Source organism: Phaenicophaeus curvirostris, chromosome Z, assembly GCF_032191515.1.
Source record: "Phaenicophaeus curvirostris isolate KB17595 chromosome Z, BPBGC_Pcur_1.0, whole genome shotgun sequence".
NCBI lineage: Eukaryota > Metazoa > Chordata > Aves > Cuculiformes > Cuculidae > Phaenicophaeus > Phaenicophaeus curvirostris.
Genome location: NC_091431.1, coordinates 75,856,486 through 75,980,328, shown reverse-complemented (window position 1 = coordinate 75,980,328; position 123,843 = coordinate 75,856,486). Strand labels below are relative to the sequence as shown.

General features: G+C 50.1%; 3 protein-coding genes and 1 long non-coding RNA gene across 7 annotated transcripts; 3 read left to right on the top strand and 1 right to left on the bottom strand.

Annotated features, from left to right (window-relative positions):
* Positions 1 to 2,534: 2,534 nt before the first annotated feature.
* On the top strand, positions 2,535 to 96,774 carry LOC138733072 (transcription factor 4-like). The gene is made up of 20 exons (XM_069879968.1): positions 2,535 to 2,566; positions 3,676 to 3,768; positions 7,373 to 7,445; positions 13,995 to 14,056; positions 16,732 to 16,828; positions 25,361 to 25,425; positions 37,004 to 37,133; positions 37,306 to 37,355; positions 74,495 to 74,600; positions 75,556 to 75,689; positions 76,761 to 76,896; positions 78,152 to 78,219; positions 78,983 to 79,061; positions 81,314 to 81,387; positions 86,946 to 87,149; positions 87,852 to 87,984; positions 89,563 to 89,725; positions 92,019 to 92,248; positions 93,738 to 93,890; positions 96,122 to 96,774. The coding sequence occupies exons 1-19, from the start codon at positions 2,558 to 2,560 to the stop codon at positions 93,875 to 93,877; spliced, it is 2,046 nt and encodes a 681-aa protein (XP_069736069.1). The 5' UTR covers positions 2,535 to 2,557; the 3' UTR covers positions 93,878 to 93,890; positions 96,122 to 96,774.
* Positions 96,775 to 96,863: 89 nt separating this feature from the next.
* Positions 96,864 to 98,210, top strand: LOC138733400 (uncharacterized). Its single transcript, XR_011339413.1, has 2 exons — positions 96,864 to 97,069; positions 97,150 to 98,210. It is a non-coding gene; the product is annotated as an uncharacterized lncRNA (long non-coding RNA).
* An 11,371-nt stretch (positions 98,211 to 109,581) lies between these two features.
* Positions 109,582 to 116,220, top strand: LOC138733612 (oxalate decarboxylase OxdD-like). Of its 3 annotated transcripts, none has more exons than XM_069881005.1 (9): positions 109,582 to 109,834; positions 110,071 to 110,298; positions 111,114 to 111,320; positions 112,265 to 112,495; positions 114,113 to 114,266; positions 114,521 to 114,630; positions 115,229 to 115,342; positions 115,438 to 115,584; positions 115,698 to 116,220. In XM_069881005.1, exons 1-9 carry the CDS (start codon positions 109,649 to 109,651, stop codon positions 115,797 to 115,799), a joined length of 1,479 nt encoding a protein of 492 aa, XP_069737106.1. In that variant the 5' UTR covers positions 109,582 to 109,648; the 3' UTR covers positions 115,800 to 116,220. The 3 variants fall into 3 exon arrangements, with proteins under 3 accessions (XP_069737106.1, XP_069737105.1, XP_069737107.1); XM_069881004.1 differs by having other exon boundaries at positions 112,217 to 112,495; XM_069881006.1 differs by lacking the exon at positions 111,114 to 111,320 and having other exon boundaries at positions 109,583 to 109,834.
* Positions 116,221 to 116,486: 266 nt separating this feature from the next.
* On the bottom strand, positions 116,487 to 122,761 carry LOC138733609 (DNA polymerase iota-like). 2 transcript variants are annotated; one of them, XM_069880996.1, is made up of 10 exons: positions 122,660 to 122,761; positions 121,313 to 121,426; positions 120,917 to 121,081; positions 120,694 to 120,840; positions 119,585 to 119,821; positions 119,332 to 119,510; positions 119,105 to 119,196; positions 118,809 to 118,942; positions 118,397 to 118,581; positions 116,488 to 117,433 (listed from the first exon to the last, which is right to left on the bottom strand). In XM_069880996.1, the coding sequence occupies exons 1-10, from the start codon at positions 122,733 to 122,735 to the stop codon at positions 117,026 to 117,028; spliced, it is 1,737 nt and encodes a 578-aa protein (XP_069737097.1). In that variant the 5' UTR covers positions 122,736 to 122,761; the 3' UTR covers positions 116,488 to 117,025. The 2 variants fall into 2 exon arrangements, with proteins under 2 accessions (XP_069737098.1, XP_069737097.1); XM_069880997.1 differs by lacking the exon at positions 119,585 to 119,821 and having other exon boundaries at positions 116,487 to 117,433.
* Between the last annotated feature and the right edge of the window lie 1,082 nt (positions 122,762 to 123,843).

Genomic DNA, 123,843 nt, shown 5'->3' with positions numbered 1-123,843 from the left:
CCTCACTCTTCACCCCCCATTTCACTCTCCCCCTCACTCTTTACCCCCATTTCACTCTCCCCTCACTCTTCACCCCCCATTTCACTCTCCCCTCACTCTTTACCCCCCATTTCACTCCCCCCTCACTCTTCACCCCCCATTTCACTCTCCCCCCTCACTCTTTACCCCCCATTTCACTCCCCCCTCACTCTTTACCCCCATTTCACTCTCCCCTCACTCTTCACCCCCCATTTCACTCTCCCCTCACTCTTTACCCCCCATTTCACTCCCCCCTCACTCTTCACCCCCCATTTCACTCTCCCCCCTCACTCTTTACCCCCCATTTCACTCTCTCCCCTCACTCTCTCCCCCCCTTTCCCTCCCCCCCTTCCCCCCCCTCCCCCGCCATTTCCCTCCCCCCCGTCCCAGTCCCGGTCCCTCCCCCGGGCGGGGCTCCCGGGGCCCCGGATGCTCCCTCTCTATTTCTCTCTCTCTGTGTCGCCGTCCCCCTCCCTCGCTGTCCCCTCCCCTGTCTCCGGGCTCAGCCCCGGGGCCGCCGCTCGCCCCCCGGGCCCCTCCGCCGGCCCCCGGGCTCGCTCCGTGCCCGCCGTTCATGGCCCGAGCCGCCGGCCCCGGCCCTTCTGCCGCCCGGCGGGGGCGCCTCGGACCCTCCTCCTCCTCCTCCTCCTTCTCCTCCTCCTCCTTCTCCTCCTCCTCCTCCTCCTTCTCCTCCTCCTCCTCGCCGCCCGCTCCAGGTAAACTTCCCTCTCGCTCCGGGACCAACTTCTCCCTCAGCCCAGCCTCACGCCCTCAGCCTCCCGCCTCCCCCCCGCGCCCTCAGCCTCCTGGGATCCATTTTCCCCCTCCTCCCTCCGCCCCGACCCTCTCCTTTCACCCCCGATCCCCCCTCTTCCCCCTCGCCCCCAGCCCTCTCCTTTCACTCGCTTTTCCCTCAGCTCCTTGACTCCATCCTCACACTTTCCCCCTCAGTTTTCCCTCTCCCTCCACGCCGAATCCTCCCTCTCCCTTCCCTCCCCGTCCTCCCCCCTCACGCTTTCCCTCTCGAGTCTCCCCCTTCTCCCTCTCCCCTCACCCCCGAGTCTCCCTCCCCCCTCACACTTTTACGCTCGATTTTTCCTCCTCACCGATAACCCTCGGAATCGCGATTTTAGGTTCGAGCTCCCCCCTTCTCCCTCTCCTTCCCCCCCCTCCATTTCCCCCCCTTCTCCCTCACCCCCAGCCCTCTCCCTTCACCCCCAATTTTCCATCTCATCCCTAACCCCCAGCCTTCCACTTTTAGGCTCGATTTTCCGCCTTCTCCCTATCCCCCATCCTTGGACTTTTAGCTTCGATTTTCCACGTTCTCCGTAACCCTCAGCCTTTTACTTTTAGCTCCGATTTTCTGTCTTCTCCCTCTCCTTTCCCCCCAATTTTCTATCTTCTCCCTCACCCCCATCCCTCTCCTTTCACCCCAATTTTCCACCTCATCCCTCACCCCCATCCCTCTCCTTTCCCCTCAATTTTCCACCTCATCCCTCACCCCCATCCCTCTCCTTTACCCCCAATTTTCCATCTTCTCCCTCACCCCCATCGCTCTCCTTTACCCCTAATTTTCCACCTCATCCCTCACCCCCATCCCTCTCCTTCCCCCCCAATTTTCCGTCTCATCCCTCACCCCCATCCTTACACTTTTAGCTCCGATTTTCTCCCTTCTCCTTTCCGCCTCGCTTTTCCGCGCTCTCCGCAACCCTCAGCTTTATACTTTTAGCTCCGATTGTTCCGTCTTAGCGATAACCCCCGTCCTTAGACTTTCCCCCCAATTTTTCTATTTTCTCCGTAAGCCTCACCCTTAGACTTTCAGCTCCATTTTCCACCTTCTCCTCAACCCTCATCCTTCTACTTTTAGCTCCGATTTTCTATCTTCCCCGTAACCCGCGTCTTTATCCCTTTAGGTTCGATTTTTCCACCTTCTCCCCGACCCTCGTCCTTTCACTTTGGGGTCCAATTTTCTCGCTTCTCCCTAACCTCCATCCTCAGACTTTTCGCCTCGATTTTCCCTCCTCCGTCTGGTTTTAGCCTCGTTTTCCCCTCGTTCTCCCTCATCCCAGTGATTTCACTCCGATTTTCCATCTTTATCTTCCAGCCCCAATTTCCCACCTTCTCCCTAACCCTCCTCCTTAGACTTTTTCGCTTTGATTTTCCACCTTCTCCCTAACCCCCCTCCTTGTGCTTTTCAGCTCAATTTTCCCTCTTCTCCCTCTGCTTTTTTAGCTGCTAAATCCCCTCTTTTTCTACTCCCTCGCCCTCCCGTTGGAATTCCACGTGGGAAAAAGCCCCAGCTCCGCTCTCGCTTTCTTAAAAGAGGGGGGGGGGAAGGCAAAAAAAAAAAAAAAAGGAGTTTTTTGGTGCTTTTTTAATGATTTTGATGGCAAAAGCGAGCCTGGGGGTGGGAACTCGGGGCCCAAAGGCTGCAAAGTTTGCAGAGGGGGTGGGAAAAGGCAGCGCCGGGGCAAGGATAAACCCAAAGGGAGCGAAAGGAAGAAAGAAATCAATAAAAATTCAAAAAAACCCCATCAAAATGCGTTGGGTAAGGAGGAAAAAAGGGAGGGAGGCAAAAAAAAAATAGAATATCGGTGGTGTTGGCACGTGTGGAGCGGGCTCGGGAGAACTCGCCGGGAGTGGCTGGCGTCAACACGGATTCGGGGAGGTTCAGCGCGAATTCGGGGGGGTTCGGCCTTGATTCGGGTCGGTCCGGACTGAATTTGGGGCGGTTCGGGTCGCTTCAGCCTGAATTTGAGCGGGTTCGGCTCCGCTTGGGGCGGTTCAGCCCGAATCCGAGGGGCTTCAGCCCAAATCGGAGTGGATTCGGCTCGAATTCGAGCGGTTTCAGCTCCGCTCGGGTTGGTTCGGCCTCCATTCGGTTCGGTTCGGCTTGAATTCGAGCAGGTCCAGCCTCAATTCGGGTCGGTTCGGCTCCGCTTGGGTCGCTTCAGCCTGAAGTCGAGGGGGTTCAGCCTCAGTTGGGTGGGTTCAGCCTCAATTCGGGTCGATCCAGCTTGAATTGGGGTCGGTTCGGCCTGAATTTGAGTGGGTTCAGCCTCAATTTGGGTCTGTTCGGTGCCGCTTGGGTTGGTTCAGCTTGAATTGGGGTTGATTCGGCTTAAATTTGGCTTGGTTTGGCTTAAATTCGGCTCGGTTCGGCTCGTCTTGGGTCAGTTGAGCTTGAATCCGGTTCGATTCGAGTGGAATTGGGGTCGATTCGGCTGGAATTGGGGTCGATTCGGCTCCGCTTGGCTCGGTTCAGCCCGAGTCCGTGTGGTTTCAGCTTGAATTCTCTCCGATTCAGCCTCGATGCATCTCAATTCGTCTCCCCCTGCCCTCCGCTCCCCCAGGGACCCCCTTCTACCCCCCTCCTCCCTCCCCTAATTACCCGCGGGGGCTAATTACCTCCCTCCTTCCCTTCGCCGTCCCGCTTCTGCCTCCGATCCCTACTTTGCGGGGAAGAAAGAGCGCGGGGAGGGAGCAAAAGTTGGGCTGTAGTTTCTCCGGGCTCCATTCATTCCTCCCCGAACCTCCTGTTGCTTTGAAAAGATGCTGGAGGAGCGAAGCTTTTTTTTTATTTTTAATTTATTTTTTTTGGGGTTTTCCCCCCCCCCTCGGCGAGGCTCTGATTTGCGGTTCTTTCCATCTTTGCAGGTTCCGCGAGCGTTCGCTAAGATGCATCACCACCAGCGAATGGCTGCCTTAGGGACGGACAAAGAACTGAGTGATTTACTGGATTTCAGCGCGGTAAGGAAAGAAAACAACGCTGGCAAGCACCAACAGCTGGACAAAAAAGCCAATTCTTCTCCCTCGCAGGGTTCCCAAACCCCAAAGCCACCGAAAAACCCAGCCCTGCCACCTTAGGACCCGGGGCCGTTTGTAAGAAGCATGGGAAACGGCTCGAGTTTTTGGCCTTGGGAATGGAAAAATTAAAGGCTTTTCCCTCTTTTTTTTTTTTTGGCTTGGATGGGAGATGCGATCGTGTTCCCGGTTTGCTTGAAAGCATCCGGAGCGACCGAGACGCCTCGGAACGGTTCCCTTTAATATCCAGGCTCTAACGTCCCAGATCCAATATCTAATAGCCAATAATATCAATAGCCTGTGTCCGATATCTAATATGCCATACCTAACATCCAATATCTAGTCTCTAAAATCAATATCCAGTATCCTATATCTAATATCCAATATCTAATATCCAATATCCAGTCTCTAATATCAATATCTAATATCCAATATCTAATATCCAGTACCTAACATCCAATATCCAGTCTCTAATATCAATATCCAGTATCCAATATCTAATATCCAATATCTAATATCCAGTCTCTAATATCAATATCCTGTATCCAATATCTAATATCCAATATCTAATATCCAAAACTTAATATCAATATCCAGTATCTAATATCCAATACCTAACATCCAATATCTAGTCTCTAAAATCAATAGCCAGTATCCAATATCTAATATCTAAAACCTAATAGCAATATCCGATATCTAATATCCAATACCTAACATCCAATATCCAGTCTCCAATCTCCAATATCTAATTTCCAATATCAATATCCGATACCTAATATCAATATTCAGTATGTTGTATCCAATATCTAATATCCAGTATCTAATATCCAGTATGTAATATCCTATACCTAACATCCAGTATCAATATCCAATATCTAATCTCTAATATTCAGTCTCTAATATCCAATATCCCATCTCCAATATCCAGTATCTAAACTCTAATATCCAATATCCAAACTCTACTATCTAATATCCAGTCTCTGATCTCTAATATCCAATCTCTAATATCCAATATCCAAACTCTAGTAGCCAGTATCAAATTTCCAATATCTAAATTCTAATATCCAATCTCTAATATCCGAGATCCAATCCCTAATATCCAGTCCCTGAGAGCCACTATTCAGTCTCTAATATCCAATCTCTAGTATCCCATGTCCAATCCCCAGTATCCGATTCTTAACCCTCAATATCTAATAGTCAGTCCCTAATATCCACTACCCGAGATCCAATCTCTAATACCCAAGATCAATCTCTAATATCCATGATCCAATCTCTAATATCCAAGATCCACTCTCTTAACACCCAAGATCAATCTCTAACCCCCAAAATCCAATCTCTAACCCCTAAGATCCATCTCTAACCTCCAAGATCCATCTCTAACCCCTAAGATCCACTCTCTAAACCCCCACGATCCATCTCTGACCCCCAAGATCCATCTCTGATCCCTAAGATGCACTCTCTGACCCCCCACGATCCATCTCTGACCCCCACGATCCATCTCTGACCCCCACGATCCATCTCTGATCCCCAAGATCCACTCTCTAACCCCCAAGATCCACTCTCTAAACCCCCAAGATCCATCTCTGACCCCCAAGATCCACTCTCTAACCCCCCACGATCCATCTCTGATCCCTAAGATCCACTCTCTGACCCCCCACGATCCATCTCTGACCCCCACGATCCGTCTCTAACCCCCCACGATCCATCTCTAACCCCCCACGATCCATCTCTGACCCCCACGATCCATCTCTAAACCCCCACGATCCATCTCTAACCCCCCAAGATCCATCTCTGACCCCTAAGATCCACTCTCTAAACCCCCACGATCCATCTCTGACCCCCACGATCCATCTCTAAACCCCCACGATCCATCTCTGACCCCCAAGATCCATCTCTGACCCCCACGATCCATCTCTGACCCCTAAGATCCACTCTCTAACCCCCCACGATCCATCTCTAAACCCCCACGATCCATCTCTAAACCCCCACGATCCATCTCTAACCCCCAGGATCCATCTCTGACCCCCACGATCCATCTCTGACCCCTAAGATCCACTCTCTAACCCCCCACGATCCATCTCTAACCCCTAAGATCCACTCTCTGACCCCCAGGATCCATCTCTAACCCCCCACGATCCATCTCTGACCCCCACGATCCATCTCTGACCCCCACGATCCATCTCTAACCCCCCACGATCCATCTCTGACCCCCAAGATCCATCTCTGACCCCCAGGATCCACTCTCTAACCCCCAAGATCCATCTCTAAACCCCCAAGATCCATCTCTAACCCCACGATCCATCCCACGATCCATCTCTAACCCCCACGATCCATCTCTGACCCCCCACGATCCATCTCTGACCCCCACGATCCATCTCTAACCCCACGATCCATCCCCCGATCCATCTCTGACCCCCACGATCCCCCCTCCGCTCTCCCATCTCCCCCGTCTAATCCCAGAGCCGCTCGGTGGGGAAGCCCCCCCCGGATCATCGCGTCCCCGCGTCGTTTCGTGTCCCGCTCTCCCTCTCCCCGCGGCGCCTTTGGCCTCGGCCCATCTGGATTTATTTCCCCCCCTCCCGGCTCCACGTTGGCTTTTCCAAACGGGACTTTGGTGGTTGTCGTCGCTTTGGAGGCCCCGCTCGGTCCTGCCCCTCGCCCGCTCGGCCTCCCTCCCTTCCTTCCTCCCTTCCTTCCTCCGGGACGTCTCAGGAAGCGCCGGGGGCCGCGGGGGCGACTCCCCGACCCCCTCCGAGCCTCGGCCTCCCCCTTTTTCCTGCCGCAAAGCTTCTTCTCCAGCTTTGGGGGCCGGGAAGCGGCTTTACAACCTCCTCCTCTTCCTTTTTTTTTTGATTTTTTTTTTTGCTTTTTTGGCTTGTTGCGCTCTTTTCCTCGAGATTTTTTGATTTTTTTTGGCTTCTCCATTTGTTCCTTCCCTTTTTTTTTTTTTTGCAGGCTCTGACTCAGGGAAGGTGCGTCTTATCCGCTAGACACGTCGGAGAGGAGAGAAACCAATTAGGGGCGAAATAAATCCTACGGAGAGAGAGAGAGAGAGGGAGGAGGGAGGGGGGGGAAGGAAAAAAAAAAAAAGGGGGAGAGCTCGGCTTCCAATGGCTCGATTGGAGGCGAAATGAGAATTTAGGGCAGGTGGCACTTTGCATTCGTATTCTTCGCGTTCCCATATGCCGAGCGAAGGCGGAAAGCGCGATGGAGATGGACATCGCAACCTTCATGGCCAAGGTTGCCACCTCCCAGCCAACTTTTTTTTTTTCGAATTTTCCCCTCGAGGGCTTTATGGGCTCGTTAAACGCCAAAAAAAAAAAAGGAGGATTGACCCCCCTTGAGTGAGAAGCGCTGGGGAAGCCGGCGACTCGTCGAGGAGCCTCGTAAAAACGGGACGGGTGGGAAAACGCCTCGATCGCCGGCTTGGGGGGGCACCAAACTTAACCTTAAGCGGCGCGGAAGGAACTTTTTCCCTCCGCTCGGCCTCCGAACTCCGCGATTTCTCCCCCTCTCCTAACGCTGCTTTGTTTGTTTCCTTCTCCCGTAGATGTTTTCGCCTCCCGTGAGCAGCGGGAAGAACGCGCCAACCTCCTTGGCCAGCGGACATTTCACGGGCTCAAGTAGGTGCCGCGACGCTCCCCTCGGCCTTTTCCGCCTTTTCTTGCGCTCGCGGCCGGCTCGGCGGGGCCGGAGCCTCGCCGTCCGCTGCCTTTCGGGGTGAATTGGAGGAATTCGGTGGGTTTTTGCGCCACGGGGCTGAGTTTTTCCAGCCCTTTTCGGCTTCTTCACCGAGTCGAGCTCGTTGGAATCGTCTTTTAAGCACTGGGGTTGATTCCATAGGAGGTTGGTTGGATTCTATAGGGTTTTCGTTGGATTCTATCGGAGTTTGGTTTGATTCAATAGGGTTTTGGTTCGATTTATGGGATTTTGGTTTGATTCTATAGGATTTTGGTTTGGTTCTATAGGAGTTTGGTTGGATTCTATAGGATTTTAGTTTGATTTTATAGGAGTTTGATTTGATTCTATAGGAGTTTGGTTGGATTCAATAGGGTTTTGGTTCGATTTATGGGATTTTGATTTGGTTCTATAGGATTTTGGTTTGAATCAATAGGATTTTGATTTGGTTCTATAGGATTTTGGTTGGACTCTATAGGATTTTGGTTGGATTTATAGGAGTTTGATTTGATTCTATAGGAGTTTGCTTTGATTTATAAGATTTTGGTTTGATTCTATAGGAGTTTGGTTGGATTTATAGGATTTTGGTTGGATTCTATAGGATTTTATTTTGGTTCTATAGGATTTTATTTTGTTTCTATAGGATTTTGGTTTGATTCTATAGGAGTTTGCTTTGATTTATAGGATTTTGGTTTGGTTCTATAGGAGTTTGATTGGATTCTATAGGATTTTGGTTGGATTCTGTAGGAGTTTGGTTGGATTCTGTAGGAGTTTGGTTGGATTTATAGGAGTTTAATTTGATTTTATAGGAGTTTGGTTGGATTCCATAGGATTTTGGTTGGATTCCATAGGATTTTGGTTGGATTCCATAGGATTTTGGTTGGATTCTATAGGAGTTTGGTTGGATTTATAGGATTTTGGTTGGATTCTATAGGATTTTATTTTGATTCTATAGGATTTTGGTTGGATTCTATAGGAGTTTGGTTGGATTTATAGGATTTTGGTTGGATTCTATAGGATTTTATTTTGATTCTATAGGAGTTTGGTTGGATTCTATAGGATTTTATTTTGATTCTATAGGAGTTTGGTTGGATTCTATAGGAGTTTGGTTTGATTCTATAGGAGTTTGGCTTGATTTATAGGATTTTGCTTGGATTCTATAGGATTTTGCTTGGATTCTATAGGATTTTGCTTGGATTCCCTAGGATTTTGATCTGATAGGAAGGGTCGGACTCTCCGCTCCAGCGGGTCCTTCCCAACCTGGTGATTCTCGGCTTCTCCCCTTCCTTTTGTACGTCCCGCGTTATCCGAAGGGCAAATTGCTTCCATTAATTAAATAACGAGGCGAAAACGCCCGAGTCCTCGTGGGAAAACAACTCGTTGGGCTCCGAGACCGTTTACCGGGGTCAGGAGGGGGAGTTTCTTCTTCAATCTTTGCTTGGGATTTCACTGAAGGGTTTATTTTGATTTTTTTTATTGTTTTTGGGCGTCGTGCTCGGCGACAAAAGCTCCCGGCTAATCGCTCGCCGCTCATTTTGCTCATTTTTTTGGGATTGGAGGCCCTTCAGGCTTTGAAAGCGACCCAAGATTTGCTTTATTAACCTAAATTTAATTGCGCGACGACGCTATCGCCTCCCGTTCGCTCTGGGGAGCTTCTCCTCGTGGTTTTAATCCTATTTTTTGGGGTTTTTTTAATTTTTTTGGCTCGCGTTTCCTGAAGTGCCATCGGTCGAAGGGAAAATTCCCCGCGATTTGTTTGCGCCGAGCGGTTTTCGTGCCAGACAAATCGATTTGTCGCGGTGCTGGAGAGTCGCCCCTCCGAAACGCCTCGTTCCCATTAAAAAAAACCCCCAAAAAACTCGTTTCCGAAGTCGTTTGGATCCCGGAGAACGAGAGGGGAACGCGGAGCTCGTCTCGCTGGCGCTCGGAAGGAACTTGGAGCCTTTTGGATGCTGGAGGAGTGGGAAACGGTTCGAAAAGCTCGTTCCGAGGGGGTTTAATTGCATTTTACGCTGTTTTTCTCGGAAAATCTTTCCCGGAGGAGGCTCCGAGGAGGGTTTGGAAGGAGTCGGGGGGCTCCGGCTTCCCGCCTGTGGCTGCTTTGGGAGATTTGGGAAGGTGGATTCGCCACCCAGGGAGACGCGGCGCTCGTTAAGGCTTCTGCAGGGCTTGATTAGGCTAACGAGAGGCTTGTGGAGAACGGGGCCGCGGGGTGGGGGAAGAGGCGCTGGGGCCAAAATTTAACGGGGGGGGGAGGAAAATAAATCCCCTGCGGGAACGATCCGAAGGGGGAACGATCCCGAAGGGAAAACCATCCCTCCTTTCATCCAATTCCAGCCTTTTCCTCCCCGTCGGGTCGAGTTTTCCCGGCGTTTTCCTCCTCCTGGCGCCGCGGGGAGCGAGAAAACCTCGGAATTTTCCTCCTGAAGGCCAAACTCTTGGTTGGCGTCGCCGCTCGGAAAGGATTGAAGGGCTTGCGTTCCGGTTGGGGCCATTAGGTTGATTAGGGCTCGAGCGGCGATTACAAATTAATGCCCTTAACGAGGGAATCGCAAATCCACCTTGGGCTTCAAATCCCTTTATTTATTATTTTTTTTTTTTTGATTGATTTCTCTCTTTGGAGGCAGCCGGGGGGGTCGATTTGAAGCGAATCGGGTTCGGATTCCGCCTCGGTCGGGTTCGGATTCCGCTCAAAGACGGATTCGAAGGAAATTGGGGTTGGATTCCACGCGAAACGGGTTCGATTTGGGGTCGTGGCTTTCTGGGGAAGGTTAAAAGATTAAAAAAATAGGGCTTGAAATGCAGATTTTGGCTTGAAAACCCCTCGGTTTTGGGATCGAACCCCTCGGTTTTGGGATCAAAGCCCACATTTTGGGATCAAAATCCTTGTTTCGGGCCTCCAAATCCTCCTTTTGGGGATCGAAATGCGTATTTCGTGGATTGAAACCCTCGGGTTTGGGATTGAAACCATCATTTTGGGGATCAAACCCCACATTTTGGGATCGAAAGCCACATTTTGGGGATCAAACCCCAGATTTTGGGGATCAAACCCCTCGTTTTAGGGATCAAACCCCAGATTTTGGGTAACAAACCCCAGATTTTTGGGATCGAACCCCTCATTTTGGGGATCAAACCCCTCATTTTTGGGATCAAACCCCTCATTTTTGGGATCAAAACCCAGATTTTAGGGATCAAACCCCTTGTTTTAGGGATCAAACCCCTCGTTTTGGGGATCAAACCCCTCGTTTTAGGGATCAAACCCCACATTTTGGGGATCGAAACCCACATTTTGGGGATCAAACCCCAGATTTTTGGGGTCAAACCCCTCGTTTTGGGGATCAAACCCCTCGTTTTAGGGATCAAACCCCAGATTTTGGGGATCGAACACCTCATTTTGGGGATCAAACCCCTCGTTTTGGGGCTCAAACCCCTCATTTTGGGGATCAAACCCCTCATTTTGGGGATCAAACCCCTCGTTTTGGGGATCAAACCCCAGATTTTTGGGATCAAACCCCAGATTTTGGGGATCAAACCCCTGGATTTTGGGATCAAACCCCTCGTTTTTGAGGTCAAACCCCAGATTTTGGGGATCAAACCGTGTATTTTGGGGATCAAACCGTGTATTTTGGGGATCAAACCCCTCGTTTTAGGGATCAAACCCCACATTTTGGGGATCAAACCCCTCATTTTTGGGGATCAAACCCCAGATTTTGGGGATCGAACCCCTTGTTTTAGGGATCAAGCCCCAGATTTTGGGGATCAAACCCCTCGTTTTTGGGGATCAAACCCCTCGTTTTTGGGGATCGAACCCCTCATTTTGGGGATCGAACCCCTCATTTTTGGGATCAAACCTCAGATTTTGGGGATCAAACCCCTCATTTTGGGGATCAAACACCATGTTTTGGGGATCAAACCCCTCGTTTTGGGGAGCAATCCCCAGATTTTAGGGATCAAACCCCTCATTTTGGGGATCAAACCCCAGATTTTGGGGATCGAACCCCTTGTTTTAGGGATCAAACCCCTCGTTTTGGGGATCAAACCCCAGATTTTAGGGATCAAACCCCTCATTTTGGGGATCAAACCCCAGATTTTGGGGATCGAACCCCTTGTTTTAGGGATCAAGCCCCAGATTTTGGGGATCAAACCCCTTGATTTTGGGATCAAACCCCTCGTTTTTGGGGGTCAAACCCCAGATTTTGGGGATCAAACCCCTCGGTTTAGGGATCAAAGCCCTTGTTTTAGGGATCAAGCCCCAGATTTTTGGGATCGAAACCCTTGATTTTGGGATCAAACCCCACATTTTGGGATTGAAACCCATATTTTGGGATCAAACCTCAGATTTTTGGGGATCGAACCCCAGATTTTGGGATCAAACCCCTCATTTTAGGGATCAAAACCCATATTTTGGGGATCGAACCCCAGATTTTGGGATCGAAACCCTTGATTTTGGGGTCAAACCCCACATTTTGGGATTGAACCCCAGATTTTTGGGATCGAACCCTCGTTTTTTGGAATCGAGCCCCATATTTTGGGGATCAAAGCCTTATTTTGGTCATCGAACCCCAGATTTTGGTCATCGAACCCCAGATTTTGAGGCTCAAACCCCAGATTTTGGGGATCGAGACCCAGATTTTGAGGCTCAAACCCCAGATTTTGGGGATCGAGACCCAGAGTTTGAGGCTCAAACCCCAGAGTTTGGGGATCGAGACCCAGATTTTGAGGCTCAAACCCCAGATTTTGAGGCTCCTCCTGGCCGCGATGGTTCTCCTCGATAACCCCCGCGGTTGGACGGGAGCCCGGCTGGACCCGCCTCGTGCTGGAGCAGCGAAGCCCTAATTGAATCTCGGAGGGTTCTGCTCGCTCGCTTGGAGCTCGGTGACGTCAACCAGGAGCTTTGATTGGATTAGGGAGCAGCAGGACCGCGAGATCTTTGTCTCCGGCTCCTCCTGGCGAGGTGGGTGAGTTGGTTTGGGGTGGAAACTCAACCCCTAACTCAGCTTCTGCCCTCGTCTCCGTCTCCTCAGGAAGATCTGGAGATGTTCCTTGGGTTCCTCTTTGAAATCGTGGAAGGGGTTGGGCTGGAAGGACCTTAAAGTTCTGAGAATCGTGGAATGATTTGGGTTGGAAGGACCTTGAAGTTCTGAGAATCATGAAACGGGTTGGAAGGACCTTAAAGTTTTGAGAATCGTGAAATGGGTTGGAAGGACCTTGAAGTTCTGAGAATCGTGAAATGGGTTGGAGGAACCTTAAAGTTTTAAGAATCGTGAAATGGGTTGGAGGGACCTTAAAGTTCTGCGAATCGTGGCGTGATTTGAGTTGTGAGGGCCCTGAGGGTGATGAACTTCATCCTGACGTCCCACCTCCATCTTCTCCTTCTTCTCCCCAGCCCTGGGGTTCCCTGGCCCCCGTTTGGAGGGGACGGAGATAAACCTGGTCAAGCCCCGATTTTCATCGTCTAAGAGCGCGACCGCTGCTTGTTTTCCTTTTTTTCTTCAGCCTGGATGATCTTGGAGGTCTCCACGTTGGCCGCCGCGGTGGATTGGCCGCCGCTGGGGCCTTAATCCCCGAGAGAAAGAGCTTAACGGGCGGGATTAGCCGAGCGGCTTAAGTTTTGCCTCGCGCTAACGAGCCGTGGCCAAAAAATCAGCTTGGAGGCATCTGGGGCGGCGTCGGGGGGAAGTCCCGGTGGGTGGATGTGGTCGCAGAGGCCGTTGAGGGGCTTCAAGGAGGGTTTGGTGGCTTCAAGGAGGGTTTGGAGGCTTCAAGGAGGGGTTGGTGGCTTCAAGGAGGGTTTGGAGGCTTCGAAGAGCGGTTGGTGGCTTCAAGGAGGGGTTGGAGGCTTCGAGGATCCAGGGTGGATCCGTGGGCCAAGGTTCTCCAGAGGTTCCAGCAGGGTTCCCTGAACCCTGGGCTCATCCAGAAGGTTCCACCAGGGTTGCCTGAAGCGATCGAGAAGGTTCCACCGGGGTTCTAGGCTGATCCAGAAGGTTCCACCAAGGTTCCTTGAACCCTGGACTGATCCTGAAGGGAAGGGCCGAGTCTCTCGCCACCAGCGGGAGGCGGCGCCTTCTCCTCGAGCAGCAGGGACCTTCAAGTGGATGAGTCAGGAGATCCAAAAATACCTCGAGGAGCTGCAAAACATCTCCCCGTTGCCATGGAGCTGGCGGGAAGCCACCTCGGCTCCACCTCCTGCTGCTGGGTTGGGGCCAAAACCTCTTTTTTGGCTTCTAGAAGGACCTCGAGGACCTCGTCTTCTCCTTTTCCGAGGCCCTCGGCCACCCCCAGGGGTTGAAGGCCACCGGGAAGGTCCACGCTGGTGGCTCGAGGAGGTTCTTAGCTCCATCCTCGAGGTTTTAGAAGTTCCTCGCTCCGTATCTGAGGAGGTTCTGGTGCCGAGTCTTAATTAAAGGGGGTTAATTGGCGTCGTTAGCTGCCAAGCTCCGCGAGGACCCGCCCTGGGCGACCAGCCCTGAAGGACCTTTTCTTCTCTCCAGGTGTAGAAGAGCGAAGTAGCTCGGGCTCCTGGGGCACCACGGGACATCCGAGTCCATCCCGGGTAAGTCGACCGCCTCTTCTCCTCGTTAGAGTCGCTTCCTTAACGAGCCGGGCCTTCCGTCCTGCTCCTGAGGTGAATTTAGCCCTCGAGCCGTTGCTGCTTCTCGTTAATTAATGGGGTCTTCATGCTGGGAAGGTCCCACCATGCTGGGAAGGTCCCACCACGCTGGGAAGGTCCCACCCTGCTAGGAAGGTCCCACCATCTTGGGAAGGTCTCACCCTGCTAGGAAGTTCCCACCATATTGGGAAGGTTCCACCTTGCTGGGACGGTTCCACCATATTGGGAAGGTCCCACCATGCTAGGAAGGTCCCACCCTGCTGGGAAGGTCCCACCATCTTGAGAAGGTCCCACCATCTTGAGAAGGTCCCACCACGTTAGGAAGCTCCCACCTTGTTGGGAAGCTTCCACCCTGCTAGGAAGGTTCCACCATGCTGGGACGGTTCCACCATATTGGGAAGGTCCCGCCATGCTAGGAAGGTCCCACCCTGTTAGGAAGGTCCCACCATGCTGGGAAGGTCCCACCATGCTGGGAAGGTCCCACCCTGCTAGGAAGGTTCCGCCATATTGGGAAGGTTCCGCCATATTGGGAAGGTCCCACCAGGACAGGGAGGTCCCACCTTGTTGGGAAGGTCCCACCCTGCTAGGAAGGTTCCACCATATTGGGAAGGTCCGAAGGTCCCACCATGCTGGGAAGGTCCCACCATATTGGGAAGGTCCCACCATATTGGGAAGGTCCCACCATGCTGGGAAGGGCCCACCCTCTTAGGAAGATTCCACCATATTGGGAAGGTCCCACCCTGCTAGGAAGGTTCCACCATGCTGGAAGGTCCCACCATATTGGGAAGGTCCCACCCTGCTAGGAAGGTTCCACCATGCTGGAAGATTCCACCATATTGGGAAGGTCCCACCCTGTTAGGAAGGTCCCACCTTGCTGGAAGGTCCCACCAAACCGAGGTTGTCCCACCACCCCGGGGCTGTTTCTTCTCCTCGTGGCCACCTCCTCCGTTCCTCCCTGTTCCTCCTCCTCCTCCTGGCCACCTGGGTTCCTCCACGTTCCTCCGGGAAGGCCGGGAGAACCCGTCCTTTGAGTTCCACCGCGTGGCCGAGCCCTTTCTTCTCCTCGCTGACGTCGCCCTTGGCTTCTCCCCCCTCCTCCTCCTCCTCCTCCTCTTCCCACCACGAGTTCCTTTCTGCGGGGAGGACGCCCCGTGGAGAAAAGTCACCTCGGAGTTTGCCCACGCGATTAGTTCTGCCTGCGGGGACCTGAATGTGGGAGGACAAAGGCGCTGGAGGTGGAAAGAAAGGAGCACGAGGGCTCCTCAAAGGGCTTCGACCTCCCCCCCGAGCCGCCTTTGTCCCGTGATGGACGGCGAGGACAATGAGGTCCTCGTGGGAAACAAAACCCCCGCGCCGCAAGCGGCTGGAGGGGCCCGAGGCGCCTCCCGTCACCCGTCCCGGCTCCTCCAGAGGAGGTTCCACCACCCAGTCCGGCTGGAGGGGCCCCGCCGGGGCTTGAGGGACCTGTGGGGGCTCCAAACCTGGAGGAGGTCGGCGTGGAGGGGGCTTGGGGCGGCCGGAGGTGACGCCTCGACCCTGCCGGGGGGGGCTTGGAGGTCCCTTCAACACAAACCGTTGCGGGAGTCCAAGATCTTGAAGGTCCCTTCATCCAAACCTTCCAGGAGCTTGAAGGTCCCTTCAACTCAAACCATTTCAGGAGCTTGAAGGTCCCTTCAACTCAAACCATCCCAGGATCTTGAAGGTCCCTTCAACCTAAACCATTCCAGGAGCTTGAAGGTCCCTTCAGCTCAAACCATTCCAGGAGCTTGAAGGTCCCTTCAACTCAAACCCAGTCCAGGAGTCCAAGATCTTGAAGGTCCCTTCAAACCATTCCAGGAGTCCAAGGTCTTTAAGGTCCCTTCAAACTGTTCCAGGACTCCAAGATCTTGAAGGTCCCTCCAATCCAAACCTTCCAAGATCTTGAAGGTCCCTTCAACCTAAACCCTTCCAAGATCTTTAAGGTCCCTTCAATCCAACCCAGTCCAGGACTCCAAGATCTTTAAGGTCCCTTCAAACCAGTCCAGGAGTCCAAGGTCTTTAAGGTCCCTTCAAACCATTCCAGGACTCCAAGATCTTGAAGGTCCCTTCAATCCAAACCTTCTAAGATCTTGAAGGTCCCTTCAGCTCAAACCATTTCAGGATCTTGAAGGTCCCTTCAACCTAAACCATTCCAGGAGCTTGAAGGTCCCTTCAGCTCAAACCATTCCAGGAGCTTGAAGGTCCCTTCAACTCAACCCAGTCCAGGAGTCCAAGATCTTGAAGGTCCCTTCAAACCGTTCCAGGACTCCAAGATCTTCAAGGTCCCTTCAATCCAAACCTTCCAAGATCTTGAAGGTCCCTTCAACTCAAACCATTCCAAGATCTTTAAGGTCCCTTCAAACCATTCCAGGACTCCAAGATCTTCAAGGTCCCTCCAACCCAACCCAGTCCCCGTTTCCATGACCTTTAAGGTCCCTTCACCCCCTCCCGCCCTTCCATCTTCTTCCAACGTGGTGGAACCCGCCCCATCCAACCACCCCGAGAACGTTCCTCCTGCCTGGGGTCAAACTCGGGAGCCTGCAGGGCTTGGCCGAGGTCCTCGAAGCTTCTAGCGTTGTGTTTCTCCTGGTGTCTTGCAGAACTATGGAGACGGGACGCCCTACGAGCACCTGGCCAGCAGAGACCTCGGCTCCCACGACAATCTCTCTCCTCCCTTCGTCAACTCCCGAATACAGAGTAAGTCCTCGTGGTCCCACCCGATGGAGAACGTTGCTTGGAGTCCTTCCTCCTCCTTTCTGGGGTCGGCGTCCAGGTGGGGACGTGGATTTTGGGTTCTCCAAGCCATGAGCCCCGGGCCAAGGTTCTCTGGAGGTTCCTGGGCTGGTTGGATCCACAAACCAAGGTTCTCCGGAGGTTCCTGGGCTGGTTGGATCCACAAACCAAGGTTCTCCAGAGGTTCCTGGGCTGGTTGGATCCACAAACCGAGGTTCTCCGGGATGAGAAACCAAACCAGGTTGGAGCTTGAGGGCACGGTGGGGGTTGAACTGGATGATCTTTGAGATCTTCTCCAACCTTAATGCTTCTAGATCGCGGTGGGGACGGAGTCCTCGTGTTTGGAGGGCTTCGAAAGCCTTGGAGATGCGGTTGGGGACACGGTGGGGGTTGAACTGGATGATCTTTGAAGGCTTTTCCTACTTTAATGGTTCTGTACGATGGTGGTGGTGGAGTCTCCATGTTTGGAGGGGATCAAAAGCCCTGGAGATGTTCTTGGGAACACAGTGGGGCTTGGATCTTTGAGGTCTTCTCCATCCTTAATGATTCTATATCATGATGGTGGTGGAGTCTCCACGTTTGGAGGGGATCAAAAGCCCTGGAGATGTTCTCGGGGACCCAGTGGGGCTCAGATCTTTGAGATCTTCTCCAACTTTAACGTTTCTGCCCCGCGATGGAGGTGACTCCCCGCCCTCTGAGGGCTCCAAAAGCCCTTGAGATGCCTCCTCCAGGCCCCGCGCGGGGCTGTTGCTGCTCCTGGACCCGGAGCCCCTTTCCCCACCGTCCCTCTCGGCTCGTGCCGGCGGTTCCTCCTCCTCCCCCCTCTCGGTTCCTCGGTTCCTCGGCAGCTCGAGGAGCTCCAGCTGAGGTCCCCGGGGGGGTCGGGGGGGCCCGTGTGTGACGGGCTGTGAAATGGGGCGCTGGGGCGCGGCTGCGCTGCACCTGGGCCCTTCAGCTCCTGATTGATGGAGGAGCTCATGTGGAAGGGGACCATCTGCCGCGGGGACGCGGCTCCTGCTCTTCAGCTTCGCTCCCGTTTCCTCTTTCCTTTCGTTTCTTTCTTTCTTTTTCGGTTTCTTGCTTTTCATTTTTTCATTTTTTTTCTCCTCTCGCCGCGACCTCGCGGCGTTGACGGTGAAAAGTCCCACGAGGACGGGGTGGGATTGGTCTGAGGGACGTGGCCGGGGAGCAGAAAGGGGCTCAAGGGTTGGAGGACGTGGAGTGGGTTGGACCCTTCCAACCCAACCTCTTTTTGGACTCGATGATCTTCACGATCCCTTCCAACTCAACCCCTTCCGTGATTCCACGATCTTTAAGGTCGTTCCAGGCCTCAGTGATCTCCAAGATCCCTTCCAACTCAACCCATTCAATGATTCCTTGATCTTAAAGGTCATTCCAGGCCTCAGTGATCTCCAAGATCGCTTCCAACTCAACCCCTTCCATAATTCCTTGATCTTTAAGGTCTCCTCCAACCCATTCCAGGCCTCAATGATCTCCACGATCCCTTCCAACTCAACTCATTCCATGATTCCACAATCTTTAAGGTCCTTCCAGGCCTCAGTGATCTTTTTGATCCCTTCCAACTCAACCCCTTCCGTGATTCCATGATCTTTAAGGTCATTCCAGGCCTCAATAATCTCCAAGATCCCTTCCAACTCAACCCGTTCCATGATTCCTTGATCTTTAATGTCTCTTCCAACCCATTCCTGGCCTCAATGACCTCCAAGATCCCTTCCAACTCAACTCATTCCGTGATTCCTTGATCTTTAAGGTCTCCTCCAACCCATTCCCGGCCTCAATGACCTCCAAGATCCCTTCCAACTCAACTCATTCCGTGATTCCTTGATCTTTAAGGTCTCTTCCAACCCATTTCAGGCCTCAAAGATCTCCAAGATCCCTTCCAACTCATCCCCTTCCACGACTCCTTGATCTTTAAGGTCTCCTCCAACCCATTCCAGGCCTCAAAGATCTCCAAGATCCCTTCCAACTCATCCCCTTCCACGACTCCTTGATCTTTAAGGTCTCCTCCAACCCATTCCAGGCCTCGCTGATCTTCTCAACCCCTTCCAACTCAACCCCTTCCATGACTCCTTGATCCTTAAGGTCTCCTCCAACCCCTTCCAGACCCCGTAGCTCTTCAATCCCACCCCCTCCCTTCCCACCATCCCGGAAGCCCCGGGTGATGCCTCCTCCTGGGGAGCTCCAACCCTTCCCTCTTCCTCCTCCTCGCCGCGGAGGGGACCTCTGGCGACTCTTCGCGCTTTCTTGTCGACGAGCCAACCCTTAATTAAACCCGCTGACATCACGCCGTTATAATTAAGCGTGGCATTAATTAAGCTGGAAGAACCGATTGGTTTTGGTGGCGTTTCACTTTTTAGGACCCCGACTCGGGGCTCGAAGCCTCCGTGAGGTCCCTCCGAGGAGCCAGAACTTGATGGAAGGAGAAAACGAGCTCGTTGAATTTTACATTTGGAATTTTTTCTCTCTTTTTTTTTTTTTTTTTAATTCTTTCCCCCCTTTTTCTCCCAAAAAATCCAAAGCGCTGACGGGCTCCTGGCGTTCCGCGGGGCTAATTAAGCGGCGGCGAGCGCCGACAGCTGCGTTCATCATCATAAAATGTAATAATTAATGACGTGCCGACAAAGCGAAGGATGCAAATGCCGCCTCATTAGCATTTCCAGCTTGGGCGCCGACAACGCTTTTCGCTGACAAGGTTGTAATTAATGAAAATTCATCGGCGCGGGCGGGAGGAGCTCGGCCCCCCCCCAGCCTCCTTTTCCCTGATTCCCAACCCGGCTCGGCCTTCCGGAAAAAAAAAAAAAGCTCCGACGCTGCCAAAAAAACAAGAAACGCTCCAAAAAAACAATAAAAACGAGGCCGGTGGAGCCAAAGGCGGCAGCAGATGCCGGCGGGGGGAGCCTGGGGAGAGGTTAACTCCTCGCCGGCCGGCCCCGAGGACAAGGGGGGGGAAGATGGGGTGGGAAGGGACCTAAAGGTGAAGGAATCGTGGGTTGGGTTGGGAGGGACCTTAAAGCTCATCGGGTTCCATCAGAGAATCATGGGTTGGGTTGGGTTGGAAAGGGACTTAAAGGTCATCCAGTTCCAGCAAAGAATCGTGGGTTGGGTTGGAAGGGACCTAAAGGTCAGAGAATCATGGATTGGGTTGAGTTGGAAGGGACCTAAAGGTGAAGGAATCATGGATTGGGTTGAGTTGGAAGGGACCTAAAGGTTGTAGAATCGTGGGTTGGGTTGGAAGGGACCTAAAGATCAGAGAATTGTGGATTGAGTTGGGTTGGAAGGGACCTAAAGGTTGTAGAATCATGGACTGAGTTGGAAGGGACCTAAAGGTCAGAGAATCGTGGATTGAGTTGGGTTGGAAGGGACCTAAAGGTGAAGGAATCGGGGGTTGGGGTGGGAGGGACCTAAAGGTGAAGGAATCATGGGTTGGGGTGGGTTGGAAGGGACCTTAAAGCTCATCCAGTTCCATCAGAGAATCGTGGATTGGGTTGGGTTGGGAGGGATCTAAAGATCAGAGAGTCATGGATTGGGTTTGGTTGGAAAGGGACTTAAAGGTCATCCAGTTCCATCAAAGAATCGTGGATTGGGTTGGGTTGGGAGGGACCTAAAGGTCAAGGAATCATGGATTGGGTTGGGTTGGGAGGGACCTGAAGATCAGAGAATCGTGGATTGGGTTGGGTTGGAAGGGACCTAAAGGTTGTAGAATCGTGGGTTGGGTTGGAAGGGACCTAAAGGTGAAGGAATCGTGGATTGGGTTGGGTTGGAAGGGACCTAAAGGTCAAGGAATCATGGGGTGGGAGGGACCTAAAGGTTGTAGAATCATGGATTGAGTTGGAAGGGACCTGAAGATCAGAGAGTCGTGGATTGGGGTGGGTTGGAAGGGACCTAAAGGTGAAGGAATCGTGGATTGGATTGGGTTGGGTTGGGAGGGACCTTAAAGCTCATCAAGTTCCATCAGAGAATCATGGATTGGGTTGGGAGGGATCTAAAGGTCAAGGAATCATGGATTGGGTTGGGTTGGAAAGGACCTAAAGGTGAAGGAATCGTGGGTTGGGTTGGAAGGGACCTAAAGGTGAAGGAATCGGGGGTTGGGTTGGGTTGGAAGGGACCTTAAAGCTCATCAAGTTCCATCAGAGAATCATGGAATGCGTTTGGTTGGAAAGGGACTTAAAGGTCATCCAGTTCCAGCAAAGAATCGTGGGTTGGGTTGGAAGGGACCTAAAGGTCAGAGAATCATGGATTGGGTTGGGTTGGGAGGGATCTGAAGATCAGAGAATTGTGGATTGGGTTGGAAGGGACCTAAAGGTGAAGGAATCGTGGATTGGGTTGGGTTGGAAGGGATCTAAAGGTCAAGGAATCATGGGGTGGAAGGGACCTAAAGGCTGTAGAATCCTGGATTGAGTTGGAAGGGACCTAAAGGTTAAGGAATTGTGGGTTGGGTTGGAAGGGACCTTAAAGCTCATCAGGTTCCATCAGAGAATCATGGATTGGGTTGGGTTGGAAAGGGACTTAAAGGTCATCCAGTTCCATCAAAGAATCGTGGATTGGGGTGGGAGGGACCCAAAGATCAAAGAATCGTGGATTGGGTTGGAAGAACCACCTCTGAACTTTCCAGAAGTTGTTCTGGGTAAGGAGGAGTCGCCGCGTTGGCTGAAAGGAGCTCGAAGACCATGGGACGTGGAAGTTTTGGGACCTTTCTTCTGCCTGGCCGTGTTTCCTCGCCGAAGGAGCTACGAGAGGAGCTGTGGGCTACGGTTGGACTTGCTCCATGGTTGGACCTGATGGATCCATGGTTGGACTTGAGCTCACTTGGACTTGATGATCTCAAGGGTCTTTTGGACCCTTGGATCAGGTTCCTCAGCCCCTTCCTGCAAGGCCGGGCTGAGAGTTGAGGTTCTTCAACCTCAAGAGGAGGCTCCACGAGCACCTTCCAGCTCTGGGGGGAGGTGCAGCCGGTTGGGCTTGAAGATCCTTCATTCCAACCCGTCATCCCATCACCTCAAACCCCTTTTTCCAACCCGACGTCTTCTGGTGGCTCCCGGAGACCTTTTCCAAGCTCTCCGAGCCCCAGAATTCCATGGAAACAGGAGGAAAGCCACGAGACGAAGGCTGGAAGGGTGATGGCTCCTCTTGGCCGGCTCCTCCTCCACCCTCGTCCTCGCTGCCATCTGCTCCCGCACGCAACGTTTCACTCGTCAGCTGCAACGAGGTCGACCTGGAAGCAGATTTTTCGCTCCGAGCGTTGCGGCTCCGTCCTCGGAGACGAAGGCTGGAGGAGAGAAGCAAGACGCCTGGTTGATTCCCCCCCGAAGACGCTGACCTAGATGCCACCACGGGAAGGAGCTTCGTTCTTCTCGTGAGGAGCACGGCGCGAGCCGTTACGTTGGGCTCCAACGGAGCAGATGGAGCGAGCGGCGGCGGCTCCGGAGCTCGGGGAGGAGAAAGCCTCGTCCTGACAGCTTCTACTTGGGGATCACGCGCTTGGACGACGTCTTGGAGATCATCCAAACCACGATTCCCTGAGCTTTGAGGTCCCTCTCAAATCGATCCACGATTCCCTGAGCTTTGAGGTCCCTCAAACCCCAAATCGTTCTCCGATTCTCTGAGCTTTGAGGTCCCTCAAACCCCAAATCGATCCACGATTCTCTGAGCTTTGAGGTCCCTCAAACCCCAAATCGATCCACGATTCTCTGAGCTTTGAGGTCCCTCAAACCCCAAATGATTCCACAATTCTCTGAGCTTTGAGGTCCCTCTGAAATCGCTCCACGATTCTCTGAGCTTTGAGGTCCCTCTCAAATGGTTCCACGATTCTCTGAGCTTTGAGGTCCCTCAAACCCGAAATCGCTCCACGATTCCATGATCTTTGAGGTCCCTCAAAACCCAAATTGCTCCACGATTCTCTGAGCTTTGAGGTCCCTCAAACCCCAAATTGATCCACGATTCTCTGAGCTTTGAGATCCCTCACGAATCGTTCCCTGATTCTCTGAGCTTTGAGGTCCCTCAAAACCCAAATCAATCCACGATTCTCTGAGCTTTGAGGTCCCTCTCAAATCGCTCCACGATTCTCTGAGCTTTGAGGTCCCTCACGAATCGTTCCACGATTCTCTGAGCTTTGAGGTCCCTCAAACCCCAAATGATTCCACGATTCTCTGAGCTTTGAGGTCCCTCAAACCCCGAATTGTTCTCTGATTCTCTGAGCTTTGAGGTCCCTCAAACCCCAAATTGCTCCACGATTCTCAGAGCTTTGAGGTCCCTCAAACCCCAAATGATTCCACGATTCTCTGAGCTTTGAGGTCCCTCAAACCCCAAATCGCTCCACGATTCTCTGAGCTTTGAGGTCCCTCAAACCCCAAATCACTCCAAGATTCTCTGAGCTTTGAGGTCCCTCTCAAATCATTCAACGATTCTCTGAGCTTTGAGGTCCCTCAAACCCCAAATCGATCCACGATTCTCTGAGCTTTGAGGTCCCTCAAACCCCAAATCGCTCCACGATTCTCTGAGCTTTGAGGTCCCTCAAACCCCAAATCACTCCAAGATTCTCTGAGCTTTGAGGTCCCTCTCAAATCATTCAACGATTCTCTGAGCTTTGAGGTCCCTCAAACCCCAAATCGATCCACGATTCTCTGAGCTTTGAGGTCCCTCAAACCCCAAATCGCTCCCCGATTCCATGACCTTTGAGGTCCCTCACAAGGCGTTGGGTGCGATCAGCGCCCTCCACACCCCGAACCGTGGAATCTCTTGCTTGGCCAAGCCCTTTGAGCTCCAACCCCAACCTCCCGTGTCCTCCTGAGCCCCTTATCTCCCCGGGGTTTCCATCCCTCACGGGACGGAGCCTCCACCACCCCGGGGGGAGGTTTTTCCGGTCCAAAAACGCCGAGAAACCCTTTTTCTTTCCTCTTTCTCCTCTTTTTTGCCTCCCGACGGTCCTTTTGGGGGTTAAAAAGCGACGTCTGGTTGCTCTTCGGAGCGAAACCCGGACGATTTAATGCTCCCCGTCTGCTTCTTTGGAGGCTTTTTTGATTTTTTTTTTTTTTTTTGTAGCCATGGGGGCTTTGGCGCTGCCAACCCTTGTCGCGGTGCCAAGAACGGAGCCGCAGCGCCTGCCGCATTCTCCGCCGCCAACAAAAATGCCGCAGTCAATGCGGCGACGGCTCCTGGGGGTCCCTCCCGACCCCGAGAACCTCCAACCTGGCCCCACCGACCTCCGTTTCTCCATAAAACCCCAAAAAAACCTCCACCCCCCCCCAAAAAATTCCATCCGACCCCCCTCCCCTCTTTGTTTCCCGCGTCCTTTGTCTTCTCGAGGCCCTTTCTGGTGGTTTGGAGGGGGGTTCGAGGGCTTGGGGGGCGCCGTGAGGAGGTCCAAGAGGAACGAAGCCACCTCAGATGGGGACCAGGACGGGGACGGGGCGCCCGGAGCCGGAGGAGGGGGTTTATTAACCGTTTTAGGGCTTTTTTAAGCGTTTTTAGGGCTTGGGTGGGATCGAAACGTCGAATTCCGAGCTCTCCGGTGACCCCAAATGCCATAAAGCCACCAATCCAATCAATTAATCACTAATCAATATCAAAAATCCAGATAAATTCCTCCTTTTTAATCATTTTTGGTGTCTTTGAACGATTTTTAGGGCTAATTTGGAATCGAAACGTCGAATTCCGAGCTCTCCGATGACCCCAAATGCCATAAAGCCACCGATCCAATCAATTAATCACTAATTAATATCAAAAATCAAGATAAATTCCTCCTTTTTAACCATTTTTGGTGTTTTTCAATGATTTTTGGGGCTAATTTGGAAACGAAACATCCAATTCCGAGCTCTCCGATGACCCCAAATGCCATAAAGCCACCAATCTGATCAATTAATCACTAATTAATATCAAAAATCGAGATAAATTCCTCCTTTTTAACCATTTTTGGTGTCTTTGAACGATTTTTAGGGCTAATTTGGAATCGAAACGTCCAATTCCGAGCTCTCCGATGACCCCAAATGCCATAAACCCACCAATCCAATCAATTAATCACTAATCAATATCAAAAATCCAGATAAATTCCTCCTTTTTAACCATTTTTGGTGTTTTTCAATGATTTTTGGGGCTAATTTGGAATCGAAATGTTGAATTCCGAGCTCTCCGATGACCCCAAATGTTATAAAGCCTCCGATCTGATCAATTAATGACTAATCAATATCAAAAATCAAGATAAATTCCTCCTTTATAACCATTTTTGGTGTTTTTCAATGATTTTTGGGGCTAATTTGGAAGCGAAACATCAAATTCCGAGCTCTCCGATGACCCCAAATGCCATAAACCCACCGATCCAATCATTTAATCACTAATCGATATCAAAAATTGAGATAAATTCCTCCTTTTTAACCATTTTTGGACTTTTTAAACCGTTTTTTCCGCCCCGAGAAGATGAGGAGGTGGTGGGAAGGGCCCGTTTCTCTGGAGGCTTCATCTCCGCTTTGGGTTTCTCCGCAGGTAAAACAGAACGAGGGTCCTACTCGTCCTACGGGAGAGACTCCAACCTCCAAGGTTGCCACCAGGTAAGAGAAAGCCCTCAACCTTCTCCTAAGTGACGTTGGTGTCTTCGCCTCGTGGACATCTCAGAGGTCGCTTCCAGCTGGATGATCTCAAAGTTCTTCTCCGACCTCGGTGATTCTATGGATTCAAGGGCAGCTTGGAGGTCCTCGAGGCCACTTTGGAGGTCTTCAAGGCCAGTTTGGAGGTTTTCAAGGCCACCTTGGAGGTCTTCAAGGCCAGTTTGGAGGTCTTCGAGGCCACCTTGGAGGTCTTCGAGGCCACCTTGGGGGTCTTGAAGGCCTCGAGTGTCACCAGGGTCCGTTTCCGTTGGGTTGGAGGAGCACGTTCTTCATGGAGAAGCTTCTCCAGCCTTGGAAGAGGCGCTGGTGGAGTCTCCAGCCCTGGTGGGACTCAAGGACCACGTGGAGGTGGCCTTGGGTTGATGCCTCCAAAGCCTTCAGGAAGCTGGAGATGAAGCCCAGGGCTCGGGCTCCAGGAGGAATCCTCAAAATCCTTCATTTCTCCATTTTTTAACCTCAAATTCTGATTTTTTTTTCATTTTTCTATTTAAAATCCGTGTTTTCCCATGTTTTTCTAGTTCAAATTCTTATTTTTTCCCCATTTTTGGTATTGAAACCCCTTATTTTGTTCATTTCTTAGACATAAAATCCTAAATTTTCAATTTTTCATATTGAAAATCCTTCCTCTTCTCACTTTTTAAATCTTTTTCTCAGTTATATTTTAAATCCTTCTTATTTTTCCTTCTTAAACCGAAAATCCTTCATTTCTCAATTTTCATTTTGAAAATCCTCCCTAATTTCAATTTTAAGCATCAAATCCTTAAATTCTCTATTTTCATATATTTAAAATCCTTCCTATTCCCGTGTTTTCTAACGTAAAATCCTTCATTTCTTAATTTTCACATTAAAATTCTTCCCTATTTCCATGTTTTCTCAAGTAAAATCCTCAATTTTTCAAATTTCGCATTAAAAATCTTTCCTATTTTCATTTTTTTGTACTTAAAATCCTTGGATTTCGAATCCCGGGTGGGATCGAGGTGGGGTCTGGGTGGGACCTTGATGGGATTGGGGTCAAGATGCTGGAATTTTGAGGAAAAATGATGGAATTTTGAGTGAAAACGATGAAATTTGAGTAAAAATGATGGAATTTTGAGTGAGAACGATGAAATTTGAGTAAAAATGATGGAATTTTGAGTGAGAACGGTGAATTTTGACTAAAAATGATGGATTTTTGAGGGAAAATGATGAATTTTGAGTAAAAATGATAGAATTTTAGGAAGGACCTTTAAATTCTAAGTTGGGAGTTTGAATTCGGAGTAAATTTTGTTTAAATTTTGAGGAAAGCTGCTTGAATTTGGAGTGAAAACGAATGATTTTGAGTAAAGAAGCTTGAATTTTGAGTAAGAGGATGGGTTTTGAGTAAGAATTCTTAATTTTGAGGAAGAACGATGCATTTTGAGGAAGAATGATTGGATTTGGAGTGAGATTTATTAGTTTTTAGTGGAAATTATAGGATTTTGAGGAAGATTTATTCGTTTTTTGTAGAAATTGTAAGATTTTGAGGAAGATTTATTCGTTTTTAGTAGAAATTACAGGATTTTGAGTAAGATTTATTCATTTTTAGCAGAAATTACAGGATTTTGAGTATGATTTATTCATTTTTAGTAGAAATTACAGGATTTTGAGTAAGTTTTATTTGTTTTCAGTAGAAATTACAGGAATTTGAGTAAGATTTATTTGTTTTCAGTAGAAATTATGGGATTTTGAGGAAGATTTCTTCATTTTTAGTAGAGATCACAGGATTTTGAGTAGGAACATTTGCATTTTGAGTAAGAACGATTGATTTTGAGTAAGTTTTATTAGTTTTTAGTAGAAATGACAGGATTTTGAGTACGATTTCTTCATTTTTAGTAGAAATTACAGGATTTTGAGTAAGTTTTATTCATTTTCAGTAGAAATTACAGGATTTTGAGTACGATTTCTTCATTTTTAGTAGAAATTACCGGATTTTGAGTAAGATTTATTCCTTTTCAGTAGAAATCACAGGACTTTGAGTAGGAATTTTTCCCTTTGGAGCCAGCCCGCTCGACTTGGGCGCCAGCCCCCCTTGCTGCGGGCCGTCCGAGCGCTCGGCTCCGGCGTCAGCGCTCTCGGCGTCGGCGTCACCGAGCTCCGCGTTGGCGTCACCAGCGCTCCCAGCGGGGCGGCGCGCGAAGCCGTCCCGGGGCAGGGGGCGTCTGGCGGGGGGCGGCGGCCCCCGAGGCCCCTCGCGCCGCCGCCACAAGGCGCCTTTTGTTGTTGGGGGGCGCGAGGCGGCGGTTCTCAGCGGGTTAACGCCGGGGCCCGTCTCATAATTGGCCTATTTAGACTCTTTTTTGCATGTGAATGCGCGCGGCAGCCGAGCAGAACTAAGGCTGTTGTGAGCGACACGCTGATTAGAATTTCGATTAGGGCAAACACAGGCTCCACTTTCGCCAGGCCGGTAATTAGCGCCGGCACGAAAAGTTGATTACCAGGCAGGAGAAAGTTGAGGGGCTTGGGGGGGGGGGGCTCGGCCTGTTTCGGCCTAAGGGACGAGGCGAGCGGCTTCCTAACGAAGCCATCGCTGTCCTAACGAAGCCGCCGGCTTCCTAACGAAGCCCGCGGTGCCCTAACGAAGCCCTCGGTGCCCTAACGAAGCGATCCGGGTCCTAATGAAGCGAAGGGCGGCCGGATGAGGCCGTCGGCCTCGGGATGTTCCTCAAAAAGGAGGGGGGGGAGTCGTTAAAACGAGGGGATGGTCGTTAATATGAGGCGGTGGTCGTTAAAATGAGGCGATCATCGTTAAAATGAGGCGATGGTCGTTAATATGAGGCGGTTCTCGCTTCAAACGAGGCAATTATCGCTTCAAACGAGGCGATTATCGCTTCAAACGAGGCAATTATTGATTCAAACAAGGCGATTATTGATTCAAACAGGTCAATACGAGGCGATGGTCATTAATATGAGGCGATGGTCGTTAAAATGAGGTGGTTCTCGCTTCAAACGAGGCGGTTATCGCTTCGAACGAGGCGATTAGTGAGTCAAACGAGTTAATATGAGGCGATGGTCGTTAAAATGAGGCGATTATTGATTCAAACGAGGCGGTTAGGGGTTAAAATGAGGAGATTATTGGTTGAAACGAGGCGATTATGGAGTCAAACGAGGCGATTATGGAGTCAAACGAGTTAATATGAGGCGATCGTCGTTAAGATGAAGCGATCGTCATTAATACGAGGCGATTATGGATTCGAACGAGGCGATTATTGGTTAATATGAGGCGATTAGCGATTCAAACGAGGCGGTTAGGGGTTAAAACGAGGCGAGCGTCGTTAAAATGAGGCGATCGTCGTTAAGAGGAGGCGATCGTCGTTAAGAGGAGGCGATTATTGATTCAAACGAGGCAATTATTGATTAAAACGAGGTGATTATTAGTTAAAACGGGGCAATTATTGATTCAAAGGAGTTAATATGAGGCGATCGTCGTTAAAACGAGGCGATCGTCGTTAATACGAGGTGATTATTGATTCGAATGAGACAATTATTGGTTAAAACGAGGCGATTATTGATTAAAACGAGGTGATTATTAGTTAATATGAGGTGATCATCATTAGTATGAGGCGATTATTGATTCAAACGAGGTGATTATTGATTAAAACGAGGCGCTTGTCGTTAATGTGAGGCGATCATCGTTAAGATGAGGCGATTATTGATTAAAATAAGGCCATTATTGGTTAAAACGAGGTGATTATTGATTCAAACGAGGCGGTCGTCATTAATATGAGGCGATCGTCGTTAAGATGAGGCGATTATTGATTCGAATGAGACAATTATTGGTTAAAATGAGGCATTTATTTACTCAAACGAGGTGATTATTGATTAAAACGAGGTGCTTGTCGTTAATGTGAGGCGATCATCGTTAAAATGAGGCGATCGTCATTAATATGAGGCGATTATTGATTAAACCGAGGCCATTATTGATTCAAACGAGGTGATTATTGATTAAAACGAGGCGGTCGTCGTTAATACGAGGCGATCTTCGTTAATATGAGGCGACGCTCGCTGAAACGAGGCGATAGTCATTAAACGGAGGCGCTACTCATTCAAACGAGGTGATGTTCATTAAAATCTGTTGATCGTCATTAAGAACCGAGGCGATAGTCGTGCAAACGAGGTGATCTTCATTAAAACCCAGGCGATAGTCGTTAAAATGAGGCAATATTCATCTAAACGAGTCGATATTAATCAAAATGAGTCGATAGTCGCTACGACGAGGCGATATACACTAAAAATGAGTCAATATTAATTATAATGAGTCAATATTAATTAAAATCAGTCAATATTCATTCCAACGAGGCGATGTTCATTAAAAACGAGCCGATAGTCATTAAAAACGAGTCGATATTCATTAAAACAACTCGATATTCATCCAAACGAGTCGCTCTCCATCCAAACGAGTCCACAGCAATTAAAACACGGCGGTCTTAATCAAAATGAGGGGATCAGCCGCCCCAAACGAGTCGATATTAATCAAAATGAGTCGATATGGATCCAGAATTAGTTGATGTTAATTAAAATGAGTCGATAGTCATCAAAATGAGTCCGTATTAATCCGAGTGAGTTGATATTAATTGAAATGAATTAATTGATATTAATTGAAACAAGCCGATATTCATCAAAATGAGTCGATGTTCATTAAAATGAGTCAAAGTTCATTAAAATGAGTCAAAGTTCATTAAAATGAGTCGAAATTCATTAGAAGGAGTCGATATTCGTTAAAAGGAGTCACCAGGCATTAAAACGAGTCGATATTCATTAAAATGAACTGATTATAATCAAAATGTTAATCAAAATGAGTCGATATTAATCAAAATGAATGGATATTAATCAGAATTAGTCGATATTAATTAAAACCAGTCAATATTCATCAAAATCAGTCAATATTCATTAAGGCGAGTCAATATTAATCCAAACGAGTTGATCTTCTTGATATTAATTAAGGCAAGTTGATCCTTGTCCTAACGAGCCGCTACTAATCGAGCAGGTCAATATTAACCACAACAAGCCGATAGTCACCTAAACGAGGCGAGATTCGTCGAAACGAGTCAATATTCCTTATAACGAGTTGCTATTAATCAAGATGTTAATCAAAACGAGTCCAACTTAATTGATATTAACCCGATATTAATTGAAACGAGTCAACATGCAATTAAACAAGTCGATAGTCATCAAAACGAGGCGATAGTCATCAAAACGAGGCAATATTAATTAAAATGAATTGAGATCAACCCAAACGAGTCGTTATTAATCCCAAACGAGTCGTTATTAATCCCAAACGAGTCATTATTAATCCAAACGAGCCGCGACGCCTCCAGTTGAGTCGCGAGCCCAGCCTCGCCCTAACGACCGTTTCAGCCTTAATTTCTCACCGTCGAAGCCTTAATTATTAACCAGTTGAGCCTTAATTATTCGCCCTTAATTGCTGACCATCATCGCCTTAATTATTCGCCGCGGTCGCCTTAATTTTTGATCATTTTCGCCTTAATTTGCCACCCTCGTGGCCTTCGTTTCTCGCCCTCGCAGCCTTAATTTTTCACCCTTGTAGCCTTAATTATTAACCATTTAAGCCTTAATTATTAACCACTTTAGCCCTAATTAGGCACCATTTTAGCCTTAATTTTCACCCCCGTAGCCTTAATTTTTCACCGTTTTCCTTTAATTTTTCACCGTTTTCCTCTTAATTTGTCCCCCTCGTCACCGTCATTTTTCACCGTTTTCGCCTTAATTATTCACCCCCGTCGCCTTAATTATTGGCCATCGCCGCGTTAATTATTCCCCCCCGTCGCCTTAATTTTTCACCTTTTTCGCCTTAATTTTTCATCGTTTCAGCCTTAATTATTGACCAGCGTCGCCTTTTCACCCTCGTCGCCTTCGTTTTTCCCCGCCGCCGCCTTAATTAGCCCCCTCGTCGCCTTAACGAGCCCGCCTCGCCACCTTCGTTAGGCTCCCGGGTCCCCCCTCTCCCACGGACCCCAAAGTCCGATGTTCGTTAGGCCCGCGGCTCGTTAGCCGGGGAGGAAAACGGGACGATCAAAGGCCGGCGCCACCGCGGTCGTTAGGCTCCGGCGTTAATTGCTTTGGGGCTTCGGTGGGGGGTTCAGTCCGGAATTTGGCGACTCGTCTCCCATTTCGTGGCGTTTTTCACCCTTTTTGTGTCATTTTTACCCATTTTCGATCATTTTTCACCCTTTTCAGATCATTTTTACCCATTTTTTATCGTTTTTCACCCATTTCATATCATTTTTGACCAATTTCATATGAATTTTGACCCATTTCATAGAATTTTTCCCTCATTTCATGTCATTTTTCCCCATTTCGGGTCATTTTTCACCCATTTCATATCATTTTCACCCATTTCATATAATTTTTCACTCATTTCATGTCATTTTTGACCCATTTTGTGCAATTTTAACCCATTTGACGACAATTTTACCCATTTCATATCACTTTCCACCCATTTCATATCATTTTTACCCATTTTCTATCATTTTTGACCCATTTCACATCATTTTCACTCATTTTCTATCATTTTGACCCATTTCATGGAATTTTTCACTCATTTCATGTCATTTTTCCCCATTTCGTGTCATTTTAGACCAATTTCATATCATTTTAACCCATTTTATATCATTTTTACCCATTTAATATCATTTTTGCCCCATTTCTTACCATTTGCACCCATTTCATGTCATTTTTCATGCATTTCATAGGATTTTTACCCATTTCATATAGTTTTTACCCATTTCAAATAATTTTTGACTCATTTCCTGTCATTTTGACCAATTTCATGTCATTTTTGACTCATTTCATGTCATTTATCCCCATTTCGTGTCATTTTAGACCAATTTCATGTCATTTTTTACCCATTTTATATCATTTTTATCCATTTTCTATCATTTTTGACCCATTTCATATCATTTTTACTCATTTTCTATCATTTTGCCCCATTTCATAGAATTTTTCACTCATTTCATGTCGTTATTCCCCATTTTGTGTAATTTTAGACCAATTTCATATCATTTTTACCCATTTTATATCGTTTTTACCCATTTTATATAATTTTTTACCCATTTTATATATTTTTGACCCATTTAATATCATTTTTGACCCATTTAATATTATTTTTGACCCGTTTTATATCATTTTGGACCCATTTTATATCATTTTTGCCCCATTTCTTACCATTTTCACCCATTTCATGTCATTTTTCACGCATTTCATATGATTTTTACCCATTTCAAATCATTTTTGACTCATTTCATGTCATTTTGACCCATTTTCTGTAATTTTAGACCAATTTCATGTCATTTTGACCCATTTCTTATCATTTTTACCCATTTTATATCATTTTTGCCCCATTTAATATCATTTTTGCCCCATTTCATCTCATTTTGCCCCATTTCTTACCATTTTCACCCATTTCATATAGTTTTTACCTATTTCATATCATTTTCGACTCATTTCAGATCATTTTTACCTATTTCAAATCATTTTTGACTCATTTCATATCATTTTTTACCAATTTCATGTCATTTTTCCCCATTTCATGCAATTTTTCACCCATTTTGTATAATTTTAACCCATTTCCTATAATTTTTGACCCATTTCCTATAATTTTTGACCCTTTTCATGTCATTTTCACCCATTTCTTATCATTTTTCACCCATTTCATGTCTTTTTGACCCATTTCCCGTCATTTTTGACCCATTTCATATCATTTTGACCCATTTCTTTCCATTTTCAGCCATTTCATGTCATTTTTCATCCATTTCGTCTCATTTTCCCCCATTTTGTCTCATTTTTCACCTATTTCATATCATTTTTCACCCATTTCATTTAATTTTTACCAATTTCATATCATTTTTACCAATTTCATCTCATTTTTACCAATTTTATATCATTTTTTACCTATTTAATGTCATTTACCCCCATTTCATAGCGTTTCACCCATTTCATTTAATTTTTCACCTTTTTGAACTCTTTAATTTCATTTTTAATCTACATTTCACATAATTTTTATTTATTTCCTCTCAATTTTATCTATTTCACCTCATTTTTATATATTTCATGCCATGTTTATCTATTTAATGAATTTTTTATCCATTTAATCTATTTTTTTATGTATTTAATACAATTTTTCATCTATTTAATGTAATTATTTCATGTAATTATCTATTTCTTGTAATTCTTACCTATTTAATAGATTTTTCTCAATTTAATCCAATTTTGGATCGATTTAATGTAGTTTTAACCTATTTCTTGTGATTTTGCATCAATTTAATGTCGTTTCAACCCATTTCATGTAATTTGGGATCAATTTAATGCAGATTTTATCAATTTCATGTCATTTTGGATCAATTTGATAGAGTTTTAATCTATTTTACGCTTTTTGTGACTATTTAATTTAAATTTGGATCTACTTCATGCAATTTTTATCTATTTAACACAATTTTTATCTATTTAATATAATTTTTATCTATTTAATATGATTCTTATCTATTTAATGCAATTTTTATCTATTTAACCTGATTTTTATCTATTCAACATCATTTTCATCAAATTAATGTAATTTTTATCTATTTAACATAATATTTATAAATGGGTTTTATCGATTTAATGTCATTTTGGATCGATTTAATCTAATTTCCTATATTTAATGTAATTTTTATCAATTTAATGTAATTTTGCATCGATTTAGACTAAATCCCGATCTAGTTCATTTCAATTTTGACCTTTTTAGTTGGAATTTTGACCTTTTGAGTTTAAATTCTGACCTTTTGAGTTTAAATTTCCACCTTTTTCATTGACGTTTGATCCCATCGTATAATTTTTTACCAATTTCGCTGAATTTCCCTCTCAATTTTCATCGATTTCCTTTCTTTTCCTCCCATTTCCTCGACTTTTTGGTCTCTTTCTTGTTCCTCTTAAATTTTATTATTCTAAAATTCCATTTTTCTTGGGGTTTATTGTTTTTAAATAAATTTAATTCTTCTTACATTTCACCATTCCTAATTTTCATTATTTTGGGGCTTTATCACTCTTAATTTTCATTTTTCTTTGGTTTTTATCATTTTTATCTTTCTTTTTCTTCTGTTTTATTCTTTATTTTCGCTATTCTAAGGCTTTATCATTCTAATTTTCATTATTTTGAGGTTGTTTTATTCTTAATTTCCATTTTTTTACGTTTTATCATTTTTCATTTCCCTTTTTTTTAGGTTTTATCATTCTTCATTTCCGTTTTTCTTGGGTTTCGTCATTTTTAGCTCTTTTTCTTCATTTTTATGACTCTTAATTCCAGTTTTCCTTCGTTTTCTTCATTTTTATCTTTCCTAATTCCAATTCACCTGCATTTTCTTCTTTCTTATCACTCTTAATCTCCATTTTCCTTCATTTTCTCTCTTTTTATCACTCTCAATCCCATTTCCCTTCATTTTCTCCATTTTTATCACCTTTAACCTCCATTTTCCTGCATTTTCTTCATTTTTTTCCCTCTTAATTCCAATTTTCCTTCATTTCCTCCATTCTTATCACTCTTACTCCCAATTTTTCTTGATTTTCTCCATTTCTATCACCCTTAACCCCCATTTTCCTTCATTTTCTTCATTTTTATTACTCCTAATTCCAATTCACCTGCATTTTCTTCATTTTTATCACTCTTAATCCCAATTTTCCTTCATTTTCATCGCTCTTAATCCCCATTTTCCTTCATTTTCTCCATTTTCATCGCTCTTAATCCCAGTTTTCCTTCATTTTCATCGCTCTTACTCCCAATTTTCCTTCATTTTCTCCATTTTTATCACTCTTAACTCCCACTTTCCTTCATTTTCTTCATTTTTATTACTCCTAATTCCAGTTTACCTTAATTTTCTTTGTTCTTATCACTCTTAATCCCCATTTTCCTTCATTTTCTCCATTTTCATTGCTCTTAATCCCAATTTTCCTTCATTTTCTCCATTTTCATCACCCTTAACCCTCATTTTCCTTCATTTTCTCCATTTTCATCACTCCAAATCCCAATTTTCCTTCATTTTCATCACTCTTACTCCCAATTTTCCTTCATTTTCTCCATTTTTATCACTCCTAATCCCAATTTTCTTCATTTTCTCCATTTTCTCCATTTTCATCACCCTTAGCCCCCATTTTCCTTCATTTTCTCCATTTCTATCACTCTTACTCCCAATTTTTCTTCATTTTCTCCATTTTCATCACTCTTACTCCCAATTTTCCTTCATTTTCTCCATTTTCATCGCTCTTAACCCCCATTTTCCTTCATCTTCTCCATTTCTATCACTCTTACTCCCAATTTTCCTTCATTTTCTCCATTTCTATCACTCTTACTCCCAATTTTCCTTCATTTTCTCCATTTTTATCACTCTTAACCCCCATTTTCCTTCATTTTCTCCATTTCTATCACTCCTAATTCCAATTTTCCTTCATTTTCTTCATTCTTATCACTCTTACTCCCAATTTTCCTTCATTTTCTCCATTTTCATCACTCTTAACCCCAATTTTCCTTCATTTTCATCACTCTTACTCCCAATTTTCCTTCATTTTCTCCATTTCTATCACTCTTAATCCCAATTTTCCTTCATTTTCTCCATTTTCATCACTCTTAACCCCCATTTTCCTTCATCTTCTCCATTTCTATCACTCTTACTCCCAATTTTCCTTCATTTTCTCCATTTTCATCACTCCAAATCCCAATTTTCCTTCATTTTCATTGCTCTTAATCCCAATTTTCCTTCATTTTCTCCATTTCTATCACTCTTACTCCCAATTTTCCTTCATTTTCTCCATTTTTATCACTCTTAACCCCGATTTTCCTTCATTTTCTCCATTTCTATCACTCCTAATTCCAATTTTCCTTCATTTTCTTCATTCTTATCACTCTTACTCCCAATTTTCCTTCATTTTCTCCATTTTCATCACCCTTAACCCCAATTTTCCTTCATTTTCATCACTCTTACTCCCAATTTTCCTTCATTTTCTCCATTTCTATCACTCTTACTCCCAATTTTCCTTCATTTTCTCCATTTCTATCACTCCAAATCCCAATTTTCCTTCATTTTCTCCATTTTCATCACCCTTAACCCCCATTTTCCTTCATCTTCTCCATTTCCATCACTCCAAATCCCAATTTTCCTTCATTCTTATCCCTCTTACTCCCAATTTTCCTTCATTTTCTTCATTTCCGCGGCTCCTAATCCCACTTACCCCAGGTCTCTCTCCCTGGGGTCCCTTCCCTGGCATCTCCTCCTGCCCCTCAACCCCGAACCCCCTGTAGATGCCTCCACGACCCTCCTAGTTTCCCCCAGCCCCAACGTCTCCTTGGGTGGCGTCTCCTTTAAACCTTCTCCGGCTCCACTTGGAGCTCGTCTCCTCGTTATTTTTAGGCTGCCTAATGAGGAGGAACCGGCGCCGTTGGCAGCCACGCGCCCAACGACGCTTTTTTTTCTCTCTCTCTCTTTTTTTTTCCCTTCTTCTCCCTCCCGCATCCCTCCAGCAAAGTCTTCTCGGAGGCGAGATGGAGCTCGGCAACCCCAGCGCCTTGTCCCCCACCAAACCCGGCTCCCAGTTCTACCAGTTCTCCAGCAATAACCCCCGGCGGAGACCCCTCCACGGCACCTCCATGGGTGAGTCGCTCGCCCTTCCACCTCATCCTCCTCGTCCCCCTTTTCCTTCTCTCCTTCTGGAACCCCAACGGGAGCGGGAACCCACCAAAAAACCCGTAAAAACCATCGTTTTATCTTTTCTCTCTCTTTTTTTTTTTTTGTGTCGTTTCGTTTTTCTTTTCGTTCGTTCTAGAAGTCCAAACAAAGAAAGTGCGGAAGGTCCCTCCAGGTTTGCCGTCGTCCGTAAGTAGCTCCCGCCTCGCGCTTTGTGGGTCTTCTCGGTGCCTTCGGTGGGATGAGGGTCTGGAGAAAGGAGCTGCTGGGCTTGGAAGGAGCTCCTCGAGGTGGAAACGAGCTCCTCGAGGTGGAAAGGAGCTTCTGGAGGTGGAAATGAGCTTCTAGAGGTGGGAACGAGCTTCTAGAGGTGGAAACGAGCTTCTAGAGGTGGAAACGAGCTCCTCAAGGTGGAAAAGAGCTTCTCAAGGTAGACCTGAGGTCCAGGAGGGAGAAATGAGCTCTTGGGGATAAGAAGACACTCTTGGAGGTGGAAATGAGCTCCTAGAGGTGGAAATGAGCTCCTAGAGGTAGAAATGAGCTTCTAGAGGTGGAAACGAGCTCCTCAAGGTGGAAAAGAGCTTCTAGAGGTGGAAATGAGCTCCTGGAGGTAGATCTGAGCTCCAGGAGGGATGAAAAGAGCTCCTCGAGATAGAAATGAGCTCCAGGAGGGAGAAATGAGCTCCTCGAGGTAGATCTGAGCTCCAGGAGAAAGAAAAGAGCTCCTCGAGATAGAAATGAGCTCCAGGAGGGAGAAATGAGCTTCTCGAGGTAGAAATGAGCTCCAGGAAGGAGAAATGAGCTCTTGGGGGTAAGAAGAAGCTGCTGGAGGTAGAAACGAGCTCCTGGAGGTAGAAATGGGCTCCTAGGGGTAGGAATGAGCGTAGACCCGAGCTCCAGGAGGGAGAAATGAGCTCTTGGGGTTAGAAATGAGCTCCTGGAGATAAAAATGAGCTCCTGGGGGGGCAATTGAGGTTCTGGGGGGAGAAATGAGCTCCTGGAGATAGAAATGAGCTCCTGGGGGTAAAGACGTGAGCTCCTGGGGGGAAGAATTGAGCTCCTGGTGGTGGAAATGAGCTCGTGGAGGTGGAAATGAGCTCGTGGAGGTGGAAATGAGCTCGTGGAGGTGGAAATGAGCTCGTGGAGGTGGAAATGAGCTCGTGGAGGACCAGACACGAGCTCCTGGTGGGGGAGAATCGAGCTGGTGGGGATAGGAACGAGCTCCGGGGCTCGTAGGGGGCTTGGAGCTGAGGGTTGAGGACAAGGTAAGGAGGACGAGAAGCAACCTGAGCATCAGAAGCTTCTTCCAGGCGCCGAGTGGCTTCGGTTGGGGATGCGGCCGCTGGTTTTATGGCCTCGAACCTTGCAGGAGGTGGATTTGGGGGGCGGCGCGTGGGCCGAGAGCTCGGTTTTCACCGTCTCCTTGAGGCAGAAGGTGGTTGAGGTCGAGGCTGGGGGTCAACCTGGGGGCTTGGAGGCCGCTCCGAGCTGGCTTGACCATGAGATGCGAAGGAAGAACCTTTCTCAGGAGGCTTCCAGGTGCCACCCGGCTCCACGGGACGTCGTTGGGGGCCTTTCTCCTGGCTCCTTGCCTCGGCGCCGTCGCGGATCGGTGGCGTCGGTTGGGTCGGTGACGTCCGTTGTCCCACGAGCCGAGGAATTAGGCCCTTGGCTTCCGTTTTCTCCGCAATCGTTGAGCTTCTTCCGTGAAAAACTGCGCCGAGGGGCTTAAAATGGCTTAAAAATCGCTTCAAAACCCATTAAAAACACCCAAAACGGAGGATTTTTAGGAAAATACGTGACGTTTTGGTAAATACGGCGTGAAAAGGCGGCGAGTTTGGCGTTTTTGTGATTTTATTCCCATTTTTTCCGCTCGAAAACCACCTCAAAGCTATTTTTAGGTGGATATTTTTAGGTTTTTATCGAAGCGATGAGGGATTTACGGCTCTTGAGGCTTTTGAAGGAGCCGAGTGGTACCTGAGTCTTAGGGAATCGGTGTTTTCGTGGCTTCAGGTGATGGTTTTGCCCCCAAATCCGTGGAATTTGGCTGCTTGCGAGGCGAAAGCTTCGTTTTTCCCTAACGATCGCGCTAAATAACGGCGACTTTTCTCGAGTTGAAGCTGAACCGGAGCTCAGAAAGCGGCTTGAAGCGCGTAAATTGTCGTAATTAGCCGCACGCTTGATAAAAGCGAACGGGAAGAGCGGAAAAAAATGAGAAATCGGGAATTAACGTGGTAATTAAAGGGCCAAATCGCTGGGGTTTGACGAGTTTCGCCTCGGCTCGCGCTCCGGCAAGAGTTAATCCCCTCGCGAGGCCTTCGAGGTGGCCTCGATCCAGCCCCAAACTCCGGCTCGGGAGGGTTTGAGGCGGCCGCGTGCCTTGAAATCGCCTTAAAAATTGAGATTTTTGACCTTTTGCGTCCGTTTCCCAGCGAAAATTGACCCCTCGGAGGCTCCGCCGGGGAGGGGTCGGCGCCGGCCTTAGGGAAATCGCGTGGAAAAAAGGCTTTGGGGGGCTGGAAAGGTAAAAAAATGGGGTCGAAGGGGGGGGGGTTGAAGGAATTTGCCTCAAAAAATGGGAGAAAAGGGAGTTTTTTGAATGAATCGGTGCTAAAATATGTTAAAAAAGGTATTTTTGGAAAGAATTTGCCTCAAAATACGTGAGGAAAAGGTATTTTTGAATGAATCCGTGCTAAAATACTTAAAAAAAGGTATTTTTTCAGGGAATTTGCCTCAAAATATGTGAGAAAAGGGTGTTTTTTGAATGAATCGGTGCTAAAATACTTTAAAATTGTGGTTTTTGAAGGAATTTGCCTCAAAATACCTGAGAAAAGGGAGTTTTTTGAATGAATCGGTGCTAAAATACATTAAAAGGTGTATTTTTTGTAGGAATTTGCCTCAAAATATGTGAGAAAAGGGAGGTTTTTGAATGAATCTGTGCTAAAATACTTTAAAAAAGGTATTTTTGGAAGGCATTTGTCTCAAAATATGTGAGGAAAAGGTATTTTTGAATGAATCCATGCTAAAATACTTTAAAAAAGGTATTTTTGAAGGACTTTGCCTCAAAATATGTGAAAAAAGGGTATTTTTGGAAGGAATCGGGGCTCAAATACATTAAAAGGTGTATTTTTTGAGGGAATTTGCCTCAAAATACATGAGAAAAGGGAGGTTTTTGAATGAATCGGTGCTAAAATCCTTAAAAAAAGTATTTCTTGAGGGAATTTGCCTCAAAATATGTGAGAAAAGGGAGTTTTTTGAATGAATCGGTGCTCAAATACTTTATAAAAGGTATTTTTTGAGGGAATTTGCCTCAAAATATGTGAGAAAAGGGTATTTTTGGAAGGAATCGGTGCTCAAATACATTAAAAGGTGTATTTTTTGAAGGACTTTGCCTCAAAATACATGAGAAAAGGGAGTTTTTTGAATGAATCAGTGCTAAAATACTTTAAAAATTGTGGGTTTTGAGGGAATTTGCCTCAAAATATGTGAGAAAAGGGTGTTTTTTGAATGAATCGGTGCTCAAATACTTTATAAAAGGTATTTTTGGAAGGAATTTGCCTCAAAATACATGAGAAAAGGGTCTTTTTGAATGGATCGGTGCTAAAATATGTTAAAAAAGGTATTTTTTGCAGGAATTTGCCTCAAAATATGTGAGAAAAGGGTGTTTTTTGAATGAATCGGTGCTAAAATACTTTAAAATTGTGGGTTTTGAAGGAATTTGCCTCAAAATATGTGAGGAAAGGGTGTTTCTTGAATGAATCGGTGCTCAAATATGTTAAAAAAGGTATTTTTTAAGGAATTTGCCTCAAAATACGTGAGAAAAGGGAGTTTTTTGAATGAATCGGTGCTAAAATCCTTTAAAATTGTGGGTTTTGAAGGAATTTGCCTCAAAATACATGAGAAAAGGGAGGTTTTTGAATGAATCGGTGCTAAAATCCTTAAAAAAAGTATTTTTTGAAGGAATTTGCCTCAAAATATGTGAGAAAAGGGTATTTTTGGAAGGAATCGGTGCTCAAATACATTAAAAGGTGTATTTTTTGAAGGACTTTGCCTCAAAATACATGAGAAAAGGGAGTTTTTTGAATGAATCAGTGCTAAAATACTTTAAAAATTGTGGGTTTTGAGGGAATTTGCCTCAAAATATGTGAGAAAAGGGTGTTTTTTGAATGAATCGGTGCTCAAATACTTTATAAAAGGTATTTTTGGAAGGAATTTGCCTCAAAATACATGAGAAAAGGGTCTTTTTGAATGAATCGGTGCTAAAATATGTTAAAAAAGGTATTTTTTGCAGGAATTTGCCTCAAAATATGTGAGAAAAGGGTGTTTTTTGAATGAATCTGTGCTAAAATACTTAAAAAAAGGTATTTTTGGAAGGAATTTGCCTCAAAATATGTGAGAAAAGGGTATTTTTGGAAGGAATTTGCCTCAAAATACATGAGAAAAGGGGTTTTTGAATGAATCGATGCTCAAATACATTAAAAGGTGTATTTTTGGAAAGAATTTGCCTCAAAATACGTGAGAAAAGGGTGATTTTTGAATGAATCGGTGCTAAAATACTTAAAAAAAGGTATTTTTTAAGGAATTTGCCTCAAAATACGTGAGAAAAGGGTGTTTTTTGAATGAATCGGTGCTAAAATACATAAAAAACTGTAATTTTTGACCAGAATGGGGAAAAAAAAACCTTTAAAAAGGTGAGTTTGAAAGGAATTTGATTAAAAAAACATTTAAAAATGTGGGTTTGGAAGGAATTTGTCTTGAAATGGATTGAAAAAAGGGAATTTTGGAAGGAATTTTTATTGAAATAGATGGAAAAAGGAGTTTTGGAAGGAATTTTTATTGAAATAGATTAAAAGCGGGTGTGATTTCAATAAGTTGATATAAAAAACCATTAAAATGTGTATTTTTTGGAATGATTTGGTAGTAAAATACACGAAAATGGGTATTTTTGGACTGGAAGAGTATAAAAATACATTTAAAAAGTGGTTTTTGAAGGAGATTGTACTGAAATATATTTTAAAATGTGCTTTTTTCGAAGGGATTTGTCTTAAAATACATTAAAAAGGTGGTTTTGGGCTGGAATGGTATAAAAAATACCTTTAAAAAAGTAGATTTTGAAGGAATTTGTATTAAAATGCATTAAAAAGGGTGTTTTCTAAAGGAATTTGTATTAAAATACATTAAAAAGGATATTTTTGGAATGAAATAATATTAAAATACCTTCAGTTGGAGGGTTTTTTGAATGGAATGGTATAAATTTTAAATTTTTAAATAGAAAGGTATTAAAAAGATATTTTAAAAGGGTTTTTTTTTAATGGAATGGACTAAAAATACATTGAAAAAGGTGGGTTTTGAATGAAATTGTATAAAAATTCATTCAAAAGTTTTTTTTAGTGGCATTAAATACGTTTAAAAGGTATTTTTTGAAGAGAATAGTATGAAAAATACCTTCCGAGGGTTTTTTCTTCAAATCAAATGATATAAAAATATATTTAAATAGGTTTTTATAAAATAGTCAATATTAAAATACCTTTTAAAAGGTTTTTTTTTACCAGAATGGTATAAAAAGACAATTTTAAATGTAATTTTTGAGTGAAACAGCATAAAAATACATTTTAAAAGCTATTTTTTGTAGGAAATGTTATAGAAAGAAATGAAAAAAGGGAAATTTTGGAGGCAAGTGGTATAAAAAGAGATAAAACGCAATAATTTTTGAGTGAAATGGTGTAAAAAACCACCTTAAAGGGTTTTTTTTTTATTTTTTGAGGCAAGTGGTATAAAAAGGAATGAAAAAAGGTAATTTTTGAGGGAAATGATATAAAAAAAAACTTCAAAAAGGGATTTTTTGAGGCAAATGGTGCAAAAAGGGATGAAAAAATGTAATTTTTGTGGGAAATGATATTAAAACATCTTCAAAAAAGGATTTTTTTGAGGAAAATGGTGTAAAAAGGGATGAAAAGGGGTAGTTTTCGAGGCAAATGTTATAAAAAGCGAGAAAAATGTAAGTTTTGAGGAAAACGATATTAAAAACACCTTTAAAAAGGGATTTTTTGGTGTAAAAAGGGATGAAAAATGTAGTTTTTGAGGGAAATGGTAAAAAAACCCTTCAAAAAGGGATTTTTGAGGCAAATGGTGTGAACGGGGATGAAAAAAATGTCATTTTTGAGGGAAATGGTATAAAAAGAGATTGAAAATGGTAATTTTTGAGGGAAAGGGTATAAAAAAACCCTTCAAAAAGGGATTTTTTGAGGGAAATAGTGTAAAGAGGGATGAAAAAATGTAATTTTTGAGGGAAAGGGTATTAAAAAACCTTCAAAAAAGGGATTTTTTGAGGGAAATGGTTTATAAAGGGATGAAAAAATGTAATTTTTGAGGGCAATGATATAAAAAAACCCTTCAAAAAGGGATTTTTTGAGGCAAAATCTGTAAAAAGGGATGAAAAAATGTATTTTTTGAGGGAAATGATATAAAAAAACCCTTCAAAAAGGGATTTTTTTGAGGTAAATGGTGTAAACAGGGATGAAAAAATGTAATTTTTGAGGGAAAGGGTATAAAAAAACCCTTCAAAAAGGGATTTTTTGAGGGAAATAGTGTAAAGAGGGATGAAAAAATGTAATTTTTGAGGGAAAGGGTATTAAAAAACCTTCAAAAAAGGGATTTTTGAGGGAAATGGTATAAAAAGAGATAAAAAATGGTAATTTTTGAGGGAAAGGGTATAAAAAACCCCTTCAAAAAAGGATTTTTGAGGCAAATAGTGTAAAGAGGGGTGAAAAAATGTCATTTTTGAGGGAAATTATATAAAAAAACTCCTTCAAAAAGGGATTTTTCGAGGCAAAATCTGTAAAAAGGGATGAAAAAAGGTATTTTTTGAGGGAAATGGTATAAAAAGAGATAGAAAATGGTAATTTTTGAGGGAAAGGGTATAAAAAAACCCTTCAAAAAGGGTTTTTTTGAGGGGAATAGCGTAAAGAGGGGTGAAAAAACGTTATTTTTGAGGGAAATGGTATAGAAAAACCTTCAAAAAAGGGATTTTTGGAGGTAAATGGTGTAAACAGGGATGAAAAAATGTCATTTTTGAGGGAAAAGGTGTAAAAAACCCCTTCAAAAAGGGATTTTTTGAGGCAAATAGTGCATAAAGGGATGAAAAAATGTAATTTTTGAGGGAAATGGTATAAAAAGAGATACAAAATAGTAATTTTTGAGGGAAATGATATAAAAAACCCTTCAAAAAGGGATTTTTTGAGGGAAACAGTGGAGAAAGGGATGAAAAAAAGTGATTTTTGAGGGAAATCAGCCTCGTAACGACTCTTTTTCTCGCCTGTCGCTGTGGGTTTTGAGGAGAAATCCCTTTTTTTTCTGAGTCGAGGCGGAGGCGACCGCGCCTGGATGGAGACGTGGGGTCGGAGTGGCCGTAGCCCTGGAGATACGGGTTGTCTTCTCCTCGTTAGGTCGCGCCGCGGCTCTCGAAGCGGCTCCGAAGGCCGCAACCGGCAGCAAATCGCGTCGGAAAAATCAGCTTAAAGGGAGGTTGAAGCTTGAGCGGCGCCGGGGGGGGGTGGGATTAACCCTCTTGGACCAGGTCCAGGGGAGGAACCGAGGGCTGGAGAACCTCCTGGAGGAGAGAAGTGGGTTTCTTCAACCTTTTTGAGTTCGAAGGGACCTCCAAGTCCATGGAGATCCAAGCTCTGGTTGCTCCAAGCCTCACGCGCCGTGGCCTTCAACCCCCCACCCCGACCCCGGGATGGACCTTCTCCAGACCTCAGTCGCTCCGTAGTCTTCAGGCTTCTCCTGGGGTCACCTCCTCCTCCTGGACTGTCCCACCTGGAGCTGCTCCTCAAATCCGTAGGTGGATTCTAGGGTGGAAACGATGGATTTTGGGGTGGGAAAGGTGGATTCTAGGGAGGAAAAGGTGGATTCTAGGGTGGAAAAGATGGATTCTAGGGTGGAAAAGGTGGATTCTAGGGTGAAAACGATGGATTCTAGGGTGGAAACGATGGATTCTAGGGTGGAAACGATGGATTCTAGGGTGGAAAAGGTGGATTCTAGGGTCAAAAAGATGGATTCTAGGGTGGAAACGATGGATTCTAGGGTGGAAAAGGTGGATTCTAGGGTGGAAATATGGATTCTAGGGTGGAAACAATGGATTCTAGGGTGGAAATGATGGATTCTAGGGTGGAAAAGGTGGATTCTAGGGTGGAAACGATGAATTTTAGGGTGGAAGGGACCTCAAAGATCAGAAAATCATGGACTGGGTTGGGTTGAAGGGTCCTTGAAGGTCAGGAAATGGGTTGGGTTGAAGGGTCCTTGAAGGTCACTGGATGGTTTGGGTTGGAGGGACCTCCGAGATCCTGGAATCGAGGAAGAGTTTGGCCGTTGAGTTGGACGCTGAAGCCGTGGTTGCTCTCCAGAGGCCGTTGATTAGCGAGATGTTCCTCCCGGCGTCTTCTCGCTGTTATTTATTGGTTTTCCACCCAAGCGAGAAACGAGCGGAAAAAAAACATCAGGATTGGGGAAAATCTGGAGCGAAAAAAACCGAGCGGACGAGCTCCAACAACAATTAACGTCGTTAAACGCCGAGAGAAGCTCCCCTGACAGCTTCTTGGCACGACGACGCCTGCTTGGGGCTTTAAGTTCTGGTTTTTCTCCTGACGTGGGGGCTGCTCCAGGCCTGGAGATGCTGAAGGCCACGTGGGACGGGGCTTGGAGGCCCTGAGCCGGGGGGAGGTGGCCCTGCTGCTGGAGCTCGGTGGGCTTGGAGGTCCCTTCCAACCCAAAGCGCCCTGGGATTCGCTGATCCTTAAGGTCTCTTCAACCCATTCCATGATTCCGTGATCTTTGAGGTCCCTTCCAACCCCTTCCACGATCATTAAAGTCCCTTCTAACCCCTTCTAAGATCATTAAGATCCCTTCTAAGGTCATTAAGATCCCTTCTAGGATCATTAAGATCCCTTCCAACCCCTTCCATGATCAGTAAGGTCCCTTCCATGATCTTTGAGGTCCCTTCCAACCCCTTCCATGATCACCAAGACCCCTTCCAACCCCTTCTAAGATTATTAAGATCCCTTCTAGGATCATTAAGATCCCTTCCAACCCCTTCCATGATCATTAAGGTCCCTTTCATGACCTCTGAGGTCCCTTCCAACCCCTTCTAAGGTCATTAAGATCCCTTCTATGATCATTAAGATGCCTTCCAACCCCTTCCATGACCTTTGAGGTCCCTTCCAACCCCTTCTAAGATCATTAAGATCCTTTCTAAGATCATTAAGATCCCTTCTATGATCATTAAGATCCCTTCCAACCCCTTCCATGATCGTTAAGATCCCTTCCATGACCTTTGAGGTCCCTTCCAACCCCTTCTAAGATCATTAAGATCCCTTCTAAGATGATTAAGATCCCTTCTAAGGTCATTAAGATCCCTTCTAAGGTCATTAAGATCCCTTCCAACCCCTTCTAAGACCATTAAGATCCCTTCTAAGATGATTAAGATCCCTTCTAAGATCAATAAGATCCCTTCTATGATCATTAAGATCCCTTCCAACCCCTTCCATGATCTTTGAGGTCCCTTCCAACCCCTTCTATGATCATTAAGATCCCTTCTAAGGTCACTAAGATCCCTTCCATGATCATTAAGGTCCCTTCCAACCCCTTCTAAGATGATTAGGATCCCTTCTAAGGTCATTAAGATCCCTTCTAAGATCATTAAGATCCCTTCCATGATCATTAAGATCCCTTCCAACCCCTTCCACGATCATTAAAGTCCCTTCCAACCCCTTCTAAGGTCATTAAGATCCCTTCTAAGGTCATTAAGATCCCTTCTAAGGTCATTAAGGTCCCTTCCAACCCCTTCTAAGATGATTAGGATCCCTTCTAAGGTCATTAAGATCCCTTCTATGATCATTAAGATCCCTTCTATGATCAATAAGATCCCTTCTAAGGTCACTAAGATCCCTTCTATGATCATTAAGGTCCCTTCCAACCCCTTCTAAGATCGTTAAGATTCCTTCTAAGATCATTAAGATCGCTTCCAACCCCTTCCATGATTGTTAAGATCCCTTCTAAGGTCATTAAGATCCCTTCCAACCCCTTCCACGATCATTAAAGTCCCTTCCAACCCCTTCTAAGATCATTAAGATCCCTTCCATGATCATTAAGATCCCTTCTAAGATCATTGAGGTCCCTTCCAACCCCTTCCATGATCGTTGAGATCCCTTCTAAGACCATTAAGATCCCTTCTAAGGTCATTAAGATCCCTTCCAACCCCTTCCATGATCGTTAAGATCCCTTCCATGACCTTTGAGGTCCCTTCCAACCCCTTCTAAGGTCACTAAGATCCCTTCTAAGGTCATTAAGATCCCTTCCATGATCATTAAGCTCCCTTCCAACCCCTCCCATGACCTTCGAGGTCCCTCCCGTGCCCCTCGAGGTCCCTTCCACCCCGTCCCCCGCCCCCCCGCCCTGTGGAACCATCATTCCCCCCCATCCCCTTGGTCCTTTTCTCCTCCCAAGCCCTCGAGCTCCACCTCCTTCGGGACTTTGGGATCCAGGAGGAGCTTCAGGGTGGGTTTGTTTTTTTTCTTCTCCTGGGAGGAAACACCCGTTTCCCTTTTTGACCTCGGAGCATCTGTTCCTCTCTCTATTTTCCCGTCTTCCCTTGGCACCGGGGAGGTGTGAACGTCTCTCCAAGCTGTTGAAGGCTATTTGGGGATATTTATGATCACCTCGAGGGGGACTCGGAGAAGAACGAGGAGATGGTGGAGGGGAGGGGGGGGACACACACACACACGAAACGTGGAGGAGGAAACAGCTTGTGTTCACCACGTGCTTCCCGGGACAGTCAAAAGAACAAACCGGGGGGTGGGACGGGGATGGAGGATTCGCTCAACGGGGATGGAGGAGCCGGGAAGAACCTCCTCGTCCAGCCCCACCTCCCAGATTCCACGTTTCTGGGGTTTGGGGGGGGGAGAGGGAAGGTTTGGGGAGGGTTCCGGGTGATCCTGCTGGAGATGAGAAGGTTGAGGGGCTGGAGAACGAGGGTTCCGAGAGGTTGAGGGACCTATAGGTGCTTCGTGTGGAGAAGAGAAAGTTGAGGGGCTGGAGAAGGAGGGTTCCGAGAGGCTGAAGGACCTATAGGTGCTTCATGTGGAGAAGAGGAGGTTGAGGGGCTGGAGAATGAGGGTTCTGAGAGGTTGAGGGGCTGGAGAAGGAGGGTTCCAAGAGGTTGAGGGGCTGGAGAACGAGGGTTCTGAGGAGCTGAAGGACCTCTAGGTGCTTCATGTGGAGAAGAGGAGGTTGAGGAGCTGGAGAACGAGGGTTCTGAGAGGTTGAGGGGCTGGAGAATGAGGGTTCCAAGAGGTTGAGGGGCTGGAGAACGAGGGTTCCGAGGGGCTGAGGGACCTATAGGTGCTTCATGTGGAGAAGAGGAGGTTGAGGGGCTGGAGAACGAGGGTTCCAAGAGGCTGAAGGACCTAGAGGTGCGTCATGTGGAGAAGAGAAGGTTGAGGGACTGGAGAATGAGGGTTCTGAGGCTGGAGAACGAGGGTTCTGAGAGGCTGAAGGACCTAGAGGTGCTTCATGTGGAGAAGAGAAGGTTGAGGGGCTGGAGAATGAGGGTTCCGAGAGGTTGAGGGACCTCTAGGTGCTTCATGTGGAGAAGAGAAGGTTGAGGGGCTGGAGAATGAGGGTTCTGAGAGGTTGAGGGGCTGGAGAACGAGGGTTCCAAGAGGCTGAAGGACCCGGGGCTGCTTCGTGTGGAGAAGAGAGAGCTTCCAACTCAACCTAGTCCAGGATTCTGATCTTTTAAGGTCCCTTCCACCCCAATCCACGAATCTCTGATCTTTGAGGTCCCTTCCAACCCAACCCAATCCATGATTCTTTGCTCTTTAAGGTCTCTTCCACCCCATTCCACGTGTCTCTGATCTTTGAGGTCCCTTCCAACCCAACCCAATCCCTGAATCTCAGAGTTTTAAGGTCCCTTCCAACCCCTTCCACGCTCCTCAACTCTTCCAAGTCCCCTCGGACCCTTCCAGGCTTGGTTTCCACCCCCCTTCTTGATGCTCTCGCCACCTCCTTGTCTTCTCCACCATGAAGAACCCACCAACCCAACCTTCTACCTCACGTTCTTCACCCCCAAATCCCCTTTAATTCCTTCCAAAACGAGAAGGAAAAACGACTCCGCGAATCCCCAACTCGAGCGAGGAGCCTCCACTCTTCCCCGGCGCCGCGGGGGTTAACGACATATGCTGTCTAATTAGGAGCTGCATTAATGATTATGAATAGGAAACGAGCGAGGAGAAGAGGCCCCCTCCAAAAATAACCCCAAAAACCTTGGAAAAATCTTAAAAAACCCCCAATTTTCCCAAAAAAAAAAAAAGGGATTTTCGGAGGGACGAGGAGGATCTCGAGGAGCCGGCGACTCCGGCCTCGTTAAGGTTCGTCAGCGAGGCCGAGCGCGGCGCCTTCGCCCCAGCGAGGAGGCGATTAGGTATGCATGATTTCCTCTGCAACTCATTAATATGCAAATGGATTCATATGTTAGTTACTAAATTAAAAATGCAAAGAAGCCCTTATGGTGATTTCTCCCGATTTTTTTTTTTTTTTTTTTAATTTCCGAGAAAAAAAAAATTAACGAAGGAGAAGGAGCACGAGGAAGTTTTTTGGGGGGGAAAAACGAGCTTCGCGGACCTGTTGAAAAGCGAAAATCGCTGGAAAAATTTAAAAAATCGCGGTTTTGTTGAATTTTCTCAAAAAAAAAAAAGAGAAAAATGGCTTTTTGGAAGGTTTTTTTTTTATCTTCGAGCGTTGAGTTGGAGGAAAAGGTTAACGAGGAGGCCCCAATTACGGAGCCGAGGGGGGAGAAGGGAAAAAACTCGCTGGGAAGGCGGCACAATCCGGTCATTGTTGGCCGCGCCGGAGCTGTTGAACGGGAGCCAAATCCACCCCCAGCCCTTGGCACGAAGCCCTCGGCGCTCGCCGCGCACCTGGGGGGGACGGCGGAGCCGGGGGAGAAGAGCCGGAGCCACCCCGGGAATCAAAAACTGGAGGAGGAAGGAGGAGGGGGTGGAACAAAGAGGTGGGGAGGGCGGTTGATGGAGCTTCGGGTCCGTATCTCGGGGTTTTGCGCGTGGAAAATAAAAAAAAATGAGGCGAGGAGCTCGTCTGGAGGAGGTTCGGAGAGGGTCGGCTCCGTTCCAGCACGTGGTTGGAGGACAAAGGGCATGGACGGATGGGGGGGGGCCCTACGAAGCAGCTGGAGGCGCTGGGAGGTGGTTGGATGGGGCTTGGAGCAACCTTGATGGGGCTTGGAGCAACCTTGATGGGGCTTGGAGCAACCTTGATCCAGTAGAAGGTGGTTGGATGGGGCTTGGAGCAACCTTGATCAAGTAGAAGGTGGTTGGATGGGGCTCGGAGCAACCTTGAGGCACTAGGAGGTGGTTGGATGGGACTTGGAGCAACCTTGAGGCACTAGGAGGTGGATTTGGAGCAACCTTGAGGCTCTAGGAGGTGGTTGGATGGGGCTTGGAGCAACCTTGAGGCACTAGGAGGTGGACTTGGAGCAACCTTGAGGCACGAGGAGGTGGTTGGATGGGGCTTGGAGCAACCTCGAGGCACGAGGAGGTGGTTGGATGGGGCTTGGAGCAACCTTGAGGCACGAGGAGGTGGTTGGATGGGGCTTGGAGCAACCTTGATCGAGTAGAAGGTGGTTGGATGGGGCTTGGAGCAACCTCGAGGCACTAGAAGATGGACTTGGAGCAACCTTGAGGCACTAGGAGGTGGTTGGATGGGGCTTGGAGCAACCTTGATGGGGCTTGGAGCAACCTTGAGGCACTAGAAGGTGGTTGGATGGGGCTTGGAGCAACCTTGATCAAGTAGAAGGTGGTTGGATGGGGCTTGGAGCAACCTTGATGGGGCTTGGAGCAACCTTGATCCACTAGAAGGTGGTTGGATGGGGCTTGGAGCAACCTTGATCCACTAGAAGGTGGTTGGATGGGGCTTGGAGCAACCTTGAGGCACTAGAAGATGGACTTGGAGCAACCTTGATCCAGTAGAAGGTGGTTGGATGAGGCTTGGAGCAACCTTGATCAAGTAGAAGGTAGTTGGATGGGGCTTGGAGCAACCTTGAGGCACTAGAAGGTGGTTGGATGGGGCTTGGAGCAACCTTGATCGAGTAGAAGGTGGTTGGATGGGGCTTGGAGCAACCTTGAGGCACTAGAAGGTGGTTGGATGGGGCTTGGAGCAACCTTGATCCACTAGAAGGTGGACTTGGAGCAACCTTGATCCTGTAGAAGGTGGTTGGATGGGGCTTGGAGCAACCTCGAGGCACTAGAAGGTGGACTTGGAGCAACCTTGAGGCACTAGGAGGTGGTTGGATGGGGCTTGGAGCAACCTCGAGGCACTAGGAGGTGGATTTGGAGCAACCTTGAGGCACTAGGACGTGGTTGGATGGGGCTTGGAGCAACCTCGAGGCACTAGGAGGTGGTTGGATGGGGCTTGGAGCAACCTTGATGGGGCTTGGAGCAACCTTGATCGAGTAGAAGGTGGTTGGATGGAGCTTGGAGCAACCTTGAGGCACTAGGAGGTGGTTGGATGGGGCTTGGAGCAACCTCGAGCCACTAGAAGGTGGACTTGGAGCAACCTTGAGGCACGAGGAGGTGGGGTGGAATCCTGAAGGAGCCGTGTCCCCACGCGGCTGCTGGCAAGAAGCTTTTTGGAGGCCGGGAGGTGGCAGGAGGTGATTTATTCATGGACCATCTGGAGAAGGAGCGAGGTCTCCTGCAGTCGGGCGCGGGAGGAGCTCGATGCGCTCAGACACATCCTTCTCCTCCTCCTCCTCCTCCTCCTCCTCCTTCTCCTTCTCCTTCTCCTTCTCCTTCTCCTTCTCCTTCTCCTTCTCCTCCTTCTTCTCCTCCTCCTTCTCCTTCTCCTTCCTCCTCCTTCTCCTCCTCCTCCTTCTTCTCCTCCTATTCCTCCTCCTTAACCTCCTCCTCTTCCTCATCCTTCTCTTTCCTCCTCCTTCTCCTCCTCCTCCTCCTTCTTCTCTTCCTCATCCTCCTTCTCCATCTCCTTCCTCCTCCTCCATCTCCTTCTCCTTATTCTCCTCCTCCTCCTCCTTCTTCTCCTCCTCCTTCTTCTCTTCCTCTTCCTCCTCCGTCTCCTCATCCTTCTCCTTCTCCTCCTTCTCCTCCTCCATCTCCTTCCTCCTCCTCCATCTCCTTCTCCTCTTCCCCCTCCTTCTCCTCCACCTCCTCCTCTGTCTTCTCCTCCTCTTCCTCATCCTTCTCCTTCCTCCTCCTTCTCCTCTTCCTCCGCCTCCTTCTCCTCTTCCTCCTTCTTCTCCTCCTCCTCCTTCTCCTTCTCCTCCTTCTTCTCCTCCTTGTTCTCCTTCTCCTTCTCCTCCTCCTCCTCCATCTCCTTCTCCTCTTCCTCCTCCTTCTTCTCCATCTCCTTCTCCTCCTCCTCCATCTCCTTCCTCCTCCTCCTCCACCTCCTCCTCCTCCATCTCCTCCTCCATCTCCTCCTCCATCTCCTCCCTCCATCTCCTCCTCCATCTCCTTCCTCCTCCTCCTCCTCTCCTGGTGGAGCACCTTCTCCCCTGGTGGTTCCATCCCGGAGGTGGTTGTGGCTGGAGGGGAGAAGGTGCCGCGAGGTGGTGGGAGGGGGGTCCCCGGGGCTGGGGTCCCCGGGGGTGACGGGAGGAGGATGGGGGGGGGGGGTTTGACCCCGCGGGTCCCCGAGGGGGGAGGAGGCACAAAGCTGGGACAGAGCCAGCGGCGCAGCCAGATGGTGACGGCACCGCCGGGGGGACAGCGGGGAGGGGGACGGGGACACACAGAGAGACAGAGGGAAGAGAGAAAGAGAAAGGAAAGAGAAACAGAGAAAGAGAAAGAGAAAGAGAGAGAAATGAGAGAAAGAGAGAAAGGAAAGAGAAAGAGAGAAAGAGAAATGAGAGAAAGAGAGAAAGGAAAGAGAAAAAGAGAAAAAAGAAAGAGAGAAAGGAAAGAGAAAAAGAGAAAGAGAAAGAGAAAAAGAGAAAGGAAAGAGAAAAAGAGAAAGGAAAGAGAAAAAGAGAGAGAGAGAAAGGAAAGAGAAAGAGAAAAAGAGAAAGAAAGAGAGAGAGGAAAGAGGAAGAAATATGAAAGAGAGAAAGAGGAAGGAAGGAAGAAAGAATTAAAGGAAGAAAGAGGAAAGAAAGGAAGAAAGGAAAGAACAAGAAAAAAGGAAGAGAGAAAAAGGAGGAAAGGAAGGAAGAAAGGAAGGAAGGAAGAAGAAAAGGAAGAAAGGAAGAAAGAAAGAGAAAGAAAAAGAAAGAAAGAGAAATGAAGGAAGAAAGAAAGGTAGAAAGGAAGGAAGAAAGGGAGAAAGAAAGAGAGAAAGAAAGGAAGGGAGAAAGAAAGGAAGGAAGAAAGAAAGAAAGGGAGAAAGAAAGGAAGAAAGAGAAAGAAAGGAAGAAAGTGAAAGAAAGGAAGAAAGTGAAAGAAAGAGAAAGAAAGGAAGAAAGAAAAAGAAGAAAGAAAGGTAGAAAGGAAGGAAGAAAGGAAGAAAGGGAGAAAGAAAGAGAAAGAAAGGAAGGGAGAAAGGAAGAAAGAAAGAAAGGAAAGAAAGAAGAGAGAAAGAAAAAGAGAAAGGAGAGAGAGGGAGTAAGAGAGAAAGGAAGAAAGGAAGAATTAAAGGAAGAAAGGAAGGGAAAGAAAGGAAGAAAGGAAAGAAAAGAAAGGAAGAGAGAAAAAGGAAGAAAGGAAGAAAAGAAAGGAAGAAAGAAAAGAACGAAAGAAAAGAAAGAAAAAAGAAGGAAAAGAAGGAAAGAAAAAGAAAAGAAGGAAAGAAAGAAAAAGAAAGGAAGGGAAAGAAAGGAAGGAAGAAAGGAAGTAAGAAAGAAAGAGAAAGAGAGAAAGAAATGAATGAAGGAAGGAAGGAAGAAAGAAAGAAAAAGAAAGAGGGAAAGAAAGAAAGAAAGAGGGAAAGAAAGAGAGAAAGAGAAAGAAAGGAAGGAAGAAAGGAAGAAAGGGAAAGAAAGAGAAGAGAAAGAAAAGAAAAGAGAAGAGAAGAAAAAGAAAAAGAAGAGAAGAGAAGAGAAGAAAAAGAAGAGAAAGAAAAGAAAGAGATAAAGAGAAGAGAAAGAGAAAAGAGATGAGAAGAGAAAGAGTGAAAGAGAAAGAGAGAAAGAGAAAGAAAAAGAGAAATAAGAAAAAGAGAACAGAAAGAGAGAAAAAGAGAAAGAAAAAGAAAGACGAGAAAGAGAAAAAGAAAGATAAAGAGAAAGAAAGAAAGAGAAAGAAAGAAGAAAAGCAAAAATAGAAAAGAAAGAAAGAGAGAAAGAAAGGAGAGAAAAAGAAAGAGAAGGAGAAAAAAGAAAAAAGAGGGAAAGGAAAAGAAAGGAAAAGAGAAAAGAAAAGAAAAGAGAAAAAAGAAAAGAGGAAGAGAGAAATGAGAGAAAGAGAAATGAGAGAAAGAAAGAAAAGAAAAAAGGAAAGAAGGGAGAAAAGGCGAAGTGAAGAAAAAGGGGAAAATGAGGAAGAAAAAGGGGGAAGAGAAAAAAGGGAAATGGGGAAGAGAAAAGGGAAAGGGAGAAAGAGAAGAAAGAAAGGGGGAAGAGAAAAAGGGAAAGGGGGAGAGAAAAAGGGAAAGGGAAGAAAAAAGAAAAGGGGAAGAAAAAGCAAAAAGAAAAAGGGGAAAGGGAAAAAAGAGAAGAGAACAGAGGGAAAAGGGGGGAAAAGGAAGAAAAAGGGGAAGGGAAAGAAAGGGAAAAGGAGGGGAAAGAAAAGAAAAAGGAAGAAAAGGGATGAAAAAGAGGGGATAAAGGCAGGAAAAAAGAGAAAAGGGGAAAAAAGGAAGGAAGAATGGAAAAAGAAGGGAAAAGGCAAGAGGAGAAGGGAAAAAGAGAAGGGAAAAGGCAAAAAGAGAAAGGAAAACGGAAAAAGAGAAGGGAACAAGCAAAAAGAGAAGGGAAAAGGCGAATAGAGAGGGTAGAAAAGCAAAAAAAAGAAGGGAAAAGGGGAAAAGAAGGGAAATAGGCAAAAAGAGAAGGGAACAAGCAAAAACAGAAGGGAAAAGGGGAAAAAGAGAAGGGAAAGGGGAAAAAGAGAAGGAAAAGGGGAAAAGAGAAGGGGAAAAGGTAAAAGGAGGAGGGGAAAGGGAAAAAGAAGGGGAAGAGTCAAAAAGAGAAGGGAAAGGGGGAAAAGAGAAGGGAAAAAGGCAGAAAGAGAAGGGGAAAAGGGAAAAAGAGAAGGGAAAAGGGGAAAAGAACGAAAAAGGGAAAAAGAGAAGGAAAAAAGGGAAAAAGAGAAGGATAAAAGGGGAAAAAGAGAAGGATAAAAGGGAAAAAGAAGGGAAAAGGGAAAAAGAGAAGGATAAAAGGGAAAAAGAGAAGGGAAAAGGGAAAAAGAGAAGGGAAAAGGGGGAAAAGAGAAGGGAACAAACAAAAAGAGAAGGGGAAGGGGAAAAAAGCGAAGGGAAGGAGGAAAAAAGAGAAGGGAAAGGGGGAAAAAGAAGGGAAAGGGGAAAAAGGAGAAGGGGAAGGGGAAAAGAGAAGGGTAAAAGTCGAAAAGAGAAGGGAAAAGGGGAAAAGCGAAGGGAAAAAAGCAGAAAGAGAAGGGGAAAAAGGGAAAGAGAAGGGAAAAGGCAAAAAGAAGGGAAAAAGAGATGGGAACAGGCCAAAAGAGAAGGAAAAAAGCAAAAGGAGAAGGGGAAGAAGCAAAAAGAGAAGGGGAAGGGGAAAAAGAGAAGGGGAAGGGGGAAAAGAGAAGGGGAAGGGGGAAAAGAGAAGGGGAAGAAGCAAAAAGAGAAGGGAAAGGGGAAAAAGAGAAGGAAAAAAGCAAAAAGAGAAGGAAAAATAGAAGGGAAAAGGCAAAAGAGACGAGAAAAAGAGGGAAAAGGGAAGAGAAAAGGGGAAGGAGGAGGAAAAGGGGTGAAAAAGAGGGAAAAAAGTGAATGAAGGGGGAAAATGGCAGGTGAAGGGGAAGGAAAAAAAAGCGGGAAAAGGGGAGGGGGGAGCGCGCGCCGCCCCCGCCATTTTCACCTCCCCCCCCCCCGCCATTTGTCTGGATGGTCTCGCCCTGATTTGCATGAGGAGGAGGAGGAGGAGGAGGAGGAGGGCAATGGAGGGGGAGGAGGAGCAGAGCGCGGGGAGATGCGGAGCGGGAGGCGGCGGAGAGAAAGGAGCGGCGGCGGCTGCGGCTGCTGGGGAGGAGACGGAGACGGCCCCGGGCCGGGACCATGTACTGCGCTTACGGGCTGCCCCGAGCCGCCCTCATGTACTACTGCGACGGCAAAGCGGTGAGAGAAAAGCCCTGAGGGGAACGGCCACCCCCGCCCGGGACCCTTAGAGCCGGGGGGAGCCGCTTTGGGGGGGTTTGGAGCCGCTTTGGGGGGCTTTGGAGCCGCTTTGGGGGGCTTTGGAGCCGCTTTGAGGGGCTTTGGAGCCGGTTAAGAGCGGTTAGAAGCGCTTTAGAGTGACCGGGACGCGGTTTAAGAGCGTTTAGAAGCGGTTAAGAGCGAGGGGGACCCGCTTTGAGGGGCTTTGGAGCCGGTTAAGAGCGATTAGAAGCGCTTTAGAGTGACGGGGAGCCTGTTCTAGGGGCTTTGGACCCGGTTAAGAGCGCTTAGAAGCCGGTTAACAGCAATTAGAAGCGTTTTAGAGGGGCTGGGACGCGGTTTAAGGGGGTCTGGAGTCGGTTAAGAGTAATTAGAAGCCGGTTAAGAGCGTTTAGAAGCGCTTTAGAGTGACTGGGACTCGGTTAAGAGCGAGTGGGACCCGCTTTGAGGGGCTTCGGACCCGGTTAAGAGCGGTTAGAAGCGCTTTAGAGTGACTGGGAGGCGGTTTAAGGGGGTCTGGACTCGGTTAAGAGCGTTTAGAAGCGCTTTAGAGTAACTGGGACGCGGTTTAAGGGGGTCTGGAGTCGGTTAAGAGCGACTTGGACTTGGTTAAGAGCGATTAGAAGCGCTTTAGAGGGACTGAGGACCCGCTTTGAGGGGCTTTGGACCCGCTTTGGGGGGCTTCGGACCCGGTTAAGAGCGGTTAGAAGCGCTTTAGAGTGACTGAGAGGCGGTTTGAGGGGGTCTGGACTCGGTTAAGAGCGTTTAGAAGCGCTTTAGAGTGACTGGGACGCGGTTTAAGGGGGTCTGGAGTCGGTTAAGAGTGATTGGAAGCCGGTTAAGAGCGTTTAGAAGCGCTTTAGAGTGACTGGGACCCGCTTTGGGGGGGCTCTGGAGCCGCTCTGGGGGGCTCTGGAGCCGGTTTGAGGGGCTCTGGACCCGGTTAAGAGCGGTTAGAAGCGCTTTAGAGTGACTGAGAGGCGGTTTAAGGGGCTCTGGACTCGGTTAAGAGCGGTTAGAAGCGCTTTGGGGGGCTTTGGAGCCGCTTTGGGGGACTTTGGAGCCGGTTAAGAGCGGTTAGAAGCGCTTTAGAGTGACTGAGAGGCGGTTTAAGGGGCTCTGGACTCGGTTAAGAGCGGTTAGAAGCGCTTTGGGGGGCTTTGGAGCCGGTTAAGAGCGGTTAGAAGCGCTTTAGAGTGACTGGGACTAGGTTAAAAGCGACTTGGACTCGGTTAAGAGCGTTTAGAAGCGATTTAGAGTGACTGGGACCCGGTTTGGGGGGCTTTGGACCCGCTTTGAGGGGCTCTGGACCCGGTTAAGAGCGGTTAGAAGCGCTTTAGAGTGACTGGGACTCGGTTAAGAGCGAGGGGGACCCGGTTTGAGGGGATTTGGACCCGGTTTGGGGGGCTCTGGACCCAGTTTGGAGGGCTCTGGACCCGGTTAAGAGCCTTTAGAAGCGCTTTAGAGTGACTGGGATGCGGTTTAAGGGGGTCTGGACTTGGTTAAGAGTGATTAGAAGCCGGTTAAGAGCGTTTAGAAGCGCTTTAGAGTGACTGGGACCCGGTTAAGAGCGAGGGGGACCCGCTTTGAGGGGCTTTGGACCCGCTTTGAGGGGCTTTGGACCCGGTTAAGAGCGGTTAGAAGCGCTTTAGAGTAACTGAGAGGCGGTTTAAGGGGGTCTGGAGTCGGTTAAAAGCGACTTGAACTCGGTTAAGAGTGATTAGAAGCTGGTTAAGAGCGTTTAGACCCGCTTTGAGGGGATTTGACCCGCTTTGGGGGGCTTTGGACCCGGTTACGAACGTTTAGAAGCGCTTTAGAGTGACTGGGATGCGTTTTTAGGGGCTTTGGACCTGGTTAAGCGCGGTTAGAAGCCGGTTAAGAGCGATTAGAAGCGCTTTAGAGGGCCTGGGATGTGTTTTTAGGGGGTTTGGACCCGGTTAAGAGCGGTTAGAAGTGCTTTGGGGTGACTGAAATGCGAGTTTGCAGGGTTTGGACCCTGTTAAGAGCGACTTGGACTCGGTGAAGAGGGCTTAGAAGCCGGTTAAGAGCGATTACAACTGTTTTAGGGTGATTGGGACCCTGGTTTAGGGGGTTTGGACTCTAATAAAGCGACTTGGACCCGATTAAGAGTGATTAGAAGCGCTTTAGAGTGACTGGGATGCGGTTTTAGGGGGTTTGGATCCGGTTAAGAGGGAGTTGAACCCGGTTTTAGGGAGTTTGGACCCGGTTAAGAGCGATTTGGACTCCGTTAGAGTGATTGGGATGCAGTTTAGGGGGTTTGGACCAGGTTAAAAGTGACTGGGACCAGGTTAAAAGTGACTGGGACCTGGTTTTAGGGAGTTTGGACCCGGTTGAGAGCAACTAAGAGCCGGTTAAGAGTGATTAGAACCGCTTGAAAGTGACTGGGACCCGGTTAAGAGCAACTAGGACCCGGTTAGGGTGAGTGGGACTGGGTTTTAGGAGATTTGGACCCGGTTAAGAGGGATCAGGACCCAAAAAGAGCGATTGGAACCCTGTTCTCGGGGGTTTGGAACTAGTTAAGAGTGATTGGGACCTGGTTTTAGGGGGTTTGGAGCCAGTTAAGAGCGATTAGAACCAGCTTTGGAGCAACTGGGATGCGGTTAACGGTGTTTTGGACCTGGTTAAGAGCGATTTGGACCCAGTTTTAGGGGGTTTGGACCTGGTTAAGAGTGACTGGGACGTGGTTTTAGGGGGTTTGGACCTAGTTAGAGGGATTGGGACGTGGTTTTAGGATGTTTGGACCTGGTTAAGAGCGACTGGGACCCAGGTTTAGGGGGTCTGGACCTGGTTAAGAGTGATTCAGACTTGAGAAGAGCGATTGGGACCCGGTTTTAGGGGGTTTGGACCCGTATTTAGGGGGTTTGGATCCATTTCTCGTGGGTTTGAACCGACTTCTAGTGATTCCGAACCTTTTTGAAGTGTTTTAAACCCATATTTAGTGATTTTTTTACCTCGTTCTTAGCGATTCCGAATCAGTTCACAGTGGTTTGAGCCCGTTTTTAGTGATTTTGGACCCATTCGTAGTGATTCCAACCCATTTTTACTCTTTCTGAACCCATTTTGTGGCGTTTGGACCCATTTTGTTGCAGTTTGCACCCGTTTCCGCTCTTTCTGAACCCATTTTGTGGCGCTTTGGACCCATTTTGTGGCATTTTGGGCTCGTTTCTGCTCTTTTTGGACCCATTTTGTGGTGTTTGGACCAATTTTGTGGCATTTTGGACCCGTTTCCACTCTTTCGGACCCATTTTGTGGCATTTCAGACCCATTTTGTGGCGTTTGGACCCGTTTCCGCTCTTTCTGAACCCATTTTATGGCGTTTTGACCCGTTTCTGCTCTTTCTGAACCCATTTTGTGGCGTTTTGGGCCCATTTTGTGTTGTTTCGGACCCATTTTGTTGCAGTTTGGACCCGTTTCCGCTCTTTCTGGACCCATTTTGTGGCGTTTGGACTCATTTTGTTGCCGTTTGGACCCTTTTCTGCTCTTTCTGAACCCGTTTTGTGGCGTTTGGGCCCATTTTGTGGTGTTTCGGACCCGTTTTTGCTCTTTCTGGGCCCATTTTGTGGCGTTCTGGACCTGTTTCCACTCTTTCTGAACCCATTTTGTGGTGTTTCAGGCCCATTTTGTTGCAGTTTGGACCCGTTTTCACTCTTTCCAGACCCATTTTGTTGCAGTTTGGACCCATTTTGTGGCATTTCAGACCCATTTTGTGGCGTTTGGACCTATTTCTGCTCTTTCTGAACCCATTTTGTGGCGTTTTGGACCCTTGTTGCAGTTTGGACCCGTTTCCGCTCTTTCTAAACCCATTTTGTGGCGTTTGGGCCCATTTTGTGGCGTTTTGGACCCGTTTCCGCTCTTTTGGACCCTTTTTGTGGCGTTTTGGGCCCATTTTGTGGCATTTCAGACCCATTTTGTGGCGTTTCAGTCCCGTTTCCGCTCTTTCTGAACCCATTTTGTGGTGTTTGGACCCATTTTGTTGCAGTTCGGACCCATTTCTGCTCTTTCTGGACCCATTTTGTGGTGTTTTGGACCCATTTTGTTGCAGTTTGGACCCATTTTGTGGCACTTTGGACCCGTTTCTGCTCTTTCTGAACCCGTTTTGTGGCGTTTCGGATCTATTTTGTTGCTGTTTGGACCCGTTTCCACTCTTTTGGGCCCGTTTTGTGGCGTTTTGGGCCCATTTCCACTCTTTCTGAACCCATTTTGTGGCGTTTCGGACGCGTTTCCGCTCTTTCTGAACCCATTTTGTGGTGTCTGGACCCATTTTGTGGCGTTTGGACCCATTTCTGCTCTTTCTGAACCCATTTTGTGGCGTTTTGGGCCCATTTGGTGGTGTTTTGGGCCCATTTTGTGGCGTTTCGGACGCGTTTCTGCTCTTTCTGAACCCATTTTGTGGCATTTTGGGCCCGTTTTGTGGAGTTTTGGACCCATTTCCGCTCTTTCTGAACCCATTTTGTGGCATTTTGACCCGTTTCTGCTCTTTCTGAACCCATTCTGTGGCGTTTCAGACCCATTTTGTTGCAGTTTGGGCCCGTTTCCGCTCTTTTGGGCCCATTTTGTGGCATTTTGGACCCGTTTTGTGGTTTTTCAGACCCGTTTCTGCTCTTTCTGAACCCATTTTGTGGCAGTTTGGACCCATTTTGTTGCCGTTTGGACCCATTTCCGTTCTTTCTGAACCCATTTTATGGCGTTTTGGACCAATTCTGTGGCGTTTGGACCCGTTTCCGCTCTTTCTGGCCCCATTTTGTGGCGCTTTGGACCCATTTCTGCTCTTTCTGAACCCATTTTATGGCATTTTGGGCCCATTTTGTGGTGTTTGGACCCATTTTGTTGCAGTTTGGACCCATTTCTGCTCTTTCTGAACCCATTTTGTGGCGTTTTGGGCCCATTTTGTGGTGTTTGGACTCATTTTGTTGCAGTTTGGACCCATTTCTGGTCTTTCTGAACCCATTTTGTGGCGTTTGGACCCATTTGGTTGCAATTTGGACCCGTTTCTGCTCTTCCTGAACCCATTTTGTGGTATTTCGGACCCATTTTGTGGCACTTTGGACCCGTTTCCACTCTTTCCAGACCCATTTTGTGGTGTTTGGACCCATTTTGTTGCAATTTGGACCCGTTTCTGCTCTTTTTGGACCCATTTTGTGGTGTTTTGGACCCATTTCCGCTCTTTCCGAACCCATTTTGTGGCGTTTCGGACCCATTTTGTCGCATTTCAAACCATTTTTCTGCATTTTGGGCCCATTTTGTCACGTTTTGAACCATTTTTTTGCCTTTTTGACCCATTTTGTCGCGTTCCGAACCCATTTTCCTCTTCCAGCGGTGTCGCTGCTTAGAACCACAACCCTTTGCGTCACCCGGGCGTGAAAATCTTCCCTCCTGGGGCTCCATCTCTTGCTTTTTTCTCGCTCCCGTGGTGTTATTCCCGAAAAAAATTATGGATTTGCTCGAGTCCGGCCTCCAACCCCCTTCCCTCCAGCTCCATCCCCACAAAAAGTGGGTTTGGAGAAGCCCAACGAGCCTTTATTCCGCTTTTTAAGCTCCGATTTTCCTCTTTTTCTGGAAAAATGAGGTGGAAAAACCTTAAAAAAGGAGATTGGGAAGGGAATTTTTTGCTTAAACAACATTCGGATGTGCCAGGAGGAGGAAAAAAAACTCGGCTTTGAGTTCTTTGCCGTTTATCTCCGGATAAACGGAGTTTGGGGATGAAGCGAAGGCTTTATCCTGGTTTTTTTTTGCGGTTGGGATTCATCCGGCTGGGATGGAAGCGGATAATCAGGATTTAATTTGGATTAGAGCCATTTATCGGGTGGGAATGTTCTCCTGAGCTCGCCATGAAGGCCGAGGGGGGGTGGAAACTGGGAATACAGCCAGGAAAAAGCACGGAATTCGCTGTGATTTCACGTAAATACTCGGGAATTTTACTTTTCTCCCCTCGATTCGAGTCGTTTCTCCCCTTTCCCAAGAGCTTCGGCTCTTCCCGACGTTCCCCGTGTGGCTTTCGAGGCCAAAAAGTTCCTCGGAGGAGCAAATTCCGAGATTTTTGGGGTTCAAAGCGCCGTTTTCCGAGGGTTGGGTGGGATTGGAGGGGTGTTTTTCCGTCTTTTTGTGGCTTTTGGAGCCCGGAAAACAGAGGGAGCGGCTCGGTTGGCAGCGAGCTTGTTGTCCGGAAGGCTCTTTTCCAGCTGGAATGTTGGCCCCGCCGCTTAAAAAGTCGGGAAGATCCCATCTCCGCCTCCCAATCCGAGGTTTTCCCCCTTTTTTCTGCATTCCAGAAGGTAAAAATCCACCCAACCCCAATCCGTGAGCGTAAAAAATTCCCGGAAAGCGGCTCCGACGCCGCTTGAGGAAGAAGAGGGAGGGGGAAAAGCTTCCCGAGGGAATTTGGTGCCGGCATTGTTCCCACGGCGGGTCCGGAAAACCTGGTTCTTATTCCCAGCGGCGCCTCGGAGCGTCCAAACTTCTCCCCCTCCCTTCAATCCACGAAAAAAGTTGGAAATTCCGTGGTTTTTTCCCCTTTCGGTGGTCCCTCCGGCAGCGAAAAGCCGAGTTTTCCTGGCGGAATCGACAAAATGAGGCTTAAAAGCGGCTGTCGGGGGGGAAAAGAGGGAAAAATGAGGGAAAAGGGGGGGAAATGAGGGAAAAAAGGGGGGGGAAGAAGGGAAGAAAAGGGGGGAATAAGGGAAAAAAAGAGGGGGAAATAAGGAAAGAAAAGGTGGAAAATAAGGAAAAAAGGTGGAAAATAAGGAAAAAAGGGGGGAATAAGGAAAAAAGGGGGGAATAAGGAAAAAAGGGGGAAAATAAGGAAAAGAGAGGGGGGAAAATAAGGGGGAAAAGGGGAAAAAGAAGGAATAAAAGGGGGGAAATAAGAAAGGGAGGGAAATAAGGGAAAAAAAGGGGGAAAATAAGGAAAAAAGGGGAAAAAGGGGAAAAATAAGGAAAAAAGGGGGGGAAATGAAAAAAAGGGGGGGAAATAAGGGAATAAAAGGGGGGAAATAAGGAAAAAAGAGGGGGGAATAAGGAAAAAAGAGGGGGGAATAAGGAAAAAAGAGGGGGAAATAAGGAAGAAAGGGGGGAAATAAGGAAGAAAGGGGGGAAATAAGGAAAAAAGAGGGGGGAATAAGGAAAAAAGAGGGGGAAATAAGGAAGAAAGGGGGGAAATAAGGAAGAAAGGGGGGAAATAAGGAAAAAAGAGGGGGGAAAAGGGAAAAAGAGGGGGGAAAAGGGAAAAAAGGGGGGGAAGAAGGAAAGAAAGGGGGGAAAATAAGGGAAAAAGGGGGGAAAATAAGGAAAGAAAAGGGGGGAAATAAGGAAAGAAAGGGGGGAAATAAGGAAAGAAAAGGGAGAAGAAGGAAAGAAAGGGGAAAATAAGGAAAAAGGGGGGGAAGAAGGAAAAAAAGGGGAAAATAAGGAAGAAAGAAGGGGGAAAATAAGGAAAAAAGAGGGGGAAAATAAGGAAAAAAGAGGGGGAAAATAAGGAAAAAAGAGGGGAAAATAAGGAAAAGGGGGGGAAGGAAAAAAGAGGGAAAATAAGGAAAAAGGGGGGAAGAAGGAAAGAAAGGGGGGAAAAAGGGGGAAAATAAGGGAAAAAAGGGGGAAAATAAGGGAAACAAGGGGGAAATAAGGAAAGAAAAGGGGGGAAATAAGGGAAGAAAGAAGGACGGGGGGAAATAAGGGAAAAAAAAGGAGAGGGAAATAAGGGAAAAAAAGGAGAGGGGGAAATAAGGAAAAAAGAGAGGGGAATAAGGGAAAAAGGGGGGGAAAATAAGGGAAAAAGGGGGAAAATAAGGGAAAAAGGGGGAAAATAAGGGAAAAAGGGGGAAAATAAGGGAAAAAGGGGGAAAATAAGGGAAAAAGGGGGGGAAAATAAGGGAAAAAAGGGGGGAAATAAGGCAAAAAGGTGGAAAATCAGGGAAAAAGGTGGGAAATAAAGGCAAAGTGGCGAAGCGGCTGCTTTTCCAGCTGGATTTTGAGGAGCGAGCGAGCGGTCGGTGCCGTTAACTCTTTGGTGTCGCTGCCGAAGGGCTTGGCGGCGAGGGAACCTCCGATGGAAGGAAAAAAAAAAACTGGGAAAGAAACGAAGGCGGCGTTAAATTGGGCTGGAACCCGGCAACAAAGCAGCCCAAATTCCCTGGAAACCGCGGAGGAAAAAGGGATCCGGGGGCCGTTTCAGGCGGTGAAGCCGAGGGGCTCGTGTCCAACCCCCCCGTCGCCTCCTCGTTGCGTTGAATTTGGGGAATCGGTGAGTTTTCCTTGATTTTTCCGTAAATTTTTGGATTTGGATGAACGAACCCCCCCCAGAAGCGACGTTTTCCGGGTTTTTGGGCCTCGGCGTGCGGCGCCTCTTCCACTTCTTGGGTTCCCCGCGAGGTCGGAGCCCAGAACTTCCCAGTTGGACCTCGAGGAGCTTTTCTCCCGGTCGCCTTCCAGCTTCTCGGCCCTTCCCGGAGTCCTCGTGGAGTTGGGAGCCGGCGCCGAGCCCTCCGCCATCGCGTCTCGGCTCCCAGGAAGCCACCAAGAACCTTCTCGGAGGTGGCAACGGGGAGGTGGAAGCTCCGAGCTCTTCTCCAGGTGGGAATTTTGGGATAAAGAGATTTCGGAAGGACGTGGAGGCTCAAGGAGAGGGAAGCGAAGTTCTTCAGCAATTAATTTCGAGCTAAACGAAGTTCTTTAGCAATTAATTTCGAGCTAAGTCAAGTTCTCTATGGGTTCAGTTAGAGATAAGATGGATCCTGTATCGATTCATTTCGATATCGATTCAATTCTCTATCAATTCGTTTCGATATCAGTTAAATTATCTCTCAATTAAACTCTCTATCTGTTAAATTATACCTCAAACTCAATTAAATTACATCTTAATTAAGTTCAATAGCGATTCGATTCCATATCACTTAGATTACATCTCAATTAATCTATCAGTTAAATTATATATCAATTAATTTCTCTATCTATTCTATTCTATATCAATTAATTTCTATATTGATTCTATATCAATTAATTTCTATATTGATTCTATATCAATTTCTATATCAGTTCTATATCAATTAAATCCTATATCAGTTCTATATCAATTAAATCCTATATCAGTTCTGTTCTATATCAATTAATTTCTATATCGATTCTGTTCTATATCAATTAAATCCTATATCGATTCTATTCTATATCAATTAATTTCTATATCGCTTCTATATCAATTAAATCCTATATTGATTCTATTCTCTATCAATTAAATTATATCTCGCTTCAGTGATGTCTCGATTCATTTATAGATCAATTAATTTCTATATTGAGTCAGTTCTTAATCGGTTCGTTTATATATTGATTCAGTTCTTAATTGATTTGTTTACATATTGATTCAATTCTTAATCGATTCAGTTCTGTATCAGTTTAATTATATCTCGATTCAATTATATATCAATTCATATATGTCTTGATTCAATTATCAGCTTAATTATATCTCGATTCAATTATATATCAGTTAAATTATATCTCGATTCAATTATATCTTGATTCAATTATCAGCTTAATTATATCTCAATTCAATTATATATCAGTTCATTTATGTATTGATTCAATTATCTATCAGTTTAATTATATCTCAATTCAATTATATATCAATTCATTTATGTATTGATTCAATTATCTATCAGTTTAATTATAGAGATTCAATTATATATCAATTCATTTATGTATTGATTCAATTATCAGCTTAATTATATCTCGATTTGATTATATATCAATTCATTTATGTCTTGATTCATTTATATCTTGATTATATCGATCTCATTATATATTGATATCAATTATGCATCAACTATATGTCTCTTCAATTATATATTGATTATATATTAATTCATTTATATATTGATTTAATTATGGGTCAGTTAAATTAGATCTTGATTCCATTATAGATTCGATTATATATCAGTTAAATTAGATCTTGATTCCATTATAGATTCGATTATTTATCAGTTAAATTAGATCTTAATTCCATTATATCTCAATATATGAATTAATATATGATTTAATGGAGGAATAATTGACTCGAGATCTAATTTGATTGATATATAATTAAATCTATAATGGAATTGAGATAGAATTTAATTGATATAGAAGTGGATCAATATATAGAAGTGGATCAATATATATAGAGAATAAATCTGTGGTTGTATAGAGAGAATAAACCCCTATATATAATTATATATATAAAAAATGATGTATATAGGGGACTATTTAATATAAAATTCTATATATCAGTGAAATGAAGCTGCGTCTCTAGGGCTAAACGGGAGCTAAAGGTAAATATATAGGGGTCTAGCTGGAATAAAAGCATATATAGGGTGTTAGAGGGAAATAAATATAGATATATAGGGGTTTTGATAGAAAAATAGAGGTAGAGGGGATTTAACGGGAAAAAACCTAAATAGCGAGGGGTGGAGCTGATAGAAAAGGATGAATATGTGCCTATAGCTGAAAATACCCCTATAGAGTGGTGTTTGTGCAGGAAAAGGATAGAGCTGGAATAAAGCAATATAGAGGGATAGAGCTCAAATAAATCAATATATAGAGGGATAGAGATCAAATAAATCAATATATAGAGGGATAGAGATCAAATAAATCAATATATATAGGGATAGAGATCAAATAAATCAATATATAGAGGGATAGAGATCAAATAAATCAATATATAGAGGGATAGAGATCAAATCAATCAATATATGTAGGGATAGAGCTCAAATCAATCAATATATGTAGGGATAGAGCTGGACCAAATCAATATATATAGGGATAGAGCTGGAATAAATCTATATATATAGGGATAGAGATGGAATAAATCAATATATATAGGGATAGAGGTGGAATAAATCTATATATATAGGGATTGAGCTGGAATAAATCAATATATGTAGGGATAGAGATGGAATAAATCAATATATATAGGGATTGAGCCGGAATAAATCTATATATATAGGGATAGAGATCAAATAAATGAATATATATTGGGATTGAGCTGGAATAAATCTATATATATAGGGATAGAGATCAGATAAATCAATATATATAGGGATAGAACTGGAATAAATCAATATATATAGGGATAGAGGTGGAATAAATCAATATATAGAGGGATTGAGCTGGGATAAATCAATATATATAGGGATAGAGGTGGAATAAATATATATAGGGATAGAGCTGGGATAAATCAATATATATAGGGGTTGAGCTGGAATAAATCTATATATATAGGGATAGAGATCAAATAAATGAATATATATTGGGATTGAGCTGGAATAAATGTATATAGGGATAGGGCTGGAATAAATGAAGTTATATAGGAATAGAGCTCAATTAAATGAATTTATATAGGAATAGAGTTCAATTAAATGAATTTATATAGGGATAGAGCTCAAATAAATGAATATATATGAATATATACTTAAAATAAAGGTTTCTATAGGGCTCTCGCCGCACTAAATCGCTGTCTATAGGCTAGATGGCGACTAAATCAATATATACGGGGATTTAGCTCAAAGAAATCGGGGTCTGTGGGGTTGTACGGCGAAGAAATTGAGATCTATACGGGGATCTAGCGCAAATAAATTGATTTATAGTGACTCTATGGAATCAATCAACACATTCCTCTCCAATAACCCCGTTTTTATCGGGAAAGATCCCTAGAAACCGATACATTTTCTTCTCTCGATCCAATAAACCTCGTGGCGTCCCAGTCTCTCCCTAAAACAACCCCCTATAGAGACTAAAATCGGGTATTGCAACCTGTTAATTACTGTTAATTAAGAGAAAAGAGCGGATAGAGCTGCGTTGATACCGATCGGTTGCTGTTCATCGATATTGATTGATAATAGGTCGGTATTAATCAATAATAGAGCTCTATTGAGAAAAGATTGGTATTAATTGAGAGTAGGTGGGTATTAATTGAGAGTAGGTGGGTATTAATTGAGAATAGGTGGCTATTAATTGAGAATAGGTGGCTCTTGATCGATAATAGGTGGCTATTGATTGGTAATAGGTCGTTATTAATCAATAATAGAGCTCTATTGAGAATAGGTGGCTATTAACCCATAATAGGTGGCTATTAACCCATAGTAGGTGGCTATTGATTGATACTAGGTGGCTATTGATTGATAATAGGTCGTTATTAATAATAGAGCTCTATTGAGAATAGGTGGCTATTAACCCATAATGGGTGGCTATTAACCCATTATGGGTGGCTATTAATCGATACTAGGTGGCTATTAATCCATACTAGGTGGCTATTAATCCATACTAGGTGGCTATTAATCCATACTAGGTGGCTATTAATCCATACTAGGTGGCTCTTGATTGATAAGAGGTGGGTATTAATCGATACTAGGGGGCTGTTGATTGATAATAGATGGCTATTAATAATAGGTGGCTCTTGATTGATAATAGGTGGCTCTTGATTGATAATAGGTGGCTCTTGATTGATAATAGGTGGCTCTTGATTGATAATAGGTGGCTATTAGTCTATAATAGGTGGCTATTGATTGATAATAGGTGGCTATTAATAATAGGTGACTATTAATCGATAAAAGGTGGCTCTTGATTGATAATAGGTGGCTATTTATTGGTAGTAGGTGGCTATTAATCAATAATAGGTCGCTGTTGATCCATAATAGGTGGCTATTGATCCATAATAGGTGGCTATTGATTGAGAATAGGTGGCTTTTAATCGATAATAGGTGGCTCTTGATCGATAATAGGTGGCTGTTAATCACTAATAGGTGGCTATTGATTGATAAAAGGTCGCTATTAATCGATAATAGGTCACTATTTATTGAGAATAGGTGGCTCTTGATCGATAATAGGTCACTATTAATAATGGGTGGCTATTGATTGATAATGGGTGGCTATTGATTGATAATGGGTGGCTATTGATTGATAGCCGGTGGCTATTAATTGATAATAGGTGGCTATTAATCCATAATAGGTTGCTATTAATCATAGGTGGCTATTGATCGATAATAGGTGGCTATTGATCGATAATAGGTGGCTATTGATCGATAATAGGTGGCTATTAACCCATAATAAGTTGCTGTTGATCGATAATAGGTGGCTATTGATCCATAATAGGTGGCTATTGATCCTTAATTGGTCGCTGTTGATCGATAATAGGTGGCTATTGATCGATAATAGGTGGCTGTTGATCGATAATAGGTGGCTGTTGATCGATAATAGGTGGCTGTTGATTGATAATAGGTGGCTATTGATCGATAATAGGTAGCTATTGATGGATAATAGGTCGCTATTAATAATAGGTGACTCTTAATTGATAGTAGGTGGCTATTAATCCATAATTGGTCGCTGTTGATTGATAATAGGTGGCTATTGACCCATAATAGGTGGCTATTGACCCATAATAGGTGGCTATTGACCCATAATAGGTGGCTATTGACCCATAATAGGTGGCTGTTAATTGATAATAGGTGGCTATTGACCCATAATAGGTGACTATTGATTGAGAATAGGTGGCTGTTAATTGATAATAGGTGGCTATTGATTGATAATAGGTCACTATTAATAATAGGTGGCTCTTAATCCATAATAGGTGGCTCTTAATCCATAATAGGTGGCTCTTAATCCATAATAGGTGGCTCTTAATCAATAATTGATATTAATATTCATCGATCTCGCTCTCTCTCCTCTTCTTGACGTGATTCTTGCCCTCGTGGCTCTTCCGCTTGCAACTTCGGAGGGGGTTTGAGGCTCCAAATTGAAATAACGAGGGAATTTGGGATCAAATTCGATCCCCTCGGGCTGAAATCGCTGGGAAAACGCTATCAAAACCGGCTTATCTCGCTTCTTCTTCCCGCACGGAGAAGGAGGAGGCGACGCCCCGGGGGCAGGAAATTAGGAGGAGGAATCGTTCGGTTCCTGTTTCGCCCTCGCTCTGGTTCCCATTAAGCTTCGGGGGCGCCGAGAAATTCCAGCGCCGGCTGCAAACAAGAGGATTTCCTGGGAAAAAGGGAATATTTGGACCTTTTTGGGGGCTGATTGCCCTCAAATCTCGCCCCTTCCCAGCAAATTTCTCCTCGTTTCCCTTGAATCTCTCTAATGTCCCTCAGATTCCTCCCCGTTTCCCTCAGATTCCTCCCCGTTTCCCTCAAATTTCCCCTCGTTTCCCTTGAATCTCTCTAATTTCCCTCAAATTCCTCCCCGTTTCCCTCAAATTTCCCCCTCTTTTCCCTTGAATCTCTCTAATTTCCCTCAAATTCCTCCCCGTTTCCCTCAGATTCCTCCCCGTTTCCCTTAAATCTCTCTAATTTCCCTCAAGTTCCTCCCCGTTTCCCTCAAATTTCCCCTCGTTTCCCTTGAATCTAATTTCCCTCAAATTTCCCCCCATTTCCCTCAAATTTCCCCATTTCCCTCAAATTTCCCCATTTCCCTCAAATTTCCCCATTTCCCTCAAATTTCCCCATTTCCCTCAAATTTCCCCATTTCCCTCAAATTTCCCCATTTCCCTCAAATTTCCCCATTTCCCTCAAATTTCCCCATTTCCCTCAAATTTCCCCCTCAGATTTTTTCCCCTCAGATTTTTCCCCCTTTTCCCCTCAGATTTTTCCCCCTTTTCCCCTCAGATTTTTCCCCCTTTTCCCCTCAGATTTTTCCCCCTTTTCCCCTCAGATTTTTCCCCCTTTTCCCCTCAGATTTTTCCCCCTTTTCCCCTCAGATTTTTCCCCCTTTTCCCCTCAGATTTTTCCCCCTTTTCCCCTCAGATTTTTCCCCCTTTTCCCCTCAGATTTTTCCCCCTTTTCCCCTCAGATTTTCCCCCTTTTCCCCTCAGATTTTCCCCCTTTTCCCCTCAGATTTTTCCCCCTTTTTCCCCTCAGATTTTTCCCCCTTTTTCCCCTCAGATTTTCCCCCTTTTTCCCCTCAGATTTTTCCCCTTTTTCCCCTCAGATTTTTCCCCTTTTTCCCCTCAGATTTTTCCCCTTTTTCCCCTCAGATTTTTCCCCTTTTTCCCCTCAGATTTTCCCCCTTTTTCCCCTCAGATTTTCCCCCTTTTTCCCCTCAGATTTTCCCCCTTTTTCCCCTCAGATTTTTCCCCCTTTTTCCCCTCAGATTTTTCCCCCTTTTTCCCTCAAATTTTCCCCCTTTTTCCCCTCAAATTTTCCCCCTTTTTCCCCTCAAATTTTACCCTTTTCCCCTCAAATTTTCCCCCTTTTTCCCCTCAAATTTTCCCCCTTTTCCCCTCAAATTTTCCCCCTTTTCCCCTCAAATTTCCCCCCCTTTTCCCCTCAAATTTTCCCCCTTTTCCCCTCAAATTTCCCCCCCTTTTTCCCTCAAATTTCCCCCCCTTTTTCCCTCAAATTTTCCCTCTTTTTCCCCTCAAATTTTCCCCCTTTTTCCCCTCAAATTTTCCCCCTTTTTCCCCTCAGATTTTTCCCCCTTTTTCCCCTCAGGATTTTCCCCCTCGGATTTTTTCCCCCTCGGATTTTTTCCCCCCTCAGGTTTTTCCCCCTTTTCCCCTCAGATTTTTTTCCTCTCGGTTTTTCCCCCCCCCCTCAGATTTTTTTTTTCCCCCCTCAGATTTTTTTTCCCCCCTCAGAGATTTTTTCCTTCCCCCTCAGATATTTTTTTCCCCCTCGGATTTTTTCCTTCCCCCTCAGATTTTTTTTCCCCCTCAGATTTTTTTTCCCCCTCAGATTTTTTCCCCCTTTTCCCATCAAATTTCTTTTCCCCTCAAATTTCTTTTCCCCTCAGATTTTTTTTCCCTTCTCCTCAGATTTTTTTTCCTCCCCCCCTCAGAGATTTTTTTTTCCCCCTCGGAGATTTTTTTCTCCTTCCCCCTCGAATTTTTTCTCCTTCCCCCTCGAATTTTTCTCCTTCCCCCTCGGATTTTTTTCCTTCCCCCTCAGATTTTTCCCCAATTTTTGCTCTTTCCAACTTCTTCTCATCTTCATTTTTTCATTTCCCTCCTTTCCATAATTTTGAGGGCGAGAACTTTGTGGATTTTCCATCCAACCCTGGAGAACCTTCAGATCCTCCTGTAGAAACTCCTTTTCCCATCTCCTGCTCATCTTCTGAGGCTCCAGGAACCCCCCTCAGATCCCTCAACCCCTTCCCTCCTTCTCCAGCTCCTCCTCAAGGTCCTTCTCGAGGTCCTTCTCATCTTCTCCAACCCCCCTCAGATCCCTCAACCCCTTCCCTCCTTCTCCAGCTCCTTCTCCTCCTCCTCCTTGTCCTCCAAACCCAAGCGCTGAGCTCCAACTTCTCCACCGTCCCCGATGACCTCATCAAGCTGGAGAGAAACCAAAGCCTTCTCCTCGTTTCCTTCCCCTCCTCCTTCTCCTTTGAAGTCCTGGAGGACCATCTGGAAGCCATTTCGGCTGCTTTGGAGGAGCCGACGGGGCTTGGAGAAGAAGGAAAACCAGGCTGGGGGGGGTGGAGAACCAGGAGAAGGATGAGATCGTGGGGTTCCACCTCGAAAGGAGTCGATTTCGAGGGCCGCCTTGGTGATATTGAAGGGGGGGAAGGTCTCCAAGAGGGGGGAAAGGTCTCCAAGAGGGGTAAAAGGTCTCCAAGAGGGGAGGAAGGTCTCCAAGATGGTCCTATCGTGTCTTCTAAACCAGAGAGTGGTGGAATCCTTGAGGTTGGGCCTCCCGGAAGGACCTTTGAGGTCCTCAAGGAGGAGAAACGGGGCGGTTAGGAAGGTTGGAGAAGCCCTCGGAGCTCCCTCCAATCCCGAGTGGGACGTCTACCTCGTCTTCTAGACATGGAGACACCTCCGGGGCCTCTTCCAGAGAAGCGGATGGAGCCGAAAGCTCCTTGGGGTTGGAAGAACATCGACTCCCACCTTCTCCTCCTCCTGGGAGGTGGCTGAGGAGCCACCTGGAGGTGCTGAGAAGCCCTCAACTTCTCCACGGGACCTCCCGGAGCCCCGAGGAGGTGGAGGAGAAGGAAAAGGGGGGGGAGGGGGGTGCTTTCCAGCTGCCTGGTGGCCACATCTGGTTTCACTCAAGGTTTTGAAGGCCACGCCGGAGCTTCCAGGCCCCTTTTGGAGGGGGGGGAGGATGAAAGCCGGGGCTGAAACCACCATCTGGTTCTCGTTGAGAACGTTGGCAGGTCCAGCGCGAGGTGGTGGTGGGTGGGACGCTTCCTTCCGGGCTCGGCAGCCCCCGCGTCCTCCTCCTTCTCCTCCTTCTTCTTCTCCTCCTCAACATCTGGATGAAATCAGAGCTCGGCCAGCGGAAACGGAGAAGAAGGAGGGGGGGAAGGTCCTTTAGTGGCTTCAACGAGGAGAATTTGGGCTTCTGCTGGAAAGAAAAAGCAGGACGCTCGGTCTTCTCCATCCCTGGAGATGGTTGAGGCCACCTCGGAGCTCCTGAGGCAGCGGGAAGGACCTTCAAGCCGCTCAGAAAGCTTCTCCAGCCCTTCTGGTGTCTCCACCGCCACCTCCAGAAGCTCCGGAGGCTCCACAACTGGAGGGAGGACCCCGGGGTGGGGGCGGGCTTAGGAGGACAACCCCCTCCTCCTTCTCCTGGTGACGCTTGTCCAGCCAGGAGGTGACCACCTTCCGTTTGGAGACGGAACGAGGAGGTTCCTCCAGCTGAGGAACATCTCAGACCCCAAATCCTTGAGCAGAAGACACTTTGGAGGCTCTTCGGTTGCTTTTTGGGTGAAAAAACTCATCGTTTTGCTCCTCCGGAGACCAAAAATCGGGGATTTAACCCCAAAAACCCTCACGTTTTGGGTCCTGGAGGAGACCTTGAGGTCTTCTCCACCCCCCCAGGTCCTTCTCCACCCCCCCAGGTCCTTCTCCACCCCCCCAGGTCCTTCTCCACCCCCCAAGTCCTCCTCCAGCCCAGTCTCCACCTCATCCCCGTTGATGCCCCCGAAGCAGGTGGAGAACCTCCCTCCTGGTGACCCTCCTGAGACCTTCGGTGACCACGCGAAGACCAAAGCGGAGGGTTCTTCTCGATTTGGAGGTCCCGGAGGTTCTAAGAGGTCTCGTTCCTCCTCAGGTCTACGCGCCCTCGGCCAGCACGGCCGACTACAACCGAGAGTCCCCGGGCTACCCGTCCTCCAAAGCAGCAGGCGGCACCTTCCCCAGCTCCTTCTTCATGCAAGGTGAGAAGAACCTGCCCGGGAGGGGCTTCACGGGGGGCTGGAGGAGCTTGGAGGTCAAGGAGTCGTGGATGGGGTGGGGTTGGAGGAACCTTGAAGGTTAGAGACTCATGGGATGGGTTGGAAGGAGCTTGAAGGTCATGGAAGGGGTTGGGTTGGAAGGACCTTGAGGGTTAGAGACTCGTAGAAGGGGTTGGAAGGAGCTTGAAGGTCATGGAAGGGGTTGGAAGGAGCTTGGAGATCAAGGAATCGTGGACTGGGTTGGGTTGGAAGGACCTTCAAGGTCATAGAAGGGGTTGGAAAGAGCTTGGAGATCATGGAAGGGGTTGGGTTGGAAGGACCTTGGAGATCAGAGACTCATAGAATGGGTTGGAAGGACCTTGGAGATCATGGAGGGGTTGGGTTGGAAGGAGCTTGAAGGTCATGGAAGGGGTTGGAAGGACCTTAGAGGTCAAGGAAGGGGTTGGGTTGGAAGGACCTTGAGGGTTAGAGACTCGTAGAAGGGGTTGGAAGGACCTTGAAGGTCATGGAGGGGTTGGGTTGGAAGGACCTTGAAGGTCATGGAAGGGGTTGGAAGGAGCTTGAAGGTCATGGAAGGGGTTGGAAGGAGCTTGGAGATCAAGGAAGGGGTTGGGTTGGAAGGACCTTGGAGATCAGAGACTCATAGAATGGGTTGGAAGGAGCTTGGAGATCATGGAAGGGGTTGGAAGGAGCTTGGAGATCAAGGAATCATGGAAGGGGTTGGGTTGGAAGGACCTTGAAGGTTGGAGACTCATGGGATGGGTTGGAAGGAGCTTGAAGGTCATGGGAGGGGTTCGAAGGACCTTGAAGACCAGAGACTCATGGACTGGGTTGGGTTGGAAGGACCTTGAAGGTCATGGAGGGGGTTAGGAGGACCTGGAGGCTCTTCTGAAGCTCCAGGGAGCCACCCCCCGCTCTTCTTCTTCTCGTCTCCTAGATGGACACCACAGCAGCGACCCCTGGAGCTCGTCCAGCGCCATGAACCAGCCCGGCTACGGGGGCATGTTGGGCAACTCTTCTCACATCCCCCAGTCCAGCAGCTACTGCAGCCTCCACCCCCACGAGCGCCTGGTGAGCCACCTGGGACCGCCGGGGGGACCTCCAGGGCTCAGGTCCAGGGGCTGAGCTTCTCCAGAGCTTCCTGGGCTGGTTGGATCCATGATCCAAGGTTCTCCAGAGCTTTCTGGTGTGGTGGATCCACCATTTAAGCTTCTCCAGATCTTCCTGGTGAGGTGGATCCGTGATCCAAGGTTCTCCAGAGCTTCTTGGTCTGGTTGGATCCATGATCCAAGGTTCTGCACAGATTCCTGGGCTCATTGGATCATGAATCAAGGTTCTCCAGAGCTTCCTCAGAGGCTGGATCCACAATTTAAGCTTCTCCAGAGCTTCCTGGTGAGGTTGGACCATGATCCAAGGTTCTCCAGAGGTTCCTGGTGAGGTTGGATCATGAATCAAGGTTCTCCAGAGGTTCCTGGGAGGCTGGATCCACCATTTAAGCTTCTCCAGAGCTTCCTGGTGAGGCTGGATCCATGAATCAAGGTTCTGCAGAGGTTCCTGGCCTGGTTGGACCATGATCCAAGGTTCTCCAGAGCTTCCTGGGCTCGTTGGACCATGATCCAAGGTTCTCCAGAGGTTCCTGGTGAGGTGGATCCACCATTTAAGCTTCTCCAGAGCTTCCTGGCCTGGTTGACTCCATGATTCGAGCTTCTCCAGAGCTTCCTGGGCTCGTTGGACCATGATCCAAGGTTCTCCAGAGCTTCCTGGTGAGGTGGATCCACGATTTAAGCTTCTCCAGGGGTTCCTGGTGAGGTGGATCCACCATTTAAGCTTCTCCAGAGCTTCCTGGCCAGGTTGGACCATGATCCAAGGTTCTCCAGAGGTTCCTGGGAGGCTGGATCCACCATTTAAGCTTCTCCAGAGCTTCCTGGGCTGGTTGGATCATGATCCAAGGTTCTCCAGAGGTTCCTGGTGAGGTTGGATCATGAATCAAGGTTCTCCAGAGCTTCCTGGGCTCGTTGGCTCATGATCCAAGGTTCTCCAGAGCTTCCTGGTGAGGTGGATCCATGTTCTGAGCTTCTCCAGAGCTTCCCGGGCAGGTTTGTCCCCTCTGAAGGTGTCTCCTTGGCGTGTCTTCTCCTGCAGAGCTACCCCTCGCACTCCTCGGGCGACCTCAGCTCCAGCCTCCCCCCGATGTCCTCCTTCCACCGCGCCGGGGGCTCCAACCACTACAGCTCCTCGTCCTGCACGCCCCCCGCCAACGGCTCCGACTCCATCATGGGTGAGTCCAGGGGGGACCTTCCACCTCCAGCTCCTCCAAAGCTCTTCTCCAGCTCCAAAGACCAAGAACCTTGAGGTTCTCCTCCTCCCAGCCCCAGAAATCCACGAACCTTGAGGGTTTCTCCATGAATCCACAAACCTCGAGGTCCCTCTGGTTGCTCCTCATGGTTCTTTGGTGTCTCCAACCCCCCCGAGATCCCAAAACTCATAGAAACCAGGAAGAAAAGGACCATGAGGAGAGGTCCAAGCTGGTTTTTTGGGTTCTCCTGAGCTGGAACCTTGAGGTTCTCCTCCTTCCATCTCCATAAATCCATGAACCTTGAGGTTTTCTCCATGAATCCATGAGCCTCGAGGTCCCTCTGGTTGCTCCTCATGGTTCTTTGGTGTCTCCAACCCCTCCAAGATCCCAAAACTCGTAGAAACCAGGAAGAAAAGGACCATGAGGAGAGGTCCAAGATGTTTTTTTGGCTTCTCCTGAGCTGGAACCTTGAGGTTCTCCTCCTTCCATCTCCATAAATCTTGAGGGTTTCTCCATGAATCCACGAACCTCGAGGTCCCTCTGGTTGCTCCTCATGGTTCTTTGGTGTCTCCAACCCCTCCGAGATCCCAAAACTCGTAGAAACCAGGAAGAAAAGGACCAGGAGGAGAGGTCCAAGATGGTTTTTTGGGTTCTTCTGACCTGGAACCTTGAGGTTCTTCCCCTCCCAGCCCCATAAATCCAACCTCGAGGTCCCTCTGGTTGCTCCTCATGGTTCTTTGGTGTCTCCAACCCCTCCGAGATCCCAAAACTCATAGAAACCAGGAAGAAAAGGACCAGGAGGAGAGGTCCAAGATGTTTTTTTGGGTTCTGAGCCGGAACCTTGAGGTTCTCCTCCTCCCATCTCCATAAATCCATGAACCTTGAGGTTTTCTCCGTAAATCCATGAACCTCGAGGTCCCTCTGGTTGCTCCTCATGGTTCTTTGGTGTCTCCAACCCCTCCGAGATCCCAAAACTCATAGAAACCAGGAAGAAAAGGACCAGGAGGAGAAGCCCAAGATGGTTTTTTGGGTTCTTCTGAGCTGGAACCTTGAGGTTCTTCCCCTCCCAGCCCCATAAACCCAACCTCGAGGTCCCTCTGGTTGCTCCTCATGGTTCTTTGGTGTCTCCAACCCCTCTGAGATCCCAAAACTTGTAGAAACCAGGAAGAAAAGGACCATGAGGAGAGGTCCAAGCTGGTTTTTTGGGTTCTCCTGACCTGGAACCTTCTCCTTGCAGCCCCCAGAGGCGGCGGGACAGCCGGCAGCTCGCAGACCGGGGACGCTCTGGGCAAAGCTCTCGCTTCTGTAAGAACCTTCTGGGCTTCTTTGAAGGCCACGGGGTGGGCTGGGGGAGGAGGAGGAGGAGGAGAAGGTGACCCCCCAGCCGGGTGGTTCCTCCAGAAGATCCGGGGCGGGTTGGAAGCCCTCAAAGAAAAAAAAAATCGGGATCTTCTCCGAGGTTGGTGGGAGAAAGCAGAGAGGTCAACGCTCGCCGCCTTCTTCGGGGTTGGTTGGAGGCCACCTTGGGGGCTTCTCCAACCCGGTGGCCTCGGCTTGGACCTCTTGGAGCTCTTTCCTGGGCACAGTGGGTTCCATTGAGTTCTCAGGCCGCTCGTTAGGGCTCGCTTGACGATTCCGTTGAACGAGGAGACCACCGGGACCACCTCCCCCCCCCCCCCCCCTCCAGCACCTCCCGGGGTCCCCTTGGAGACCAGAAGCCACTTTTCCAAGCGGGACCTTGATGGGAGGAGAAGCGGGGAGGCCACCTGGAGACCCCAGGGGAGGAGAAACATCTCCTGGTTGAGGAGAAACATCTCCTGGTTGAGGAGAAACATCTCCTAGTTGAGGAGAAACATCTCCTCCTCCTCCTCGAGGTCCTCCTCCTCGAGGAGGACACGTGACCTTGGAGTCCCACCACCGTCTTCTCCTCCCGTCGAGCTCCCAGCCCTGGAACCGAAGCCGTTTTGAGGTCCTCCAGGACCTTTTTTTTTTTTTTGGTTGCAACCACCTTCGTGTTTCTCCTGGGGGCCTCGAGTTCGTTAGATTAATTGTCTATCGTCTCTTAAAGATCTACTCTCCAGATCACACCAACACCAGCTTCTCATCAAATCCTTCAACTCCTGTGGGTTCTCCCCCTTCTCTCTCAGGTATTGTGGTTCCCCTTCTCTTGGCCTCCGCCCCAAGGGGAGGAGAAGACCTCCCAGAACCTCCTCCCGCCACCTGGGGCCTCGCCCTCGGGAGCCAAACCCCCAGGAGAAGGCGACCAGGAGCGAGGAGACGTTCTCCACGGGTTCTAGCAGCTCCCCAGGCGGCCAGGGAGGAGATGGAGGGGTTGAGGACCATAAATCGGGAGCTTCAGGAGGGCTGAAGGTCCATCTGAGCACGACTCAGGAGGTTTGAAGGTCTCTAGGACCATAACTCAGGAGCTTCAGGAGGTCTGAAGGTCCATCTGACCGTAACTCATGATCTCAGGGTGATTTAAAGGTCCATCTGACCGTAACTCATGAGCTTTATGAGGTCTGAAGGTCCATCTCACCATAACTCATGAGGTTTAAAGGTCTCTAGGACCACAGCTCATGAGGGTTTAGAAGATTTAAAGGTCCATCTGACCATAACTCGGGAGCTTTAGGAGCTTTGAAGGTCCATCTGACCGTAACTCATGAGGTTTAAAGGTCTCTAGGACCATAACTCAGGAGCTTTAGGAGCTTTAAAGGTCTCTCTGACCATAACTCAGGAGCTTCAGGAGCTTTGAAGGTCCATCTGACCACAACTCATGAGGTTTACGAGCTTTGAAGGTCCATCTGACCACAACTCATGAGGTTTAGAAGATTTAAAGGTCCATCTGACCACAACTCATGAGGTTTAAAGGTCTCTAGGACCATAACTCAGGAGCTTTATGAGGTCTGAAGGTCCATCTGACCATAACTCAGGAGCTTTGAAAGTCTCTAGGACCATAACTCATGAGGTTTAGAAGATTTAAAGGTCCATCTGACCATAGCTCAGGAGATTTAGGAGCTTTAAAGGTCCATCTGACCACAACTCATGAGGTTTAAAGGTCTCTAGGACCATAACTCAGGAGCTTCAGGAGCTTTGAAGGCCTCTCTGACCATAATTTAGGAGCTTTAGGAGCTTTAAAGGTCCATCTGACCGCAACTCAGGAGCTTCAAAGGTCTCTAGGACCATAACTCAGGAGCTTTAGGAGCTTTGAAGGTCCATCTGACCACAACTCATGAGATTTAAAGGTCTCTAGGACCATAACTCAGGAGGTTTACAAGCTTTGAAGGTCCATCTGACCACAACTTATGAGGTTTAGAAGATTTAAAGGTCCATCTGACCACAACTCAGGAGGTTTAAAGGTCTCTAGGACCATAACTCAGGAGCTTCAGGAGCTTTGAAGGCCTCTCTGACCATAATTTAGGAGCTTTAGGAGCTTTAAAGGTCCATCTGACCATAACTCAGGAGCTTTAAAGGTCTCTCTGACCAGAACTCAGGAGCTTAAGGGGGTCTGAAGGTCTCTCTGACCGTAACTCATGAGGTTTAGGAGCTTTGGAGGTCCATCTGACCACAACTCATGAGGTTTAAAGGTCTCTAGGACCATAACTCAGGAGCTTTAGGAGCTTTGAAGGTCCATCTGACCATAACTCTTGAGCTTTAAGAGCTTTAGAGGTCCACCTGACCATAACTCAGGAGCTTTAAAGGTCCATCTGACCATAACTCATGAGCTTAAAGAGGTTTGAAGGTCCATCTGACCGTAACTCATGATCTCAAGGTGATTTAAAGGTCCATCTGACCGTAACTCATGAGCTTTATGAGGTCTGAAGGTCCATCTGACCATAACTCATGAGATTTAAAGGTCTTTAGGACTATAACTCGGGACCTTTAGGAGCTTTGAAGGTCTCTCTGACCATAACTCTTGAGATTTAAGAGCTTTAAAGGTCCATCTGACCACAACTCAGGAGGTTTAAAGGTCTCTAGGACCATAACTCAGGAGCTTTAGGAGGTTTGAAGCTCCATCTGACCATAACTCAGGAGCTTCAGGAGCTTTAAAGGTCCATCTGAGCACAACTCATGAGCTCTAAAGGTCTTTAGGACCATGACTCAGGAGCTTCAGGACCTCCAAGACCTCCTAGAAGGATGGAGGCACCTCCAAGACCTCCTAGAAGGCCGGAGGCCCCTCCCACCAGCCCCTCCTCCTCCCCCTCCGTGGTGGATCTCCACCCCTTCCACCTTCTCCTCCACGCCCCGTCCCCCCCCGCCCCGTCCCTCGCCGCTGGGACGTAGTTCTGGACCTTCTCCTCATCTCCTCGACCCGAGGGCGGCTCCGGGTGGCCCCGAGAAGGTTCTGGAAGGGCATCCTGGAGAACTTCTGGCTGGTAACTCCAAGTTTTGCTGTCGGCAGGCGCGGCGCTTTGGTCTAGGACTGGAGCTCAAGCGGCGTCATCTCCCACTTATGAAGGTCCCCTCCACTCCTTGGTAGGTGCCCCCCCGCCCCGGGTGACCTCCCCCCACCCCCCTTCCTCCTGCTTCTCCACCATCGCTCCATCCATCGCTCCCCACCCCGCGGGGCGGCTCCTCGGGGAGGGCCTCCTGCTCCAGGGGAGGAGGTTCTCCTCCTCGAGGGGATGAGGTTCTCCTGGTGGAGGTGTTGAGGTTCTCCTTGAGGTGTTGAGGTTCTCCTCCTTGAGGTGTTGAGGTTCTTCTCCTTGAGGTGACGAGGTTCTTCTCCTTGAGGTGACGAGGTTCTCCTTGAGGTGTTGAGGTTCTCCTGGTGGAGGTGTTGAGGTTCTCCTTGAGGTGTTGAGGTTCTCCTCGTTAGGGTGATGAGGTTCTCCTTGAGGTGATGAGGTTCTCCATGAGGTGACGAGGTTCTTCTCCTTGAGGTGTCCAGGTGCTTCTCCTGGTGGAGGTGATGAGGTTCTTCCTCTTGAGGTGTTGAGGTTCTTCTCGTTAGGGTGATGAGGTTCTCCTTGAGGTGATGAGGTTCTCCTTGAGGTGATGAGGTTCTTCCTCTTGAGGTGTTGAGGTTCTCCTGGTTGAGGTGATGAGGTTCTCCTTGAGGTGATGAGGTTCTCCTTGAGGTGATGAGGTTCTTCTCCTTGAGGTGTCCAGGTTCTTCTCCTGGTGGAGGTGATGAGGTTCTCCTTGAGGCGATGAGGTTCTTCCTCTTGAGGTGTTGAGGTTCTTCTCCTTGAGGTGATGAGGTTCTCCTCATTAGGATGATGAGGTTCTCCTGGTGGAGGCGACGAGGTTCTTCTCCTTGAGGTGATGAGGTTCTTCTCATTGATGTGATGAGGTTCTTCTCGTTGATGTAATGAGGTTCTTCTCGTTGATGTAATGAGGTTCTTCTCGTTGATGTAATGAGGTTCTTCTCGTTGATGTGATGAGGTTCTTCTTGAGGTGATGAGGTTCCCCTGGTGGAGGTCATGAGGTTCTCCTGGTGGAGGCGACGAGGTTCTTCTCCTTGAGATGTTGAGGTTCTCCTCGTTGAGGTGACGAGGTTCTCATTGAGGTGATGAGGTTCTCCTCGTTGCGGCCATGAGCTTCTTCTCCTTGAGGTGATGAGGTTCTCCTGGTTGAGGTGACAAGGTTCTTGTTGAGGTGATGAGGTTCTCCTGGTGGAGGTGATGAGGTTCTTCTCCTTGAGGTGTTGAGGTTCTCCTTGTTAGGGTGATGAGGTTCTCCTGGTGGAGGCGATGAGGTTCTTGTTGAGGTGATGAGGTTCTCCTGGTGGAGGCAACGAGGTTCTTCTCCTGGTGGAGGCGATGAGGTTCTTCTCCTCAAGGTGTTGAGGTTCTTCTTGAGGTGATGAGGTTCTTGTCATTATGGTGATGAGGTTCTTCTCCTCCTTGAGGTGACGAGGTTCTCCTGAAGGTGATGAGGTTCTCCTGGTGGAGGTCATGAGGTTCTTCTCCTTGAGGTGATGAAGTTCTCCTCGTTAGGGTGATGAGGTTCTTCTCCTCAAGGCAACAAGGTTCTTCTCCTTGAGGTGATGAGGTTCTCCTGGTTGATGTGACGAGGTTCTCCTCGTTGAGGTGATGAGGTTCTCCTGGTGGAGGCGATGAGGTTCTTCTCCTTGAGGTGATGAGGTTCTCCTCGTTAGGGTGATGAGGTTCTTCTCCTTGAGGTGTCCAGGTTCTTCTCCTTGAGGTGATGAGGTTCTCCTGATGGAGGTGACGAGGTTCTTGTTGAGGTGATGAGGTTCTCCTCGTTAGTGTGACGAGGTTCTCCTTGAGCTGACGAGGTTCTCCTGGTGGAGGCGACGAGGTTCTCCAGGTGGAGGTGACGAGGTTCTTCTCCTTGAGGTGACGAGGTTCTTCTCCTTGATTTCTTGAGGAGCTGGAAGCCCCCAGTGAGTTGTGGTGGAGGAGGACACTCTGGTGGCTTCTGCCCCTCGGAACCGTCTTGTGGAGCTGGTGGGGGTGGCCGCGAGTCCTCTCCTCGCGATGGTCCAAGAGGAGCGGCTGGTGGCCCCTCCCAGAGCTTCCGAAGCTCTCGAGAAGGTTCCCTCAGGGCCGGAGGAAGCAGGAGGTGGAAGAATTTGAGGAGCTGGTGGCCTCCAGGAGGTTCTTCTGGGGTGGTTGAGACCTTGGGGAGGTCTCCTCGAGCGGTGAAATGGAGAAGCTGGAGCTTCTAAGTTCTTCCTGAAGGTTCTAGAAGCTTCTTTGATGAGGTCTAGGAGGTTCCTCTGGAGCTTCTCCTTCCCCGGTGCCTCCGGGGGACGAGCAGAGCAGGAGAAGCATCTCAGGTGGCTTCTCGGAGGGGTTGGGGGTGGCGAGAAGAAGAGGTTGAGGGACCTTCCATCCTTCCCGGGGCCTCGGTGATGGGACCCCAAAGCTCCTCAGCTCCAGCCCAGAAGCTCCTTGGTTTCCATCCTCCTGGGGACCTTCTCGAGGACCTGGTGGTTCCTCTTCTGGTTCTTCTCGAAGGGGGAAGGGGGGGAGGGAGACGTCCTGGTGGCTCTCAACCGCTTGGAGACGGCTTCGGTTCTTCTCCTTCTCCTTCTCGGGGGGGGTTGGAGCTTCTCCTCCGAGCCCCACCGAGAGCTTGAAGGGGACACGCTGGGACTTGGGACCCTCGGCCCTGAGGAACCTTTGAAACCCGTTCTGCCCACGAAAAAAGCCGAGGGGTTGACTCCTGGGGGCCACCGACTGCTCCTCTGGGGACAACCCCGAGGGGCAGCAACCCCTGCTCCTGCTGCTCGGCCCCGAAACCAACCTCAGACCTTCTCAAAACCTCCTCAGACCTTCTCAAACCATCAAAACCAACCTCAAAACCTTCTCAGATCCCCTCAAACCTTCTCAAAACCTCCTCAAACCTTCTCAAAACCTCCTCAAACTTTCTCAAAACCTCCTCAAACCTCCTCAAACCTTCTCAAAATCTCCTCAAACCCTCTCAGATCCCCTCAAACCTTCTCAAACCATCAAAACCCTCTCGAAACCTCCTCAAACCCTCTCGAAACCTCCTCAAACCTTCTCAAATCCACTCAGACCTTCTCAAAACCTCCTCAAACCTTCTCAAAACCCCCTCAATCCATCAAAACCAACCTCAAAACCTTCTCAAACCTCCTCAAACCTTCTCAAAATCCCCTCAAACCTTCTCAAACCATCAAAACCTTCTCAAAATCCCCTCAAACCTTCTCAAAACCTCCTCAAACCTTCTCAGATCCCCTCAAACCATCAAAACCAACCTCAAAACCCTCTCAGATCCCCTCAAACCTTCTCAAAATCGCCTCAAACCTCCTCAAACCCTCTCGAAACAACCGTAAAACCTTCTCAAACCTCCTCAAAACCTTCTCAAACCAACCATCAAACCTTCTCAGACCAACCCAAAACCTTCTCAAACCCTCTCAAACCAACCATAAAACCTTCTCCGACCTTCTCAAACCAACCATAAAACCTCAAAACAACCCAAAACCTCCTCAAACCTCCTCAAAACCCCCTCAAACCTTCTCAAACCATCAAAACCAACCTCAAAACCTTCTCAGATCCCCTCAAAACCTCCTCAAACCTCCTCAAAACCTCCTCAAACCTTCTCAAAACCCTCTCAAAACAACCATAAAACCTTCTCAAACCTCCTCAAACCAACCCAAAACGTCTTCAACCTTCTCAAACCCTCTCAAAACAACCATAAAACCTCCTCAAAACTTCTTCAAACCTCCTCAAAATCTCCTTGAACCTCCTCAAAACCTTCTCAAACCTCCTCAAAACCTCCTCAAACCACCTCAAAACCTTCTCAAATGTCCTCAAAACCTCCTCAAATGTCCTCAAAACCTCCTCAAACCTTCTCAATCCCTCTCAAACCAACCATAAAACCTCTTCAGACCTTCTCAAACCAACCCAAAACCTCCTCAAACCCTCTCAAAACAACCATAAAGCCTTCTCAAACCTCTTAAAACCTTCTCAAGCCTTCTCAAAACCTCCTCAAACCTTCTCAAAACCTCCTCAAGCCTTCTCAAACCAACCATAAAACCTTCTCAAACCTTCTCAAACCCTCTCAAAACAACCATAAAACCTCCTCAAACCTCCCCAAAACCTCCTCAAACCTCCTCAAAACCTCCTCAAACCCTCTCAAAACGACCATTAAACCTCCTCAAACCTCTTCAAACCTTCTCAAAACCTCCTCAAAACCTTCTCAGACGTCCTCAAAACCTCCTCAAACCTCCTCAAACCAACCCAAAACCTCCTCAAACCCTCTCAAAACAACCATAAAACCTTCTCAAACCTCCTCAAAACCTCCTCAAACCTCCTCAAACCTCCTCAAACCTCCTCAAAACCTCCTCAAAACCTCCTCAAAACCTCCTCAAAACCTCCTCAAACCTCCTCAAACCTCCTCAAAACCTCCTCAAAACCTCCTCAAACCTTCTCAGACCAACCCAAAACCTTCTCAAACCCTCTCAAATCTTCTCAAACCCTCTCAAAACAACCATAAAACCTTCTTAGACCTTCTCATACCACCTCAGACACCTCAAAACCTCCTCAAACCTTCTCAAATCCTCTCAAAGCCACCATAAAACCTTCTCAAACCTCTTAAAACCTTCTCAAACCAACCGAAAACCTCCTCAAACCTTCTCAAACCAACCATAAAACCTCCTCAAAACCTCCTCAAAACCTCCTCAAAACCTCCTCAAACCTCCTCAAAACCTTCTCAAACCTCCTCAAACCTCCTCAAACCAACCCTAAACCTCCTCAAACCCTCTCAAAACAACCATAAAACCTCCTCAAACTCCTCAAAACCTCCTCAAACCTCCTCAAAACCTTCTCAAACTCCTCAAAACCTTCTCAAACCACCTCAAAACCTTCTCAAACGTCCTCAAAACCTCCTCAAACCCACTCAAACCAACCATAAAACCTTCTCAGACCTCCTCAAACCAACCCAGAACCTCCTCAAACCTTCTCAAACCTCCTCTAAACCTTCTCAAACCAACCATAAAACCTTCTCAGACCTTCTCAAACCTCCTCAAAACCTCCTCAAACCTTCTCAAACCCCTCAAAACCTTCTCAAACCACCTCAAAACCTTCTCAAACCACCTCAAAACCTCCTCAAACCTTCTCAAGCCCACTCAAACCAACCATAAAACCTTCTCAGACCTCCTCAAACCAACCCAAAACCTCCTCAAACCTCCTCAAAACCTTCTCAAACCTCCTCAAAACCTTCTCAAACCAACCCTAAACCTCCTCAAACCCTCTCAAACGTCCTCAAAACCTTCTCAAACCTCCTCAAACCTTCTCAAACCCTCTCAAAACAACCATAAAACCTTCTCAAACGTCCTCAAAACCTCCTCAAACCTCCTCAAACCCACTCAAACCAACCATAAAACCTTCTCAGACCTCCTCAAACCTTCTCAAACCTCCTCAAAACCTTCTCAAACCTCCTCAAACCTCCTCAAAACCTCCTCAAACCTCCTCAAAACCTCCTCAAACCTCCTCAAAACCTCCTCAAACCTCCTCAACCCGCCCCCCGCCCCTTCTCAGATCTTCTCAGAAGGTCCCCGCTGACCTTCTCCTCCCTTTTTCCCTCTTCCCCCTCTCCAGCAAAGCCGCATCGAGGACCGTCTGGAGCGGTTGGACGACGCCATCCACGTCCTGAGGAACCACGCGGTGGGCCCGGCCACCGGCATGGCCGCACCTCCTAACGAGCTCCACGGTTTGATAGGACCAAGCCCCAACGGGGCCATGGGCGGCCTGGCCACCGGCTACGGCACCGGCCTCCTCTCCTCCAACCGCCACTCGCTCATGGTGAGACACCACGAAGACCTCGGGGAAGCCCTCAAACCCTTCCATGAGGACTCGGAGGAGCTCAGGAGCTTCTCCGTGAAGCTTCTCCAGCTCCAACGTTGGGGATGGACCTTCCCGGCCTTGCTTGGACCTTCCTCCTTCTCTCCTGGCTTCCCTGGGGGGGGTGGGAACGAGGCGATGGGAGGTTCCTCGCCCCCAGGAGGACCTGGAGGGGCTTGGAGAAGCTGAAGGAGGTGGAGAAGGAAGGTTCAGAGGGACCTCGGGCTGGAGAAGCTCAAGCTTCTCGAGGAGATGAGGGCGAGGGGGGAAGCGCTGAAGGTCCTGAGGGACCTGGTGGGGCTGGATCCAGGAGTTAAGGTTCTCCAGAGGTTCTTGAGCTGGTTGGATCCACAAATCGAGGTTCTCCAGAGGGACCTTGAGGGCTGGAGCCACAAATTGAGGTTCTCCAGAGGTTCCTGGGCTGGTTGGATCCATAAATCAAGGTTCTCCAGAGGGACCTTGAGGGCTGGAGCCACAAATTGAGGTTCTCCAGAGGTTCCTGGGCTGGTTGGAGCCACAAATCAAGGTTCTCCAGAGGTTCTTGAGCTGGTTGGATCCACAAATCAAGGTTCTCCAGAGGTTCCTGGGTGGTTGGATCCACAAATCGAGGTTCTCCAGAGGGACCTTGACCACCTTCAAGCTTCTCCATGTCTTCTCCTGCAGGTCGGAGCCCACCGGGAGGAGGTCACCCTGCGTGGGACCCACTCGCTGCTCCCCAACCAGGTCCCGGTCCCTCAGCTGCCCGTCCAGTCGGCCACGTCCCCCGATCTCAACCCCCCCCAGGACCCCTATCGAGGTGAGGCCACCTCCACCTCGGAGCTCCTGGAAGGGACCTCGGAGGGACCTTGGAGCTCCTGGAGTGGGTTGGAGGGACCTTGGAGCTCCTGGAAGGGACCTCGGAGGGACCTTGGAGCTCCTGGAAGGGACCTCGGAGGGACCTTGGAGCTCCTGGAAGGGACCTCGGAGGGACCTTGGAGCTCCTGGAGTGGGTCTGAGGGACCTTGGAGCTCCTGGAAGGGACCTTGGAGGGACCTTGGAGCTCCTGGAAGGGACCTTGGAGCTCCTGGACTGGGGTTGGAGGGACCTTGGAGCTCCTGGAAGGGACCTCGGAGCTCCTGGAATGGGTCTGAGGGACCTTGGAGCTCCTGGAAGGGACCTTGGAGGGACCTTGGAGCTCCTGGAAGGGACCTTGGAGCTCCTGGAAGGGACCTTGGAGCTCCTGGAAGGGGTTCAAAGGGACCTTGGAGCTCCTGGAAGGGACCTTGGAGCTCCTGGAATGGGTTGGAGGGACCTTGGAGCTCCTGGAAGGGACCTTGGAGGGACCTTGGAGCTCCTGGAAGGGACCTTGGACCTCCTGGAATGGGTTGGAGGGACCTTGGAGCTCCTGGAATGGACCTTGGAGGGACCTTGGAGCTCCTGGAAGGGACCTTGGAGGGACCTTGGAGGTCCTGGAAGGGACCTTGTAGCTCCTGGAAGGGACCTTGGAGAGACCTTGTAGCTCCTGGAAGGGACCTTGGAGAGACCTTGGAGGTCCTGGAAGGGACCTTGGAGCTCCTGGAATGGGTTGAGAGGGACCTTGGAGCTCCTGGAATGGGGCTTGGAGCTCCTGGAATGGGTTGAGAGGGACCTTGGAGCTCCTGGAATGGAGCTTGGAGGGACCTTGGAGCTCCTGGAAGGGACCTTGGAGCTCCTGGAATGGGTCTGAGGGACCTTGGAGCTCCTGGAAGGGACCTTGGAGGGACCTTGGAGCTCCTGGAAGGGACCTTGGAGCTCCTGGAAGGGACCTTGGAGCTCCTGGAATGGGTTCAAAGGGACCTTGGAGCTCCTGGAAGGGACCTTGGAGCTCCTGGAATGGAGCTTGGAGGGACCTTGGAGCTCCTGGAAGGGACCTTGGAGGGACCTTGGAGCTCCTGGAAGGGACCTTGGAGGGACCTTGGAGCTCCTGGAAGGGACCTTGGACCTCCTGGAATGGGTTGGAGGGACCTTGGAGCTCCTGGAATGGACCTTGGAGGGACCTTGGAGCTCCTGGAAGGGACCTTGGAGCTCCTGGAATGGGTTCAAAGGGACCTTGGAGCTCCTGGAAGGGACCTTGGAGCTCCTGGAATGGAGCTTGGAGGGACCTTGGAGCTCCTGGAAGGGACCTTGGACCTCCTGGAATGGGTTGGAGGCACCTTGGAGCTCCTGGAATGGAGCTTGAAGCTCCTGGAAAGGGTTCAAAGGGACCTTGGAGCTCCTGGAAGGGGTTGGAAGGACCTTGGAGCTCCTGGAATGGACCTTGGAGCTCCTGGCCTGGGTGGCAGGCCCCGTTCTGCTGTTCCTCCAAGCTCCTCCTCTTGAAGGTCCCGTCTCGAGGCCGCCTTGTCTTCTCCTTCAGGCCTTCCCACCGCTCTGCAAGGTCAAAGCGTCTCGTCGGGGAGCTCGGAGATCAAATCGGACGACGAGGGCGACGAGAACCTCCAGGAGCCCAAGTCCACGGAGGAGAAGAAGCTGGAGGAGGAGAAGAAGGAGCTCAAATCCATAACTAGGTCAAGATCTAGGTAACGGGACAACCCGAGTGTCGCTTCATTTAATTCCTTCACTGGATTTCGATGAAGTGAACAGCCCCAGGTCTTCTCCTGGTCGGGTGGAACCTCTCGGAGAAGCCCCGAGCTCCTGGACCTCCAGGAGAACCTCAACTTGGAGGTTTTTCTGGAGGTGGGATGGGTTCTTGGAGCTCCAGAGGAGGTTGGAAGGACCTTCAGGGTCAGGGGAAGGGAGATCTTCCAAGCTTAAGGGTGGTTGCTCCATCCTGGAGGTCCCTGAGGCCACCGTGGAGCTCCTGCTGCAGCAGGAGGTGGGTCTCGATGGGCTTGAAGGTCCCTCCTCGCCTTGAAGATCCTTCCGAGCCCCCTGAGATCTTCTCCGAGGGGCTTAACGAGCCCTTAACGAGCTGATCCCACCTCCAGGGCCTCGTAGACCCGGTTCCTCCACCAAGAGCTTCGGGTTCTCCGTCCTTGGAGGTGGTGGAACCTCTCGAGGGTGGAACCTTCTAGGCTTGAAGCTGTGGAGGGTGGTGGGAGGCGGGGACCCTACGTTTGATTAATTGATGCAAACGAGGCGCTAACGAGGGCGGGACCTTCGCTTGGGGGACGTCTGGGGTGGAGACTGGGGGCTGGAGGCCTCCACGAGGTCCTCGGAAGGTCTTCAGAAGGTCTCTAGAAGGTCTTCACAAGGTCTTTAGAAGGTCAAGGTCTTTTAGAAGGTCTCTAGAAGGTCTTCACAAGGTCTTTAGAAGGTCAAGGTCTTTTAGAAGGTCTCTAGAAGGTCTTCACAAGGTCTTTAGAAGGTCAAGGTCTTCAGGAGGGCTTCAGAAGGTCCATAGAAGGTCTCTAGGAGGTCTTTTAGAAGGTCTTCAGGAGGTCTCTTAGATCTTCAAAATGGCTTTAGAAGGTCTCTAAAAGGTCCTTAGAAGGTCTTTAAAAGGCCTTTTGAAGACCTTCTAAGGACCTTTCCAAGACCTTGTAAAGATCTCCTGAAGAAGACCTTCTGGAGGCCTTTAGAAGGTCTCTAGGAGATCTCTAGAAGGTCTTCACAAGGTCTTTAGAAGGTCAAGGTCTTCAGGAGGGCTTCAGAAGGTCCAAAGAAGGTCTCTAGAAGGCCTTTTAGAAGGTCTCTAGGAGGTCTTTTAGAAGGTCTCTAGGAGGTCTCTTAGAAGGTCTCTAAAAGGTCCTTAGAGGGTCTTTAAAAGGCCTTTTGAAGACCTTCTAAGGACCTTTTCAAGACCTTGTAAAGATCTCCTGAAGAAGACCTTCTGGAGGCCTTTAGAAGGTCTCTAGAAGGTCTTCACAAGGTCTTTAGAAGGTCAAGGTCTTCAGGAGGGCTTCAGAAGGTCCATAGAAGGTCTCTAGGAGGTCTCTTAGAAGGTCTTTGAAAGGGCTTTAGAAGGTCTCTAAAAGGTCCTTAGAGGGTCTTTAAAAGGCCCTTTGAAGACCTTTTGAAGACCTTCTAAGGACCTTTTCAAGACCTTCTAAGGACCTTCTAAAAGCCTTTTAAAGATCTCCTGAAGAAGACCTTCTGGAGGTCTTCAGGAGGGCTTCACAAGGTCCATAGAAGGTCTCCAGAAGGTCTTTTAGAAGGTCTCTAGGAGGTCTTTTAGAAGGTCTCTTAGAAGGTCTCTAAAAGGTCCTTAGAGGGTCTTTAAAAGGCCTTTGGGAGACCTTTTGAAGACCTTCTAAGGACCTTTTCAAGACCTTCTAAAGACCTTTTGAAGATCTCCTGAAGAAGACCTTCTGGAGGCCTTTAGAAGGTCTCTAGGAGATCTTTAGAAGGTCTTCACAAGGTCTCTAGAAGGTCAGGGTCTTCAGGAGGGCTTCAGAAGGTCCATAGAAGGTCTCCAGAAGGTCTTTTAGAAGGTCTCGTAGAAGGTCTTCAAAAAGGCTTTAGAAGGTCTCTAAAAGGTCCTTAAATGGTCTTTAAAAGGCCTTTTGAAGACCTTCTAAAGACCTTTTGAAGACCTTTTCAAGAAGACCTTCTAAGGACCTTCTGAAGACCTTCTGAAGCCCCTCAAAACCTCTTGAGAAGCTCTTCAGAAGGTCCCCGTTGGGTTCTTCCCCAGCCGGCAACGCCGTGACCCGTGGCGGGGGGTCACTCACCTCCGAGGGGCCCTTTGAAGAAGCTTCTAGGCGCTCCAGGAGCCGGTGGCCCCCTGGAGGCCACGTGGGACGGAGCTTGGAGGCCTCGAGCGAGCGGAGGAAGCTGCCGAGGTCCCGCTGGGTGGCTCGGAGGTGGAGCCGGATGAAGGTTTCGGGGTTCCACCTCGTTCGAAGGTCTCTGGGATCTTCTCGTCTCCAGCAATAACGATGACGAGGACCTGACCCCCGAGCAGAAGGCCGAGAGGGAGAAGGAGAGGAGAATGGCCAACAACGCCCGGGAGAGGCTCCGCGTCCGCGACATCAACGAGGCCTTCAAAGAGCTCGGCCGCATGGTCCAGCTCCACCTCAAGAGCGACAAACCCCAAACCAAGCTCCTCATCCTCCACCAGGCCGTGGCCGTCATCCTCAGCTTGGAACAGCAGGTCCGAGGTCAGTGGCTCCTCCCACCCCCAGCCCACCTCGATCCAACCTTCAAAAGCTCCTCGCGGGGTCCAAAAAGCCAGGAGAAACATCTCAGGGGGGTTGGAGAAGTCAAAAAGCTCCTCACGGGCTCAAAAAATCCAGGAGAAACATCTCAAGGGGGGTTGGAGAAGTCAAAAAGCTCCTCATGGAGTCAAAAAACTCGAGGAGAAACATCTCGAGGGGGTTGGAGAAGTCAAAAAGCTCCTCATGGGTCCAAAAAACTCGAGGAGAAACATCTCGAGGGGGTTGGAGAAGTCAAAAAGCTCCTCATGGGTTCAAAAGTCCAGGAGAAATATCTCGAGGGGGGTTGGAGAAGTCAAAAAGCAACTCATGGGGTCAAAAACTCAAAGAGAAACATCTTGAGGGGGGTTGGAGAAGTCAAAAAGCTCCTCATGGGTCCAAAAAACTCGAGGAGAAACATCTCGAGGGGGGTTGGAGAAGTCAAAAAGCTCCTCACGGGGGCAAAAAACTCGAGGAGAAACATCTCGAGGGGGGTTGGAGAAGTCAAAAAGCTCCTCATGGGGTTCAAAAGTCCAGGAGAAATATCTCAGGGGGGGTTGGAGAAGTCAAAAAGCTCCTCATGGGGACAAAAAACTCGAGGAGAAACATCTCGAGGGGGGTTGGAGAAGTCAAAAAGCTCCTCATGGGGACAAAAAACTCGAGGAGAAACATCTCCAGGGGGTTGGAGAAGTCAAAAAGCTCCTCACGGGGGCAAAAAACTCGAGGAGAAACATCTCCAGGGGGTTGGAGAAGTCAAAAAGCTCCTCATGGGGACAAAAAACTCAAGGAGAAACATCTCGAAGGGGGTTTGGAGAAGTCAAAAAGCTCCTCACGGGGTCAAAAAATCCAGGAGAAACATCTCGAGGGGGGTTGGAGAAGTCAAAAAGCTCCTCATGGGTCCAAGAAACTCGAGGAGAAACAGCTCGAGGGGGTTGGAGAAGTCAAAAAGCTCTTCATGGGGTTCAAAAGTCCAGGAGAAACATCTCGAGGGGGTTGGAGAAGTCAAAAATCACCTCACGGGTCTAAAAACTTGAGGAGAAACATCTCGAGGGGGTTTGGAGAAGTCCAGCTCGGGTTCTGCTCCAGCTCCTGCTCCATGAGAAGGTTCTTGGTGGCTTTTAAGAAGCTTCTTGGTGGCTTTCAAGGAGGTTCAAGCTTTTAAGGTTGAGGTGGAGATGGTGGTGGAGCTTGTGGGCCTCTAGAAGGTCTTTGAAGGGCCTTTAGAAGGTCTTTGAAGGGCCTCTAGAAGGTCTTGAGAAGCTCTTCAGAAGGATCTTGAGGGACCTGGGGCTGGAGATGAGAAGTTCTGGGAGCTCTTGAGGGACCTGGAGAAGCTCCTGGAGCTCCTCAACTTGCTCCAACCCCCCTGTAGATGTTCCTCAAGCCGTAGTTGAGGAGCTGTGGACCTTCTTCGAGGTCTTCTCCACCCTTGATGATGGTTCTTTTGGTCTCCTAGAACGAAACCTGAACCCGAAAGCCGCGTGTCTCAAGAGGAGAGAAGAAGAGAAGGTCTCCTCGGAGCCTCCCCCCCTCTCCCTGGCAGGAGGACCTCACCCCGGCATGGGAGACGCCTCCAACCACATGGGGCAGATGTAAAGAGACGAGGAAGGTGGGTCTGGAGGTCTTCTCCGAGCTTGGAGGAGCCCAGAACGTTGAGTAGAAGCTCCTGGAGCTCTTGGTGGAGCCCAGAACGTTGAGGAGAAGCTCCTGGAGGAGCCCAGAAGGTTGAGGAGAAGCTCCTGGAGCTCTTGGAGGAGCCCAGAAGGTTGAGGAGAAGCTCCTGGAGCTCCTGGAGGAGCCCAGAAGGTTGAGGAGAAGCTCCTGGAGGAGCCCAGAAGGTTGAGGAGAAGCTCCTGGAGCTCCTGGAGGAGCCCAGAAGGTTGAGGAGAAGCTCCTGGAGCTCTTGGAGGAGCCCAGAACGTTGAGTAGAAGCTCCTGGAGCTCCTGGAGGAGCCCAGAACGTTGAGGAGAAGCTCCTGGAGGAGCCCAGAAGGTTGAGGAGAAGCTCCTGGAGCTCTTGGAGGAGCCCAGAAGGTTGAGGAGAAGCTCCTGGAGCTCTTGGAGGAGCCCAGAACGTTGAGTAGAAGCTCCTGGAGCTCCTGGAGGAGCCCAGAAGGTTGAGGAGAAGCTCCTGGAGCTCCTGGTGGAGCCCAGAACGTTGAGGAGAAGCTCCTGGAGGAGCCCAGAACGTTGAGGAGAAGCTCCTGGAGGAGCCCAGAAGGTTGAGGAGAAGCTCCTGGAGCTCCTGGAGGAGCCCAGAAGGTTGAGTTGAAGCTCCTGGAGGAGCCCAGAACGTTGAGGAGAAGCTCCTGGAGCTCCTGGAGGAGCCCAGAAGGTTGAGGAGAAGCTCCTGGAGGAGCCCAGAAGGCTGAGGAGAAGCTCCTGGAGCTCCTGGAGGAGCCCAGAAGGTTGAGGAGAAGCTCCTGGAGCTCTTGGAGGAGCCCAGAAGGTTGAGTTGAAGCTCCTGGAGGAGCCCAGAACGTTGAGTAGAAGGTCCTGGAGCTCCTGGAGGAGCCCAGAACGTTGAGGAGAAGCTCCTGGAGCTCTTGGAGGAGCCCAGAACGTTGAGGAGAAGCTCCTGGAGCTCCTGGTGGAGCCCAGAATGTTGAGGAGAAGCTCCTGGAGGAGCCCAGAAGGTTGAGGAGAAGCTCCTAGAGCTCTTGGAGGAGGCCAGAAGGTTGAGTTGAAGCTCCTGGAGGAGCCCAGAACCTTGAGGAGAAGCTCTTGGTGGAGCCCAGAAGGTTGAGGAGAAGCTCCTGGAGGAGCCCAGAAGGTTGAGGAGAAGCTCCTGGAGCTCCTGGAGGAGCCCAGAAGGTTGAGGAGAAGCTCCTGGAGCTCTTGGAGGAGCCCAGAACGTTGAGGAGAAGCTCCTGGAGCTCCTGGTGGAGCCCAGAATGTTGAGGAGAAGCTCCTGGAGGAGCCCAGAAGGTTGAGGAGAAGCTCCTAGAGCTCTTGGAGGAGGCCAGAAGGTTGAGTTGAAGCTCCTGGAGGAGCCCAGAACCTTGAGGAGAAGCTCTTGGTGGAGCCCAGAAGGTTGAGGAGAAGCTCCTGGAGGAGCCCAGAAGGTTGAGGAGAAGCTCCTGGAGCTCCTGGAGGAGCCCAGAAGGTTGAGGAGAAGCTCCTGGAGGAGCCCAGAACGTTGAGGAGAAGCTCCTGGAGCTCTTGGAGGAGCCCAGAACGTTGAGGAGAAGCTCCTGGAGGAGCCCAGAACCTTGAGGAGAAGCTCTTGGTGGAGCCCAGAAGGTTGAGGAGAAGCTCTTGGTGGAGCCCAGAAGGTTGAGGAGAAGCTCCTGGAGGAGCCCAGAACGTTGAGGAGAAGCTCCTGGAGCTCTTGGAGGAGCCCAGAAGGTTGAGGAGAAGCTCCTGGAGGAGCCCAGAAGGTTGAGGAGAAGCTCCTGGAGCTCTTGGAGGAGCCCAGAAGGTTGAGTAGAAGCTCCTGGAGGAGCCCAGAACGTTGAGTAGAAGGTCCTGGAGCTCCTGGAGGAGCCCAGAAGGTTGAGGAGAAGCTCCTGGAGCTCCTGGTGGAGCCCAGAACGTTGAGGAGAAGCTCCTGGAGGAGCCCAGAAGGTTGAGGAGAAGCTCCTGGAGCTCCTGGAGGAGCCCAGAAGGTTGAGGAGAAGCTCCTGGAGGAGCCCAGAAGGTTGAGTAGAAGCTCCTGGAGGAGCCCAGAACCTTGAGGAGAAGCTCCTGGAGGAGCCCAGAAGGTTGAGGAGAAGCTCCTGGAGCTCCTGGTGGAGCCCAGAACATTGAGGAGAAGCTCTTGGTGGAGCCCAGAACATTGAGGAGAAGCTCTTTGAGCTCTTCTCCACCCTCCTTGACCTTCTCCTCCTTCTCCCGCAGGTCCATGTCTCCGTTTCTCTCCACCCGGAGCCGGCGAGCCGCGGTCCTTCCGAGCTGAAGCATCTCCAGCCGATCCCACCGAGGTCCTTCTCCTCCTCCTCCTCCTCCCCCCTCCCCCCACCTCGAGTTCTTGTGGAGTTTGGTGAGAGAAGACGAGTCCCAGTTGTCCTCCCCCCCACCCCACCCCTCCCCCACCCCCCCCAGACGCCCCCGTGGACCTCGAAGAGACTCGGACGAGCGGGAACCTCCTCACTGTGGGACCACGACAAGTTCTTTGTGCCTAAAACTTCTTCTTCTGCTTCTTCTTCTTCTTCTTCTTCTTCTTCTTCTGCTTCTTCTGGGGTTTGGGGTGGTTTTTTTTTTTTGGGGTGGGGTGAAAACGAGAAGAAACGAGGAAAAAATCTGGAGCTCGAACTGGAAACTTCGTCCCAGGTGCGAGAAGCACCTGGAAGGGCCCGAAGGGACCTGGGAGGAGGCTCCACCAAGGGGCTTCAAGAGGGGCCTCAGAAACTTCCTGGAAGGTTCTTCAAGAGGGTCTTCAAGAGGTTCCTTAAAAGGTTCCTCAAAGGTTCTTCGAGAGGGTCTTCAAGAGGTTCCTCAAAGGTTCTTCAAGAGGGTCCTCAAAAGGTTCCTTAATGGTTCTTCAAAGGTTCTTGAAGAGGTTCCTCGAGAGGGTCTTCAAGAGGGTCCTCAAAGGTTCCTAAGAGGGTCCTCAAAAGGTTCCTCAAAGGTTCCTTAAAAGGTTCCTCAAAGGTTCCTTAAAAGGTTCCTAAGAGGTTCTTCAAGAGGTTCCTCAAAGGTTCTTCAAGAGGTTCCTCAAAGGTTCTTCAAGAGGTTCCTCAAAGGTTCCCAAGAGGTTCCTTAAAGGTTCTTCGAGAGGTTCCTTGAAGGTTCTTCAAGAGGTTCCTTGAAGGTTCTTCGAGAGGTTCCTTGAAAGGTTCCTCAAAGGTTCTTCAAGAGGATCCTCAAAGGTTCTTGAAGAGGCTCCTCAAAGGTTCCTCAAAGGTTCTTCAAGAGGCTCCTCAAAGGTTCTTCAAGAGGCTCCTCAAAGGTTCTTCAGGAGGTTCCTTGAAAGGTTCCTCAAAGGTTCCTCGAGAGGTTTCTTGAGAGGTTCCTCAAGAGGCTCCTCAAAAAGCTCCTCAAAGGTTCTTCAAGAGGCTCCTCGAGAGGCTCCTCAGAAAGTTCCTCGAGGGGTTCCTCAAAGGTTCTTGAAGAGGTTTCTTCAAGAGGTTCTTGAAGAAGCTCCTCAAGAGGTTTCTTGGGAGCTTCCTCAAGAGGCTCCTTGAGAGGCTCTTCAAGAGGCTCCTCAGGAAGTTCCTCAGGAGGTTCTCGAAGAGGCTCCTCAAGAGGTTCCTTAAGAGGCTCCTCAGAGGTTTCTCACGAGGTTTCTTGAAGTTCTTCAAGAGGCTCCTCAAAAGGTTTCTCAGAGGTTCCTCAAGAAGCTCCTCAAGAAGCTCTTGAAGAGGCTCTTTGAGAGGTTCTTGAGGCTCCTTAGAAGGTTCCTCAAGAGGCTCCTCAAGAGGCTTCTTGGAGGCTCTTCAAGAGGTTCCTCAAGAAGTTCCTTGAGGTTCTTCAGAGGTTCCTCGAGGTTCCTCACCTGTTCCTTGAGGTTCCTCAGACGTTCCTCGAGGTTCCTTGAGGTTCCTCAGCGGTTCCTTGAGGTTCCTCAGCGGTTCCTTGAGGTTCCTCAGACGTTCCTCGAGGTTCCTTACTGGTTCCTTGAGGTTCCTCAGACGTTCCTTGAGGCTCCTTAGATGTTCCTCGAGGTTCCTCAGAGGTTCCTTAGATGTTCCTTGAGGTTCCTCAGCGGTTCCTTGAGGTTCCTCAGAGATTCCTTGAGGTTCCTCAGAGATTTCTTGAGGTTCCTCACCGGTTCCTTGAGGTTCCTCACCGGTTCCTTGAGGTTCCTCACCGGTTCCTTGAGGTTCCTCGAGGCCCTCGTCGCGGGGAGCAGCCGAGGCCGCTTGGACCGCCTCCCCGTCCTCTTCGGCGCCCACCACCAGCCCTCCTGGAGGTTCCAAGGACCCGTTGGACCTTAGAGACCTATCAGAAATCTATATAAATCTATATATAAAGCTATATGAGAAACCTAGTGACTTCCGGCCTCTCCTTCCGCCCCCGAGTCTTCTCGGCCACCGCTTCCCAGCTCCTTGGAGCCCTCGGGCCCCGCCCGAAGCCACCGGAGATGCCTCCAGCGTGGACCTGGGAGGTTCTTGAGATGTTTCTCCTCGACTGGAACCTCGTGGAGGAAGGAAACCCGCCTGGGTGGCTTCTCCTGGTGGGACGTCCCACTCCTCCTTGGCTTCTCCACGTCGCTGCTTCTGGCTGGGACCTTCACGAGCCGCGAGAGTCGTTAACCGTTGTGCCTTCCTAACGAGGACTTCGTGGAGAAGAAGGAGAAGAAGAAGAAGCAGCTGGTGGCCTCTCGGCTTGAGGAAACATCTCATCGTCTTCTCCTGCTCCTCAACCCCCCCCCCCCAAAGCCTTAGAAGGTCCTTCAAGTTGCACTTTCTCCAGGGAGAAGACCAAGTGACCTTTGGATTGGACTCGATGCCAGGAGCTCACGGTGGCCACCTGGACCTTCTCCACCAGCTCCTTCCCACCTGAAAGCCGCGAGGAAAGGTCTCCGGGGCTTCCTGGGAGGAGCCGCGGGGACCTTCTGGGCTCCTGGAGGGGACGAGGGCGACTGGGGAGACGGGAACGTGGTGGGATCGGAGCTTCAGGGGCCTGCGGGGGCTGCGGACGAGGCCACGGGGGGGGAAAGCAGCTGAGAGGCCCTTTGGAGGCACTCGAGAAGCTCCTCAAGAGGTTCCTCAAGAGGCTCCTCAAGAGGCTCCTCAAGAAGCTCTTCAGGAGGCTCTTCAAGAGGCTCTTCAAGAGGCTCTTCAAGAGGTTCCTCAAGAGGTTCCTCAAGAGGTTCCTCAAGAGGTTCCTCAAGAGGTTCCTCAAGAGGCTCTTCAGGAGGTTCCTCAAGAGGCTCTTCAGGAGGTTCCTCAAGAGGCTCTTCAGGAGGTTCCTCAAGAGGCTCTTCAGGAGGTTCCTCAAGAGGCTCCTTAAGAAGTTCCTCAAGAGGTTCCTCAGAGCTTCTTCAAGAGGCTCTTCAAGAAGCTCCTCAAGAGGTTCCTCAGGAGGCTCCTCAGGAGGCTCTTGAAGAAGCTCCTCAAGAGGTTCCTCAAGAGGCTCTTCAAGAGGTTCCTCAGGACGTTTCTCAAGAGGCTCCTCAAGAGGCTCCTTGGAGCTTCTTCAAGAAGCTCCTCAAGAGGCTCCTCAAGAGCTTCTTCAAGAGCTTCTTCAAGAGCCTCCTCAGAGGTTCCTCAAGAGGCTCCTCAAGAGGCTCCTCAAGAGGCTCCTCAAGAGGCTCCTCAAGAGGCTCCTCAAGAGCTTCTTCAAGAGCTTCTTCAAGAGGTTCCTCAAGAGGTTCCTCAGGACGTTTCTCAAGAGGCTCCTCAAGAGGCTCCTTGGAGCTTCTTCAAGAAGCTCCTCAAGAGGCTCCTCAAGAGCTTCTTCAAGAGGCTTCTCAAGAGGTTCCCCAAGAGGTTCCTCAAGAGCTTCTTCAAGAGGCTCTTCAGGAGCTTCTTCAATAGCTCCTCAAGAGCTTCTTCAAGAGGCTCCTCAAGAGGCTCTTCAAGAGGCTCCTCAGAGCTTCTTCAAGAGCTTCTTCAAGAGCTTCTCAAGAGGCTCAAGAGCTTCTCAAGAGGCTCCTCAAGAGGCTCTTCAGGAGCTGCTTCAAGGGGCCCCTCAAGAGCTTCTTCAAGAGCTCCTCAAGAGGCTCTTCAGGAGCTTCAAGAGGTTGTTCAATAGGCTCCTCAAGAAGGTCCTTCCAGGAGGAAGATGTTGCAGAGGCTCCTCCAGAGGCTCTTGACGCAGAGAAGAGTGGAGACTCTCCCCATCGCCCTCCACGTCTCCATCTGGACCCACCAAACCCTCCGTGTCTCCAGGGGCCTCGCTTGGAGAAGCTCGAGAAGTTCCCTCCTGACCTTTTCTGCTGGATCCTCATCTCCTGCTCTCCTGGTCTCGGTGTCCGGCTCCTTCTGGGGACGGATTCGAGGCTCTGGAGCTCCTCGGGGTGGGGTGGGACGAGCCTGGAGGTCCTCGGGGACCTTCCTGGGACGCGAGGAGAAGCTCCACGAGGAGGAGGAGGAGGAAGGTGGAGGGGAAGGAGAAGGTTGGCGTGGTGGGACCCCAGGAGCACGTGGCCCTCAAGGGGCTTTGGAGCTTCTGGGAGGCTCCAAGGGGACCTCGTGGCCTCGGCTGGAAGTTGGAGTTGGAGCTTGTGGAGGTTCCGGAGGTCGGAGAAGACCCAGAGGGGGGAAAAGGGGAAAAAGCCCCTTGGGGGCTGGGGGGGAAAGGGAGAAATGGTGAGGTTTGGCCCCAAAATAAAAGGGAAAATGAGGGAAAAAGGGAAAATGGGGAAAAAAGGGAAAATTGGAAGAAAAAGGGAAAATTGGGAAAAAAGGGAAAATTGGGAAAATTGGGGAAAATGAGGGAAAAAAGGGAAAATTGGAAAGAAAGAGAAAATGAGGAAAAAAAAGGGAAAATTGGGGGAAAAAGGGAAAATTGGAGAAAAAGGGAAAAATTGGAGAAAAATTGGGAAAAATTGGAGAAAAATTGGGAAAAATTGGAGAAAAATTGGGAAAAATTGGAGAAAAAAAGGAAAACAAAAGGGGAAATTGGGGAAAAAGGGGGAAGTTGGGGAAAAAAGGGGAAAATTGGGAGAATTGGAGAAAAATTGGGAAATTGAGGAAAAAAGGGAAAATTGGGAAAAAGGGAAAATTGGAGAAAAAAGAGAGAAAAGGGAGAATTGGGGGGAAAAGGAAAACTGGAGAAAAAAGGGAAAATTGGGAAAAAAAGGAAAATGAGGGAAAATGAGGGAAAAAAGGGAGAAAATTGAGGAAAAAAGGGAAAATGGGGAAATTGGGAAAAAAGGGGAAATTGGGAAAAAAGGGGAAATTGGGAAAAAAGGGGAAAAAAGGGAGAATTGGAGAAAAATTGGGAAATTGAGGAAAAAAGGGAGAATTGGGGAAAAAAGGAAAATGAGGGAAAATGAGGGAAAACTGGGAAAAAAGAAAAAAGGGAAAATTGGGGGAAAATGAGGGGAAGCTGGAAAAAAATGGGGTAAAATTGGAAAATTGAGGAAAAAATGGAAAATGGAAAAATTGGAAAAAAGGGAAAATAATGGGGAGAAAGGGGGAATAATTGGAAAAATGGAAGAAAAATGGAAAAAGGGAAGAAAAATGGAAAAAAGGAAATGAGGGAAAATTGGAAAAAAGGGAAAATGGGGGAAAAAGGGGAAAATTGAGGAAAAAGGAGAAATGGAAAAATTGGAAAAAGTGAAAGAAATTGGAAAAAAGGGAAAGAAATGGGGAAAATTGGGAAAAGGGGGAAAAAATTGGGGAAAAAGGGGGAAAAGGAAAAAGGGGGAAAATGAGGGAAAATGGGAAATGGGGGAAGAATTGGGAAATTGAGGAAAAAAGGGAAAATGGAAAAACTGGAAAAAAGGAGAAAAGGAAAAAAAGGAAAATAATTGGGGAAAATGGGAAAAATTGGGGAAAAGGGGGAAATTGGAAAAAAGGGGAAGAAAATTGGAAAAAAAGGAAATGAGGGAAAATTGGAAGGGGAAAATTGGGGGAAAATCAAGAAAAAAGGAGAAACTGAGGAAAATTGGAAAAAAATTGGGAAAAAGGGGGAAAAAATTGGGAAAAAGGGGGAAAAAGGGAAATAATTGGAAAAAAGGGAAATAATTGGAAAATTGGAAAAAAGATAATTGGATGAATTGGGAAAAAGGGAAAATAATTGGGGAAAAAGGCAAAATAATTGGGAAAAAATTGTAAAAGGGAGAAAAATTTGTAAAGGAGAAAAACTGGGAAAAGGGGAAAACTGGGAAAAAGGGGAAAAATAAATTGGGAAAAGGGGGGAAATAAATCGGGGGAAAAAGGGGGAAAAATAAATGGGGAAAAATCAGGAAATTGAGGGAAAAAGGAGAAATGGGGGAAAAATTGGAAAAAAGGGAAAATTGGGGAAAAGGAGAAATGGAAAAATTGGAAAAAGGGGGAAATAATTGGGAAAAAAGGAGGAAAAGGGGGAAGAAAAGGAGGAAAAGGGAAGAAAAGGAGGGGAAGAAGGCGGGAAATGGAGGGGAAAAGGCGGGAAATGGAGGGGAAAAGGCAGGAAATGGAGGGGAAAAGGCGGGAAAGGGGGAAAAAGGAGGAAAAAAGGAGGCCGAGGGCCATAAAAGGAGAAAACAAAGGAGGAAAAGGCTCCGGCGTGGGGAGCGTCCCTCGTGTTCTGGGGTTGGTGTCGTAGCGTGTCGGCCGAGGGGCCCCCCGGGGCCTCCTGGGACCTTCGGGGGCCTCGTGGGGCCGGCGGGTGGCCCGTCGCCCTCGGTGCCGTCGTGTCCATCTCCGTCTGTAGCAATAAATGTGCCGATTTTGTACGGGCGCGGCCGGCGGCCACTTCCTGGGGCCGGAGGGGCCCAGCGGGAGGGGACGGCGACCCTCCCACCCAGGCCAGGAGCTCCGAGGGCCCTTCCAAGAGCTCCAAGGGCCCTTTGAACCCATTCCAGGAGCTCCAAGGGCCCTCTGACCCCTTCCAAGAGCTCCAAGGTCCCTTCAAGCCCTTTCCAGGAGCTCCAAAGTCCCTTCCAGGAGCTCCAAGGTCCCTTACAGGAGCTCCAAGGTCTCTCTGACCCATTCCAGGAGCCCCCAAGGTCCCTCCCACCCCTTCCAGGAGCTCCAAGCTCCATTCCAGGAGCTCCAAGGTGCCTCCAAGGTCCCTTCCAGGAGCTCCAGGGTCCATTCCAGGAGCTCCAAGGTGCCTCCAACCCATTCCAGGAGCTCCAAGGTCCCTCTGACCCTTTCCAGGAGCTCCAAGTTCCCTTCCAGGAGCTCCAAGATCCCTCTCAACCCCTTTGAGGAGCTCCAAGTTCCCTTCCAGGAGCTCCAAGATCCCTCTCAACCCCTTTGAGGAGCTCCAAGTTCCCTTCCAGGAGCTCCAAGATCCCTCTCAACCCCTTTGAGGAGCTCCAAGGTCCCTCTCAACCCCTTTGAGGAGCTCCAAGGTCCCTCTCAACCCCTTCCAGGAGCTCCAAGGTCTCTCTGACCCCATTCCAGGAGCTCCAAGGTCCTTCCCAACCCCTTCCAGGAGCTCCAAGGTCCCTTCCAGGAGCTCCAAGGTCCCTTCCAGGAGCTCCAAGGTCCCTTCCAGGAGCTCCAAGGTCCCTTCCAGGAGCTCCAAGGTCCCTTCCAGGAGCTCCAAGGTCCCTTCCAGGAGTTCTAAGTTCCCAAACCCATTCCAGGAGCTCCAAGGTCCCTCCGACCTCGATCCACACGGATCGGAAGAAGCTCCTCGGCCCCCCTGGACCTTTTCCTGGATCGGAAGAAGCTGGAAGAGCCTCGCTCTGGGTGGCTGAAGCTCCAGCCGAGGGTCCCAGAGCGCCACCTGCCGGGGGGACAAGGAGATGGAGCCGATCCAGGAAGGTCCTAGGGGGCCAAGAAGGTTCTTCTCATCCAGGAAAGTCCAAGAGGTCCAAGAAGGTTCTTCTGATCCAAGAAGGTCCCAGTGGATCTGACCAGGCTGGCTCCATCGCTGCTAACGAACCACCCTAATTAACAACCTAATTAAGCTTTCGGCGCTCGTTTTCTTGAGCTCCAACCCCTCCGAGCTCCTCGTTGCCTCCTCCCTTTGTTAGCGCCGGTTTCCGCGGCAACCGAAGCTCCGTGAAGACCACGATGGGGCCTCCTCAACGGCTTCTACCCCCCCCCACTTCTTCATTAAGGCATTAATTATCATTTGGCTTTAACTACCTTTTAATTAGCTCCTAATGAAGTTGGGGAGAAGCAGCTCCCCAGGCTGGAGGCTTCAGGTCCCACCTGGGCTGAAGAAACCTCCTCGAGGAACCTTCTAGAAGGTCCCGAGTCGGACTCGCGGCTCCTGGTGGGTCCCAACCCACCTCCTGGACCTCCCTAAGGACAACCCCGACCTCCACGGGCCCTTCGAGAAGGTTCCCAGCTCCACAGGGACCTTCCAGGAGCTTCTCCGGGTCCTTCTGGGAGCGAGGAACCCCCCGCGCTGACCTGGAGTCCCCTGAGGGCGCCGGAAGCCGCGGGGCATGATGGGAGCTGTAGTTCTGGCTATAGGGGAGGTCTATGGGGCCGCGAGGCATGATGGGAGCTGTAGTCCCGGCTCGGGAAAGCGGGAAGCGCCGTTTCCGGCCGCGCCGCGGGGCATGATGGGAGTTGTAGTCCCGGCTCCCCTTATAGGAGTCTGGAGGGCGCTGGCGCCAGGGCCTCCCGGGGACTCCAACTCCCGGCGTGCCCCGCGGTTTCGCGCCCTCCAACCCCCCTCCCCCGCCCTTTCCCGCCTTTTTCTGTGAGGGCGGCGCTGGGGAAGCGCTTCTTCTCGGGGCCGCGCTCTCTGGCCTCCTTAGAAAACCCCTTGGGAGGGCCTCAATGTCCCTTTTCCTTTGAGAATCTTCCCTGGAGACCCTTCTCCTCAGGTCCCCGATGTCCTTTCTCCTTAGAAAACCTCCTCGGAGGTCCCCAGGGGCCCTTTTCCACGGACGCCTCCCGGACCTCCCCAGGTCGCCGACCTCCATGGGCTCTTCTAGAAGGTTCGGAGCGGGAAGGAGCCCACCAGGAGCATCAAGTCCACCCTCGGTTCCTTCTTAGAGAGCCCCGAGCCCTGGGCTCCTCGTCCCCTCGGCTCTCGGAGCCCTCGAAGCGGCCACCAAGTCCCCGAGCCCCTTTTTCCTTGTGGAGGACCCTTCCCTGCCGGCCCCGCGGAGCTTCTCCTGGGACACCCCGAGCTCTGAGCTCCTCGGAGGAGACCCCAGCGCCCACAAGAACCTTCCCGGGAGCTTCTCCGGGTCCTTCTGGGAGTGAGGAACCCCCCGCGCTGACCTGGGGGCCCTGAGGGCGCCGGGAGCCGCGGGGCATGATGGGAGCTGTAGTTCTGGCTATGGGTGGGGGGGTCTATGCAGCCGCGGGGCATGATGGGAGCTGTAGTTCTGGCTATGGGGGGTCTATGGGGCCGCGGGGCATGATGGGAGCTGTAGTTCTGGCTATGGGGGTCTATGCGGCCGCGGGGCATGATGGGAGCTGTAGTTCTGGCTATGGGGGGGGTCTATGCGGCCGCGGGGCATGATGGGAGCTGTAGTTCTGGCTATGGGGGGTCTATGGGGCCGCGGGGCATGATGGGAGCTGTAGTTCTGGCTATTGGGGGGGCCTATGGGGCCGCGGGGCATGATGGGAGCTGTAGTTCTGGCTATGGGGGGGTCTATGCGGCCGCGGGGCATGATGGGAGCTGTAGTTCTGGCTATGGGGGTCTATGGGGCCGCGGGGCATGATGGGAGCTGTAGTTCTGGCTATGGGGATCTATGTGGCCGCGGGGCATGATGGGAGCTGTAGTTCTGGCTATGGGGGGTCTATGGGGCCGCGGGGCATGATGGGAGCTGTAGTTCTGGCTATGGGGGTCTATGGGGCCGCGGGGCATGATGGGAGCTGTAGTTCTGGCTATGTGGGGGTTCTATGCGGCCGCGGGGCATGATGGGAGCTGTAGTTCTGGCTATGGGGGGGGTCTATGCAGCCGCGGGGCATGATTGGAGCTGTAGTTCTGGCTATGGGTGGGGGTCTATGGGGCCGCGGGGCATGATGGGAGCTGTAGTTCTGGCTATGGGTGGGGGTCTATGGGGCCGCGGGGCATGATGGGAGCTGTAGTTCTGGCTATGGGGGGTCTATGGGGCCGCGGGGCATGATGGGAGCTGTAGTTCTGGCTATGGGGGGGTCTATGCAGCCGCGGGGCATGATGGGAGCTGTAGTTCTGGCTATGGGGGTCTATGGGGCCGCGGGGCATGATGGGAGCTGTAGTTCTGGCTATTGGGGGGTCTATGGGGCCGCGGGGCATGATGGGAGCTGTAGTTCTGGCTATGGGGGGGGTCTATGGGGCCGCGGGGCATGATGGGAGCTGTAGTTCTGGCTATGGGTGGGGGTCTATGGGGCCGCGGGGCATGATGGGAGCTGTAGTTCTGGCTATGGGGGGTCTATGGGGCCGCGGGGCATGATGGGAGCTGTAGTTCTGGCTATGGGGGGGTCTATGCAGCCGCGGGGCATGATGGGAGCTGTAGTTCTGGCTATGGGGGTCTATGGGGCCGCGGGGCATGATGGGAGCTGTAGTTCTGGCTATTGGGGGGTCTATGGGGCCGCGGGGCATGATGGGAGCTGTAGTTCTGGCTATGGGGGGGGTCTATGGGGCCGCGGGGCATGATGGGAGCTGTAGTTCTGGCTATGGGGGGGTCTATGGGGCCGCGGGGCATGATGGGAGCTGTAGTTCTGGCTATGGGGGGGTTCTATGCGGCCGCGGGGCATGATGGGAGATGTAGTTCTGGCTATGGGGGGGTTTATGCAGCCGCGGGGCATGATGGGAGCTGTAGTTCTGGCTATGGGGGGGGTCTATGGGGCCGCGGGGCATGATGGGAGCTGTAGTTCTGGCTATGGGTGGGGGTCTATGGGGCCGCGGGGCATGATGGGAGCTGTAGTTCTGGCTATGGGGGGTCTATGCGGCCGCGGGGCATGATGGGAGCTGTAGTTCTGGCTATGGGGGGGTCTATGGGGCCGCGGGGCATGATGGGAGCTGTAGTTCTGGCTATGGGGGGTCTATGGGGCCGCGGGGCATGATGGGAGCTGTAGTTCTGGCTATGGGGGGTCTATGGGGCCGCGGGGCATGATGGGAGCTGTAGTCCTGGCTATGGGGGGGGTCTATGTAGCCGCGGGGCATGATGGGAGCTGTAGTTCTGGCTATGGGGGGGGTCTATGGAGCCGCGGGGCATGATGGGAGCTGTAGTTCTGGCTATGGGGGGGTCTATGGGGCCGCGGGGCATGATGGGAGCTGTAGTTCTGGCTATGGGGGGTCTATGCAGCCGCGGGGCATGATGGGAGCTGTAGTTCTGGCTATGGGGGGGGTCTATGGGGCCGCGGGGCATGATGGGAGCTGTAGTTCTGGCTATGGGGGGGGTCTATGCAGCCGCGGGGCATGATGGGAGCTGTAGTTCTGGCTATGGGGGGGTCTATGGGGCCGCGGGGCATGATGGGAGCTGTAGTTCTGGCTATGGGGGGGTCTATGCAGCCGCGGGGCATGATGGGAGCTGTAGTTCTGGCTATGGGGGGGTCTATGGGGCCGCGGGGCATGATGGGAGCTGTAGTTCTGGCTATGGGGGGGTCTATGCAGCCGCGGGGCATGATGGGAGCTGTAGTTCTGGCTATGGGGGGGTCTATGGGGCCGCGGGGCATGATGGGAGCTGTAGTCCTGGCTATGGGGGGTCTATGCAGCTGTTCTCTTGTTCCTCCAGCTTCTCCTTCCAGAAGCCGCTTGAGATGCCACCAAGGCCTCAAGAACCTCATTCCCGGAGTCGGAAGCTTCTGTGACCTCCAGGAAAGGCCCCAAGCGCTTCCTCGGTGGCTTCTTCACTCCAGGCCTCCTGGTTGAGGGCCCCGAGCTCGTTGGACCTGGAGAAAGACGAGTTTGAGGACCTCCCTGAGGTTCTTCTGGGCTCTGTAGGAGACCTCCCGGCCCTCAGAAGCTCAGAAGGAGATGATTCCGCTCAAGAATCTTCCACTGCTTGGAGAACCGGAGCCGAAAAGCCCTGGGAGATGCCTCCAAGGGCCTTGGTGAGCGAACCTGGAGTCCCGGAACCTTCCGTCGCGGACGGAGCGACCATCTAGGTGGATCTAGACGGGCTTTGAGGTCCCTTCTGACCCCAAAAAGACCCTTTGGAGCTCTTAGCTTTGAGTCGGTGGCTCCTAAACCTCGGAACGGAGGCTCCTGGATTAATTAGATCTCATTGAGAAGGCAATGATAGAGCTCGTTAACGACTTTTTATTAGGAGGAGGAGGAGAACCAGGGTTTGAGGGACCTCAGGGGGCTCCTTCTAGATCCTGGGTTGATGGAGCCGCTTGAGCTGGAAGGACCTTCTGGATCACGGATTGATGGGCTGGGTCGGGTCTTGAGGGACCTTGGAGGTCCTGGAGGGGTTTGGGGTGGAGGAACCTTCTAGATCCTGGACGTGTGGAGCAGCTTGAGGTGGAGGAACCTTCTGGATGAAGGAAGAAGCTCAGGAGGCTCCGAGGAGCTCGAGGAGGAACCAAAGAGCCTTGAGGAGGCTCCAAAGAGCTTGAGGGACCAAAGAAAGAGCTTGAGGAGGAACTGAAGAGCTTGAGGAGGCTCCAAGGAGCTCGAGGAGGGTCCAAGGAGCTTGAGGGACCAAAGAAAGAGCTTGAGGAGGCTCCAAGGAGCTTGAGGGACCAAAGAAAGAGCTTGAGGAGGAACTGAAGAGCTTGAGGAGGCTCCAAGGAGCTCGAGGAGGGTCCAAGGAGCTTGAGGGACCAAAGAAAGAGCTTGAGGAGGAACTGAAGAGCTTGAGGAGGCTCCAAGGAGCTCGAGGAGGGTCCAAGGAGCTTGAGGGACCAAAGAAAGAGCTCGAGGAGGCTCCAAGGAGATTGAGGAGGATCCAAAGAGCTCGAGGGACCAAAGAAAGAGCTTGAGGAGGCTCCAAGGAGCTTGAGGAGGCTCCAAGGAGCTTGAGGAGGCTCCAAGGAGCTTGAGGAGGATCCAAAGAGCTTGAGGGGGCTCCAAAGAGCTTGAGGGACCAAAGAAAGAGCTTGAGGAGGCTCCAAGGAGCTCGAGGACAATCCAAGGAGCTCGAGGAGGATCCAAAGAGCTCGAGGAGGCTCCAAGGAGCTTGAGGGACCAAAGAAAGAGCTCAAGGAGGCTCCAAGGAGCTTGAGGGACCAAAGAAAGAGCTTGAGGAGGCTCCAAGGAGCTTGAGGAGGCTCCAAGGAGCTCGAGGAGGCCCCAAAGAGCTTGAGGAGGATCCAAAGAGCTTGAGGGACCAAAGAAAGAGCTCGAGGAGGCTCCAAGGAGCTTGAGGGACCAAAGAAAGAGCTCAAGGACAATCCAAGGAGCTCGAGGACAATCCAAGGAGCTCAAGGAGGCTCCAAAGAGCTCAAGGAGGAACCAAAGAGCTTGAGGGACCAAACAAAGACCTTGAGGAGGCTCCAAGGAGCTTGAGGAGGCTCCAAAGAGCTTGAGGGACCAAAGAAAGAGCTCGAGGAGGCTCCAAGGAGCTCGAGGAGGATCCAAAGAGCTCGAGGGACCAAACAAAGAGCTTGAGGAGGAACCAAAGAGCTTGAGGGACCAAACAAAGAGCTTGAGGAGGAACCAAAGAGCTTGAGGGACCAAACAAAGAGCTAGAGGAACCTCCAAGGAGCTTGAGGGACCAAAGAAAGAACTTGAAGAGGATCCAAGGAGCTTGAGGAGGCTCCAAGGAGCTTGAGGAGGCCCCGAAGCCCTCGAGAAACCAAAGTCCTTGAGAAACCGAAGCCCTGGAGGCCTCAAACCCTGTTTTCCGGTGGCTGGAGGTGACGCAACCGGGACGACGGACTCAGCTGGAGGGTGGGGTGGGACCTTGTGGCTCCACGGGGACCTTCTTGCTTCAGGGAGGCCTTTTTCTTGGGTTGCGTCACGGTGGGCCAGGAGATGAGTCACTTCCTTGGGCTCCTGGAGCAAGAAAACATCTCAAAGAACCTTCTCCTCCTCTTTCTTCTCGTCGTCCTCCTCCTCTTCTCCTCCAGGAAGGTCCTTGCCGCCTCCTGGATGGACAACGAAGCCTTCGAGATGCACGGAGAGACCTTCCGAGGTTCTTCGGAGGAGCTGAAGAAGGAGGTGAAGGTCCTTTCGTCTTCTAGAAGACGCTGGGAAGGGCCTCCAAGCTCCTGGAATCGCGGGTTGGAGGCACCTTGGAGGTCGTGGAAGGGGGTGGTGGGACCTCCAGGTTGATGGAAGGGGTGGTGGGACCTTCAGGTTGATGGAAAGGGTGGTGGGACCTCGAAGCTGGTGGCTGGAGGGGCCTCCGAGGGGGGTTGGAAGCTTCTCGTGAGGTTCCTCGGGGTTCTTCTCAGGTCCTGAAGCCCTCGTGGTCCCTGCTGAAGGTCTTCTTGGTGTGTCTCCTGGCCGGGCTCCTCAGCACGGCTCTGGGGGTCTTGGGTCTCTCCTTGGTCTACGGCGGCTCGGGTCCCACCTCCAGGAGAGGGATGGACCTTCCGAAGGAGCTTCCACCTTCTCCAGGGCCAGAAGAAAAGAGCCTGGAGGCCAAGTTCCAGTTCCTGAACCATCTCAGGAGCTCCAAGGTGAGCGCGCTTGGAGAAGACCTTGGAGATGGGAGGCAAGGTCCCTTCCAGGAGCTCCAAGGTCCCTCCCAGGAGCTCCAAGGTCCCTTTGATCCCATTCCAGGAGCTCCAAGGTCCCTTCCAGGAGCTCCAAGGTCCCTCCAAGGTCCCTTCCAGGAGCTCCAAGGTCCCTTTGATCCCATTCCAGGAGCTCCAAGGTCCCTTCCAGGAGCTCCAAGGTCCCTCCAACCCAATCTAGGAGCTCCAAGATCCCTTTGAACCCCTTCCAGGAGCTCCAAGGTCTCTCCAAGGTCCCTTCCAGGAGCTCCAAGGTCCCTTTGATCCCATTCCAGGAGCTCCAAGGTCCCTTTGATCCCATTCCAGGAGCTCCAAGGTCCCTTTGATCCCATTCCAGGAGCTCCAAGGTCCCTTCCAGGAGCTCCAAGGTCCCTCCAACCCCTTCCAGGAGCTCCAAGGTCCCTTCCAGGAGCTCCAAGTTCCTCTGACCCCATTCCAGGAGCTCCAAGGTCCCTTCCAGGAGCTCCAAGGTCCCTTCCAGGAGCTCCAAGGTCCCTTCCAGGAGCTCCAAGGTCCCTTTGAACCCATTCCAGGAGCTCCAAGGTCCCTTCCAGGAGCTCCAAGGTCCCTTTCAACCCATTCCAGGAGCTCCAAGGTCCCTTCCAGGAGCTCCAAGGTCCCTTCAATCCCATTCCAGGAGCTCCAAGGTCCCTTCCAGGAGCTCCAAGGTCCCTCCAAGGTCCCTTCCAGGAGCTCCAAGCTCCCTCCAACCCCTTCCAGGAGCTCCAGGAGGTCCCTTTCTCCGTGTCCCCCCCCAGGTCCACCTCTACCCGGGTGGCGAGATGCGCTGGGCTCGTTTCCGGAAGGACCCGGGGGCCTACGGGAGCCACCAGGAGCTGCTCTTCGGCCGGAGCCTCCACCTCCACCGCTCCAAGATGACCTTGGCCACCCTGAAGATCCCGAGCCGAGGTCTCCGAGGTCCCCACTGGCACCTCAACGCCAACGAGCACGGTTACCTTCTCCAGGTGGCTCCCGACCCCCCGTCCCGGAGCTTCTGGAAGCTTCTGGGACCTCCCCGAGGCCTCCTGGGGGGCTTGGAGGGGCCTCAAAGCCAACTTGGTCCAGCTTTCCAGGAGCTTGAAGGGCCTTCAACCCTTTCCAGGAGCTCCAAGGTCCCTTTGAACCCCTTCCAGGAGCTCCAAGGTCCCTTCCAGGAGCTCCAAGGTCCCTTCCAGGAGCTCCAAGGTCCCTTCCAAGAGCTCCAAGGACCCTCCAAGGTCCATTCCAGGAGCTCCAAGGTCCCTCCAATCCATTCCAGGAGCTCCAAGGTCCCTTCCAGGAGCTCCAAGGTCCCTCCAAGGTCCCTTCCAGGAGCTCCAAGGTCCCTTCCAGGAGCTCCAAGGTCCCTCCAGCCCCTTCAGGAGCTCCAAGGTCCCTCCAAGGTCCCTTCCAGGAGCTCCAAGGTCACTCCAAGGTCCATTCTAAGAGCTCCAAGGTCCATTCTAAGACCTCCAAGGTTCCTCCAACCCCTTCCAGGAGCTCCAAGGTCCCTCCAACCCCATTCCAGGAGCTCCAAGGTCCCTTCCAGGAACTCCAAGGTCCCTCCAAGGTCCATTCCAGGAGCTCCAAGGTCCCTCCAGCCCCTTCCAGGAGCTCCAAGGTCCCTCCAAACCCTTCCCAGGAGCTCCGAGGTCCCTCCAAGGTCCCTTCCAGGAGCTCCGAGGTCCCTCCAAGGTCCCTTCCAGGAGCTCCAAGGTCCCTCCAAGGTCCCTTCCAGGAGCTCCAAGGTCCCTCCAAGGTCCCTTCCAGGAGCTCCAAGGTCCCTCCAGCCCCTTCCAGGAGCTCCAAGGTCCCTTCCAGGAGCTCCAAGGTCCCTCCAGCCCCTTCCAGCAGCTCCAAGCTCCCTCCAAACCCTTTCCAGGAGCTCCAAGGTCCCTCCCAGGAGCTCCAAGTCCTCTTCGTCCCCCAGGGCTCGGCCTGGGTGGGGGTCATCTCCGCGGACGCCGAGGTCGCCACCTTCAACGTCTCGGCCGGCCAGGTGGTCTTCTTCCCTCGCAACTCCGTCCACTGGATCAAGAACGTCGGAGCCCAGGATTGTCTCTTCCTGCTCTTCTTCTCCACCCACGAGGAGCTGGAGACCCTGGAGCTGGACGAGGTCTTCTTCTCCACCCCAGAAGACGTCGTGGCTCGAGCTTTGAAGGTCAATCTGGTGGCATCTCCACTTCTTGGGTTTCTCCACCTCCATCTGGGGGGGGTTGCAAGGTTCTTCTTGGCTTCTAGGTCCCCTTCTGGAGACCTCGGAGCTGAAGCTGGTGGAGAAAATCCATGGAGAAGGTTCCAAGGAGACCTTGGAGCAGCTTCTAGTGTGGGAAGAGGCTCCTGGAGAAGGTCTGAGGCCTCGGAGAAGGTTCTAGAGGGACCTCAGAGCAGCTTCTAGGAGGAAAGAGGCTCCTGGAGAGGGTCTGAGGTCTTGGAGAAGGTTCTAGAGGGACCTCAAAGCAGCTTCTAGAAGGAAAGAGGCTCCTGGAGAAGGTCTGAGGCCTTGGAGAAGGTTCTAGAGGGACCTCAGAGCAGCTTCTAGAAGGAAAGAGGCTCCTGGAGAGGGTCTGAGGCCTCGGAGAAGGTTCTAGAGGGACCTCAGAGCAGCTTCGAGGAGGAAAGAGGCTCCTGGAGAGGGTCTGAGGCCTCGGAGAAGGTTCTAGAGGGACCTCAGAGCAGCTTCGAGGAGGAAAGAGGCTCCTGAAGAGGGTCTGAGGCCTCGGAGAAGGTTCTAGAGGGACCTCAGAGCAGCTTCTAGAAGGAAAGAGGCTCCTGGAGAGGGTCTGAGGCCTCGGAGAAGGTTCTAGAGGGACCTCAGAGCAGCTTCGAGGAGGAAAGAGGCTCCTGGAGAAGGTCTGAGGCCTTGGAGAAGGTTCTAGAGGGACCTCAGAGCAGCTTCGAGGAGGAAAGAGGCTCCTGGAGAAGGTCTGAGGCCTTGGAGAAGGTTCTAGAGGGACCTCAGAGCAGCTTCGAGGAGGAAAGAGGCTCCTGGAGAGGGTCTGAGGCCTCGGAGAAGGTTCTAGAGGGACCTCAGGGCAGCTTCGAGGAGGAAAGAGGCTCCTGGAGAGGGTCTGAGGCCTCGGAGAAGGTTCTAGAGGGACCTCAGAGCAGCTTCTAGAAGGAAAGAGGCTCCTGAGAAGGTCTGAGGCCTTGGAGAAGGTTCTAGAGGGACCTCAGAGCAGCTTCGAGGAGGAAAGAGGCTCCTGGAGAGGGTCTGAGGCCTCAGAGAAGGTTCTAGAAGGACCTCAGAGCAGCTTCGAGGAGGAAAGAGGCTCCTGGAGAAGGTCTGAGGCCTTGGAGAAGGTTCTAGAGGGACCTCAGAGCAGCTTCGAGGAGGAAAGAGGCTCCTGGAGAGGGTCTGAGGCCTCAGAGAAGGTTCTAGAGGGACCTCAGAGCAGCTTCTAGAAGGAAAGAGGCTCCTGAGAAGGTCTGAGGCCTCGGAGAAGGTTCTAGAGGGACCTCAGAGCAGCTTCGAGGAGGAAAGAGGCTCCTGGAGAGGGTCTGAGGCCTCGGAGAAGGTTCTAGAGGGACCTCAGAGCAGCTTCTAGAAGGAAAGAGGCTCCTGGAGAAGGTCTGAGGCCTCGGAGAAGGTTCTAGAGGGACCTCAGAGCAGCTTCGAGGAGGAAAGAGGCTCCTGGAGAGGGTCTGAGGCCTCGGAGAAGGTTCCAAGGTGCCCTCAGAGCTTCCAGCTGTCCCCCCTGTGGCCACCAGGAGGTGCTGGGATGGGCTGGATGAAGCCCTGGTAGATGTTTCCTCAACTTTTCTCTCTCTCCTTCAGCCTCGAGGTGGTGTCAACTTCATCCGCACCTTCAAGAAGCCCCGAGAGGCCCAAGCCCTGAACCTCCCGGCCAACCTCGAGGAGCTGCTCCACAACGTGACCTACGGCCAAGCTCCAGCCCACCTCGTCTGGAGGTTCTTCTACGACCTCCGAGGTGACCACCCAGCTTCTCCAGAGGGACCTGCAGGGCTTGGGGCCACCAAATCGAGGTTCCTCAGAGGTTCCTGGGCTGGTGGAGCCACAACTTGAGGTTCCTCAGAGGTTCCTGGGCTGGTGGAGCCCCAAATCGAGGTTCTCCAAGGTTTTTTTCTCCATCGTTCTCCGCGTTTTGGCTCCAGAACGTGAAGCCCTCGCCTCGCAGAAGGTCCGAGAGGTCCAAGTTGGTCACCTGGGGGCCTTTTCTTCTAGGCTCGGCCACCTTTCCATTCCCAGGAGGCTCCTTCCAGTGGGCTCGATACCGCAGAGACCCCAGCGGCCTCAGTGGCCTGGAGAAGATCTTCAGCCAGTCCTTGAACCAGGTGGGACCTTCCGCTGGGATCTTCTCATCGATGGAGCTTGGATGGAGCTCGGGGGCCTTGGAGGAACCTTCAAGCCAAGCCAGGAGTCCAGGAGCTCCAAGGGCCCTTCCAGGAGCTCCAAGGTCCCTTTGAACCTATTCCAGGAGCTCCAAGGTCCCTCCAAGGTCCCTTCCAGGAGCTCCAAGGTCCCTCCAACCCCTTCCAGGAGCTCCAAGGTCCCTTCCAAGGCCTCCAAGGTCCCTCCAACCCCTTCCAGGAGCTCCAAGGTCCCTTCCAAGGCCTCCAAGGTCCCTCCAACCCCTTCCAGGAGCTCCAAGGTCCCTTTGAACCCATTCCAGGAGCTCCAAGGTCCCTTCCAGGAGCTCCAAGGTCCCTTCCAGGAGCTCCAAGGTCCCTCTGACCCCCTTCCAGGAGCTCCAAGGTCCCTCCAAGGTCCCTTCCAGGAGCTCCAAGGTCCCTCTGACCCCCTTCCAGAAGCTCCAAGGTCCCTCCAAGGTCCCTTCCAGGAGCTCCAAGGTTCCTTCCAGGAGCTCCAAGATCCCTCCAACCCCTTCCAGGAGCTCCAAGCTCCCTCCTCTCCGTGTCTCCTTCTCCTCAGCACGAGGACACCTTGACCCTGGCCGCCCTTCGCCTCTCCACCAACTCCTTGGGCCACCCCCACTTCCACCCCAACGCTAACGAGCTGGGCTACGTCGTTAGCGGCTGCGGGCAGGTACGTGTCCCCCCCACCCCGGAACCTTCTCCCACCATCTCCTCCAGCTTCTAGGAGGACCTTTGGTGGCCTCGGACCCCTCGTCTTCTCCTCAGGCCGGGCTCGTGGTGCCCCAAGGAGCCTCCGACTTCAACGTGGACGTCGGGGACGTCGTCTTCTTCCCCGAGGGGACCCAGCACTTCCTCAAAAGCACCTGCCAGGAGGACCTGCTCCTTCTCCTGGCCTACAGCACCGGAGAGCAGGTGAGGACGGAGCTCCTGGAGCTCCAAGGTCCCTTCCAGGAGCTCCAAGGTCCCTCCAACCCCACCCGAGGTCCCCTCGGGGCCTCCTCTCACCGCTGTCTTCTCCTGCGCAGCTGGAGACTCTTCGCCTGCGGGACTATTTCAAGGGCACGGCCGACCACGTCCTGGCTCAGCTCTTTCACAAGGACCAACGCGACTTCCAGAAGATCCCGTGACCTCCTCCCGGTGGCCTTGGGAGACCTTCCAAAGGTTCTTCTGACCTCGAAGACCTTTTTTTTGGATCCCCGAGGCTCGGTTTGATATTAAAAAAGTCCTTCCCCCCAACCCCAAGGTCCCTCAGCTCCAAGGTCCCTCAGCTCCATGTTTCTCAGCTGGAGACCCCAAGAGGAGCTGGAGGAGCTGGAGAACCTGGATTTTGGAGCTCCTGGAGGGGCTTTTGGAGCTCCTGGATGGGGTTTGGACCTTCTGGAGGGGCTTTTGGACCTTCTGGAGGGGTTCTTCAGAGGTTCCTGGGCTGGTTGGAGCCACAAATCGAGGTTCTCCAGAAGTTCCTGGGAGGTCGCATCCACAAATCAAGGTTCTCTGGAGGTTCTTCTGTTCCTGTCTTGACCTCAATAGATCCCCCTATACCCAGGACTACAGCTCCCATCATCCCCTGCGGCTCCATAGAGGCTTCATAGCCAGGACTACAGCTCCCATCATCCCCTGCGGCTCCATAGAGGTCTCGCTAGCCAGAACTACAACTCCCATAATCCCCTGCGGCTCCATAGAGGCCTATCTAGCCAGAACTACAACTCCCATCATCCCCTGCGGCTCCACAGAGGCTTCTCTAGCCAGAACTACAGCTCCCATCATGCCCCGCGGCTGCATAGACCCCCCCCATAGCCAGAACTACAGCTCCCATCATGCCCCGCGGCTGCATAGACCCCCCCCCATAGCCAGAACTACAGCTCCCATCATCCCCTCCGGCTCCAGAGGCCTCTCTAGCCAGGACTACAACTCCCATAATCCTCTGTGGCTCCATAGAGGTCTCTATAGCCAGGACTACAGCTCCCATCATCCCCTGCGGCTCCATAGATGCCTCTATAGCCAAGACTACAACTCCCATAATCCCCTGCGGCTCCACAGAGGCCTCTATAGCCAGTACAGCTCCCACCATGCCCCGCGGCTGCATACACCCCATAGCCAGAACTACAGCTCCCATCATCCCCTGCGGCCCCATAGAGGCCTCTATAGCCAGAACTACAGCTCCCACCATGCCCCGCGGCTGCATACACCCCCATAGCCAGAACTACAGCTCCCATCATGCCCCGCGGCCCCATAGACTCCACTATAGCCAGAACTACAGCTCCCATCATGCTCCACAACCACAAAGGGTCTCAGGGCCTTGGTGGCCACCTCGAGGGGGTCCAAGAGCCCAGGAGCCCCTCGCTGGGACCTCCTAGAAGGTCCCCAGGTCCTCAGCCACCTCCTCCGAGTCTCCAGGAGGTCCCGGGGTCCCCTCCCACCGCGGTTCCATGTATCTCCACAAGGTGTTGAGCTGCTCCGGAGCCCTCGGCGGGTTCCTCCTCCTCCTCCTGGTGGCTTTGGGCTTCTCCAAGGGCTTGGAGGTGGCTTCTCGGCTCCTCCACTGGGCCACCAGCTCCTCCTGGACCTCCCGAGGGAGCTCGGAGAAGGTTTGAGGGTCAACGTCTGGAGGAAGCTGAATCCTAGAGGGCTCAGGAGAACTTGAGGACCTGGAGGTGGGACACGAGGCTTCTTCCTCCTCCACGAGTCTCTTGCGTTTGGTGGCTTCGCTTCTGCTCGGGGCCTGGAGCTGGGAGGCCTCTTGGTGGCCACCGGCTGCTTCCTGAGGGGAAGAAGAAGGTTGAAGGTTTTCCAGAAGGAGCTGGAGGGCTGGAGCCACCAAGCTCTTCATCCTCAAAGTCTTGAGGTTCTGAGCTCTTCAACCTCAAAATCTTGAGGTTCTCCTGCTCTAAGACCTCAAAATCTTGAGGTTCTTCACTTTCCAACCTCAAAATCTGGAGAATTTTGCTCTCAAACCTCAAAATTTTGCTCTTGAACCTCAAAATCTTGAGAATTTTGCTCTCAAACCTCAAAATCTTGAGGTTCTTCACTTTCCAACCTCAAAATCTTGAGGTTCTCCTGCTCCAAGACCTCAAAACCTTGAGAATTTTGCTCTTTAACCTCAAAATCTTGAGGTTCTCCTGCTCTCAAACCTCAAAATCTTGAGGTTCTTCACTTTCCAACCTCAAAATCTTGAGAATTTTGCTCTCCAACCTCAAAATTTTGCTCTTCAACCTCAAAATCTTGAGATTCTGAGCTCTTCAACCTCAAAATCTTGAGGTTCTCCTGCTCTAAGACCTCAAAATCTTGAGAATTTTGCTCTCCAACCTCAAAATTTTGCTCTTAAACCCCCAAATCTTGAGAATTTTGCTCTCAAAACTCAAAATTTTGCTCTTGAACCTCAAAATCTTGAGAATTTTGCTCTCCAACCTCAAAATCTTGAGGTTCTCCTGCTCCAAGACCTCAAAATCTTGAGAATTTTACTCTCCAACCTCAAAATTTTGAGGTTCTTCACTTTCCAACCTCAAAATCTGGAGAATTTTACTCTCCAACCTCAAAATTTTGCTCTCCAACCTCAAAATCTTGAGGTTCTTCACTTTCCAACCTCCAAATCTTGAGGTTCTCCTGCTCCAAGACCTCAAAACCTTGAGGATTTTGCTCTCCAACCTCAACCTTTTGCTCTCTGCTTGGAGCCACCAATCGAGCTTCTCCAGAAGGTCCAAATTGATTTTTTTTCCCACCTCACCTGGTGTGGGGTCGAGATCTCCTTGAGGTAGAAGCCGATGGATCCTCTGGTGCTTCCGGGAGGTTCTTTGAGGTTGGAGAAGGAGACGCTGAGGAGGTTGAGGCGAAACGGGACCTCCGGGGGGACCATCTTCCTGAAGAGCTTCAGCAGGAGCTCAAGCAAGGAGGCCAGAAGGTTGGAGTCACCTAGAAGAGGTGGAGAAGGTGGAAACCTCCCAGTTCCATGAGGTTGAAGCTTCACGTGGCCCTTGGAGACCTCCAGAGGTGCCACCACGAGGCTTGTGGAGGTCCTGGATGAAGATCTGAAGGATCTCAAGGGGCTTGGAAGGATCTCAAGGGGCTTGGAAGGACCTCAAGGGGCTTGGAAGGACCTCTGGGAGGTGGTGGGGCTCCATCTGGAGGTGCCAAGGTACCTTTGTGGAAGCGGTGGAGGAGATGAGGGGGGAGAGGACACTGGCGGCTCTCCCGGTGGAACCTTCCGGAGGCGGAGGAGCCGCGGCGGAGGGCGAGGCGCAGGGTGTGGGGCCGGCGGCCATCTTGGTGGAGCCTGGAGGAGAAGACGACACCGTGAGATGGAGGAGAAGACCTCCAAGATGGAGGAGGAGAAGACAGAGAGGACCTTAAAGGGGGTTTAGATGGAGAAATGACCGCCCGGAGAGGTTCTAAGGATCTTCTGGCCCTCAAGGGAGGAGATATGGGAGGTTCTCACCTTTCTAAGAGGTTCAGGAGGAGCTTCTCGAGGTTCTCCTTGACTTGCGCCTCCGAGGAGCAGCTCTTGAAGGCCTCTTCCTCGCTCAAGGACTAAAGAGGAAGCAGAGGAGAAGTTGAAGGTCCCAGCTTGGAGCCGAGAGGTCCTCGAAGGAGCCACCGAGGTGGTTCTCCAAGAAGCTGAGATGCTTCGAGGAACCTCAAGGAGCTCTTTGAGGAGCCACCAACCCGAGGAGGCCCCGAAGGAGCCACCGGCGAGTCGTCTTCTCCAAAACTGAGTCTCTGGAGGCGGCGAGCGAGGGGGAGGCCCAGTTCCTTCTCCAAGACGGCGGTGGGGAAGCTCTGGAGATGCCAAACGGTCTCGATCCCCAAGGTCTCCAAGCGTTTGAAGGTCTTGGAGCCGATTCCTGAAGAAAAAGATGGAGGAGAAGGTGGCTCCTCGGCGTTTTGGGGCCTCAGAAAAGGCGGGAAGGAGCCTCACCAGGAATTTTTTGGAGGCCACCAAGGTTTCGGAGAAGATCCTGGTGGCTTTCGGGGAGGAGAAGGGTTTGTTGGTTGGGTTTGAAGGTCCCCGAGACCAACTTGGCCAAGAGCTTGTTGGAGGCCACCCCGGCGCAGCTGGAGAGGCCCAGGGTGGTGGCCAAGGAGCTGCGGAAGGCCGAGGCGAGGTGGGAGCCCACCAGGAGTCGCAGGTGGGTCCCGTCGTGGAGATCGAGGGCTGCGGAGGAGGAGAAGAGGGTCCTGGTTAGCGAGAACGGGGTGGGAGGGAGCTTGGAGCTCCTGGAAGGGACCTTGGAGCTCCTGGAATGGAGCTTGGAGCTCCTGGAAGGGGTTCAAAGGGACCTTGGAGCTCCTGGAAGGGACCTTGGAGCTCCTTGAAGGGGTTGGAGGGACCTCAGAGCTCCCGGAAGGGACCTTGGAGGGACCTTGGAGCTCCTGGAATGGGGTTAATGGGACCTTGGAGCTCCTGGAAGGGACCTTGGAGCTCCTGGAAGGGGTTTGGAAGGACCTTGGAGCTCCTGGAATGGACCTTGGAGGGACCTTGGAGCTCCTGGAAGGGACCTTGGAGCTCCTGGAATGGACCTTGGAGGGACCTTGGAGCTCCTGGAATGGAGCTGGAGGGACCTTGGAGCTCCTGGAAGGGACCTTGGAGCTCCTGGAATGGACCTTGGAGGGACCTTGGAGCTCCTGGAATGGAGCTGGAGGGACCTTGGAGCTCCTGGAAGGGACCTTGGAGCTCCTGGAATGGACCTTGGAGGGACCTTGGAGCTCCTGGAATGGAGCTGGAAGGACCTTGGAGCTCCTGGAAGGGACCTTGGAGGGACCTTGGAGCTCCTGGAAGGGACCTTGGAGGGACCTTGGAGCTCCTGGAAGGGACCTTGGAGCTCCTGGAAGGGACCTTGGAGCTCCTGGAATGGAGCTTGGAGGGACCTTGGAGCTCTTGGAAGGGACCTTGGAGCTCCTGGAATGGACCTTGGAGGGACCTTGGAGCTCCTGGAAGGGCCCTTGGAGCTCCTGGAAGGGGTTGGAGGAACCTTGGAGCTCCTGGAAGGGCCCTTGGAGCTCCTGGCAGGGGTTCCAGGGCCTCACCCCGGTTGCCGTAGACGTGGCCGGCCACGGCGAGGTCCTCAGGCCCCTCGTGCTGCTCCAACCTCTTCTCCACCAGCTCGGTGACGTCCACAAAGTTCTCATCGAAGCCGAGTCTTTCCACCAGAGGACACGTCTCCTGCAACAACTCTAGGAGAACCACGGACAATGAGGCCTCAAGGGGGTCCAGGAGGTCCCCAGGGTCCCACCGATCGCGTTCTTCTACCTGTAACCCTGTAGGACGTTTCCCTGTAGGGCGTGAGGTCTTCTCCGTTGAGCAGGACCAGGTGAGGACACTTCTCCTTGGCCTCTTCCACCGCCATCAGCTTCCGGACGCCGAGGTTCCTCGCGACGTAGTTGCAGGTGACCACGATGCTTTTTTGTTGGACACCTAGAGGTCCCAAAAGCGGAGATCTCGGAGGCTTGGAGGACACCACGAGGTGGCCAAACGTCTCCAACCAGCCCCCGAGAAGCTCAAGGAGAAGAAACCTCGGAGAGAGCTTCTCTCCTTCTCAAGTTTCGTGGAATCGGGGTGGTGGGAGAAGATCTTGGAGCTCTTTTGGAGGTCCCAACCCCATCGGGACGTACCCACCAGGCGAGGAAGGAGAAGGAGGGGACCTACCTAGGGGTTTGGCCCTCAGCTCGGGCCTGCGGATCATCTCCACTTGGGCGTAGAAGCAGTCGAGGTCGAGGTGGACGATGACTCGAGACCTTGAGGCCTCGGCCGAGCGGCCTCCTGGATGGAGAAAACGGATTAAAAGCCACCATCATGGCTTCCCTTGTGGCCACCATCATGGCTTCCCTCACGGCCCGTTGTGGCCACCATCATGGCTTCCCTCATGGCCCCTTGTGGCCACCATCATGGCTTCCCTCATGGCCCCTTGTGGCCACCATCATGGCTTCCCTCCTAGCCCCTTGTGGCCACCATCATGGCTTCCCTCCTAGCCCCTTGTGGCCACCATCATGGCTTCCCTCGTGGCCCCTTGTGGCCACCATCATGGCTTCCCCCATAGCCCCTTGTGGCCACCATCATGGCTTCCCTCGTGGCCACCATCATGGCTTCCCTCATAGCCCCTTGTGGCCACCATCATGGCTTCCCTCACAGCCCCTTGTGGCCACCATCATGGCTTCCCTCGTGGCCACCATCATGGCTTCCCTCACAGCCCCTTGTGGCCACCATCATGGCTTCCCTCACGGCCCCTTGTGGCCACCATCATGGCTTCCCTCGTGGCCCCTTGTGGCCACCATCATGGCTTCCCTCGTGGCCCCTTGTGGCCACCATCATGGCTTCCCTCACAGCTCCTTGTGGCCACCATCATGGCTTCCCTCATAGTCACCATCATGGCTTCCCTCACAGCCCCTTGTGGCCACCATCATGGCTTCCCTCACGGCCCCTCGTGGCCACCATCATGGCTTCCCTCACGGCCCCTCGTGGCCACCATCATGGCTTCCCTCATAGCCCCTTGTGGCCACCATCATGGCTTCCCTCATGGCCCCTTGTGGCCGCCATCTTGGCTTCCCTTGTACCCCCCCCTTCCCGCCCTTTTTCCCTCCCCCTTCCCGCCCTTTTTCCCTTCCCGCCCTTTTCCCCTCCCCCTTCCCGCCCTTTTTCCCTCCCCTTCCCGCCCTTTTCCCCCTCCCCTTCCCGCCCTTTTCCCCTCCCCCTTCCCGCCCTTTTCCCCTCCCCCTTCCCGCCCTTTTCCCCTCCCCTTCCCGCCCTTTCCCCCCCCCTTCCCGCCCTTTTCCCCCTCCCCTTCCCGCCCTTTCCCCCCCTTCCCGCCCTTTTCCCCTCCCCTTCCCGCCCTTTTCCCCTCCCCTTCCCGCCCTTTTCCCCTCCCCTTCCCGCCCTTTTCCCCTCACGCCCCCCCGCCATTTTCCCCAAGATGGCGGCCGCCCCTCCCCTCAGGCCGCTCTTTCCCCCCTTCTCCCGCTCCATCCTCCCCTCTCCCCGCCGCCATTGCCCCCTCACCCTCCTGCTCGCCCTCCCACGACTCTTCTTCTTCTTCCTCCTCCTCCTCCTCCTCCATCTCCTCCAAGCGCTCCATGACGCTCCGCGACTCCCACGCCGCCTCCTAGCGCTGCCGCTCAAGCCGCTCTGTCCCACCCTCTCTATGCTCCCCCTCATTCGACGCTATGGGTCATGGCGCCCGCCCCGCGCGGCCTCTCTACGCCGCCCTCTCTATGGTTTCCCCCCATTAACCGCTATGAGGACAGCGCCCGGGTCCTAGCGCCGCCCGCCAGGGACGACGCGCGGGTCCTAGCGCCGATCTCAGAGGGTTTGGATCCAACTTGAGGTCCTGGAGCTGGATTCCAGGTCCAAAACCAGGACCTGGAGCTGATATAAAAGGCGTTTAGGTCCAACTCGAGGACCTGGCACCGATCTCAGAGGCTTCAGGCGACCCCATTAGCCCCTATGGGCCACGGCGCCCGCCCCGCCGCCGCTCTGCCCCTCCGTCTCTATGCTCCCCCCATTAGCCGCTACGGGCTCTGGGGTCGCTCTGCCCCTCCGTCTCTATGCTCCCCCTCCCTTCCCCTCTCTGGCGCCCCATGGCGGCGGCGCAGGAGCCGCTCTGCCCCGCCCTCTCTATGCTCCTCCAATGCAAGTCAACGGCGCGCCGGGGGCCTCTCTGCGCCGCCCTCTCTATGGTTTCTTCCATTAACCCTATGAGGACAACGCGCAGGTCCTAGCGCCGCCCGCCAGGGACGACGCGCGGGTCCTAGCGCCGATCTAAGAGGGTTTGGATCCACCTTGAGGTCCTGGAGCTGGATTCCAGCTCCAAACCCAGGTCCTAGCGCCGATCTAAGAGGGTTTGGATCCACCTCGAGGTCCTGGAGCTGGATTCCAGATCAAAAACGAGGACCTGGAGCTGATCTAAAGGGGGTTTAGGTACAACTCGAGGACCTGGCACCGATCTAAAGGGGGTTTAGGTCCAACTCGAGGACCTGGCACCGATCTCAGAGGCTTCAGGCGCCCCCATTAGCCCCTATGGGCCACGGCACTGCCCCTCCCTCTCTATGCTCCCCCCATTAGCCGCTACGGGCTCGGAGGCCGCTCTGCCCCTCCGTCTCTATGCTCCCCCTATTAGCCGCTACGGGCCATGGCGGCGGCGCAGGGGCCGCTCTGCTCCTCCCTCTCTATGCTCCCCACCCCCC

Coding starts and splice junctions, on each gene's coding strand:
- LOC138733072 (XM_069879968.1), top strand. Junction 74,601..75,555: donor CAGCTCCTTCTTCATGCAAG/GTGAGAAGAACC, acceptor CTCGTCTCCTAG/ATGGACACCACAGCAGCGAC. Junction 92,249..93,737: donor CTTGGAACAGCAGGTCCGAG/GTCAGTGGCTCC, acceptor TTGGTCTCCTAG/AACGAAACCTGAACCCGAAA.
- LOC138733612 (XM_069881004.1), top strand. CDS start 109,649: ATGAGTCACTTCCTTGGGCTCCTGGAGCAAGAAAACATCTCAAAGAAC. Junction 114,631..115,228: donor TCAGCCAGTCCTTGAACCAG/GTGGGACCTTCC, acceptor CCTTCTCCTCAG/CACGAGGACACCTTGACCCT. Junction 115,585..115,697: donor CCTACAGCACCGGAGAGCAG/GTGAGGACGGAG, acceptor TCTCCTGCGCAG/CTGGAGACTCTTCGCCTGCG.
- LOC138733609 (XM_069880996.1), bottom strand. CDS start 122,735: ATGGAGCGCTTGGAGGAGATGGAGGAGGAGGAGGAGGAGGAAGAAGAA. Junction 119,822..120,693: donor CCACGTCTACGGCAACCGGG/GTGAGGCCCTGG, acceptor CCTCCTCCGCAG/CCCTCGATCTCCACGACGGG. Junction 118,943..119,104: donor CTCCTGAACCTCTTAGAAAG/GTGAGAACCTCC, acceptor CTTCTCCTCCAG/GCTCCACCAAGATGGCCGCC.